General features: G+C 36.7%; 2 protein-coding genes across 3 annotated transcripts; one reads left to right on the forward strand and one right to left on the reverse strand.

Moving 5' to 3' along the window:
- Positions 1–4869: 4869 nt before the first annotated feature.
- On the reverse strand, positions 4870–7313 carry LOC144333280 (uncharacterized). The gene is made up of 3 exons (XM_077956524.1): positions 7271–7313; positions 5519–6750; positions 4870–5122 (listed from the first exon to the last, which is right to left on the reverse strand). The coding sequence occupies exons 1-3, from the start codon at positions 7311–7313 to the stop codon at positions 5012–5014; spliced, it is 1386 nt and encodes a 461-aa protein (XP_077812650.1). The 3' UTR covers positions 4870–5011.
- Positions 6363–89254, forward strand: UBE2E3 (ubiquitin conjugating enzyme E2 E3). Of its 2 annotated transcripts, none has more exons than NM_001257571.1 (6): positions 6363–6425; positions 7471–7689; positions 9488–9538; positions 83859–83991; positions 86826–86973; positions 88620–89189. In NM_001257571.1, exons 2-6 carry the CDS (start codon positions 7496–7498, stop codon positions 88715–88717), a joined length of 624 nt encoding a protein of 207 aa, NP_001244500.1. In that variant the 5' UTR covers positions 6363–6425; positions 7471–7495; the 3' UTR covers positions 88718–89189. The 2 variants fall into 2 exon arrangements, with proteins under 2 accessions (NP_001244500.1, XP_014965852.1); XM_015110366.3 differs by having other exon boundaries at positions 6390–6840; positions 88620–89254.
- Positions 89255–144179: the final 54925 nt, after the last annotated feature.

The following is a 144179-nucleotide window of genomic DNA, read 5'->3' on the forward strand; positions in this document are numbered from 1 at the left end:
GATAACCATTTATGCAATATGGAAGAGGTAGCCAGAATCACAAGCAATCAGGCTACTTATTCCAAAATGATTGTTTGCATATTTCTTCCAAATCTCTATTATACATTTTTCAACCATCATGGATACAACTTTGTTTTCTGAAGCAGAAATGACACATTTAACCTGATTTTACAGAAGATGCTATGAGGCATCTCAGAAAAATGTAAGTGATGATGTTAAGTAAAAATATAAGTTAAAAAAAAGATGTATGACACTTTTGTTAGTCTTTTTAACTAAGCAGGACATGAGCTGATTTCATAGAAAAGGATTTTCCGACAAGGAGGAATTGATAAACTGTTAGTTATAATACTCACCATTTTATATTCATGTATCATATTCCATCGAGTGAATGAACCGTAATTTACCAAGCTTAGTCCTTATGTTGGACAGTTTGAGTGGTTTCCATTTTTATATAGTATAAATTATACTGGGATAAACATTGTCAGGCATATAGCATTTAAAAAATATTTTGGATTATTTCCTTAGGATAGATTCCCAGAAGTAGAATTACTAGGTTAAAAGAGTATGAACATTTTTATGATTCTTGCAGCACATTGCCAAATTGCTTCCCAAAAAGGTTATATCAATTTACAATGCCATCAGCAATATAGGAAAGTGCCCTTCTCATGATACTCCTCCAGGTATTTGGCATTACATAGTTTTTAGATTTGCAAATTTTGAAGGCAAGAATGTTGTACCCCATTTTAATATATATATTTCTTAAATTTTTTAAGGCAAAGATAAATATTTTTACATACAGTTTAATAACTTCAAATTTCTAACATGTTCTTTAACTATGTTTTGATATTTTTATAAGCCTCTTCAGAATTATATGTGATATATACTAATCATTATTCATAGTATTATACAAACCATTTTATCTAGCCTGTTGTTTCAACCTGCTACATGTATATGTACGTGGTTCCTTTAGGAAGGCATATTGAGGCTTCAATTTGTGTACCTGGTCAAATGCGTTGTTTCCTGTAATTTTTCGTGGTGCTGTTGCTTTTTAGCATAGTATATCATAACTCTGTCTCTCTGTATCATGTACTCAAATTATTCTGATTTTCTTAAGTAGTGACTTTTAAAAATGTTAACTCTTGAACTCGCTTATAACTACGCTGATGTATGAAATAAGGCATGATTTTAAGTGATCTTTTTCCATATTGGTAACTAGTTATCTCAGTCATTTATTGCATAATACTTCTTTTTTTGTATGTTTTAGGTAAAATCTCATCTGTTACATAATTAAATGATCTAATTCTTGGTTACATCTTTTTCAGTGATCTATCTGTCCTCGAGCCAGAGCTTGTTTTATTTAATGTGGAGTCTCTTCATATGGCTTTTTTCAGTATTTAAAATTGGTCTTCCCTATTTTTTCTTATATCAACTTTAAAATCCTGACAAATTCTAAAATAGTCTGCTTGAACTTTCATCATTTCTTTTAATTTATGTAATAACTTTAAAAAAACTGTTAAAACAGCATTTATTTTTGCCAAATCTACACCTCTGCATTTATTTACATCTTTTTTTCCCCTCATAAAAGTAGTACCTGCTTATTAAACTAGAAAAATACTGCATATAGTAAAAAGAATATAAAGTTGTTCATATTCATAGTCATTCTAAAATCTAGGTACTGGTCAACCTTTTGTTTTCAGACATTTTTGTTTTGCTTATTGTAAAAATACAATGCATATTAATTCAACAAATATTTATAGAGGATTTACTTTGTGCTCGGTACCTTGAGAAGTATTGAGGCAGGCTCTGATTTCAGTGACTAAAACAGACAAACTTATACCTTAAGTGTATTTTATCATAATCTGTTTTTGTATTTTAGCTTGCTTTGCACAACTGTTATTTTAATAATGGCAAATTTAATTATGTGGGTGAATCAGTATGTGTAATCATTTGCATATTGTTGGACATTTCCAATTTTTCAATATCATTTTTCTCACTTTTAGAATGTTTCCTTAAAGTATATTTCTTGAAATGGAGAAATCTGGTCAAAGGGTATGGCAACATTTAATGCTCCTGAAAAAAACTTCCAAATTGCTTTTTGAAACATGTACCAATTTTCATTGCTACTAGAAACGGGCAAAGGGATTTTTTTTAAAAAACCAATTTTCCAGGAATTATTATAACAACTAAAAATTGTTTTTGCTATTTTGGTAGATATTTCATTTCAACTTTCCTTTCTGGATAACTAGCAAGGCTAAATTTTTGTTATAATGTTAAATATTTCTTTAAAAATCTTTCTGTAATGCCTTTTGACATACTAAGGTGCTCATGGTTTTGTTTCACGTGTACAGGCTCCTTACCATGACATAAGCCTTTCTGGGTATATACCTTCCCTTAGAGTTATCTCAAAAGAGAAATACAGAAAATAATCACTGAGTTATCTGACGTCAAACCAAGGCTTATGCACCTTTCGAACTCCAGGGCTCAGCCCTTGGTGTAGCACACAGCAGGTTTTCCCCTCAGGATGCAGTGGAAGTGCACCCAGATGTCACTGGGTGCACTTGGATTCTGGGGGTCCAAAGACACTGGGACTAACAATGACAAACAAGGCTGTGTAAACTAAGGCTGAGCCAAGAAATACCTTTCTAGTAAACCAATCCAGTGTTTATGGGTAGAAAGAGAAAACTGCTTAGCCAGAGGACTGAGGATACAAGTAACTGGAAAGCATCAGAAACAGCCAGTAAAACTGAAGGGACACTCAGAAAAGTTATTGACTGGAAGGAAACAAAGCACCTTAAAATCAACAAAATAAATTCATATGTATTCTACATCTTCTATGTGTGAGGGATGCTGTTGGTCATGGTGGATGAGTTGAGGTCTATACCCCAGCTTACATAATCATTCAATTAAGAAACTTCTCAGGTAATTCAGTGAGAGATCCTGTGAAATTCTTAGTTACACATACTCACAATTATGTACACAGATAACAGAGACTCATTGAAAGGAAAAGCATCTCCCAAACTACGGAGGTGCAAAGGATTCTGGGGTCTGACTTATTTGCCCTTAGGCAGGCCTCTTTTTGTCACAACATTTGGTGGATAAGGGGATAAGAGATAATCATTGTAATACTGCAATTGGATTCGGCATCTTCCCTCCTACTACTGCCCTTCTCAGGGCTGTGAGTGAGAGGCTGGCAGGACCCCACACCAACAAGAGAAAAGAAAAGAGACTGAGAAGAAACAATCTTTTTTGTGGTAGCTGGTGTCTGCTTGTGAAACTATTCTGAGGGACCTTATGGGAAAAGGGCGCTTTTTATTATATATTTTATGAAATAATTTCATTAGGTCAAATTTATATGCTCCCAAGAGTGCCCGTGAAACATGAACCCTAATTTCAAGGACTGACATAGCAAAAACAAGAGAGAGAGAGAAAATAATTACAAAACAGGTTGTCACATGAGGAAGAACTAAACATTAGAAGCAATTTGTACCTTACAAGTTACGTCTGGTGGAGGTGATGCCATGTCATCTGGGAGAGGAGCTGTGAGTTGAAATCATTTGAGCAACCCCTTGAGTCAGCTGAATGAAGGGAGCCAGGCACCTCACATTGTGGGGGCAGGGCACTACTGCCCCTAACCTCATGGAACCATTCATTATCTTTATGGTGACTTTAACAATAGGTATTATTTGTTGAACACCCAAGTTCCAGGTATTTTGCCAAGAGTATTACCTATATTATCTACATTATCACTAGCCCTAGTGCTCTCTCCAGGACTAATCTAATGTTTCCTTCTTTGACGTTTACCTCACGCCCCACAACTCCAACCTGAATTAATAGTTCCATTATTAATTAATTGATGATTAAGAATGCTCTATTCTCATTCACTTCTTTAATATAGCACTTCTCATTCTGCAGGCTACTTTTCTGGCTGCCCCACTACACAATCGAGCTTGGTTAAGAGCATGACCCATGTTTCACTCCAGTTTCCCAAGCAGTTAGTAGATCCTGAATATTCTGTTGGGTGAAAGTTAAGTTAAACTCCATGACTTCAAACTCACCAAAAAATCATGGAATCATGGAATTTTTGAGAAGAGGGTTTAGAACCTTTGATACAATCTCCTTTTACATAAGAGTAATTGAAATAACTTAACTTGCCCAAGGTCATATGAACTTAGTAGAATGAGGATTAGAATACACTTACCTTGCTTTTCAACCCAATACTATTTCTGAAGACGTTACCAAACACAACTAAATATCTTTCTCCCCTAAGCTCCTCACCCCACTAAATCCTATCAGCAACTGGCCTTTGGGCCTTCAGGCTATTTCTGTGTTCTTAAATTTCCTAAAAGAACCCATGTTTAGCATACAGCTTTCCTTTTATATCTCCCCATTCCAAACAAAGCAAAGCTTGAACTCCAAATTGTCTGGCTTTTGCTGTAACATCACATCGTGTAAAGCTGGGGGAAAATTCTGCGTTTATTTTCACTAACAAGCTTTTCCCACAAGCACTCTTTGACCCAGCCAAATCAAAATGCTCGTCCACAGACCGACCATTCTCTTTTTTGAGGCATGAGTTATTCTATCTGTTCATTCTGAGTGGAATATCCTTACTGCTTATGAATCTAGTGAACTTTAATGAACTGTTCCCCTTCTGGATGAGGAGCTCTTAGCACAGAGTAGAGACCTGGCTTTAGTCACACAGCAACTGAATGAGTGTGTCCAGCACCTAGCAACATAGAGCCCTCAATAAAGTTAACTGAATGACTGTGTCTTTGGAAAATTACGTAAATGTAACTTATTCTTTAGAGTTGTTATCAAGCTTTTACCAAAAGTTTTCTATTAGGAGAAATAATAAGCAAATAGTTGGCTCACTCAGTCTTTTCGTCTTTCCCTTAACTCTGGTACATGTTTTGACTCTGCCATTCTCACTCCCTCTGTGAACTGCACATTCTCACAGCACCCCTGCCCCTGGACACTTGTGGGAGAGGAATCCACAAATTCCTTTGAGGCTCCATCACCGGAACAAGTTCTCAGTAGCTGGAGAAGGTCTGGGCGGCAAACAGGAAGTTTTTGTATTCTGGCTACTTTGTGCCGCGGGGTAAAAACCGCACAGTCCACCTGGAGACTGCAAAAAGAATGGTAGAACAAACAAAACTGTCACTATCTCCACCTAAAGCTTTTCTGGGTGGACATTCTGACCCACCATCACTCAGGACTTCTTTCCAGAACTGGCACCTCGTGCAAGACAGAAGAGTCCCGCAGAAAAGTGTCATGTATTTAGCTCTCATCGCCACCCCACAACCCCAAACTCTTCTCCTTCACTTTTAAGAATGTTGAGCGGGACATTTTAAACACTGTTTTGGATTTTTAAGGTTTCAAAGCATCCGAAGGACGGTCTCTTTTGGCAGCGACAGTTGCAAGCTGTGAGCCAAAAATAAATAGAGGTTGGTCCCCTAATCAACAAATATATTCTACTCTCTTCAATGCCCAGGACCCCACCTTGTCCCTTCCTCCAGCTTACACGAGGGGCAAGTGGCAGCTCTTCTCCGCCTGCGTGCCTGGCCTCGCCAACAACACCCATTAGTCTCCCGTCTCCCGGGGCGGCGGGGGACTCCCAACCACGCGCCCAGGGCCCTTTCCCAGGTACTGGGGCCCCGGGAGCCACGACGTCCCCCACGCAGGCGAACGGGATGGAACTAGCCCTGGGGACGCGGGTAGCCCAATGGGCAGCCTCCGCCCGGAGGCGGGCCCAGGCCGGAAGCCACCCCGCGGCACAGCGGCCCCACGATACGGTGCCCGCGCCCCCGCCTTCTCTGGCACAGGCTCCGCGGCCAAGGGCGGCAGGGGCCAGCCCGCCAGGTCCCCGCCGCGCTCTTTGTCCTGGCCGCGCGCGGGCGGACGCGTGCACCCCCCGGGTGAGGGGAGGTGCGGGGAGCGCGCGCGGGAGCGCGCGGGAACAGCTCGCGCCCGCCGGGCGCCGGCGGCGCGCGCCCCTCCGCCAGGCAAGCAGCGAGCACGCGCGCCGCCGCCGCGCCCGCCCCTCCCCCCGCGTTCGCCTCGGAACTTGCTGACTGCGCGGCCGGGAGGAGCCGAGCCGGGCGGCGGCGGCGGGAGGCCACAGCGCGCGGGGGTCTCCCGCGTCCCCTCCGCCTCGCCGGGAGCTCGCGCCCTCGCCCAGCCGAGCTCCCACCCCCCCTTTTTTCCGAAGGCGCTGGGCGGCGCCACCCTCCGGCCGGAGCCCGGCACTGCACAACCCCCTCCGACTTTCAATGTTCCACACTCCCCGGCCAGAGCCTCCTCGGCTTCTTTTTTTCCCTCCCCCCCCTTCCCCCCCCCACAGCTGCCTCCATTTCCTTAAGGAAGGGTTTTTTTCTCTCTCCCTCCCCCACACCGTAGCGGCGCGCGAGCGGGCCGGGCGGGCGGCCGAGGTAAGGCGGAGGGGCCGGGGGGCCGCGTGGGGGGCGGCCGGGGCGGCGGCGGCTGCGGTGGGGGAGGGGGCGGGGGCGGGCAGCTTTGTTCGCGCCGGGCGCCCGCGCCGCCGGTGTCCGCGAGCCGCGGCGGGGCCGGCCGGGCTGCTCGCATCACTTGGCGCCCGGCGCGGCGAGCGCTGCCCGCGGCCCCCGCGCGGCCCTCCCCACAAAGGGCCGCGGAGCTGCGTGGCCGCCGCCGCCGGCCGCGGCTCGCCTCCGCGGGCGCGGAAATTTGTTGCACTTCTTGGGGCTTTGTTTGTTTGTTTGTTTTTCCTCTGGGTTTCTTATTTTTTTCGTTATTTTGGACAAAATGTCGGTCCGTGATGTAAAAATTGAGCGAGGAACCTTGGTGGCATTGGGAGCTTTGCAGAAGGTGCAGTTTGAATTCTGCTTTTCCCAGGGTGGCAGCTAGGTCTTGGCCAGATGAATCTTCGCTGCTGGCGGTGGAAACAGCTAGAGGAGCTCGTTAGTTGATTTTTAAATTTCCAAGTGTTGTGTTTAAAGCCTTTACGTGCACTGAGAAGGAATCGCCACCTTAAATAAGCATATGGGCGATTAACAGGGTGTGTTTTCCTCTCGGAAAGGGAATTTGGTAGCTTTGACCAATGTCAGTGTGTAAATATTTAGACGTTATTAGTGACTTTTAAACATTTTTTCAGCGAGATCTGTTATTTACAGTATGTCATATGTTATTAATGCTTGTTGCCTAAGTTCCTTGGCAAATCTGTTTCATGCCTTCTGAGAAAGTAGACAATTGATAGATTGTCCAAGAGATGGAAAAAAATGTGAGTGGGTTTTCTAACTTGAGTTCGGCAAATCCCTGAACGCTGGCGTTGTGTGACACATCACCTCCCTTGTAACCCTTGTTGTATGATGAAATAAGTGTGAACACTTTTGAAGCTTTTTCATTACAATACGATATTAGATGAATAGAAGAAAATGCTGTTGGTTTATTTCCTAGATTTAACATTTTCTCCCCATCCTCCCCTGTTCTCTTTAAAAGTTTTCCAAGAGATAACTTCACCAAGATGTCCAGTGATAGGCAAAGGTCCGATGATGAGAGCCCCAGCACCAGCAGTGGCAGTTCAGATGCGGACCAGCGAGACCCAGCCGCTCCAGAGCCTGAAGAACAAGAGGAAAGAAAACCTTCTGCCGCCCAGCAGAAGAAAAACACCAAACTCTCTAGCAAAACCACTGCTAAGTTATCCACTAGTGCTAAAAGGTAATGTGTAAAAGAAGGATCCAGCACACTTTGTCAGGTTGTCTTCCAGGTGGTTGGACGCTTTTGTTGGTTTTACATCAGTAGCAATAGTTCAGAAATATTTACTTCATTATCAGTTTATTTGTACTTGAATGAGTTGTCATTCTTTAGGTGGTATGTATGCAACCTTGCTAGAATTATGCTTTTAAGCAAACTTATTCTGTACTTCGGTAACTTCAGTTGAGTATCCTTGAGTAGAGATTAGACTAACATTCTGACAGATTGTTTAAGGAGTTGGCAAGGAAAATTTGGTGAACCCAAATTAGATGGTACTTTGGGGATGTTTCCTTTTATGAGTCATAATCTTCTTTAATGAAATTGACACTTCCAGAGATTAGCAGGGCCTCTCTTCATGAAACTTAATGATCAGAAATGATCATATTTGCTAGAAAATTGCAAATTCAGGCCTTTGCTATGTTTGAAAGCAGATTTAAAATCGTGCTGCAAATCTGCTTACAGTTTTACAAAACATGACTTTAAATCATGTATCACAGGTAACTTTCGTGGTTAAATTATGATTATCCCTCCCTGTGCTTGTGAGGGCAAATCAAACTGAAAAGTAGCCCTTTACAATTTGAGGTGTCACTGGTGATAGAAAACTTTCATTGTCCTTGGACCTCTTCACTCTGAAACTTGTGGATGTGCTTGACAAGTTAATACTCAACAGCAGGAGAAACATATTTAATTGGATGTAAGTGGAAGATCATTTGTTTCCTATTGATTTATATTTTCTGATAGAGAAGAAAAGATTCTGTCAATGAGACTCTGTCAGTGGTAGTAGTAGTGGAACATCCACAAACTCTAGTAATTATACATAAAATGTATAATCTCTACAGCGTTAGCCAATGTTGACATTTTGTTAATTTTTATTGATCACAACTAAAGGAAAAAATATTTCTACAAATACTGCATTCTGTGGTGATTCATAAATACTCATATTTTTCTATGGATTTTCACCTTTATTGTCTCAGTAATGATGTATTAATAACTTGAGAATATTTTTGAATGGCAGCAGTCTTTGACATAATATAAAATCCTTCTCAATTTGGTATAGTGTTGATGCAGAACATATTAGACACGTCTAAAGTTTTGAAAGCATCTTAAATTTGAATCAAATCAGAGAACTGCTTTTCTCCCCCTTAACTCAGGCCTATGTATTTTCTCTTTCTGTCAATATTTACTAAATTTAAGTGCTGTGCCTATGATCAGGGAAAACAGAAATGGGTAAATTAGAATGTCATGTAGTCTTCGAAAGTTTTTCACCAGTAAAGATATTTGTAAATTTTAAACTTTTTTTTTGACAGATAAAATATTGTCAGAACTGTTAATGTGCTGTTGCAGTAGCCTGTTAATTTTTACCTCAGTAAAAGTCACTCGAAGTCCTTGTCAAATATTCCAGTGCTTTCCCTCCTCCCTTTTTGTCTCATTTGCATATAAGCTTGAAAAGAGAATTTCTTTGGTAAAAAGTGTTTTGAAATAGATATTATATTCTTTACTGAGTACTAGTGGATGAGTATTTTTCAAATCAAGTGTAAATGACTTACTTATTTGCAGCAGCAAGTGAGAAAAAAAGCTGCAAAGTTTCTGTTAAGGGATTTGGGTTATGCCTCTGAGAACAAAGAGGAAGCAGCCATGTTAGCATTACTGAAGGCAGAGCCAGCCTTGCATTTAACTGCATGATGGTAGAGGGCAGTGTAATTCCCTGGTTATTCTGTAGACTATCTCAAATCCTTTTTGTCTCTTCTCATTTCACTAACAGAATTCAGAAGGAGCTAGCTGAAATAACCCTTGATCCTCCTCCTAATTGCAGGTAAGAAATGAATTTTGTTGTTTTGGTTTCAAATTGTGGAAAAATATCAAGAGATTGATGTATTGTCTGGATATGTGTGCAGCAGAGGAGACAACGTTTGCTTCTTTACAGCTTTGCAAGTGCATTAAACAAAAATTGTAGAAGGTGAACTAGATAAAATTGGGAGAAAAATACTTTTTAGCATAAGTATACTTTGTGGATTTATGAATATACTGATTTTGTGCTTCTGAGATTCTTATGAATGGTGCTGATTTTTGTTCTGATGTATTTCTGTAGAGGGTGTTTATTCAGAAGTATACTGAAGAAACTTCTAAAATTTTGCTCAGCTTTAAAGTTACTGCTTGTGTGCAATCTGTACTGACCTTCCCTATTTAGAAATTGCTGAATGTGGTGTTACAAAATGTAAATGCAGTAAACAAGCATATAGTTGGTTCTGTTTGATTTATTCAGTTACTAGCCTTAAGGATAAATTTTATGGGCTAAGCTAATGGTTTTAGTCCTCGTTTTCTACAGAATGCATTGTTGGAATTATTTACGTTTTAAGCCAATGTCCTGATGGCTTGAGGAAATTTTTAGTAATTTTGGTAGTTGGAATTTGTGTATGAAAAGCAGTAAATGAATTGGAATTGTGAGAATTCATTTCAGTGGAACTCAGGTAGATGAATTTAAGATTATTGGTTGGTATAAGATACATTAAAAGTATCTGGTTCAGTATTTTTTCTCCAATAATTTTTTTCATTTCATTTGTATAGCGCTCTATTCTTTTTTAAATGACTATATGGCTTACAAAATTGAACACACATAGAAAACAATATTGTAGATAATTTGTGAAGAGATATGTGCCCAATAATGCGAACGGCTGCAAGAAATAAGGCAGTTTTATGGTTTGATAGGAAAATGTTTTCGTGTTTAACCTGTATTTCTGTTACAAGTTGTATTCACTTGGGATGATAGACCCTATCTCTGAAGTCTACTTGTGATATATAATAGGGTATAATCCAATTGCTTCTTACTGTGTATGTTAACTGGATCCTCAGATAAGGTGATTTGATCCTGATTTATCCATTGAATGAACAGTTTGCTTGTATTTGTAATTTCAGTTCAAACAGGAAACATGAATGTAAACCAATTTTAAGGAGATAGTGGTATGTGAGATCTCAAAGTATTACTTAAGAGCTGTGCTGTCCAGTAACGTCACCACTTGCCACATGTGGCTGTTGACCTCTTCGGTTGTGGCTAGTCCAAAATGAGATGTGGTATAAGGGTAAAATTTATACACATTGGATTTTGAAAACTTTGTACAACAAAAGAGTGTATAATATTGCATTGACTTAAAAAATATGTTCATTGCATGTTAAAATAATATTTTGGATGTATCTGGCTATATAAAATGTTATTAAAATGAATTTCAATTTTTTACTATTTTAATATGGTTATTGGAATATTTAAAATTACATATGTGACTTGCATTATATTTCTATTGAACAGTGCTGCTTTAGAGAACAAGCAAATCAAAGTATTTTCCCTCCAGCCTTCTAAATGGTGTGTCAAATCTGTAGCCATTTAGGGAGGTCAAGTTAAATTTGCTCGCTGGAAGAATCACTTAACTTGCAGAGTGTGTTCTGATATTTCCCATTATGAAAAATGTAAAGATCTATCAGTTCAGAACTCTTAAATGTTTTAAAATTGCATGTAAGGTCAAACATTTTTAAAGGTTTCTGTTGATTTTCTGCAAATGGAAGAAACTAATGTATATGCATAAATCTAGAAAGCCTAGTAGACATGTGTTGAGTGCCCTCAGAGCAATAGCCTGCTGTTGCAGTTACCAGAGAAATCTGCTTTACATGTTTAACTTGGGAATGTTTCCTCAAGGTCACTGAGGATTATTTTAGAGGGAGTAGAATCTTTCCACGAGATAGGTGGTTTCACTTGTCTTTCTCTTTATATACCAGATTTCATTTAAGTCCTTGAAATAATGCTTCCTCATTTAGTGATTAGACTAGTGAAACATCAAAACTTTGAGTTTTCTGTGAACAATAACATGGAACACATCATCCCTGCTTTCCCTTGTCACAACCTGTGATGACTGTCACCTATTGCAAATGACATCTTTTAGTTCTCAAGTTCTTTTAATAGATGAGTTTATGTGTGGCTGTGGTATGTGAAAAACAGACATAAAATATGTCTTAGTAGGGAACCAGGATAAGTTGTTGCTTCTTATTGGAGGCAGTGTTTTTCCCTATGCCTCACATGTAAAATATCCAGATACTTTGTTTGTCTTCAAATTCTTTTGGGTGGAAGAAGACCTACTTTTTGTCCTTGAGTGGGAATTGGAATACTGAGTATTCAGTAAAGGTGTTTTAGAATTTTGACAAGTAAGAAGCCTGAATTTGTATTATATTTTTGCCTTTGTGTCAGATCTGTGACAGACTGTGGTGTTATGTTCTTTTAATTCACAAGTGCGTAAGTGAGAATTTTAGCTTTACGGTGATTGTACAGTTTAAATTTATTAATTTATGCTGTAATTAAAAATGGAATCTATATTCATAAATTCTAGAATATGTGAATTCATATTGCCTGAGATCTATGAAACCTAATACATTTGGCTTTCATGTGTAGTTATTTAATCAGAATTCCATTACAGTCTTGAATACGATTTTTACAAGTTTGTCAAAGTACGTGACAGCTTTAATTCTTCCTCGGGGAAGAAATGTAAAGTATATCTGTGTACATTCAGGAAAACGTTGAATGAAATACAAGAAAACTCAGCAAAACAAAAATTATTCAGACTGGGACGATTTCTTTAAAATCCCTTCCTATTTTTTAATTAATGAAATATTGTTTAATTAGTATATAGTTATGTCTAGTACATACACACCCAGGGTGATGTTAGTATTGTGTATGGCTTTATACATGTTTTAGTATATTTTGATAGCATTGATATTTCTTTTCCTGATAATGTAAAAGTTTGATAATGACGTTATTTCCAGTGATTTGATGTTATTTTAGGTTTTAGGTATTGGAGGGCCATGGACCATAGTGTACTAAACATAGGGATATATTATTTATTGGTTTCAATTTATGCTGTTTACATAGAGTATAAATAATTGATACATCAATGAGAGTCAAGGGAAATTGTGTTATGGGCATTTCCCTATTTGTATTTAGAGAGAATTATTGACTAGAATTGTTTAGTGATGTGTTATTAAGACATTTACTTTCCATCTGTTTCCCAGAGGGTGTCCTTGTCCTCTCCTAGTCACCACTTGTGCGAACAGCAAAAGTTTAGCAAGGTACTTGATTTCTAACTTAACCCTTAATTTCTTTCCATATAGGAAGAAGCACAAATATACACTCTTAAAATACTCATCAGTATGTTCAGAGTGAATCTATTCTGAAGATATTCGGGGGTATTTGTATTAATAAATAGTTTATTGATGTGGGAAAGGCCATATTGGGGGATATGTATTACAGTTTCAAGTTTATAGTATGAATACACTGACTAGCAAAACCTGAGATGAGGTAATTTCGTTGACTTTCTTCTTTAAAAATAAAAAAATAATGAAATCATAAAAGAAGCAGTTGTTTCTAAACCAGTAGTTGGTAATCTCTAGCTTCCTCATTAGTCTAATTGTCTGAGGATAATTTCTACTTTCTTATGAGGGTTGCTGCCACTTTCCATCATTTTCTAGGGTAGACTAGAACTTTGCTACTTAAAAGAGTGACCTGCCGACTGTCAGCATCTGCGTCACAGATGAGTTTGTTAGAAATGCAGACTCTTGCTTCCCCCAACCCCCAACCCAGAATTTGAATTTAACAAGATTCCTGGTGAACTGCATATGTAAGTAGGTTTGAAAAGTGCTGGTACTGGAGCAAGACTGTCTGGGTTGAGATCCATGCTCTGCCACTAACTTGCTGTGTTACCTTAGATACATTTTGGAATATTTCTGTTCTTCTCAGTTGTAAAGTGGGGATTAAATTAATACTCCCCTTTATAATAGGGTTATTGTGAGGATTAAACGAATTAATATGTTTAAGTTTTGTAGCAGTGTAAATGGAGTCAGTAAAGTGGCCACAGCAAGATAAAAATGGGAGACACAGTGTAGTGGTGTGCTCTCACTGTTGCTGACATTTTCTCCAGTGCATTGATGTCTTATATAATTTTATCTTAATTCATCACCAGATTATTGAGTACAAGTACATAACAAGCAATTTGTTTTTTATTATCAGTAAAAGTAGTTCCTAGAAACTTGTGTAAAAAAAAATAAACCTAAAAGCTTCAGGCATAGATGAACAAATACTGCATCCCTTTTAAAGGAACATACATAAGATCAATGATATTTAATTCAATAGAGAATATTATGATTGTCCAGTAAAGTATAATAAACAATTTTTAGATAAGAGTAATGATTGTGTTTTCCCCTTTTAAAATATAAGAATTTGTGATTTTACTGTGAATGGGATTATATCAGCAGTTCTAAAATTCACGTTCTGGATTGCTGTTACCTGCATTACCTAACCCCATAGCATTCTTTCCTTGTCTGTGAACTAAGGAGAAATTTTGAAAGCTTTTTTCTAATTGGCATATGAAAGCAGGTAATAATTGAAATAACGTGTGATCCCTATATTAGCTTTGTTGGTTGATTGTAGAGTACTTGGTTGTAAACTCTCTCACACATATAGATAGATTGCTTTTTCTTAATACATTTGATTGTTTTTGTTTTGGTGTTTGCTACAAGATTGTATCTCATTGGTTATCTAGTCCTTTTATTTTCAACTCTTCAAAAAAAAAGATCCTGGAAGCCCCTTTTTATAAAAATTAAATCTTAATTGGAAGCTCGACTGTAAAACAGATAAATATAGAACTACTCTGACAAAGTATTTTTCATCCCACTGTGCCATGGTCATCTGTAGGTACTTTATATTAGTTTTATTGTTGATAAATTCATTTTGGCATCAGTGTAGACCTCAAAAGTCGTGAGGATTTTTCTGAGGACTTGGGCGTTAGTGATAATTTTAAATGATTTATGATCAAAGCAAATTGATGTTTTATTTCTCAATAAGCCAGTAGTTTTTTTCAACACAACTGTAATAAAGTACTTTTTTCATGCTGTATTATAATACTTGTCTACCTTCTGCAAGAGCGAGTGTTCCTTGAAGGCAGAGATTGTCTTATTCATTTTTGTATCTCTTCCTTCCTTCACATGGTGCTTTGCATGTGAAGGTCTGTTAATAAATAAATTGAAGTCTCTCAAATTGACATAGAAATAGCAATTCCAGGCAAAACAATGACTTCAGAGAAAATTTATTAAATATCCCATATGTTCTTTACCTTTTTCATAATTATGATATTTAATATTTAATAACCTATTCAAAGTTTACCTAGCTACTGTTTTTGCTTATGAGAGGCAATTGATACTCACAGTAGGCCTAGTTATTTCCTTCATACATGCCAGTGTAGCAAAAATGCTTAGTACCCTGTGTGACTAGAAACATTTTCCAAAGGAGTGACCAAGTGAAAATAATATTCTTCTCTCTAAACTTCACATTTTTGTTAAGAATCTATTAAGTTCAATGCAGATAATGTAATTAGAAGGTGGGTAAAACAGTGTGTGCTTTTAGAAAAGTTATGTGTTGACTTTGCAGCTACATGCTGCAAATCATATTCCTCTTATAACCAATTAGTACTTTATTCTTTCCTTAAATGTGTTGCTGTAACAGCAACTATGGCTATGTTTAATTTTCAGGAAAATCAACAAGTCTTGCATAGAGTGTAAGGACATTCAGATTGAGAATGAAGAACTTGACCTTTCAGTCTCTTCTTCCCTATCAATATGAGATGAAAACATAATAAAATCACTTGTAAATCTAGAGAAATAGAAAGTGATTTTTTTTTTCACATACCAATTTTGACAGGTAAGTATATTTGGGCATTTTAATTGGAATCTGGAAACTGAAATATCTTCAAACTTTTAATCTTTTTTTTGCCTTTGGATCAGTGGTTCTCAACTGAGGCAATTTTTGTCCTGCCCTTCCCCAGCCCCCCCAGTCTAGGTGACAATTGGTAATGCCTGGAGATATTTTTTGCTTTTCATAACTGAGGGAGAAGGGGGCTACCACTGACATTAGTAGGTAGAAGTCAGGGATACTGCTGAATACCCTATAATACATAGGACAGACCCCCCACAATAAAGGATTATCTGGGCCAAAATGTCTAGTGCTGAAGTTGAGAGACCCTCCTATAGATATTTGTTCCTGTACTTTGCCCCTTGAATGTTTGAATAGTTTGCTTTTGACTGTTTTCCTGTCTTATTAGTGATGCCTCTTTAATATATTCACCTACATGCTCCTCAGCTGGTTCTTCACTTCCTGCTACTTCTGTGCATAGTTTACACATATCTTACATTATTTGACATACGCGTGTATTATTTTTTATGCGAAACCACAGGAATGGCTACCTTGAGTACCTGCTAAATTATGGTCTTCTGAGGCCAGAAATGCTTACAGCAGTATTTTTATTTCTTTTAGGTCTTGTGCCAGTTAATTATATCCCTGCATGATCTAGCTTTAGGCTGGTTATGTCTATTCTACTAGGAGTATTAAAATAACATCATGGAGAAATAACATTGGACAGTCATCAAAATTCAGTTTGACATTGAGTTACACGCAGGTTAGAAATTTGTGCTCCTCATTTGGGTTTTATTTTCATCATTACGACAATACACAAGTTACTTCAATTTTTACAAGTTCCCAATCCTTTATTTCAAACCCTTGGGGCCGGATGTGTTTCAGAATGCAGAAATTTTCATGTTTTAGAAAGGTAATATGATATGTTTGTGGTGCTTTATGTAATCTGTTCCACAGCATTACTGTTTCTCTGCATTACTGTTTCCACACCAAAAATGTATTAATATTCATACAGGTGGGATAAATAGAAGCTACAAATAGTTTCAAGTCAGTTCAGATTTAGGGTTGCTACCAAATTATTTTGTAACAACCTTATTAAAACTTCGTTTTTTTTTTTCCAGAGTTTTGAGATACTAGAATTGTAGATAAGCAGTTAATGGCCCTATACAGTAGTTCCCTCTTATCTGTGGGGAATACATTTCAAGACTCCTCTGTGGATGCCTGAAAGTTGACATAGTAGTCATTGTTAAGCAAAATGAAGGTTATTTGAAAATAAGCACTGCAGTAGTCTATAACCAATTCTAATAGTGGAGTCTGATAGTCAAGACCACTACTAAGTGACTAGAGAAAGCTTGTTCTACCTGCAGCCGTTGGGCCACATGGTGGCTAGGACATCTTTGAAAGTGGTCTGACACATTCATAAACTTTCTTAAAACATTATGAGATTTTTTTTTCTTTCTCTTTTTTTTTTTTTTTTTAGCTCATCGGCTATTGTTAGTGTATTTTATGTGGCCCAAGAGAGTTCTTCTACTGTGGCCCAGGGAAACCAAAAGATTGGACACTTCTGGACTAGAGCATATGCAGTGTGGGTAAACTGGACAAAAGTACGATTCAAGTCCAAGTGGGATGGAACAGGGCAATGTGAGATTTCATCATGCTGCTTAGAATGAGGTGCGATTTAAAACTTAAGAATTATTTCTGGAATTTTTCCATTTAATATTTTTGGATTGTGGTTGACCTAGAGTAACGGGAACTGTGGGAAGTGGAACTGCACGGATAAATAGGGACTGCTTTGCTACTTCTGTTACATGACCATGACTGAAATTACTTACTACTCATGATGAAAGGGTGTTTTTATTTGCTTTGCTTTCTTTTTTACCTGTTTCCTAATAGCTGATTTTGGTTTCTCAGTTGTTATTTTTGGTTTATTGGGTTTTTTGTTTTGCAACTTGTATGCTTAAGAGTTCTTTTCTCTTAAGGTGAAACTATCAGTGTCCACTTGTTTTTAAGTTGTTCTTTGTATATTGGGTTGTTTTTTCACTTTGCTTTCAAATACTGTCTTTAAATCATTCCATTCATTCTAGATGCACAATATTACACAGAAAGGAAGGTAATCTTTAATACTTAAACACAAGTATTAAGTAATACTTAATACTTACGTATGTATTTTGCCTTGCATTAAGTGCAATTAGACTATAAAAGGAGACATTAAATTTTGCTGGTTGTGTTGTGATTACAAACAAAACTAGAATGCTCAGTGGCTCAACATATAAAGATTTAGTTCTCACTCATGTGAAGTCCACTGTGGGTCCAGAGACTATCTTGGGTAGCTCTTCTCTGTGTTGACTTGTATCTATGTATCTTGTAGCTCTGACATTTGGAACATGTGTCCAGGCAAGACACCTGGAGGGTCATGTGGCAACTTTCAAGTGCTTTGGTCTGGAAGTAAGGCATGAATTAGTCATCCGTGTAGAGTAACTGCAAAGTAGCTGAAAAATGTGTAGAAGTGTACAGATACTTGGTGAGAAATCAATTTCCGTGCCACAAAGTAGGCACACATTCTCTCTCTTTCTCTCTCTCTCTCTCTCTATGAATAAGTGACTTTCACTCTTACTTCAAAAGCTTAAAGAGGAAGTAATTGAGTACCAGCTTGGCACTGTGCTAGGTTCCACAGTATAGTAACCTAATAATACAATATTTTGTTTTAAATCCTAAAACAACTCTATGAAGTAAATATTATTATTCCGTTTAAATTTCAAAACTGAATGTGAGTGATGAGAAAATTGCCAAATGTTATGCAGTGTGTATGTATATATGACAGATTCAGGGCAAAAACCTAGTTTTTGACTTGAAATGAAAGCATTTTTGGTTTTGTACAGTGCTGTTTGAAAAATCTTGTAAAAGCAGAGTTCATATAGGTCTCTAAGTACATGCTTAGTGTAAGTATATCCCTTTCATTTGCTTATTTCTCAAAGGATCCAAAATACTGTTCCTGTCAGGCTTTAGAATCTGGCAAATAAAGTCCAGATGGTGAATTGGAGAAAGAAGAGGGTTTCCTTCTTTGGCTTGGAGATGCCAGGCCCTTCCTACATTTATCTTTTAAAAATTATCATTCAGAAGCATTTTCTTTTCAGGTAGTATTCCCCAAGTGGTCAGCTGTCTTGTCTTGTTCTCTTTCTTTGTAGGAAGACTGTCAGGGATTGAATATGATCATAATGGAAAAGGTAAATCTGTTTGCAGCCATGTAGTTCTTTATGTATGGCTTTCTTACAGGCAGAGGAGTAACTTTTAAATCTACCTTTACTTTTTTCTCTGGGGTGTTGTGAAACATTCCATGTTTATGAATTGCTTTGAAATTGGAAAAATTCTCTCTGCAGATAAGAATTTTTGTGTTTTATGAGGAAGAACTCCAATCATGTAGGATTTTAAGGGATTTTTAAAGCTGATATCTCAGTAATGTGAGCATGTATTATCTTTTAATATTGATACCAGCTCTGATTTTTTTTGCAGAAATTTGGATTTTTTTATTAGGTTCCTCTTAATTTTGTCTTGTTTTATATATTTCATAGTTTATTTAAACTGTTTCTTCTAAACTTATGAATTTGTACTTTTAAATTTATGTAAACTGGTGATCATTAGTATGGGGATTTGCTTTTTCTCTTTTCTTTTTTCTTTTTTTTTTTTTTTGAGACAGGGTCTCACTCTGTCACTCAGGCTGGAGTGCAGCATGATCTTGTCCCAGTGTAACCTCTGCCTCCCAGCCTCAAGCTATCTTCCCACCTCAGCCTCCTGAGTAGCTGGGACTACAGGCGCACCCTACCATGCCCGGCTAACTTTTTTTCCTTTTTGGAGACAGAGTCTTGCTCTGTCACCCAGACTGGAGTGAAATGGCACAATGTCAGCTCACTGCAACCTCTGCCTCCCAGGTTCAAGCAGTTCTCCTGCCTCAGCCTCCCGGGTAGCTGGGACTATAGGCATGTGCCACCACACCCGACTAATTGTGTATTTTTTTAGTAGAGACAGGGTTTCACCATGTTGATCAGGCTGGGATTTGCTTTTTCCAGTGAGTCTCTTTGGAAGAGTGGCTGGTCCACTTTATAAAACAGAACTAATGTTCTCAGGGTGATCTACCACATTTATATATTTCATTTTAAATTGATGACATTATTGAGTTTTATTAAGCAAATACATGCCTTGCATCTTGTCTAAATGCAGTAGTAAAGTTAAATTCTAAAGCCTTGAGATTTTTCTCTCTGTTGACATTGTATCGGTTTTATAAGGGTGTATAGAGAAATAACAAAAGCTTGTTTATTGCATCTGTTTTGGATGTGCCTGTCGGTAGGTGGTGATAAAGTAATACCAATAGTGAGGATCAGCTTAGGGTCATTCAGTTTTTAAACATCCCAGTTCCTTCTTTTTGGTCCTTGATGTGTATAATAACTGTTTTAATTTTATGGTTATTCACAACAAATGAAGCTTTGAAAGGAACTGCGGTGTAGTCTGTCTTTTTTGGAAGCTTTTGGACTAGTTATTGCCATTCCAGAGTTTTTTGCTGCTTTAATGTTCCAGAGCAAATATACTCAGTCATTCTGTTTAACTTCCAGCTTGTCTGGGGAAAAATAAAGACATCTCTAGTCCAAAATTGCTTTTGGGAGTATAGTTCCACATCTTTTGGTCTGAATGAAAGGCCTAGGGAAACATGAATTTTGTTACCTTTTTATTTTATTTTCCTTCACTTATAAATCATCATCATGATCCTCCCTTTACATCCATGCATCTCACTTTTTATAAACACTGTTTATTCCCTTTCTGAGGGTGGTTATTTGTAGTTAGTTTTGCCATTTACAGTCTTATAGGTCCTTTACAAATGGATCATTTTTTCACATTAAATTTTAGTAGGTCAAGAATCCATTTATTCAGGGTCCCGAAGAGAATGGATCTCAGAAGATTGTGGCTACATATTTTTTATGGCTTCCTATTGCTTTCTGTATTCTTCTCAATTTAAACAGTAGCAATAACAAAATGTAGACGGTAGCATAAGGCATTGGCTTTATGATTTATTCTTGCCTCATACTTGTTTCTTAGGGTATTGGTGTTATTTGTTAGATTTGGAATATATATGCTTGTACTAAATTTACCTGGTATCACAATGAGAAGAAACCTGGCATTTGAAGGCTTTGAACACAAACTCAGAGGCATGTAAATCTGTGGAATTCAATGGCAGTTTTAACTAGTGTGCCTTTAATTTTTATTCATTTTATATTTACACCAGTGTCCTTGTTAAATTTTAAAAGACATTTTTCTCATCTTCCCAGATGCTTACTATCCCCATTTCCATTAGAAGATGCCAAATACTCATTTTGTTCTTTTGAAAACCCTAAAATAAGCATGTTGCAATTACCACTTTTCCCTTCTGCCGAGGTTTCTTAATTTTGGAGAACTTGAAACATACACAAAAGTAAACAGGCTGGTATGATGAACCTCCATAAATATAACCTTTATCCAGTTTCAGTAGTTACCTAATCATGGCTAATCTGGCTTCATCTATGCCCCCATCCATTTCACTCTCCCATTATTACATTAAAACAAGTCTCAGACATCATTTCATCTGTATCTTAAAATATGCAAGTATTTCACTATGCACTTTCAAAAGATAAGACTCCTTTTAACTTAACCATTGTGACATCAGCATGCCTACAAATTTTCAGTAGCTCCGTAATCAGTCATTGTTTAGGTTTACAAATGGGTGTTGTCCTTCCTTCCCCACAGTTATTTGAATGAGGATACAAGTTAAGTCCAGTTGACCTTTGAACAACATGGATTTGAACGAGTGCATTCATTTATACATAACTTTTTTTCAATAAATGTATTGGAAAAATATTTAGAGATTTACAATTTGAAAAAACTTACAGATGAATGGTGTAGCCTAGAAATAGTGAAAATATTAAGAAAAGGTTAAGCTTGTCATGAATCCACAAAACACGTGGGTACTAGTCTGTTTTATCATTTACTACTGTGAAGTAATACACAAATCTATTATAAAAAGTTAGAATTTATCAAAACTTACATAGACATTTACAGATCATACATGGTGCCATTTGGAGTCAAGAGAAACGTAAACAAATGTAAATACTAAATCATAACTGCATAAAATTAACTATAGAACATACTGTATTACCGCAGTAATTTTGTAGCCACCTCCTGTTGCTGTTGCAGTGAGCTCTAGTGTTGCAAGTATCTGCTTAAAACTATGTGATGCTGATCATTTCTGTATAAGCAGTTCATCACTCCAGTAAATTGGGTATTGCAGTAAAAAGTGATTTCTCCTGGTTCTTGTGTGTATTTTACTGTGTTTAGTGCAATACTGTAAACCTTGAATAACACCATGGGACCCATGTGAAGTGGCGCTAGTGATGCTGGAAATGCTTCCAAGAGGCAGAGAAAAGTCATGACTTTACAAGAAAAAGTTGAATTGCTTGTCATGTACTGTAGGTTGAAATCTGCAGCTGTAGGTGTCTGCTGTTTCAGATGAGCTTACAATATTGATAAATACAGTATAGTACTGTAAATGTATTTTATCTCTCATGATTTTCCTTTGCTTATTTTACTGTAAGAGTACAGTATATAATACATGTAACATACAAAATGTTTTTGTTATTGGTAAGGCTTCAGGTCAAGAATAGGCTATTAGTAGTTAAGTTTTTGGGGCATCAGAAGTTATACTCAGGGTTTTTCTTTTTTTATTTTCTAATCTATAAGGTTCTCCTCAGTGTTTTCTTCATTTTTGCAATTTGTTTATTGAAGAAACCGGGCTGAGTTTCTTAGAGTCTGTTTTGCTTATTGGATTTCTGTGGTGTAGTTTAATATCTTTCTTCATCCTTAGTGTTTCTTGTATGTTTGGGAGTTAGATCAAGAGGCTTGATCAAATTCAGGCTGGATTTCTTTTTCTTCTAACTACTACTACTTTTTGTTTGTTTGTTTTGTTTTAACAAAACAAAACTCCTGATGTGCTTTTGTATCAAAAGGCACCTAAGATCTGGTTGTTGTTTTGTGATGTTAGCAGCCATTGGAATACAGTTCTAAACAGAAACTTATTCTCATCTCCTATTTGGTTACCTAGTCATGCAAGTTGCATACTAAAGGTATGATATGTGCTTAATGTTTTTTTCCCTTACCAGTTTTTTCTTCTTTTTCAAAATAACGAGTTGGTGTCCTAGTATCCTTTTCAGAATGACTGCCAACTCATAATTGTGTTTCAGCCCATTGTAGTACTTCAGTTTATTGCTATCATCTTTATAGAATTTCTTAATTAAAAAAAAACTTCAGCTTAAATTGCTTTGCTCTAGGAAACCTTAGAGGGTAAAAGTCATATGGACCTATTTGGTGGGTAACAATGCAAGTGCATACATTCAACTTAACCATTGCTCTAGGTATTATTTTGAAAACTGAATACTTATTTAAGCTGTTGTTTCAAACATGACGTTCTCCTAGCCACTTCCTTGTCAGTTGTCAGAGATAATTAAGTCTTGGCATTAGGAGAACTGAGATATCTTTATTAAAACTATAGATCTGCTTTAAGTTTTGAATTAAACTGAGGGGTAGATTAAGGTAGAAGGCAAACCTTTATCAGAATCAAATTAATTTGTCACAATAATTGAACTTAAAAATTAACTCTGTTGTTAATATACAAGAAGCAGCCTCCTTTGTCTGTTTCGTGTTTCTCGTCAGGGGCATCTTAGTTATTTTTGACTGGATTGTGCTTTGACTTGGAAGACATTGAACATCCTCGGACTCTACTAACTAAATGCTATGTTCTGGCCACAAAAACCTGCCTCTTCCCCCCATTTCCAGATATCTTGGAGGGGAGGGGCTATCACTTGCACTTGCAAATTACTGGTCTAGATTCCACATTGCAGTGATAGCAAATCATAATGCTGTAAGAAACTAATTTTATATAGCATTACTTTGAGTAATATATAATAATTTGTAATAGTTGTGTTTCTTACATGAAATGTATCTCGACTAAGTTTGTGTGATTTTTACTGCATATGTAATTGTCTAATATGTGAAAAAAAAAATTTCTTCCTCTAGATTTTTACTTTTTACACCTCCCCGCAATTCTGAACTCTCATAGTACATTTGAACTTTGTGCATGGGCTTAATGTGTACGTACGCACACACACACGGCTCTTATAAATATGTGACTCTGCGTATCCCTTTGATCTTTTTATTATTAATGAATTCTTTTTTTTCATTTACAGGAAAACTTTTGTTCTTAAAAGGATTTCTGTTTACCCCATTGCTTCAAACTACACTTTTTTAAACTCTTATTTCTAATCTCTCTTCAATTATTTAACCTCTTTCTTTTTCTAAGAGTTTTTTTAAGCTCATTTGTTTCATCTTTCTCTACTTATTATCCCATTTATCTATCTATCTGTATTATTTTTTTTTGTCCAGTTTTGTGTCTTGTATTTCTTTCATCTTTTTGTTATCTGGCTTTTCCTCTTTCATTTTATTTTAGAAAGGTCATTTGGAAATATTAGCTGTTAGTATTTTTTCATATGACTTATTCTGTGTCTTTTTTGTTTTATATGCCCATGTTCTCTTTAGTTTCATCTTTTCTGATGTACTTGAAATGTCTCTTCTTTCTCCCACCCTCCTTTAGTATTTAATATTTCTTCATGTATGTGATATATATTCTTTTTCACCCTTGTGTCGTTTAGCCCTTCTCATCTCCCCTAGGCTCTCATGCCACATTGTATCATAGCTGCTTTTTGGTGATGGATTTCCCTCAGAGTCCCAGTGGTTGTCTATCAAAATTACCTGCATTTAGCTCTCTTAATTGATCTTTATTTTTATCTTATCTTTATTTTTTTTCCCATTATGTAGAAAAGTCTTATGTTGTAGCAAAAGTATTGTTTCCTACTACCTGAGTAAAACTTGGGTTTTCTAGATTCTGCATCTTTGTTTACATCTCTCGTTGCCTAGAATGGCTTTCATCCTTCAAGTGGTAGTGATCTTTTAAAGTCTATTTCAAATTTTGCATCTTTCCTGCACATGTCTCTTTTGGAAGACATTTGTACTACTAATATTTAATTCACTGGTACTGCCTCTTGTCATGTGCCCTTTTTTCCCAGCTGAACCGGGCTCTGGGACTGGGTATAGCTCTTACGTTTCTTTACATTTTCGTGTCAGTAAAATGCTGTAGCGCTATGAGAATAATTTTAATTAACTTAGTTGAAAGTAGTTCTAAAACTTGCCAGATTCTCAAAGTGTAGAGCACAGCAGCAACAGTGTTTGACCATACGCCTTGGTTTACATCTATTGTCTTGACAAAAATATTAATAGCATTTCCTTTCACTTTTAGAAATACCCGAGTTTGTATGATAAATTATAGGTTCACCTTACCCTCATGCTATAAATTGGTGGTGCTCTGGTTGGACTTGGTGAATCAGGAGATTCTTATAATTAGCAATTACCCAAAGCAGAGATTCTTATTTAGTGGGCCAAGGGTGGCCTGACAATGTGCATTTTAAGAAGGCACATCTAAGGATTCAGGTAGTAATGTGAGAAGCAGTACTCTGTGTCTGGTACTGAGGCCAGTGGTCTTAGTAGGGATAAGGAGAGTGGGCTTAGTAGGGATGAGGAGAGTTGGGAAGGGGCAGGGGGAGATGATGAAATTCATTTATCCTCTATGAAGCTATGGAAGAACAATTACGATCATGTTTCCTACTTGATTTTAATGGCTAGTCATTTCTTAATCTAAGCACCCCGTGTAATTTGCCTACGTCATAATGCAAAATAACCGTTGGTAATAATGTTGGGGGGAGGAGTCTGTACAAGAATATTAAGGCCCTGTGTGTGAGCGTGTCTGTAGTTACAGAGACTGAGAGAGCATCAAATTGTAGTGCAAACAGCTGAAAGTAGAAGTAAATCGGAACATAATAAGATGCAACTTTGGAGGAGCTGAAAGCAACAGGTATGTTTTTATACGAAAAGGAGTAAAACAAAAAAATCTTCAACAGCAGTTCCTTCAGATAACTAACAGATGATTCATTTGAAAACATTAACTAGGTTGTTTGTAAAAGAACTTTTTCCAATTTATACTTTTAATGTTTATTAAATTACTTTTCTCTGTAAGATATTTTAAATGTGTAAGTGGTATAAATGTCCCGTGTGTCTTATTCTAGAGCATAAGACAAGACGAGAGGCTACCTCAAACTTGTTTTGAAGCAAATGTCATAAGCATCCCCAAGCGTAACACCAGTACTGCTGAATGACAGTTATCTAATCTTACTGATGAACAAAAATATTAAAATTATAAAAGGTCAAATTTATTTATTATGATAATAATACGCATCCACGAAGGGTATTACAAGACCGTGAAGAATTGCAGTTCCCAGTACTCTGACACACCACAGTAGGCAAAAGAAGAAAAACTGAACATTTCAAGAAATACCACAATACCCAAAAAAGGATTTGGTAAATTTTGTCTCCTCAGCAGTTGTGAGCCTTTGGGTTGTTTCCACCTTTTGGGTGCTGTGAATAGTGTTGCTATGAAGGATTCACGAACACACATTTGTTCGAATACGTGTTTTTATTTCTTCACTGTATATTCCTAGGAGTGGAATTGCTGTGTCATATGATAATTTCTCTGTGAGGAAACATTGAACTGCTTTTCACAAAAGCTGTACTATTTTACTTTCCCAACAGCATATTAGGGTTCCAATTTGTCCACATCCTTGCCATACTTATTTTCTGTTTTTTTCTTTATAGGCACCCTCCCCGCCGCCCCCCTCCCCCCCCAAAAAAAAGAAAAAGCCAAAATAAAAAACAGATCTTGTACATCCGGGACATCCACATGACGCAGATAAAGGGCTTTGGAGTTAGACAAATGGAAGTTCAAGTCCTGGCTTTACAATTGAGTAACTGTAAAAGCTTGAGCAAGTTATCGCCTCTGATTCTCAGAAATGTGAATAATCCTGTTTCATTGTTCTTAAGTGTTTTAGATATTATGTAACTGGTATATGTTACATATAATGATATAAAAAGCAGTTGTTGTATGGACAAATAAACAGGCATGTTTATGAAAGAACATTTTGAAAAATGAAGTATTAGAACCAATTATAATACAAAGATATATTTTTGAAAGTGGTTCTGGCCCACAAATAGCACTGACCAGTGATACAGAATAAAGTACTAATACAGTTTGATAATCGTTTTGTGTTTTCAGCAGCCTTTTGCAATTTTTGTTCTTGGTATTTAACCCAATTTCTAGACATATTAGATATATACATATATATAGTTTTGAAGTTTTGTTCACTAGATGTTCAGAATAAGACTCAGTATATTATAAAACAAACACCTCTTAAAAAATCTACTAAAATAGCTTTCTGAAACACGGGGTTAAGATTATTAAGTGACAGGAATATGTGAATAGTGATTTTAAAAATTGTTAATCACAACTTTTATAATATAAGCTCTAGATGGATGAAAATCTTATATGTTGTAAAGGATTAAGCTATTGAAAAACTTTGCAAATAGGCATATAGATTACTGGTTGAATCTAAAATGTTAACGCTGTACAACTCCAGGATGTACCATTCACACTGTACTCTGTATTCAGCATAACACAGCACAGAGTAAGTATAGTATAAATGGTATCCATGGAGTTGTATAGTGTCGCGGCCAGGATTAGACCTTAAAGAAAAACTTTTTTTTTTTTTTTTGAGATGGAGTCTTGCTGTGTTGCCCAGGCTGGAGTACAGTGGCTCAATCTCAGCTCACTGCAAGCTCTGCCTCCCGGGTCCATGCCATTCTCCTGCCTCAGCCTCCTGAGTAGCTGGGACTACAGGCGCTCACCACCATACCCAGCTAATTTTTTGTATTTTTAGTAGAGACGGGGTTTCACCATGTTAGCCAAGATGGTCTCCATCTCCTGACCTCGTGATCCACTGACCTCGGCCTTCCAAAGTGAGAATAACTTTTTAAATTCATAAGCAAAATCATGAAGGCATTGATTGAAACTCTGTTGTGTAAAGTAAGAATTCTTGTGCTTTGAAAAAGAACAAAATTTTAAACATTAGTATTTGATGTGTTTAAAATATTTGCATCAGCATTACGAAGAATATATGTTATGCATCGTTAACTCATATCAGTAATAAAAACATTAAGATTTACAATGATGGGATGGAGAATATGACACACTGACTCTTAAAGAGGCAAAAATTGGAAACAACTTGGGACGATTGCATTACTTGGACTCTTTCAAAAACCTGTTGGAAGTTTTGAACCACCACTTCAGAAGAATGCTTAACAATTTTTGGTTTTCTGGACTCCAGAGTTCCTTTCAAGCTCTAGTGTTTTATAAACATGAATTACTACATTTAATGTAAATTGGAGTGAAGAAATGAAATGAGGTAAAATATGTCACTTATTCAGGAAAGAGAGGTGGGAGAGAAATACACAGTAGCCTCCAGAAAGTTGAGAGCTGGGATTTCCAAAGTAGAATTTTCTAGCTTCTTAAACGGCTGGGGAAAAGAAACATACAATTATGTTTTGCCTTGAGTCCCAGAAGTCCTCCACCCCCCCAACCCCCAACTGTGAATGTAGAGGGTGGGACATCAAGACGTGGAGATACAACAAGAGAGACAATTTGGAAAAGGAGTCGATTGATACAGCACCTGATAAGTAGGTTTGCTTAAGCACAAGAGAAGGAATAGGCAGAAAGGTGAAGAAAAAAATAAAGGAGATTAGGAGCCTGAAATGACCTAAGAGGCCTGTCAAAACCGAAGATGAGGATTCTGACATGTAAGGGCCATAGGAAATCTTTACAGAGTATTGAAAAAAGGAGCTGGGATTTAGAAGGTGACAGATTAGCATATAACTTGAGTTGTGGTGGTTAAAGAGACTTGGGTAACTAACAAACTGGGGAGGGCGGAGAGAAAGAAAACAGGCTGAATGCAATTCAGCTTTCATATCTGTTAATATACTGTTTTCAAGTATGGATGAGGGGATTTTAAATTTTATTATTTAATCCTCTAAAATGGCAAGACTGTCTTTACTATTAAATACTTGTTGATGAAAAGAAATGTATTTTTACATGTCTTTGCTTTAATAATAGAAATTTGCAAAGAAGTTGTAGTTTTCCACCTGTTGCATATGGAGATTGAAGGGCTTGACTATCCCAAGCAGCAGACAGTACAGTATCATAGAAGCCTAGTTGGCATTAACTAGAAATACATACGGCCTTCCACACCTAGCATTTGCTGGCAAATGAAATAGTAGGGATGAGGTTGACTTAATGGCTGGCCTACCGATCACATCTTGGAATGAATTTGTTTTAATGGATTTCTATTTTACTGAAAATCATATTGCTTGTTGTCTGCATGATAAAAGTACTAGTACACAATTAATATAATGCCTTTTGATCTAATTTCATGTTTAATCTATATTATCCATTAATATGTTTATTTTTTGTTGCTCACTGCGGTAGGTAAGGCATCCCAAGAGGTTGTATGAAAATGTATAGAAGGATAAAGTACATACAGAATATTTAAACTGGCGGATACCTATCAATTCACAATACTTTTTTTAAAGACAAACTTAGGAATGATTACAAATGAAGAAAATCCTCTAAATTCATAGATTTAATTGCCATGATTTACAGCAGTGCTTTCCAATGAAAATGTAATGTATACCAGATACGTAATTTTCAGTTTTCTAGTAGCCACATTAGAAATTGAAACAAAGGAAATGAATTTTAAGTTTTTAAACTCAAATATGAAAAATTACTAATTTTAATGTAATATAAAAATTAAGGAGATATTTTATAATTGTTTTGTACAATGTTTTTGAAATCTGATGTTAAAATATACGCCACCTTTTAAGGGCTTAGAGTAGCCACAGGTAGCTAGTGACTGCTGTATTAGACAGCAGAGATTTACAGTTGCTGCTCTGTGTTCTTCCACTTATCATGGATTATCTTTTATTCCCTCTTACATCTTTTTATCGTGCATAGATTTCAGGAACTGGGGCACACCCCAGTTTGTAAAAAGGTGGACATCCCTTCTTGGCTAAAGGTAATTAGATGTGAAAAGTCTGAAAGAAAACTCAACATCCTGTACAAAAATGCAGGCTTCTTTTTAAAGACTTTTGTTTGAAACACATCTCTCTGCCCATGTCTTTGTTATTGGTATCTTGTGTAGTACATGTGTGCTTTTTGTTTTGAGAGAGTCTCTCTGTTCCTTTTGAGAATGGAGTATATGTCCTGAACATCACTTTTGTGACAGGAAGTAGAATATATGTAGCTTAATTAGTATTCCCAGATGGAGTTTATTTAGTAAGGAGCTTATATTAGCCTAAATATATTTTCATTGGTGTTCTGAGGTGAAATGTTATTTGTTATGAGTTTAATTTTTTTTATATTAACAGCGTTAAGCAAACATGAGCTAATAATGTATTTATAACTGCTTTATCACATTATAGGCAATCTTGCCATTAGCAGTACTCATGTTTCAGATGACCTCTAATGAGCAAATGTGGTATTGTCACTTGAGACATTTCTAGAAGTACTTTGTAAATAACTTTAAGTCAAATTATTTATGTCTACTTTTGAAGAACTTCCAGGAGGGATGACGCTGTCTCAAGAGTTAAAAACAATCTAATTACGATTTGATATAAATTAAGATGGAGTTTCTGGATATTTGGATTGTGATTTTACTCAGTACCCAAATGTCATAAGTCAGTTTGCTGGCTTTGAACACTGAAGTTGAATATTGTAAAACTTTATAAAACAAAATGTATTTGTTTGCACATAGTACACTGTGGAACCAGACTGTCTTTTCTAAGACTTCTAGCCATGGACATTTTCATTGCCATTTACTTTTTCCTTATGTGATGAATTGTTACAAGTATCACTTAATTGCAGCTATATATACCCATTTGAATATGGTTTCAAGACATTACTGGTTGAGTGTGGTAGGTACTATTCTAGGTAATTTACATGTATTGTTGATATTTCTGCATTCTCCCAGGAAGATGTTATCTTTTTAGAAATGAGAAGAATAAATCCTTCAGAAATTATATAACTAAACACATACTAATAAATGATGGAAGCAGGATTCAAACTTAGGTCTGTCTGACTAAAGATCATGCTCTTCACACTGCCTGCATCAGGTGTGAATGTGCATTCGGGAAGGTCTTTGCGAGCCTGGAGTGGAGAGTTAAGAAATATCTACTACTGTGAAGTTAAATTAATCAGTACAGCATAATACTTTGCTTTTCTCTTCACTTTCCTCTGTATTGTACAGAGTTTGAAATTAATTGACTCAGAGCAACTTTCAGAAATTATAATTTTTAGAGTTGAAACCAATGGTGTAGTGTGTAGTAGTTTTAGTTGTAAAACTTGATAACATAATGCTAATATTTTAAATTTCTTATTTGTACACAAAAAGTTAACTAGCTTATTAGCAATAGCTTAAGAAACAATACAGCCGAGTGTGGTGTCTTGTGCCTGTAATCCCAGCACTTTGGGAGGCCGAGGCAGGCGGATCACAAGGTCAAGAGATCGAGACTATTCTGGCCAGCGTAGTAAAACCCTGTCTCTACTAAAAATACAAAAATTAGCTGGACCTGGTGGCACATGCCTGTAGTCCCAGCTACTCGGGAGGCTGAGGCAGGAGAATCACTTGAACCGTGGAGGCGGAAGTTGCAATGAGCCGAGATTGTGCCACTGCACCCCAGCCTGGCGAAAGAGCGAGACTCCGTCTCAAAAAAAAAAAAAAAAAAAATTGTGTTAAGTAACTTTTGATTTGGAACTAAATATGTTTAATATCAGGAATACTTGTCAGTTTATGTATGTGTCCTTTGCACGTGCTTACAGCATGTTTCTTTTTAAGGAAGCTAAGGCATCATAGCCTCCTATATTGTGAAAAAAGGCAATATATTATATATTATGTAGTAGGTGACAACCAAGGCCTTTATTGTTTCTTGGCCTTTTGCCAAATGTGATTTTGAAGGCTAGTGTTTGTATGATAAATCTTCAGACAATGTCTTACAAAGAAAATATTTTGAAAGGATTTTAAGTAAAACCCAAAACTTACGTTTGCATATGCTTGCATACTGTCAGCATATAAGACAAACTCAGCACTGTGTGTGTGTAAGTTACTTTTAAAAATTGACTTTGAATACCTGTATCGGAACTCATTTGGTTGCAACGGCATACAACTCAAACCAAACTGGCTTGAGTAAAACATGAATTTGTTGGTTCACATAACTGATAAAGTCAGAGTAGATTTGACATTCGACATGCCGTCAGCATCTAATTTACCTTTCCATTTGCTTGCTCTCCTTCCTCTTAGTTGACTCCATGTTTAGACAGACTTTCTCCTTGTGATCATAAGATAACTGGTAGTACCTCCCAGCTACGTTCTTCAGATTGAGATGCAGTGTGAAATAGCGTGAATCTTGGCCCCAGTTTTTTCATCAGAAGTCTAATGCATTTCATTAATTCCAGTTGGGTATATTATATACATATGGTTCATGCCTAGGCCACTGCTCTATCCCCAAGATAGGAATGGCATTAATTCCATTGGAAGCATATAGACTATTAGAAAGGGTGCAAAGATGAACTGGGTTATCACAAGTTAAGTAAATGAAGCTGAGTAGCAAAATTAGTATGTATCTTTTTGGAGTGATAGGCATTATCTGTTTCCCCATAGTCCTTACCTCTTTCTATTATGATGGTCACTTAACTAATTTACATTACCTGTGTGGCACCTTACTGACATTTGGGTTTGATTCCTCTGGTTTATAATTTCCTGTTATCTATTGAATAATTTGTTATGGTTATATAGTTATATATTTTTTCTATTTAACAGACCTACATTTATAGCTTTAATCTTCTGTGTATCTATGTATTTAATATTTTTATGAATCTGAAGTTATATTTATTTCAGTTGTGAAATGGCAAGGATGTTTATAAAGGGTCAGATTAATTAGTTTTTTTAAATGACTTTACCAAACACAGGTTTATGTGTTGGTTAAAGCTCAGCTGGTAGTCTTGAACTGCTTCTGGCAATTTCTTACAAGAGGCTGTAGCCCAGATTTTGGCTCATGTGTATAATTATAGCTAAGCCAAGAGCTACTGATGTAAACACCAGTTTATGGGCTGAGGGCTGGGAGGCTGTCATAGCTGGAACAGAGGAGGTCCAAGCCTAGTCCTTCTGCAGGAATAGAATTGGGAGGCATTTCCAGAGTCCCTTACTCTTGACAGCAAGGCAGAACTGGAGAGGGTAAGGAGGCAAAAGTCTGTGGGATCAGAATTCATGTCACCAGGATAAAATGAACAAAGAGTGAGAGCTAGAATTGAGCACAAGTATTACAGAAAAAATTCCCCTGTCAAGATTCCCTTTAGCTAGCATTAGATTTAAGGCCATAGAGTTTGCTTAAATAGACATGCTTTCACTTGTTTTAAAGTAAAGGCACACCTCCCTGTTCAGTGTATATGCATTCTGTTCATATTGTTTGTGATTTCAGATTTTGTTGCCTTCCACCTTTTGCCTTTCCAGATTCCACAAAGGATACTACTTCTGGATCTAGGATGGCCAGATAAAATACAAGATACCTAATTAAAATTGAATTTCAAGTAAACAATAATTTTTATAAGTATGTCCCAAATGTACATGGAGCATACTTATGTGCATATTAAATATTAGGAACATGCTAAATATTTCTTGTTTAACTGAAATTCAAATTTAACTGAGTAGTTTTTGTTTTTCTTTAAACGTTTGATTTTGATACAGATTCATATGTGGTTGTAAGAAAGAATTCACAGCGATTTTTTCTGTATTTTTATTTGCTAAATTTGACAACCCTCTCTGGGTCTTTTCATCATAAAGCAACCCAACCTCCAAACATTTGTGTTTTGCAAATGGTAAATCTAGTTAGAAACCCTTTGGATCCTATGATACTTTAGAGAAGACTGATTTTTGAAAGACCAGTTTTTAAAGTAAGATACGACTAAAATTACTTAAACATTTGCAATTTCTTAGAGTAAAATTACTTTAAAAGCCATACAGAATTTATAATACCTAACAATCTAATCTTTCCAGCAAGATACTGCATTGGAAATGTTAGGAAACAAATAATTGAGCTTGAGGCATCTCTGAACAGGTAATATTTTGAACCATTCAGTCTCAGGTCTCTTTCATCCCCCAGTCCTTCAAAGTTCTTCCAACTCCTTTGACCCAAATTTAATAATATTTTTTTTCCAGTAGTCTGTGGTGACTTTATTAGTGATTTCATAACTATGGGATTATAATTTGGATAGATAAGATGCTAATGCCCACCACCCCTTTGAGTAAATGGAAAGAAAGAAGTGATCCTTCAGGTTTTTAGAATTTTTGAGCCTAATTAAGATAGCTTGCTTCCTTATCCTTTTCCCTCATCTGTACAGTAGGTGGTATGGCCTGGGGAGAAAGATGGCTAGCGTGTTTTCCATGCAATTACTTAGCCCTACACTGTTGCTCCCTATTGATAATCAGACCTTGTGAGTACTTCCATCGTTTTATAAATACGAGAGTAGACTGGACTCGGGAAAAGAAGAGGAAGTGGAAATAAATAAAACTGGGAACTAAGTATAATTGATTATTGTTTTTTCTTTCTTTATGCTTGGAAATACCTGGGCAGATAGCTATAGAACATTGTTCCCTAATGAGATGCAAATTGGAGCTGGAATTAATTGGTCCATTTGACCTTCCATTGGTTGAACTTTGGTCTCCAGCTTTACCATCCTGGAAGGGGCAGTGCGTCAGTGTATTCTTTCTGCCACTACTGTCGAGGGGGCCCAACAGTGAATGGAGGCCAGTAGAGCCAGAAGTGCTGCTGCAGGTTTCTGTCTACACTAGTGCTGGACAGGAGAACTTTCCACGATGGTAGAAGGGCTTGATATCTGCCACATGTGGGAATTGAGCACTTCAAATATGGCTAGTGTGAATAAGAAACTGACTTTATTCAGTTTTAATTATTTTAAATGTATAAATAGCCACTTGTGGCTAGTAGCTAACTTATTTAATGAAGTCTTGAACCCTTATCAAGGAAGGTTTCTACAGGAGAAGTTTGTTAATCCTTATTCTGCAAGCATCCACTGAAGCTAAAGCCAAACAAATACAGTACTTTGTATTCTGAATTGTGGTTTTAATCTGACTTTAAAAAAGTAGGACTTGAAAAGTATTGAGATTTAATCAGTTTAAACTTTGGCCTTGGTGATAAAATAACCAGTTGTGACATGGGATCTCTGCAGTATAGACAAATATGGGTATGCCAATCACGCATATGTTATTTTGCTTATGGTGTTTTGTTTCTTCTGCATGAGATTTGATTGGAAGCTGTACAAATAATTCTGCTAATATTTATTGACCAATTACTATGTGGCAGGTGATAGTCTGAGTCTCAAAGCAGCCTTATGAATGTTATCCTCATTTTGAGGTGAGAAGACTGAGGTACAGAGAGAAGTTCTTCCTAGGATCACATGGTTGGTGAAAGGTGGAAGCAAGATTTGAAATCAGGCAGTCTGGCTCCAGAGTTCATGCTTTTTACTGCCACACTGCACTAGTCTTGTAAGTTGTTCTTAAAGTGGTCATAGACGCTTCGTTTGTGCATTTCTAGTTCTGGCTGAGGTCCAACTGGATATATATGGCTGTCCTGATTGGGTAAGGGGAGGTTTCCCTGTTCCAAGCCATTCTCGGGGCAGCAGTAGGGGCAGCCCCAGGTTCTAGCAGAGACAGGAATTAGGCCTGGCTGTGGCGGAGTCTCTAGTGGTGAGAGGAGGATGGAGGAATTCCTTAGTGGCTTTGGGCTAAAGGGAGTGTCAGTGGGAATGCTTAAAGCAGGTCAGAGAGCACTGGGTGTGCTTAAGTCAGGTCTGTATCGCACAAGCAAACATTAAACAGTTATTGAGAGTGATGGTTTAATTTCTTTACAGCTAAGCTTGAAATAATTTTGTAGACAGTGACCATGATTCTCCCTTGCAGTCTTTGACAACGTCAGTCTTGCAGTATGTGCTTTTTTCTTTATCACACTAGGCTATAATTTGTTTTATTTTTCATGGGAATGTAAACTTAGTTGAATGAAACATCATTGGATCTTGAGGCATTAAATATTATGGCAGCGCTAAGGATGGTTATTCTAAAACAACATAAACAGATACCATTTGTATAAAATCATTAAAAGGTAACGGAAGTAGTTATTTCTTCTAGCCAGGTCTTCTACATTTTGTCACTTGTCCTTCTCCTTTAGAATGTTCTATCTAGTCCCAGATTTTCTTCCTTAGTAATTGTTAATGTAATGCTAGAGTGATGTTTTTCCCCAGGCCTGTAATATTTTTGATGCTAAGAGATTGGACACATTATAAAACGAATAACTGAAAATAAGTGGCCTTTTATACTATTTATCTATAAAACAAACTTTGAATTATTAAATTATCTTACCATTTTTGTTTGTTTTGGTGTGTACACCAAAATAAAAAGCAGTTTTTACACATTCTTGATTACAGTAATGTTTTACTAACCAGAAACAAAGTAAGATGAAAGTCCATCACATACTACTTCTCCTACCATAATGGTGTAATAATTGGAAAATATGTATTTGTACTAGGCTTTATTATTTTATATTATGAATTGTGATTCTCTGTATAGTTCTTTTTCATTCAAATAGCCAAATGTATTTCAGTATACACCAAAATAAACACTACTTGAGGTCAGTGAACATACGATTTTCTTTATTTTAGTGTTTGTTTTTCTGACTTCTTAAGTGATAATTGTGACAGTTTCTTCTGACTCCCATACTGTAAAGTACAAGCTAAGGCTAATTCCTTTATGAAATGTAAAATGTACTATTTTATGGATTTGTTGATAACTAGAATGCAAGGTGGTATTAATAAAGTACACTGGCACTTAGCTATATACTTTGTAAATGCTTTTTCTATTTTTAATGTATAGCCTATTTTTCTTGATAAGCTAGATTTTCCAGTTTTTTAAATACTTTTTTTACTCTTCGTTTATTCTTCTCAAACATATTTGTATTTTGATATTTTAAATGCTATTTCTGCTTTGTTTTATGCTACCCAGGTATGTGGTTGCAAGTGTAAACAGATTCTGGTCACATGCAATTTTTACCTATTCTTGATTACAGTAATGTTTTACTAACCAGAAGCAAAGTAAGATGAAAGTCCACCACATACTACTTCTCCTTACATACAGGTGTAATAATTGGAAAATATATATTTGTAGTAGGCTTTATTATTTTATATTATTAATTGTGGTTCTCTATATTGTTCTTTTTCATTCAGATAAATCAGTAGGCTTAATTTCAGGTGTGTCAGCTCGTTACGGGGTTAATATTTTACTATGATACTATTTCTTGTCAGTCGTATTCTGTGTTTTCAATACAGATTTTTTTTGGGGGAAGGATTTTTTTTTGAGGTGGTCACTTTAGCTGGGTAAAGAGTAGTGGGTGTACAGGATGTGCTCTTATTGCAGCCGGCAACACGTCAGTCTCATACTCTGAGGAGCAGTTGTTGATATTCTTAGCTGTAGAAGAAATCAGGGAAATCAAAGGGATATTTGCATATTTCCAGATTCTGCCTATCCTCCTGAATCTGTGTTCTCTAATATAAGAAAGAAGATCTGAGTTTCACAGGTAGATATAAAAGGAAAATAGTAGCTAGCAGAATTTTTCCAAATGTCATCTTATACTTTACTTTTTGTACATTTGTATAAACAGTGTTTTCTGGTGGGACTTGAAAATAACTAAAACAGCCTGTGACTAATACAATCAATTTAGGGACAAAAATCTTTGCTAAGAAGATGTCTGATGTTATAGAATGTTGAAAATATTTACCTCCTGTTGGTTGTTTTTGTTATATTCTCTTTTTTTTACATTTTGCGTAGATGTGTTTATTGGCAACATTCAAATCTGCCTCAGACTTTTGTGTGTGCTTTGAGTATCTCTTTGCAAAAATGAACCTACTGATTTCTTTACTAGTGAGTGTCTTGAATTAAAACTTCCTGCTGAAGACTTGCCAACTTCAACTTCACATCATACAACAGCCAGAGCTTTCACAGACTTATCTTAATATAAGCCCTTCACGTAATAAAATTAAAGAGAGACTAGGTGACTTGAGCACAAGGTATTGACTTTTTTTTTTAATTAGAGCCAGAACAAAAATTCAGATTTCTAGGCTTCAGTCCTGTCTTAATCTATTTTGTGTTGTTGTAACGGAATACCTGAGACAGTAATTTATAAGGGACAAAATTATTTGACTCATTATTTTGGAGACTAGAAAATCCAATATCAGGGTGCTGGCAGGACCTTCTTTCTAGGATGCTGCTTATCCCGTGGCAAAGTTCAAGAGAGATAGGGGATGGGGAGAAAATGGGGGTGATGAGGAGGTAGAGAGAGATAGAGATACTGCACACAAGAGCAAAAGGGGGCCACACTCAGTCTATTATAATGAACTCACTCTAGGGTAGAGCCCCCGCAACCCAATTACCTCTTAGAGGTTGTACTTCCTAACACTGTCACAGTGTCAGTCAAATCTCAGCCTGAGTTTTGGAGGGGACAAACATTCAACCCATATAACAAGTCCAGTACTCTTCCCAGTGCACCTACATCAAAACTAGGCCAGAAAAATTTTAAGAAAAATAATGCACTGGCTGCACAGGAATGATGGTATAGAAGTGCCATTTTAACTGTTAGTTGCTAGGTAATGCCTTTCTATTTTTTAACTTCCAGCTTAATGCCAGCCTTGTGTGAGCTGTAACAATTTAATCATTGAGGTCCTCTGGCAAGTAGTGTTACAGAAATTGGATCATACCATTATTTATTGTTTTTATTTTGGCTTTTAAAATGAATGAACCATGTGTCCTCCTTTTAACTGATTTTAGGAAGAGCAAATGATAAGGATGGACTGTAACATTTTTTTTCCAGTTATTTAATTTCACTTTATGAATAGTGATTTTTATTTGTTTTAAAATTTCCTGAGTGAGGGTTATTAGGCAAAATGGACTCCATAATGCGCGTCATATTTTCGTGTCACTTTAGTGTCTCAGAATTAAACCATCATTTTACGTGGAAGCGTAGCTCCGCTTTGCTCTACCGCAAGGTAGAGGGCTCAGTTATTAGGCAGGAAGGAAACATGTTAATTGATGTTTTCTTTTGAGAGAGGGCAATATGATGGGTCAGCAACTCCAGATTTTTGTCACTTGTGATGACATTTTTTAATAGTATGCATGTTCCTTTCTTGTGCCAACACTTATTAGATTAGTAACACTGATTAGCTTCAGTAAATCTACATGTATAACAAAATGTACATGTACTAGTATATACTGTAAATTTGCAAATATAACTAACGCAAATAGTTTGTCTTATGCAGTTGATGGGGTATTGATCAGTTACAGTTGTCATTCGAATCAGTGCTGTCTTGTTTACATTATTTTCTAGATAGTTTGCTTTGTATTTTAGGTACTTTAATAGCTCTTTAAATTAAAAAATATCAAGGGATGTGTGTGGGTAGGTGGGTGTACACACACACACACATATATGAGGTGACTCCTGGATTCAGGTTTGTGAGTGTAATTGATTTTAAGTCATTTATTTGACAGCCACACATTGTCACATAAGCACACAAGAGGTTTAACATAATGCCCACAAAGTAATCTCTTTGTTATCTGTGAAGCCGGTTTGTAGTATCTGACTGAGTAAAATGAGTGCAGTATATTTTGTGTAAACTAATAGTTCAAAATATGCATATATCCCATATCCCTAGTTGTTGTTATACAGATATTTAGTTGTAATTACAATCTAGGTTCTGAATTACGTTGTTAAACCATTTGGTGGCATCACACATTAAAGTTTTATTATCTAACACATGTATAGGCATGAATTTAGAGATACTAAGTACTGGTGTTTCTCATATTGAATATACATGGAGCCCCTACTATGTGTTAGACATTGCTTGGTATTTAGAATATACCAGTGGACAAAGTCAGGCCTTGTCCATTCCCATATATTCCTTCCTAACAAGGGATCAGGAAGACATGCATATTAATTTTTATTTTTTACATGGGAGTCTAATTATGTTGCCCAGGCTGGCCTTGAATTCCTGGACTCAAGCAATCCTCCCACCTGAGCTTCCCGAGTAGATGGGACTACAGTCATGCACCACCTTGGCTGGCTACGTTAATTTTTTAAAATTGCAAATATATTAAGTGCAACAAAGGAAAAATATTGAGTGTTTATGATAGTGAACCATAGGAGTTGTGTTATACGTTGCTACTTAACAAATTACTCCACAATTTAGTGGCTTTAAATAGAAAACATTATTATCTCATACTTTCTGTAAGACAAGAGTTTGGGAGAGGAGTAGCTGTTAGCTGGGTGGTTCTGGTTCAGGGTCTTCCATGAAATTGCGGTTAAGGTATGTAGCTGTCTGAAGACTTGATGAGATTGGAAGATCTATTTTCAGGTGGCGCACTCACATAAAAAGCTGTTGACAGAAGGTCTCAGTGCCTCACTGGCTGTTGGCAGTCGTCTTAGTTTCTTGACTTGTTGGCCTACCCGTAGGCTGCTTAAGTGTTCTCATAAAAGGGAAGTTAACTTCCTCTAGAGTAAGTGACCTGAGGGAGGGAGGGATGACATTTCCATGTAACCTGGACTTCTATAAATCTGATGGCTGGATTTCAAGAGCAAATATTCTGAAGCAGGGGAAGTGGGAAGAAGAGAGGGAGCTCATGTGTGTGTATGTGTGTGCAGCAGATGAAATCCTCATTACTTTTTTTTGACCTAGCCTGGAATTCATACAGCATCACTTCTGCTGCTTTTGGTGGAGGTAATCAGAAAGTTCCACCCAAATTCAAAGGGAGCAGAAATAGACCATGCTTCTTAATGGGAAATGGCCAGGTTCTGGAAGAGCATTTGGACCAATAGTATTGATGTGGTCATTTTTGGAAAATACATTTTGCTACAGAAGGGAGAGCAAGAGCAGATGCTGGGAGATCAGTAACATGCTTCTAGTAGTCTAGGAAGGATTTGATGGTAGTGGAAGTGGAGGTAGTAAGAAGTAGATAATACAAAAGATGTGCCGAAGGATGGATAGCATCTATTGACTGAAAAGATGTGGATGGTGAAGGAGATGGGTATGTCAGGGATGATCCCCATATTTCTGACATGAGTATTAAATGAATGCAGTGCCATATTCAGAGATACGAAATCCTGGAGGGTGTAAAGATGGAAGTTTGAGTTTTTGTTTTCTATGGTTGTGGTTGTGGTGGGTGGGGGAACATTTTAAATTCATTTCTGAGCAAAGTGAGTTTGAGTTACTTGAGGGATATTTAGTGGAAATGGAATGTTGCTAGTTGGCTACATTCATTCTGATACAACTCACAGAAGCAGCCTGGGTTCGAAATTATTTGAGAATTTTAGTTGTATAGATGGCAGTATATATGAATAAAGTTCACTTAGGTGAGTGTAGACTGAGAGGATGAAAATAGGGGAAAATAGCTTTGAGAAATGTCAACTTTTAATGATTGATTAGAGAAGGCTACGTGAGCAAGCAAGGCTGAGAAGAACTGACCTGAGAGATTGGAAGAAAACAAAGAGGTTGTGTGTCATGTAAACCTAAGGTAGAAAGTGTTTTATAGGTGTGCCAGGTAAGTTGAAGACTGGATAATCTTTATTAATTTTTGTCTCTTGGAGGTGACCTAGCAGAGTTGTTTTATTATTTTTTAAATTTTTACTGATACAGCTGTACATATTTTTGGGGTACATGTAATGTTTGATACCTTTATATGATGTGTAATGATCAAATGGGGATAGTTGGGATATCGGTCACCTCAAACATTTATGTTGGTAACATTACAGATCTTGTCTTCTACTACTTTGAAATATACAATAAGTTATTAACTATAATTTCCCACTGTATTATTGAAGTGGAAGTGAAGTCGATTTAGAATGGTGTGAAAAGTGAGTGGGAAGGAAGAGAATGGTGATGCCTGATGAGGCAGCCCTTAAGATGTTGGTCAAAGAGGCATTAGAGACTGAGGTCAATAGCTGCAAAGAAAAACAAAGTAAAAAGTTGCTTTTTTCTTAGTATTTTTTTCTCTTTTAAGATGGAAGGAGTTCAACGCCTTTATATGCTTATGGTAAGGATCGGGGAGAGAGCAAAAAGGGTAAAATCCTGTACATGTGAATTTAGTATAAAATTCAAGACATGCAAAAACATATTTAAAAATTGAAACAGCATTTATGGCCCAATGTATTAAGCCTACATATAGTCACATAAGGACATTTTAAAATGAGGGCTTTATCACGTAGCTTATATGTGTTCTTTGTGAACTAAATTGGTGACTTTTATTTCAATACATCTAGAACATTTTGTTAGTAACTACAGTGTTTATTGAGACAAAGTAGGGATCGATGATAGTACCTAATGATTTTTGCAATAAAGACTAACAAAAACAAAAAGATTTTACTTATTAAAAAGACTAAGTGGTGAAATAAATGATAAAGTATAATCTGAAGGAAATGCAGTATTAAAAGACAATGTCAGAATTCTTGGAAAATGAACAGTTTTCATTATATGATAAAGGTAACACTATTTTTTACTTTATAGTTTTTATAATAACAGATAAGAATGGAATAAAAGCAAGTTAATTGGTTTTAGGAAGTCCCTAGGAAATAATTGACATTTAAAAAATAAATACCACAAATTCTGTCAAAGCCAAATGATAACAGAAAATCTTAAAAGAATGCACAGAAGCCTGGACTGGAGTATAATCACTAAAACGATCACATGGTACTTGTTCCATATACTAGAGATAATACCCACAAAACTTAAGTCACTAGTTCAATAATTTACAGCTAACTATACTGCAAGTGCCCAAACTAGAAATTGGGTACTCTTCTTACCAGCAAGTATTGTTTCTGTTACATAATAGCATGGAGCATGTTAGAGCAATGAGAATGAGACCAGAGTAATTAGCAATGAAGATTAAAATTTGTTCAATTCAACTAGCTTTATAAAGTTATAGGAAATTTTAGAAAGATAACCACATGCTACTTCTGGCATTCATATGGCAGACCTTGAAATAAATGCTAGTGAACAATGTAGTGGGCCCGGTTTCAGATAACTGAGTTTTAACTCTAAATCTGCCACTGATTTCACTTTGTGAGCCTGGGCAAGACACTAACCTTTACCTTCTTTATACCTTTTTGGGATTTAAATTTTTTTTTTTTTTTTTTTTTTTTTTTTTTTAGTAGAGACAGGATCTCACTGTGTTGTGCAGGCTGGTCTTGATCTCCTGGGCTCAAGCGATCCTCCTTCCTTGGCCTCCCAAAGTGTTGGGATTACAGGCATGAGCTACCATGCTTGGCTAATACCTTTTTGTCTCTATCAATAAAATGACAGGGTTGGAGTCAGAGCTATAAAAAAACTCAAATTTATTGGGCACCAACTATGTGGCAGGTCATGTCATTTTCTTAATATTTCTTATTTAACATGTAACACCCTATAAGACTGCCTATGTCAGACTCATTTTACAGTTTAGCCTAGATAACTTGACAGTTACCCGGCTTGTAAGTAATGGAGGTAGAATTCCAGCTCAAGCTTATTGACCCCCAAACTGATGCTTGTTGCACAGCGACAGTGTCTCCCAAACCTTAGTTTTGTACAACTTTAACAACTGTTGCCCTATCAGTGTCACGACTACTATGATTTACTACATATTTTTCTTTAAATGTGTATTCGTATATTTTACTTAAATATATTTCAGAAGGAAACTGCTTGATAAATAAGAACAAAACTTAACAAAAAATTGGTATGAAAGTCTGAAAATGTAAGGAACTCTTTCTTTTTCCTCTGAGGGGCAGCAGGGTGGATATATATGAAAGGTAGGAAGGACCAAGGGCCCAGAGAGAGGGAATCTCTTTGAGTTAGAAACCAAAGCCTGGAAATGCCATAATTGTTCAAAGAATTGTGCTTGAAACTGGTAATTTGATCCCATCTGATTAAGAACCTTATATCACAGACAGAGTAGGGAGAGTGAGAAGCACCTGGATTTGATTTAAAAGAGAAAACTGGAGGTGGAGACAGAATTGGGCCAGGAATGGAACCTGGGTTATAGAAGGGCCTGAGACTGAGGATAGTACATTCCCTGGAAGTGAGGAGAAGGTTAAAGTCTGAAGGAAGGACATAGGGATTGGGAAGTGTGGAGGAATCACAGGGGCTGGAAGTTTAAAGTGGGATACTGTGGTCAGGACTCCTGGAAATAGATGTGTGCAGGTGAAGGCTGAGGTCCTGGCAGGCCCAGTGGGACGAGTTTAGAGTAGGACCAGTACAGGGGGCTCAAAAATGAAGCCTTAGAGATGGGTGCATCTGAGGTTGGAATGGTAAGTTTTGAGTTAGGAGCATGAGAGAGGGGGAACCAAGCATGATCCCTCCTGGATTAAGCCCACACTTTTTCTTCTGAAACTGGACTGTGAATGTGACAATTCTGAGAACTTTTCTCCAAGGGAAGACAGCGTGTATGTGTACTGTCTAAAGTCACTTCATGGAAATGCAGTAATATGCACACCATCCTTTTGGGAAATGTAGCTTTTTCTAGACTGGATTCATCTGTGCCTTCCTACTGTGGACTCTTCCTTGATCCATTTTTTTTTTTTTTTTAATATAGAAGTGTCACATGTTGCTTATTTAACAACAGCATAAAAGGTTTTTTGTTTGTTTTTGTTTTTGTTTTTCTTCCTAATTTGTTTAAGTAATAGATCTAGTATGCTTTAGGCTTCCCTTGTCTTTCAGCTCCGAACTAAAACAGGGGGATCTGCTAACTACAGGTTAGGGGGTTTAAGATGCTTTCTTAAAGGAAGTGATTGACGAGGGCCCTGTTGCTACAGGATTTTTTGGTTAAAGGAATCCCAGCTTCACGTCACCCATCATCTTCCAGCTCAGTCTTCTGAGTGTGACTCACTTTTGTCTGTATTTCTTTTTACAGTGTCTTTACTTTTTGCTCTTTCTTTCTACCTAGAAGATCACCCTAATTTTGTTTTCGTTGTAGTTTTTACCTAGCTCTACATTATGGGACTGCTACAGTGATTGTGCTTTGGCTTTGTTTATGCCTGTGGGACTTTCATTTTCTTTGCTCTTCTTGGTACTTTACTGGCTATCTTCTAAAATGAATAATCTTGAATGTATAATAAAAACAGTTATACTCTAATAGCAATTTATACCAATAAAATATAAAGAACACTACTTATATTTAGAGATTCTGTCCACCTTGGAGGAATGCATTCTAGTGATATACCTGTACACATAAATACACATCCACACATATAAGCACCTATATTTACACATGTGGTTAATATTTTTATCTGTATATAAGTATATATTTGACCTAGGAAGATAATATTTTTATCTGTGTATACATATATATTTGACCTAGGATTGTGTAGTATATCTATCTGGGTGCAGATACCTATCTACCTTTCAGTGCAGTTAATCTGTTGATTAACTTTTGTGCCTGAGGACTCGGGAGTATAGTAGTAAAACTGTGTGCTGTTTTTATTTGCTGATCTCCCTGCATTTTGTTTCAATTTCTGTTTTTTGTTTTGTTTTGTTTTGTTTTTTCATTAGTAAGCTGATTCTGAAGAGCTTGAAGGAAGTCATTTTAATTGAAGGAGTTAGGGCTTCTTCCTTACGCTTTCCCAGTCCACTAGGACTCTTCATCTTTGATTTCATACAGTTGGTAACATCTTAACAAATGGCCGTAGTGTAATAATAAATATGTATAATGAGATGGAGTTTTGCTCTTGTTACCCAGGCTGGAGGGCAGTGGTGTGATCTCCGCTCCCTGCCAACCTCTGCTTCCCAGGTTCAAGCGATTCTCGTGCCTCAGTCTTGTAGCTGGGACTATAGGCATGCGCCACCACACCTGGCTGATTTTGTATTTTTAGTAGAGATGGGGCTTCACCATGTTGACCAGGCTGGTCTCGAATTCCTCACCTCAAAGGATCCACCTGCCTCGGCCTCCCAAAGTGCTGGGATTACAGGCATGAACCGCCGCGCCCGGCCGAGCTCTAAAATTTATGAGAATATGGGTCCCTGAAATTCTTAGTTAATAGACATTAAATCATTGGAAGATATTCAGCCAGTGCTCAAAATGTGCTGCCCATAAATGTCACTAGGAAGCATATTAACTTTGCATTAATCTTTTTTCTACCTATAATATAAACTTTTAAACTTTCAAAATTCAGTGTTCAGTGTCATTTTTAACTTAGCGGTTATTTCATCTTGCTACTAGGGAAACCACAGCATATATTTTATTTTCATTTTGTATTTTGAAGGAATAATAGAAACTAGAAAACTCTTAGGAGATGGGAGCTTCATTTGTAATTATCTCCAAAATTATTTTCATTGGGGACACGATGTACCAGTGACTTTTTTAAAAAAGTCACTTACTGTTAGTTTTTTTAAACGTAAAAAATATGAGCTTTATTGAGATAATTGACAAATTTAAGTATTGTATATAGTTAAGGTATACAGCTTGATATTTTGGTATCTATATTTTGATATATGTATATTGTGAAATAATCACCATAATCAAGCTAGTTAACGTAGCCTTCACCTTACATACTTACCATTTTCTTTTTTTTTTTTTCCTTTTTTTGTGGTGAGAACATTTAAGATCTACTTTCTCAGCAAATTTCGAGTGTGTGATACAATATTGTTAACTCTAGACACATTGTTGTACATTAGCTCTCCAGAACTTACTCAACTTGCATATCTAGAATTGTGTACCTTTTGACCAATATCTCCCCATTTCCCTGTACCTCAACCCCTGACAACTAGTGTTCTACTCTCTGCATCTATGAGTTTGGCTATTTGTATTTCCTATCCGTTTTTGTGGGAAGGTTGATGTATTAGTTTCCTAGGGCTGCCATACCCAAGTACTACAAATTGGGTGACTTTGAACATCAATTTATTATCTCACAAATCTAGAGGCTAGTTCTCCAGTATAAGGTGTGGACAGGGCCATGGTCCCTCTGAAATCTGTAGGGGGAGCATCCTTCCTTGCCTCCATTAGGTTGTGTTTTCGATGTCACTCTGCCTCCATTGTTATGTGACTGCCTTCTTCCTGAGTATCTCGGTCTCTCTTCTCGTCTTGTAAGGACATAAGCCGTAAGGATTAAGGGCCACCATACTCCAGTATAACCTCATCTTCTCTAATTATATCTGCAGTGACTCTGTTTCCAGATATGCTCACATTTTGAGATACTGGGGGTTAGGACTTCAACATTATCTTTTAGGGGCCTACAATTCAACCTGTCACCGTTGATGAAAAGATTTTGATCTTTAATAATAATGTAATAAACCTAGAATTATTTCCTTTATTTTTACTTCATAGTCATTTCAATAATACCACTACCACTTTTCCATCTGCTGAACAAATGTTATCAAATACTACTTTGTTTCTTGTGTCTAAGTTCAAATAAAAGCCATAGTATGGATTCAGAGGGAATGCCTAAACTAGTCTTCATATAGAGCTAAGGGAAAGAAGGTAAAGGGTTAAAATGGGTTTCATATGTAGTGCATAAGAAAAAAAATAAAGTAGTCATAAGAAGTAGACAACTTTAAATTCACCTCATTATTTCTGGATTTCCCTGACACGGGTAAATCTAGTGATATGGTTGTAGATGACTGGATGGATTAAATTATTTATTAAGTTTTTAGAGTTAGGAAATGGTAGGGGATAGAAAAGGGGAATTTTTATCCTTCCTGTTTTGTAATATTTTAGTTGGACATGTTTCAATATTTGTGCATGCATTTGAAACTAATGAAAGGGTTATTACACACTTTGTCAATGATATCGTACACTATTATATGTGAAAAGTAGTAATTATTTAAGGGAAAGGTGATTTACAGAAATAGGATAATTGCTACAGCAATATACCAGTCTTTGTGGACTTTCACATGTAGTAACATAGTTGTGACTACAAAACATGAGATTAGTCAGGATGGTGATATTTTTGCTGACAAATAAGATACTAATCCTAATGGACTATTGTTTTCCCTTGTGAAGGCATGTATTCATTTAAGTTACATTTTTCTGTCTTTATGTGAGCTTTACAAATTGATTGTCCATATAACTTCCCCATTACGATGTTTCTCCTTTTCTCTTTTTTCTTTTTTCTCTTTTCTTTTTTCTTCTCTTCTCTTTTCTTTTCTCCTTCCTTCCTCCCTCCCTCCCTCCCTCTCTCTCTCCCTTCCTCTCTCTCTCCCTTCCTCTCTCTCTCTCCCTCCCTCCCTCCCTTTCTCTCTCTCTTTCTTTCTTTCTCTCTCTCCCCCTCCCTCTCCTCTCTCTCCCCTTTTCTTTCTTTTTTTTCTTTCTTTACAACTTTTCTTTTAAATGTACTCCTGTCTCCTTCCTCCCTTCCCTCCCCCTCCCCCTCCCTTCCCCTTCCCTCCCTCTCCCCTCCCCTCCCACTTTTCTTTTAAATATACTATATCTATTAGTGTCTGTGGTCATGGAACCGTATAAAGTAATTTAGCAGTTTTTGACCAGTGAATTTCTTAATACTTTTGCATACTAGCTTTCTGTTTGTTTTTATTTTACCTTTTTCAAGGATGATATGTAGGTTGGAAAATATTTCTGGGTTTTGCTTTCTTAAGTGATTTTTAAATGCATCTAAAAGTTTAGAGTAAAAGTCCCCAGAATCCTTGACCTTAGTCTTCCTTATATGTGAAACCACCAATTTTTCCCTTTTGGTCAGTTTTTTACTGTTAAGGTTAAAAACTGCTCTGCCCTACAGCTTTTGTGAAGGTAAAATAATAATGTACGTAACATTTTGGAAATCGTAAAATGCAGTACAGATGTAATAAGATAGCATTAACAGTAATATTGAAACGTAAATGGAACGTTAAACTTTGATGTCCTATGATTAATACTGTTATGGCAAACATACTGTAAGTTTAGGAGTCAGACTACCATTTTTTATGAATGTTAATAGTTATAGGAAATTTAATCTTTTCATTAGACTCTTGAAAATAAGATTAGTATTATTGCTAGCTGTGTCTAATTCAGGAAGATATATCAAACAGAAAAATAAACACAGTTGATTCTCATTATTCTCAGTGGTGTTATGTTCCATAAAGTTGTCAAACACTGAATTAGTGAATACTGAACCATTACTCCTAGGGGAGATAAAGGATTATCTTTTTTGATCTTCTAGTTAGAACATTTTTGTTAAAAATTAATACATAACCATTTTATGTTTCTGTTGAAAACATCTTTTAAATGTATATTGTTGATTCATTAACATTTAACTCATGGCCAACAGCAACTGTAAGCTTAAAGGAAGCTTATCTAACATGTATTTTCTCAGTAAAGCATGTCACAGCCTTCTTGCACTTAGAAACACTAGATAACACTTCAGCATTATGTTGGGCACCACTTCAAACAATGAAATTACTAACAAAAAGCACAATAATGCAAAAAGCATGGTACCAAGTAGGCTTCAAACACACACACACACACACACACACACACGCACGCACACACACACACACACAGGTTTACAGAATGAGAGCTGGAACAGAAGGCAGAGCGCTGCCTTGTTCAACCTCAGCTGGACTCAAATTTTTCTCCACTCTGCGTATTGTCTGCAAATGACTACAAAAGCTCCTAGTATTGATTTTTGGTTTGCAAATACCAGATGTCCTTCAACTTACAATGGGGCTATGTCCTGATAAGCCCTACTGGAAGTCAAAAATACATTTAATGCTGGTAATGAACCAGATAGTCCCAGACCAACAGTGGTTTCACTGAATGTTTTTTATGATGGTGGGAAAGCAATATACATTTAGTAGAAATCACATGCATTCAGTAGAAACCATAACCCCATCATGAGTAAGTTGTGAGGAGTTCCTTGACTTGCAGTGGGGCTATACCCCAATAAACCCATCATACCTTCTAAAAAACATTAAGTAGAAACATCATTAAGTACAGGAACATTAAGTACAGGAACCATCTCTGTATTTTAGGGAGTAGATGAATTCACAGACACAAAATCCCCAAATAATGAGAATTGACTGTATGCTGAATAGTGAGAAAATGAATTGGATTAAGTTTGTATTTCAGTTGTTAAAATTTGATTTAGTTACTTTTATCTTGAATTTCTTAATCTTTCATAGTAAATAGAACATCCTTTTGTCTTAAATTTCTCAATATATATTGCCACAAAAACTCTGTTATCAATGATATTTGTGCAAATACTTAATGCTTTCAACTTTCATTTGATGATAAGGAGTCTGCTACTTAAAGGAATCATGAATTGCTTTGTGGCACAAGAAGACGGAGGAATTTGGCCAGTGTGAGGCATCCCTTACCTTCTTTAACACAGCTGCCTGATACAACAGTAGCCGTGCTGTTTAAGTAACTCTACTCTGACAACCTTGAAATATTTCTGGGCATAAAAATTGGGGGCATCCAACATAGCAAAGGGGTTGAGAGCGTGGACTCTATCCTGGTACCATCACTTACTGGATGTATGGCTTTAGGTTCATTACTTAAATTCTTTGTGTGTTGATTTCTTTTAAATGATGATGATAAAATGTCTACCTCATAATATTGGTGTGAGCATTAAATGAATTGATACATGGAAAGTGGATTAACCAGTGCCCACCACATAAGTTGCTGCTCGATAAATGTTAGCTGTAATCATTACTACTATTATTATTATCCTTAATTTAAGTAGACTATTTCTCCCCACTCCTTACTGTCACAAGTGATAAAGCAATGGGAATACCTGTGTTTTATATTTCTTGCATTTGTAACCTCTCCTAGCACTCATGTTTGTTATTAATATGGTTAGTCATTTTTTTCCTATTGATACTGTCATTGTAGGTCAGGTAAACATGTATGTTCAGTCCTTCATTATGAATGAGCCAAAAGTTCATTTTAAGACTTTAGCTTTGAGTCCCCAAAGGATTTGTTAAAAAGTTCATTAATATCTTCATTTGTCATGTTCCAAGATTAGCCTCTTGACTGACTCTTCTCAGAAAATGATTGACACTTCATGTAAGATTAACTCTTAAAGTGAGCTATGAATTATGTTAAAGCCAGACAGATTACAAAAAAGTAAGACTTCGGCCGGGCGTGGTGGCTCACGCCTGTAATCCCAGCACTTTGGGAGGCCGAGGTGGGCGGATCACAAGGTCAGGAGATCGAGACCATGGTGAAACCCCGTCTCTACTAAAAATAGAAAAAATTAGCCGGGCGCAGGGGCGGGCGCCTGTAGTCCCAGCTACTCGGGAGGCTGAGGCAGGAGAATGGCGTGAACCCGGGAGGCGGAGCTTGCAGTGAGCCGAGATTGCGCCACTGCACTCCAGCCTGGGCGACAGAGCGAGACTCCGTCTCAAAAAAAAAAAAAAAAAAAAGTAAGACTTCATCCTAGCATTCTACCATCCTATTATCCACTCACCTTTTGCAAAAAATATAATCTAGAAACATTTTCAAAAAGGAAGGAAAATTCAATCAAGTATTTTGGAAACTGAGTTCCAGTCATCATGGAGTAAACAAGCAATAACCAGATTAGGTATTGCTCCAATAAATTAAAATTGTAACAGAACTATACATTAGACTTTGAATGTTTTTTAAATGTATTTTCAAACTTGACTTTTAATATATATGATTATAAAGATGTAATGGTGATGTGCTGTGTAGATATGAATCAGTGTTACAGTAATCTATTTTTCTCTAACATTTTATCATGGAAATGTGTAAACATACAATAAAACTGAAAATTTTAGTGACTACCTATATGCTCATCATCTAGATGCTATCCTTGAGTAATCTATTTTTATAAAGGTATTGATGTAACCACTTTATAAATGAAAAACTACACTATGAAAACCAAATTTGTGATCTCCAGCATCACAGAAATGAAATAAGGATTTTTTTTTTTAACTTAGGTAGTATTGCTTGAACTGTAGTAATTCAGATGTAACAATTTCAAAGGTAGAATTTTCTGGTGTATTGTCATATTGCTTCACATCGGCTCTATTGATAAAAGTAGAATAGTTACCAAGGATCTCTGACAGGACAGACAATTTAAAAAGTTGTTAATAAAGGTTTTTAGAATTCACTGTAAGCCTTTCATGTGGCTTTAGTTACTCATATGGAGATACGTTCTGGGACGAAAGTTGGAAGTATTCTCAAGAAGAAAAAATACCAAATAATTTCTAGGGGCACGAGTGGTTTGAAGTACAGTTTAGGATTAGCGTGGGTCTTGGCATTTGTCCAGAAACCAGACTACTTTGCACAATTATGCTTGAATTCCTAATCATATCCACTAGCCTACTGTCTTAAATAGACCACAGAAACCTTGCTCGTAACATGTAAGACAGTGGAGTGTCTTGCTTTCTAGAAATGCTTTTATTTTATTACCACTATGCAAATAAATGCAATTTTCACAGTGTCATAACCTTGATTTTGTCATTGAAGATATTACCAATTTTTTTCCCTGACAGTTCATGTTAAAATGCATTTAGCTTTGTTAGGTAAGAGAATTTTGATACTTCCTTTTCATATTTATTGTGTAAACAGGTCTATTTGCCTGGGATATATGGCATTTAAGGGTATTCTTTTAGAAGAGTTGTCTAAGTTGTTAATAGTTGTTAAATACCACGTTAATTTTTTTCTACATTTAAATGACCATTGTCCTGTGTTACTGGACTTGTCTCAGAAATGAGGGAAATATAAGACCATTATTAATTTTGTATTTGAATCATATCATTGGCTGTTAATCTTCTACAGTCACATCTACATATATTATCTGTGAAGAAACATTTTAGTGACCATTTGTTAGTCTTCAAAGAGAAAAAAGAGAAATCTGAGTTAATACCAAGTCTTCTATAAGAACAATTCTACTGTCAATGTACAGCTCTTTCTTTTTTGTTTTTAAAACTCTCTAAGATAGTTCTATTTTATATGGAAGCAATTTTCTGAAGAGCAGGCAGTGGATTTATGGAAATTTGCACATAAACATGTAATCACATTTTGTTTAAAAAGTGTAAAAATATTTTTTTGTTATGTTAAATTTTGTTAACATAAAAATATGTTAAATTTTGAATAATACCAAGAAGCAATTTGATCTCACTGACAGGGTCAGCAGAGCGGTTAATACAATGACTAGATCTGGGGAAGCTTTTGCTGTAGAATCTCCTGTGTTGGGATAATGAATACTTAAATAGTTTTAATTAAAACAGCAGGAAAAGCTGAAACAACACTGAAACCCTTTGGAAGATTGAGTTAAATTTTGAAAAGAGTGATTAAAGCTAATACTTTAGATATTCTCATAGAAACAAATACAGATTGTTTAGTATAGCAACTATGGATTACATATTCTGTAGATTGTCATGGCATTTTCTTGTAATCTGATTTTTTGTTTCAATTTCAGAAGATAATGAATGAAGTCTAGGTAACTCTTTCAGTTCCATTCCCTTAAAAAATAACTGCAGTCTCTCATAGACCATTTTGATTCCTGCTGGTTTCTCTATCTTGTTTGTCTGAAGGTAGAGCAGAGACACCTCTGTGTATTGTATTTTCTGTCAGCTGGTTCTTAGATCTTTCAACTGTTTTTTTTTATTTAAATCCTTGATACATGCTTTCCAAAGGCTGAGGAAACAAAGTGAGAGAGGAGCGAAAACCATATATAATGGGGATTAGCTGGAGATTAAAGTTTCACTAATGCCATTAGTTTAAATATTTGACTCTGGCCCTTTCGTGTATGAGATTTGTTCCACCATTACTTCAGGTAGATTTCATTACCTCAGCTGGACTGCCTAAATACAACTTTTGTGTCAGTCAATATGGTTATACTTATACTTAATTTTACACATGCCAATGGCAATATTAGATCTACTGAACATATATCATCAGTAAACTTGTATTAATGATTGATATTCATGTCCAACTTTGATTATTGATCATATAATATTTTGTGTAATTTCTGTGGTTATTATAAAGATTGATAACCAGTTACTCAGGCAATTTGCATTTAAAATTTTGTTATGTAGATTTTACTATTCAGCTAGAAATGTCTCTTCATGAAGGTAATTATTAGTAAAAAATTATTAAAAAATATTTGTGCAGAGAATTGCACAAAGTATCTTAACTTTATTCTAACTTACCCTACTATTAGGAATGTTCTTAATAATCTTTATTAAAAATTTACTCAGTTTCTTAGATTATCTGTACCTGTGTTAAAATGTGGTGTACAGCCGTTTAAATAGAGAGTCTCTGTTTTATAACTTACGTGAATTTCGGATTTGTGACATGTATATGTGTGTATATTTATGTGTGTGCGTATGTGCATAAATTAAATTTTTGACTAAAAGATGGACTGCAACAAGTGTGGGAAAGTGTTATAGTTACAATATCCTACTTTTTGCTTTTCTGTATAAGAGACTTGGTAGCTTCATCATGGTCATCCAAACCTCTTGTTTTAAATGAGAGACATAGTTAACCATAATTAAAAATGCTAAATAAATTTGAAATAGGAACTATTTGACCCATTAAATAAAAGGATCCCAGGAATATAATTCTTAGCTGTAAAGTTATTTAATTCTTGAGATTTAACTTAATATAATTATTTATGGGTAGTTTTTTTCATTGTGGAGACTATAAATTTTGTGTTTTTCTTTTTTTTTTTTAATTTGAAGGTCCTTAATAAAACAGTATGTAATTGTGAGAAGCAAGAGTGCTGCAACATGTTGTATCTTTTAAAGATCTTTGAGAGTAACAGAAAGGCCCAAATTCTCTCCTAGTGTCATTTTTAAAATCAGGTATTGAAACTGAATATAGTCCAGCTAAGCTTTATTTGCTGTCACTCTAACATTGCCATAACTCTACTTTCCTAGTCATTTGATTGTACAGAAAAAGTATATCCTTATCATCAATCATGTACTGCATAATGTGTAGAAAAGAATACATGTAACATTTTTTGAAGCATAACAGTAACACAATACTGATGATTTCTCACCTAGCTTGAAAACTAGATGGTTTCATTGAATCTCTGTATGTTGTCTGTCCCTATTCAGTCACTCTTTTTCCCTTCACCCAGATGTGATCATTATTTTAAGATTTTTCATTCATTTCCTTACTTCTTATTAAAATAATGGTTTCTGAATGTATTACTAAACAGTATATATTTAATTTTGAACATTATACATGACATAATGTAATTACATATTAAGGTAATTTTATTATATTAAAATTATATTATAATGTAATTATACTTTATTCTCTTAAATGTTCCAAGATTTATTTGAGTCTTGGCATGTAGCTATAGTTAAATTTCATTGCTGTATACGATTTTATTATGTGGATATACTCGGATTCATTGTAGTAGGGTGTATTGGGTGTTCCATGTTTATTTTGTTTTTTGTTATTATGAACAATTGTACTGTGAAGATTACTGAACATGTGTTCTAGTATATGTGAGTAAATTCTTTCATTGTATATCTAAGAGTGGAATAGGTGAGTCTCACAGAGTATGTGAATATTCAACCATGCAAGATAATGCCAAATTGGTGATATACTGGTAGACATTTCTGCCAGCAAAGTGCAGTAGTTCTCTTTGCACTACAGGTTTATCAACTCTGACAATCTTCAGACTTCTTGATTGTTCCTAATCTATGAGTATACAAATAGTATTTCATCATGGTTTTAATTTGCATTTTCGTAATAGTGAGGTTGAACTTTTTTTTAATGTTTGTCTTCATTCCCATTTCTGTGAACTGCCTGTTTTTGTTATTTGTCCCCCTGCCACCGATTTTGTTTTATTAGGAGTTCTTATGTATTGTGGATACAGATGCCTTTTGTTTATATGTTGCAAAAATCTTCTCTCTGTTAATGACTTGGCTCTTCTGTGGTATATTAGTGAAAACTGAATTTAAATGGTAGTTAAATTTATCAGTCTCTTATATGATTAGCACTTTTTGTATCACGGTGAAGAAATTATTCTTTGTCCCAAGGTCTCGAGGATAATATATATTTTTTTTTTCAAAGGCTTACCCTTCGTGTTTCAAATTTATTTGGAATTGATTCTTTGAAAAGGGTAAGGTGGTAGTCCAGTCTCATTTTTCTCCATATGGATAACTATTTGTTTTAGTAACTTTATCAAATGGTCCAGTGGCTAGAGTGCCATCTGTCATTTCATGATTCTTTTTGCCTGGTTCTGTGTTGGGCTCTTCTGTTCTATTCATCAAGTTGTCTATCTCTGCACAAATAATTTATGATATAGTTTTAATTACTATAATTCTAAAGAGTCTTGATATCCAGTAGGACAAGTTTCTGTATTTTCATTAGGAGCTGCCTGACTCATTCATATAAAATGAGAATCAGCTTATCAAATTCCTTGGAAAAGTATTCTTGTGGTTTTAATTAGAATTTTATTGAATTTGAGAAATTAGAAGTGGAATTCTTAAAAATGATGAATTTCCTTTTCCATGAACATACCATATCACCCTCATTTATTTAGGATTTCTTTAATTCTGATTTTGCTTTGTAATTTTCTGTATACAAGTATTGTACATCTTTTGCTAGATTTATTTCTAGGTATTTAATATTTTTGATGCTATTGTAGATTTTATCTAAAAACAAGTTTTTAAATTAATTTTTGTCATATCTAGCAACCTTGTATAAATGCTTTTTAATTCTAATAATTTGCTTATACATTCTTTGATTTTTATATGTAGACAGTCTATCTTCTTTTTTTTTTTTCCTTGCTTTACTACTTTACTGTACTGTCCAGGACAACCAAGTCATAATTGGGCTTTCTTTCTTGTTTCATGTTTTAAATGGAGCGGTATAAACTTGTCATCTTTAATATTGATGTTTGGTGAGGGTGTTTAAAGAGGTACTTTTTATCAATTAATTCAGTCTTTTTTTTTTTTTTTTTTTTTTTGAGACAGAGTCTTGCTCTGTCGCCAGGTTGGAGTGCAGTGGCGCAATCTCGGCTCACTGCAGCCTCCACCTCCAGGGTTCAAGTGATTCCCCTGCCTCAGACTCCCGAGTAGCCGGGACTACAGGCGCCCACCACCATGCCTGGCTCATTTTTGTATTTTTAGTAGAGACCGGGTTTCATCATCTTGGCCAGGATGGTATTGGTCCCTTGACCTCATGATCCACCTGCCTCGGCCTCCCAAAGTGCTGGAATTACAGGCATGAGCCGCCGCACTCAGCTCCTCTATTTTTCCATGAAAGCACTTTGGTTCTCTTTGGTGGTGGTGGTGGCCTTATGTAAAGTCTTCATTGGGCATTAAGTTGTAATGAATACTTTATCTACTAAAGTAATAATCATATGGTTTTGCTTTAATCTGTTAATATGATGAATTGAATGTGTGTATTTTTCTAATGTCAGACTAACTTTGCATTTCCAATTTGGTAATATATATTATCCTTTTTCAATATGAACACTCTTGGATGTGATTTGTTACTAAGAGACTTACATGTATGTTCATGATTTGAGATTGGCTTCTTTTTTTCTTACACCTAATTAGCCTGTTTTTAATACTGGCCTCAGAGAAAAAATACATGTATTTTTTTTTTTTTATTTTTGGTTCTCAGAAGAGTTTTAAGAGTGGAATGGTCTCACTTGAGATTTCGTAGAAGTCTCCTGTAAAAACTATTTGTACCTGGTGGTTTTGTATTTGGGATAAGATGAGGGGAAGAGGTGGAAATTAACTACCAGTCCATCTCTATATTGTATAACCAATATTCACGTAGTCTGTTCCTTTTAGTAGGTTAAATTTTTCCAGGAATTAGAGCATTTGTTTTTTTCATGTCTGTTGTTTCTGTCTTCTCTCAGTCTTGTCACAAGGTTTGTATGTTTTATTAGTCTTGACCCAAAAATTGTAAAAAAACTTTCAGTCTTTATTGACACTATTTTGTATTTATGTTGTGTTTCGCTGGTTTATACTGTTACCTTTGTTACCTTTTCTGTTTACTTGAGCTAATTTTGCTGTTCTTTTTGTAGTTTTTTAGATTGGATTCTTAATTTTTAGCTTTTCTTCTGTAATACAAGCAATAAAGCTGTACATTTACCTCTAAGTACTGATTTTGTGGCCCCTCAGACTAAGTTTTTAAAAAATGTGTTGAGAATTGCTTTTGGACCTAATGTATTGTTAGATTTTATACACATGTCCAGTATGCTTGAGAAAAATACCTCTTCTCTGATTGTTACATATAGGCTTCTCTATGTTTCCATTAAATCATGTTCATTTATTGTGTGGTTCAGATATTCTGTATCTTCATTTTTTCCCTCTGGTTATCAAAAACAAAACAAGACATGTAGAAATGTGTTTGCTGCATTACTTTTTATTTATATATTGCTGTATAATCTTTGCTGTATTACTATACCTTGAGGCTATTTTATTATGCAGAGCAAGCTTACGATGTTTCAGTAGCATTTATTTTTACCGCTTTTTTTTTTGTCATTTTAAAATACCACATTACTCTGTGTGTTTTTATTTATTTAGTCTGACAGTCTTTAAAGAGTTTGGTTCATTTGTATTCATTATGATAGGGGTGTGTTACTACGATTTTCTTATTACTACTTTCTGTTTTTCTCTTTCTGCGCCCCTCCTCCTTGCCTTGCCTTTTTGATTGAGGACTTCTTGCTTATCAGTTTTGGTATTTTGTTTTGTTTTGCTCATAATTCCATTCCTTCTTTATACCCATTCTTGGAGGATATACACTATTTCTGTATCCTTAGTGGTTCTGCACCTTTACTGTGCTTACTTAAAAAGAAGTCGTAAGTTAATAATCTTTACTCAGTCTCCTATAAGACAATGATTGTGAAATAGTTTAATTTTAATCAACTCCTTTCCTGATTTAAATGTTTCCAGACTAGTGACTTTTAAAATGCCAGTTGCTTCTGTTTAACTCAAAAGTTTGCCCGGCTCACAAATGTCATTTGGAAATGCCATGTAGCCTGTTCTTACAATCTAACAGTATTCTGCAATGGAAAAGCAGCTTCAGGGAGGTGCTCCGTTAGCAAAATCTAGAAACCAAAACCTGGATAATTACTCTGCTGAGGTTTTTATTCTCTGAAGAAGCAAAAGTTGCTAGTCTCCCTTTGAACAAATTTTATGCCTAGCTTTCCTTGGGTTTAGAGGCAAAATTAACTTTTTTTGTTGAAGTAGTATGTTACGAAAGCTAAAGTGAACATCATTGTTTCAAAGGAAAAGTAAAATAAAATATGGTCTTGGTAGCAATTGCATAAAATAACATGTATTCAACATTAGTTTTTAATCGGTGATATTTTTTCCTCTGGAGAGCCAGCTTCTGCTATCTGATAAAAATGTATATTATCCTTTTATATACATGGGTTACAAAATTATTTGACTGACTTACTCAAATGGCCACTATTTAAAGGAACCTCTGTAGTAGATAGTGTAGATAAGATAATGAAGTGTCAAAGAAACATTTGAGTTGTTTACTAGTTTTGAATATCTTTATATCTTAGGACTTTCTCATTTGTCAGTGTCTCATTTGACCCATTTCCTTATTCTTAACTCTAGATTTTTTAAACTTGACATTTCTTCTAAGTAAGAAAAATTTACAATCTCTTTGAAAAAATAAATGTTACCACTGTAATTTGGACATGCAAAGAAAACAAAGCTGAAAAAATGTAATTTTTAAATATGCCTCCTTATTCCCAGCTGATTCAGAACCACTGAAATTTATGGACAAGTGCTTTAATTTAGGATTATCAAACACTATCTGAAATTTCCTGGAACTAGCATATCACAATACCATTTTATTCCCAGCTCAACGTTTAGTGTATACATTGAATTTTATTTCATTTCTATTTATTTTCATTTCTATTTATATTAAAGTTTCTAAAGAACAGAAGTTTCCAAGAACAAATGTGGCTTTTAACAGGTGAAATGATTTGAGTACTAGAAAAAATTAGAATTTGAAAAATTTGAAGAATATAAAAAGTTAACATATTTGAAGAATATGAAATAGCAACATCAGGGAGAATTAGTTTGATACTTTTAATTTAGGAACTATTAGAGAGAGGGGAAGGACAACTAATATTTTAGGTGATTCTATTTAGATAAATGACAAAATCCACCTTGGAAAAGCTACATTATATATATAATATACAAGTAATTTGTAAACTGTTGGGATCACTTAGGTGCTTTATGGTTAGTATTCATATTTTAAAATTAATGTACATTATAGCAAAATAACTCTTTTGTTTTAATATTTGTATGTGTTCTATATAAGGGATAACAACATTTTGAACTGTAAAAAGTGAAATATACAAAGTAAAACCTACCCCTGTTATACTATGATTTGCATGATGTAGGGCTTTAGATGTATATTCCTTTTTCTGAACTATTCTTTTGACAGTTGCAGTAGTTCTGTCAGCTGCTGATTTTTCCTTTTGAACTTAGACATAGATTTTGTTGTTGTCATGGAAATAATTACCATTTTCTTTATTTTTATTTTAAAATGTATTTATAAAAAATATGAATTACTTTTTAAATAGTAATAATTATTGCTGATACCACTCTTACTAATGATATATATTACTCTTAGTAGATGTATTATATATTACTCTTAGTAATATTATATATATATATGTTAGTAAACATGTAAAAAACATGTAATGCTAAACTTATTAGTAATAGTATATAGTAATATATCAGTAATAATATGTAGCAAGCTTGTTCAACCCATGGCCTGCGGGCCACATGCGTCCCAGGACGGCTTTGTAGCCCAACACAGATTCAGAAACTTTGTTGAAACATTATAAGATTTTTTGCAATTTCTTTTTTTTTGCAATTTTTTTAAAGCTCATCAGGTGTCGTTAATGTTAGTGTATTTTATGTGTGGCCCAAGACAATTCTTCTTTTAGTGTGGACATCCCTGATATATAGTCGTACTTGATTGTTCCCAAGGGTTTTTACCACAGGGACAGAGGAAGGTCACATAATAGGTAACAGAAGCTGATGATAAGTTTTACTCGTAATTTAATGGCCAGCTGTCTTAGAATTTAAGATTTATTTTGTTTGGTGTTGAACTCTGTAGGTATAAAGTAAGCCTCCAATGTGGTAAGTGATGTCAGCACAGTACATTCTTCAAACAGTAGAGTCAATCCTGATTTCTTGAGTGGTATGTTTGAAATATCAAATTCCTTATTGAAATGGACAGAATGAAGGACTTGGCTCACAGCAGGCAACATCTTGTACATTCTAATTTTTGCGAAGAAAGAACGAAGTTGGAGGACTCATACTACTTGATTCTGACATACTAGGTAAACATACAGTAATCAGAATAGTGTGGTATTGGCATAGGATGGGCATATGTATCAGTGAAACAGAATAAGGAGCCCAGAAGTAGATCCACACGTAAATGGTCAGTTGATTTTCAGTAGAAATGCCAAGGTAATTCAGTAGGGAAAGGATTTTGACAGAAGGTGTTAGAATAACTGAATGTCTGTACACAAAATACAGCAGGTCCTTGAATAATGTTTCATTCAACATTATGTTGTGGTTATAACGTTCATGAGGAAAAAACTGATTCCTGGCGGGGGCCATTGTGTGGAGTTCGCATCTTCTCCCATGTCTGCGTGGGCTATCTCTGTGTATTCTGGTTCCCTCCCACATTTCAGAGATGTGCAAGTTAAGGAAATTGGTGTGTCTAAATTGTCCCCACCTGAGTGAGTGGGTGTGGGGGGTATGTGAAAGTGTGCCCTGTGATGCAGGGGCATCCTGTCCAGGGATGGTTCACACCATGTGCCCTGGGCTGCTGGAACTCTTCAGCCACCGTCTACCCTGAACTGCAATAAGGGGGTAAACAATACTCTTATTTCTTTTTTATTAAGCTTTCTTAACTGGATGTATAGCTATACATTTATTTCAATGCTTGATATTAGAAATATTTTGGTCTTTAGTAAATTTTGGTGATGTTGTTGTGACCAGAAATATGACATAGGAACTTGAATCTTGTTTATGTCAATTAGCCTGTGGTTAAATTGGTTTCAGTATATGTCATTTCACATAAAGTTGCAGTTTCCAAAAACCTGTCAACAATTGTAAGTGAAGACTTACTGTATTGAACCTTGATTGTTACCTCACATCATCCATATGTTATGCATTGTATAATGACATTTTGATCAGTGACAGACCACATACATGATGGTGGTTCCAGAAGATTATGATAGAGCTGAAAAATTCCTGTCACCTAATTGAGTTTGTAGTCATCGTAGCATTGTCAAACAGTGCGTGCTGGTGGAAACAAACTTGTGCTGCTGGTCATATAAAGGTATAGCACATATAATTACGTATAGTACATACTTGATAAAATGACTATGTTCCTGGTTTATGTATTTACTGTACTTTTTATTGTTATTTTAGAGTATACTCCTTCTACTTATTTTTTTTTTAAGTTAACTGTGAAACAGCCTCAGGCAGTTCTTTCAGGAGGTATTGCAGGAGAAGGCGTTGTTATCCTAGGAGGCGACAGCTCTCTGTATGTTATTGTTGATGAGGACCCTACAGTGGAACAACATGTGGCAGTGGAAGACAGTAGTGATATATATGCTCCTGATCCTGTGTGAGCCTAGGCTAATGTGTGTGTTTGTGTCTTAGTTTTTACAAAAAAAGTTTTAAAAATTAAACAAAATAAATTCTAAAAATAAAAAAGCTTAAATGTGGTACATGTCCTTTGTAGGGACATGGATGAAGCTGAAAACCATCATTCTGAGCAAACTATCACAAGGACAGAAAGCCAAACACCGCATATTCTCACTCATAGGTGGGAATTGAACAATGAGAACACTTGGACACAGGAAGGGGAACATGACATAACCGGGGCCTGTTGTGGGGTGGGGTGGGGAGGAGGGAGGGATAGCATTAGGAGATAAACCTAATGTAAATGACAAGTTAATAGGTGCAGTACACCAACATGGCACATGTATACATATGTAACAAACCTGCACGTTGTGCACATGTACCCTAGAACTTAAAGTATAATAAAAAAGAAAAAACTTATAGACAAATACAAAGGAAAATATTTTTGTACAGCTATACAATGTGTGTGTGTTTTAAGTTCAGTGTTATTACAAAAGAGTCAGAAAGTTAAAAAATTTAATTTAAAGTTGACATAGTAAAAAAGTTACAGCCAGGCTCACACCTGTAATGCCAGCACTTTCAGGAGGTCGAGGAGGGGAGGATCACTTGAGGCCGAAGTTTGAGGCTAGCCTGGGTAATATAGCAAGACTCCATCTTTACCAAAAATTTAAAAATTAGCTAGGCATGGTGGCATATGCCTGTGGTCCCAGGTGCTTGGGACGCTGAGGTGGGAGGACCACTTGAGCCCAGGAATTCAAGATTACAGTGAACTATGATTATACCACTGCACTCTGGCCTGAGTGACAAAGTCAGATCTTGTCTCTAAACAAAAAATAAAAGTTATAGTAAGCTAAAGTTAATTTATTGTAGTGGAAGAAAAGTATTTTTGCATAAATTTAGTATAGTCGTAAGTGTTTATAAAGCCTGCAGTAGTGCACAGATATATCCTGTGCCTTCACTACTCACCCCTGACTCACCCAGAGCAACTTCCAGTCCTGAAAGCCCCATCGTGGTAACTGCCCAATACAAGTGTACCACTTTTTTAATATAATTTTTACTGTACCTTTCCTGTGTTTAGATACACAAATAACATTGTTTTACAGTTGCCTACAGTATTCTGTAGAATAATATGCTGTATGAGTTTGTAGCCTGGGAGCAATAGGCTATACTATGTAACCTAAGTGTGTAGTAGGCTATACCATCTAGGTTTGTGTAAATACACTATGATGTTTGAAAAATGACAAAATCCCCGAAAGACACATTTCTGAGATCATATTCTTGTTGTTAAACATTAAGTGACACATGACTGTACAAAAATTAATTCAAAATGGGTCATTGACCTAAATGTAGGAGCTAAAGCTATAACTTCTAGAATATAACAAGAGCAAACTTTTATGCCCTTGGATTAAGTAAAAATTTCTTAGGACAAAAGCAAGAAATAAAATAATTGACAAATGGAACTTAAAGTAAAAGACACTGTTGAGAAAATGAAAAGGCAAGTCACGGAAAGGGAGAAAATAATTTCAAAACCTCTGTCTGATAGAAGACTTGTATCCAGAACATGCAAGTCTTAACATTATAAGTCTTATATCTTAATAGACAAACCAATTTAAAATAGACAAAAGATTTGAATAGACATGTTACTGATGAAGCTGTATGAATAACAGTGGTGCTTACCCATAGAAAAATGCTAATTAAAACCATGATGAGATACAACTACATACTGACTAGAAGGGTTAAAATAATTTTTAAAAAACAGTTTTAGGAAGGATATGTAGCTGTTGAAACTCTCATACATTACCATTGAGAAGGCAAAATGGTACTGCCACTTTGGATAACAGTTTTGCAGTTTCTTATTATAAACATACACTTATTACATGTGACTCAGTGATACTGGTTGAATTATGTCCTGCAAAATGGTATGTTTAAGTCCTAACCTCCAGCACTCAGAATGTGACCTTTTTTTTTTTTTTTTTTTTTTTTGGAAATAGAGTCATTGCAGGGTAAATAGTTAGAGATGGGGTCATACTGGAGTAGGGAGTTCTTAATCCAGAAGGATTTGTGTTCTTAAGAGAGATAACAGAGGAAAGATGGCCTTGTGAAGACAGAGACTTACAGAGAATGCCACATAATGACAGAGGAAGAGATTGTTTTCATACAGCTGCAAATCAAGGACTTCCAAGGATTCCCGGCAATGGCAGAAGCTAAGGAAAAAACATGGAACGTTCTTTTCTAACGACTCTCCTAGATGATTCAGGAGAGCATGGCTCTACTGACACCTTGATTTCATACTTTTAGCCTCTAGAATTGTGAGAAAATAAATTTCTATTGTTTTAAACCATCTAGTTTGTGATATTTTGATATGACAGCTTTGGGAAACCAGTAACCAGTAGTACCACTTCTAGACTTTTACTCAAGAGCAATGAAGACATGTTCACACAAAGATGTGCTTGAATGTTTATGTAGTTCTGGTTATAATAGTGAAAAACTGCAAACAACCTGGTGTCTATCATCTGAGCAATTGGGTGCTATATCCATATAATAGAATGAACTATTGATAGACATAAACACTCACCATGTATAAGTCTAAAAGCATTATGCTGTATAAAAGAATCCAGTAATAAAAGTCTATGCCCTGTATGTTTCTCCAATAACAGCATTCTAACAAAGGCCAAACTATACTAACAGAAAGCAGATCAGTGGTTACGAGGGGTAGGGAATAGGGACAGAGGACATTGACTTCAGAGGAACATGAGGAGACATTTTTGGGGTGGTGGAAATGTTCTATATCATGGTTATAGTGATGTTACAGGACTGTATACATTTGTCGTACCAGTGTTTATTTCAGAATGGTGAATTTTATTGTAAATATACTTCAGCAAAGCTGATTAAAAGCATTTGAAAAATACAATAAATGGTTACATTGAAAATGTAATGAATATACTTTTAAATCAAAAAGTGGGTGCAGATGAGCATTCTGGCTCCTAGAGCAGCTGGGAGGGCAACTTATAACTAGAATGCCTGTGGTTGCCTAGGTGTCAAATGTAAAAACATTGTCTTAAGAGTGTACAGGGACGGGTGTGGTGGCTCACACCTGTAATCCCAACACTTTGGGAGGCCGAGGTGGGAGGATTGCTTGAACTTAGGAGTTTGAGGCCAGCCACCAGTCTGGGCGACCTGATGAGACTCCCATCTCTGCAAATAAAAATAAAAATAAATAAGTGTACAAATGCTAATTGTGGCTATGATAAAATTTCTAATAGTGTCAATTCCAGAGTCAAAAAAAAATTCATCTCAATAACTTAGTAATGACAAAGACACTGATGTCTAGGAATTGAATAAAATTTTCATCAAATGTGATTATAGAGAAGACAGGGACTAGTGTGGTGGCTCACGCCTGTAATCTTAGCACTTGGGATTTCGAGGTGGGCAGATTGCTTGAACTCAGGAGTTTGAGACCATCCTGAGCAACATGGCAAGACTCCCATCTCTACAAAAAAAAAACAAGTGTACAAATGCTAAGTTTGGTCATGATAAAATTTCTAATAGTGTCAATTGCAAAGTCAAAAAAATCATCTCAATAATTTAGTAATGACAAAGACACTGATGTCTAGGAGTTGAATAAAATTTTCATAAAATGTCATCCCGTGGTATCCTTGGGGGATTGGTTCTGGGACGCCCACAGATACCAAAATCCTCAAAATACTCAAGTCGCTTGTATAAAATGGCATACTGTTTGCATATAACCTATATATATCTTCTGGTATACTTTCAATAATCTTTAGATTACTTATAATACCAAATACAATATAAATTCTATGTAAATAGTTGTTAAACTGTATTGGCTTTTTATTTGTATTATTTCTTATTAGTTTTTTTCTGCATATTTTCTGTTTGTGGTTGGTTGAATTTGTGTATGTAGAACCCATAGGTACAGAGGGCTGACTGTATAATTTACTATATGGGGTGATTTTTAATATCTGTAGCTAAACTAATAAGTATTTGAAGTGGCCATTTGACTGTTTCCTTGACATTTCTAAAAATTTATATACTTAAATTGTGGAGGAAAATATGTTTGTGGTGTTCTTAGTGGGTAAATGGAAGATAGCTTTTTAGTCATATATTCATAGAGCTTTCTGATTTACCCATTTAAGCAATTTTGATATATTCTCCTTTGTCCTTCCACGGGACATTGACCTGTCTCTAGTTCTGCACATGTTACACTGTTTTGCATTTAGCCTTTTCATAACAATAAATTCAATTAGATGGCATTTATTCCTTTTATCCCTACTACAGTGCCTGGCTTATGATGTACATAAAATAAATATTAGTGGATAGGAAAATTTTTTTTATAAAGAATCATTTTTGTGCCACAGTGCAGTTTTCCGTGGTTGACAGTCAGCAAGCATTTATTGAGCAACTGTTATGTGGAAAGCGTTATGCTGGCTGCTTTGGGATATATAAAAGAACTATAACATCTAAACATGTAATGTTAGAATGAAATGTAATTTCTATTTACTATAAGGTGTACTACAAAGTATAGGATTTCAGATGGATCATAGGTGAAGTACATATACTATAAGGTGTATGTATTTTACTATACATATATACTATAAGGTATATGTATAAATACAAATACTATAAGGTATACTACAAATTGTAGAGATTTCAGATGGATCATAGGTAAAAAATACTGGAAAAACAGTTTAGTCTGATGACAAAATCACTTTTTAGTAGCTGTGGTATTCAAAATAATCATAGTTTAAAATGTCATTTAACAGTTTCCGGAATTTGTATAAAATGGTTCTCCTTACTGTCATATTGTTAGATCCAGAGAGTTAGACTGTGCAGTAAATGAGCTAGTTTTTACCTTAGAAGAGCAGAAGACTTGAAGTTTCATAAGTAGACTCTTAGAGCTCCCTTCTGATGCTTCAACACAATTCCTTTTCTCTAAAGAAATGCTTCAGTGCCGAGTGCAGTGGTTCACGTCTGTAATCCCAACACTTTGGGCGGCCAAGGCGGGCGGATCACGAGGTCAGGAGATCAAAACCATCCTGGCCGACATGATGAAACTCTGTCCACCAAAAATACAAAAATTAGCCGGGCGTGGCAGCACGTGCTTGCAGTCCCAGCTACTCGAGGGGCTGAGGCAGGAGAATTGCTTGAACCCGGGAGGCGGAGGCTGCAGTGAGCCAAGAGCAACAGAGAGAGACTCCGTCTCAAAAAAAAAAAAAAAAAAAAAAAAAGATGTATTTTTTTTTAATCTTTGTATAGAGTGTCAAATAGCGCTTGACCCAAAGCCCTTTACCTCTCCTCGTAGGGGCATCTAACAGTAATAGAAACTTAGAACGTAACGTACTACTTTTTATATAGATGATCAGTATAGATCTATTTTAATTGTTAAAATGGATGTCAGGGTTTTCTGTGAGCAGTGTGCAACCTAAGGATTTTTTTTTTTTTTTTGAGATGGAGTCTCTCTTTGTCGCGCAGGCTAGAGTACAGTGGCACAACCTTGACTCACTGCAACCTCCACTTCCCAGGTTCAAGCAATTCTCCTGCCTCAGCCTCCCCAGTAGCTGGGATTACAGACACGCACCAGCATGCCCGGCTAATTTTTGTATTTTTAGTAGAGATGGGGTTTCACCATATTGACCAGGCTGGTCTCAAACTCCTGACCTCATGATCCACCTGCCTCAGCCTCCCAAAGTTCTGGGATTACAGGCATGATGTGGGACACTGCTCACAGAAACTGTGTAATAAGCTTTTGTCAAATAGGAATTATGTTTTTGGCCAGTACTTTCGCTAGGTGAATTGAATGACAGCCAAACCACTGTCAGGAGGCAGCGTGGTCTGGAAGAGCAGTGGAGTGAGTCAAAACACCTCATCCTTGCCATCAGGTGTGGAGAGTCATCTCAGCAGAGCCTAATACTGTTGACTGTAAACATTATGGTGATGTTTATCTATCACCATAGACTGGAAAGCAAGTGGAAATGAGGATATAATTGTGGAGCCTTCTGCATTTGTCAAAACTAAGAAATTAATATTGGCAAATTAATATTAACTAAACTCCTGGCTTTATACCAGTTTTTTCCGCTAATGTCCTTTTTGTTTCAGGATATCACATTGCATTTAATTGTCACATCTTTTAAGTCTACCTTATGCCCATCAGTCGTTCTAAGCTTTCCAGATGTTTGAAAATTTGCCTGTCTTAGGAATCAGAGAATATGTGCTGAGTGTTGCTCAGTCTTTCCTTGTTAATTCAAGGGTATTGTGAAACATCAGTTAATATTCTGTGCCTTCAGGGGCTATTTACATGTTTGATGTTTTCTGATTTAACTTTAAGCGGCTGTGCTCTTCTGGGTAGCCCTCCGTCAATGTGACCTAGTCAGAAAGCCAAACAGCAATCTGTACTAGAGTTCAAAAGAGGGAGAAGTCCCTTTTGGAATTAGGGAAGGCCTTCTATTTATTAATTGAATTCAGATAAAGAATATTGAAAGAGTCAGTAGTCATCAGGGAGATAGGAAAGAATGGCATGAGCAAAGTCCTGAGAAGTTTTCCAAGGATGCCTATGAAAGAGTGCCAAACTGGAAGTCATGGAACAGGTTAGAATTCAGGTTCTGCCACGTATTAGCTCTGGAGCCTTGAGCAAGCACCTGACCTCAGTTTCCTCATTTGTAAAACCAGGGACCCATAGTAAATGGTATCTAAAGACCTGTCAATTCTAAACATCCATATTTGAGTCCCAGGTCAAATGTGCTGAGTATCTGGGTTGGAAGTAGTGATAAAGAAAATTACATAATACTAGGAGCTGTCAACTTCACTATAACTCCAAAGGCAGGTGCCATCACATACAGATGGAGAAAAATTGAGTAATTTGGACGTCACACATCTGGTAAATGCAACCAGATTTTAGATCTTGTGTGATTTCCAAGCCTTTTCAATACAATTTACTGCTTCCTGTCTATTGTAATAAGAAAGATTATTCAGAAGAACCTTCAGGATGTCTGGTGAGCAAGGAAGCTTAAAAGTCAAGTTTTATGCCTGCACAACTGGAAAAATAAATGAAAGTGCCATTTAAAAAAATTGTTTTTAATAGAAGTATAACAGGTTGAGCATCTCTGATCTGAAATCTGAAATGCTCCAAGACCTGAAACTTTTTGAGTTCCAACATGATGCCACAAGTTAACCTGAACACATTTTTTCATTGTATCCATCGTATGTTCTGCTTTTTACTAAATACTTACATGTAAATAAATATAAGAAAATGAATGCTTACCAGTAGCATATAAATTCAAGAGTCAGGAATGGTGGTGATGCCAGTCAACCAGATTGTCCACATGTGTGGAGAGTCATCTCAGCAGACCCTAGTACTGTTGACTATAAATATTATGATGATATCTATCCTAATTTAGACTGGAAAGCAAGTGGAAATGAGGATATAAAAGGAAATACACATAGACATATTGTATACACATATACAAATTGTTTACACAATACGATTACTGCTGTGTATATATAGTTTTGTGATCTACTCTTCCCTCTTAATCTGTCATGAACGTTTCTTCATGTCATTTAACAGTCTTCAAAATCTTGAATTTTTTTTCAGTGCCTACATCATGATTGATTGAGAACTGTGATTTAACCATTATGATTTAGTTGGACATTTAAGCTATTTTGAGTTTCCCTATTGTTATTTTGCTTTGAGCCTCCTTACACAAAAACTTTTATTCACATCTCTGTTTTTTGTCCTAGGATAGCTTCTTGGATGTGGGATTACTTGATCAAATGACTCTTGATACATGTGGCTAAGAATTTTTAAAAAGCTGTATTTCTCCTCCGATTTAGTGGTATTTGAGCATGACTATCCCTCCACATTTTTCCCAAGTACTACAATTTCTGGTCTTTGATAGGGCCAGGTTTTATGTTAAAGATAATTTTGATTTTGTTGAGTTTGAGGTGATGGTTGGTCGGAAAAGTATAACGTTCAATAAGTACTTAAAAAGTGAATATTGCAAAATACACAGTGCTGCTACTAAAGATTTAGAAACTGATTATATGTAGTTTATATCAAACAGGATGAAATCTCTAAGCGATAAATATGTATAATTTGTATTATCTATGGCACTGTGTATAGCAAGAAGGATGCCAAAGACAACTTCAGGGCAAACCCCAATCATAAGGGATAGAAGTGGAAAAAAAGAATGTTTAGTGGTAATGGAGAATACTAGAAGTGACAGAATGCAGGTTTACTTTAATAGGAGATTGTGTTTTCTGTAAGGCTTTATCTAAGGAAGATTCAGTTTTAACTTACTGTGTAGAAACTGCTTTTTGTAATTTCAAGATTAGTGACATAATTCCACTATTATACCGATATAATTTTTTATGTCGCTAGATTAGTGTATAGATCTTCTTAATGTACCTTTTGCTATTTTGTATGCTTATAGATAACGTAATTCCTAAAGTCCCTGTGAATGGTTCTTATGTTAACCACTATGTTCAAAAGTCTTAATTGCTCACTAGTTTCTGATTTAGCTTACTGTACTCTCCAGTAACTGTTCAGTTCTAGGAGTATTTTATGGCATAGTAGTCATATAATGTCAGTGGTGCACTGGTTAATGTTCTAGAATTAATAATACATTTTATTTTCATACTATGTAGAATTTTCTAAATGTTAGAATTTAAAGTCAGAGAACTTACTAAATGTTTACATAGGATACTAAAGTAAGATTTTACCTTTCTCTAATAGCATACCTTGTGTTTATGCTTTTAAGTCTGCTGCTTTATAAGCAGAAAGAGAGGGAGGGAAATGGCAAGAAAGCATACAGCAGCAAGAGCTGAGAATCTTAAACTGTCATAATCTACTTTTTAAAGACAAATGTATAGGCAAAATTACTTGTGCTGCGTATGAGAAAGAAGATTATAGAGACATTTTCTCATTTGATCAGTTTTAAAAAGCTGTTACATTATGCTGATGATCATTACAGCTTTTTGAGGTGGCGATGGGGAAGTTTTCCAAGGAGGCTGGCGTGCCCCTGGCTGAGCCCAACTATTACCTTAATAAATTCACCACAATCTAAAGATGTTAATGAGTTTTGGCAGAAGTTATAATAGCTTCTTACATCTTTCTGCACAATAGGAGTAACAGTTACAGAGCCCAGGCAATTATGTCATATCTGAGGATTGGAATACTTTCTTGTTTCCATTCTGTTTTTTCCCATTCTTTCTGCATATCTGCTCTCCTCGTCTCCAGTTTTGAGTCATGGCTGAGCATTTTATCACCTGAGGAGTTTTTAAGCCTCTGTAAGCTCAGACCAAGCCCCAGACTAATACATCAGAATCTCTTAGGGGTAGGAGCTGGTATTGGGTAAGTTTTTAAACTCCACGGGTGATCACATTTGGCAGCCAAGGTTGGGATCCATGGTTTTAGATGTAGTAACCACATCAGTTAACTTAGTACCTCTTAAGAAGGTTGCTTATTAGAATAACCTGGGAGATTTTCTCCACACTGTTCCCTCCCGCCCACTTCCCTTATTACTTTAGTGAGCCAGTGTTAACTGATGGGAATATAGACATATCCTTGGATATGTTGGGACAGGAAAAAAAAAGACCATCAATTTTTTAAGTACTATTTTTCGTACACTCTTTGGAATATAGTCTGCTTATTTAAGTGACTTTGTATTTATCCAGCATTATTTTGTGTGAATAATTTTGTGGTGTTCAGTATTTGCATAATCACTGTGAGGGCAAGGACCTAGTATGTTCTGTTCATCACTGTATTTTCAGTACCCATTAGTGCCTGGTACATAGTAGGTAATCAGTAGATGTTAGAAGAGTGAATCAGTAACACTGAGTACCTCACATATGTGCCAACTGTGTTATGAAGCTTTGTAATTACATTGTCCACCAAGGAAAAAGATCTTCCATAAAGGCAAAGATAAGCAGGAAATACATTTATTGAATTTTGAGTCTTTTGCAGGTCAGGGATTCTGTGTAGGCATTAAGATTTTGAACAAAAATGTAGCACAAAACACAAATACTTCCTGGTGGAAGATACATTTCCATACCTGCCCTCGTATGTCAAACTGCAAAACATACAGAAAAAAACTAATGGACAAACAGGTACTTTTGGAGTCTGTGCTTAGTTTAAACCTCATGATAAACTGGACTAAAGCTTGACACATTTATCAACTGTTAGTTGTATTTTACCTAATCATAGCCTGTCTTAAAGTTAAAGGCAGAAAATGAAAACAGGATGATCTGTCATATATGGTTAAGTTGTAATTCAGATTTACAATATATTGGTAAAATGGCTTCAATTTTGGATGAGCCCTTAAACTGTACAGTATGCAAAGAATGGGGGAGGGAAGATACCCAAGAAGGGTAAGTAATCTTAGCCAAGATTTCTAAAAGCTCTTATTAATCTGATTTTTCAGAATTGGAAAATCTCTGTTGTCAGAGATCGCCAGTTTGGGGTTTGATAAGAAAGCATATTATAGAAATTACTCTGCCTACCTAAAATCCTTTCTGGTTTAGACTTTCTTCTGTAGTGCTTTTACAACACTCTTAGTGCTTCAGTCATAGCCCCAGTTTTGACTTACTGGGCCCCGGTCCCTCTTATTTTTCAAATTAAAACTTAACACAGAAAACTATTCAGAATGGAAAGAGTATACAGTGAAAATTGGGTTTCCTTTTCATTCTAGAGCACCACATCCTTCTTAGAGGTAACCACTGTTAGTATTTCCTTCTGTATTTTTACAGAAAGAATTAGTTCATAATGCCAGCATACACATGCAGATAGTTTTTGCAGTTTATTGGTATGATCCCCACATGACTAGATAACGTCTTCTTTAGTTTCTAACACACTTTTCAAACCCAGCTTCTTTCCATATTTCTTCATGTAATTAATCTCTCCTCTGCTTTGTTTCCATTTGCTTTTTTGTCCCTCTTTTATACACCTGTCACAGGTCTGACATGTGTTATTGGGACTTAGGTGTGGTGGTCTCATCTCAGGCATCATCTCGCCTTCTTACTCTGTACCCTTTACCTAGTCTGGTGCATCCCACCTGCAGGACATTAAGGACCTGTGTATCAAAGTCTCACAAATTTATATCTATAGGACCAGTCCCCTTTATCTTATTTGTCTGTCTCTTTGACATATTTATCTTTTGGATATCTCATAAACTTCTTAGTCCCAGTGTGTCCAAAACCAACTTTTTTTCAACGTCCATATCTTAGTTAATGGCACATACATTATCTCAGTCATACAGTCTGAAAACCATAAGCTATTCTTGATACCCCCCTTTTCCTCACTTGCCCTATTTCAAAACGTAAGTCTGGTTGATTTTTTTTTTTTTTTCCTCCTAAGTAACTCTCAAGTCTCTCCTCTTTGTCTCTGGTACCACCTTAGTCTAGCCTGTCATCATCTTTCACCCAGATTACTGCAGTGGTCCACCCACAACCCCTCCAGGCCTCTTCCAAGCCATTTTCCACAGAGCAACCTGAGGCGGCTTTGCAAAATGTCCATATTAGTTTAACACTCCCCCTTTGTTGCTTAAAATCTTTTGATAGCTGTCTATTGCTTTTAATATAAAGACAAGTATCTTTCATGTAGCGTTACAAGGTCCTGCCTAGATGTTGGTTACAGCTTCCCTCATCAGGTCCTGTTTCATTGTACTTCCCACGTTCCCTTCACTTCTGCCACATTGTCCTTCCAGACCCCGCTACTTGTTCCTAATAGCCTCAGGGCATTTGCATATGCTATGAATTCCTCTTTCCCAGCCCTTTCCTTTCACCTTCTCCTGATTAGCCCCCACTGGGGTATTTGAAGTAATCTAAGTATTGCTTCCTCTGATTCTTCCCTTACCTCTCTAACATTTCCCTGGCATTCAACAAAGAACACCTTGCCTTTGTAGCATTTTCTGTTTTATGGGTTTTTTTTGTTTTTTTGTGTGTGTGTCTGTGAGTTTATTTGATTAAGATCTATATCCTCAGCTAGGCTGAAATCTCCATTGTGTATTTAGTTCCTTGTACAGATTCCTAGCCCCAAATCGTAGACACTCGGTAACTCCTTGATGAATGAATGAATTTGTTTCCTTTATTGAATCTATCAAGTACTATATTTTGTATATTGTTAAAGCTTAAATACTTTTTTTTTATTTCAAAGCAAATTCATAGGTTCACAAGGTACAGTATGGATTAATAAGCAATACCATTTCCTGGTTGGTTGTAATAGAGATTACATAAATAAAATTTGGTAAATTCACACATTTACCAAAAAGAGGTAATTCTTGGGAAGAGGAGTAGGAAGATAAAATCATTGGAACTGCTAGCACATACCTAGGTCTGCCCTGTTAGTTAGTAGAATTATTTTTCTATATTATTTCTCTCCCCTCACCCTAATTGTCTGTATTATAGCTTTCCCTAATTGTGAACTCCTAAATGCTTTCAACCTAAATAAATATAATTCTTTCTAAAACACTCAGGAATAATAACTGTTCACTTATAAACAGCTTTTGAAGTTTGGAAAGCAATATAGAGGTATGACTTTCCTTTAGAAAAACATTACAAAAGCCACCTATATTCTCTGTCTAGTTCACACATGCCCATTTAGCATTTGATGTACTTCATATAATTAAATTTGTTCTGCATCCTAAGGATATTCCTAAGCCCCAACCGCCTTGATAAGGTTGTTAAAATGAACAACTTATTGCTAAGATTACCTTTTCTCCCTCTCTTGGGCAGTGAAGATAGAACTCAGCTGAGAGAGGGAATAGAGGCGATTAGGAGAAGAAAGAGTGGTGGGTTGAGATTTCTGGAGATTTCAGCTGAGGTAATAGAGAAGCTTTACAGGATAAATGTATCTTTATGTCATCATTAGCAGAGAAGTCAAGGATCTTCTGGACAGAGCAGCTTTTTGAGTGTAGGTGTTTTAGCTAAGTCGGATATTATACACCACAATCAATGTGAATATAAAAAGCAAGGGATTTAAGTGTGAAATTGTGACCACAGTATTAGTGAAAGACAATATACTTACAGGTGTTGATGTTTAATTTCACCATACCCACAGTTTATTCTGGCATCCCAGTGCTTGGTCCATAGTAGTTATTTACAATGTTGTTTAACTGACTGGACTTGGATGTGTGTGTGTGTTTTTAATTATTTCACCTTGTGTATGGTTTTACTTTTAGAAATATTTTCACCTATGTTTATATAAGTGTACAGTACTTTGCAATGAAAAATACCTGTACCAGAATTCTTCTCTTACAAAGCATTTCTTCTGATTATACACAATAGATTTGACTGCATTTGGATGATGAATGTCATAATAGGCCTTAAGATAGACAAAGCGCAAGCTTTATAGTAGCAGTTTTGAAGAAAGACTATATGGTAATTACTAGATCAGTAAAGCATTATTGCATTATCTGTGCAGATAGAAGCCTTTAGGCGATGCCATAAATATTTTTTTTTACTTCTGCCAGAAATAGTTATTAATTCTTTAATGAAGATGGTTTTGCAGACTGAATTTATATGTATGTATATAGCACGCACACCCAGCCATTTTATTTTTGTGTTCAATCTAATTCCTTTAAAGAAGAGACTATGAAAATACTACTATTCTGTAGACCAGGTGATAAGGTTGTTAGGGCTGGACAGAAAGAAAAAATACGTTTATTTGCCATACGCTCAATATATGAAACGAAGACTAGGTTTCAAAAATCATACTTGCAAGCATCACAGTAATTTACAAAAGGGCCAAGAAGTTACACAAGCATTTGTAGTAATTTATGTAAAAGATGTGAAGCTGATAAGGGATGGTTCAAAAACTTATGAATCAGAATCTGCTTAATACAAATTTTAGGAAAAGAATCCACTTCTTTGCAAGGCAGTACTCTGATCACTATTTTCTGAACAGTTATTGAAGGTGTTTCAGGCAAGGGTTACATGCTAGTGTAGATTTTTAATGCAAATGACCATATTTGTTTTGAAGGTGAGACCTTGTGGATTTTCTTCTACTCTTTCAAAACTTGAATTTTATATCATTTTGTTTTTCCTCCCATCCCCACATTCTAAGCGCTAAACATAAAAAGACTCTAAAACTCATCTTGTCACCTGCTGTTTTGTTCAACAGGATTCTCTTCAGAAATATAATCCTAAAGTTTTAGAGGAACTCTTGGACACTTAAAACAGAGATGGAACAAAGGATTAATAATCCAAATTATATGAAGCATTTAAAAGTCTATAGAGTAGAAGCCATTACAGAATCACCTTTAGTACATGATTAGATACCTTTATTTCTGAATCTGTTTACCTTTAATTTTTGGCAGGCGCTGGGTAATTAAAAATATTTGTATGGATTTATTGCTTTAAAATTTGTGATGAAGACGTTTTAGAAGAGAATCTTAGCTCTGCATATGCTGCATATATGACCCTAAGCAAGTCACTTAACCTTTCTGGCTCGTTTTCTCATCTATGAAATTGTGATAAAAAATACTTGAACAGGATTACTACTATCGAGTTAGATGTGATACAAAGCACTTGGCATAGAGTGGGCACTCCATAAAATGTTATTTCTTTCTTGAGTTATGTTAACAGTAAAATAGAGCTCTGGTGTGCTTTGAAACTTCTTTTTTTGTTTCAACGTACAGTAGTAGGTAAGACTTGAGTAATAATCCAATAATCCTTTCATATATTCTAGCTTGAACATATTTTTTAAAGGAAGTAAAACTATATATAGTTGAAGTTTCTTCATACTTTCTTCCCAGTCTCATTCTTTTTCCTTCCTGCCCAGAGGCAATAACTGTTCTGTATTTTTGGTCCATGATTTCTATATATGTTTTCATACTTTCACTGTGTGTGTATGTATGCATTCATAAACAATATGTGGGATTTTTTAAATATTTTTTTTAATGTGAATAAATGGTATTCAATTACGTGTTTAATCCTACAACTTAACTTTTTTCACTGAGCATTATTTTTGAGATCTATCTCTTGCTGGAAAATGTAGGTCATTCATTTTAATTGCTGTGTAATTATCTGTTTCCTTATTGGTAGACATAATGGTTTTATGCAGTTTTTTCATTATTTTAAACAATGCTAGGTTGGATATCTTCGTATTAATAGTCTTCTTAGAACTCAGGTCTGCTTATTGAGTCACACCTTAATCCCTGAAATGTGTTTTACTGACCTACAAATGTTTGTAATGAACTTACTTATAAATGAACTTATTTATAATCTTAATTACGTAACTCATTCCAGTCTTTTCTAAAGATTGGTCTAGTTTAAGGGCTCCTCTTTCTAATCTCCCCTACTCCCATTACTCATACTGAGATGCTAACTTGATAACCTCATTGTGGGAAAAGTCATATCAACATTAGGAACAGTTATTGCTTATTTTGGTGATATTAATAGTGATTGATTTTAATTTTCAATATTACACATTTTAAGTATACCAGTTCTAAAGTATACTTTTGCAGTAGAATATGTGTGCAAATTCTTATGACTATTAAAATGCTTAGTCCAACCTAATGGAGTAACTTTTTGTATGTAATTTCTTTTTAAATATGTATTTAGAGTGAATACATGAGCTGGTTTTATAATTACTATGCTCTATGTTTTCTAGACTGCTTCTTTTTTATGCAGTATGGCATCATACCTAAAATTTTGTATCTCTGTTTTTAAGTCAAAAATACATTTTCCAAATAAAATTTTTTTGTATAGAGCCTGCAGACACTAGATATGTTTCTGAATCACTAAGTATTTCCATATAGTTTGGCACAATATAAAATTATGTGATTTAACTTAATTATGACTGAATCATGGTGCTGAAATGCCTCCTTTCATTAGCCATATTATTAATCTGAGTGAATCTTATCTAGTTGTTAAGGTTGAGAAAAGAAAGGTGGCTGACACAGCCACATCCTATAAGAAACTGTAATGCTTAAATTACAGTCATTAGGGTGTAACTAATTCTCCTGTTTAGTTAGGATGTTGGTAATGTCAAGAATTAATTAAAATAATTCACGGGGGTGTCCAGGGGAAAGAATACAGTCATAGGTTCTTGAAGTTTCTGTTTCCGGTTAGGGCAGTAAAGCCCCGTCCTCATCCTCTTTTTCTTTTATCACTAGAGACAGAAAAACTAAAAACCATGGCTTGGCCGGGCGCGGTGGCTGAAGCCTGTAATCCCAGCACTTTGGGAGGCCGAGACAGGCAGATCACGAGGTCAGGAGATCGAGACCATACTGGCTAACACGGTGAAACCCCGTCTCTACTAAAAAATACAAAAAACTAGCCGGGCGAGGCGGCGGGTGCCTGTAGTCCCAGCTACTCGGGAGGCTGAGGCAGGAGAATGGCGTAAAACCGGGAGGCGGAGCTTGCAGTGAGCTGAGATCACGCCATTGCACTCCAGCCTGGGCGACAGAGTGAGACTCCATCTCAAAAAAAGAAAAAAAAAAAAAAAAAAACCATGGCTTTAGGCTGCTAAAAGCATAAAACAAAACAACAATAACAGCAAAATAAGGCAGGTTGGACAAGTTTGCTAGAGTCTGTGTGGCATTTAAATATCTTTGTTAACTTGTTTAAGGTATATGCTTATTGCTTTTCAGAAATTTTGAATTTTAAAAATATCTGGAAATGGTTGAGTGCTGAAAGTTAACAGTGCAGTTATCATTGAGAACACCTGACTTTCACGTATTAATTTAACACCACCAACATTGGCTAGTCCTTTTTATTGTCTAGTAATAGCCACAGAAATACTCCTTTCCTGCTTACCTCCCAGTTTGTAGTTTCTAATCATATCAAGACCTAGTTCTTAATCACTTTTGCTAAAAGGTGTGCCCACTCTTAAGGCCAGGGGTAGATTCCTTGTTTTATTTTCTTTGTTCTGCTTCTTCTGCCTCTGCTTTCCAGGAGAGTTTCCATTTTCCTATCTGCTGTGAAATGCTTGCTGGTCACTTTTCTACCTTGGTTTTCTTTTATCCTTACCTCCCTTTTATCTGGCCTATTGGTGGGCTTTCCATGTGCCTCTCTGTGCACAGGACACCTCGCCGTCGCTTTTACAGTGCTGTTCCTTCTTAGTCATTTCTTAGTCATTTCAGCACCCTTTAAGTCTCCAGGAATAATCTTGTTCTTTTCCTCTCATTCTTTTGTGACCAGAATTTCCTTATTTTTACATCTTTTCTCCTTGGTTTATAAACATATGTTTGAAAGAGTAGGAAAAGATCAGAGGCCAGAGTGAATACTGGCCAACTACATGAACTTTGAGAGCCAGAGTGATCAATTTAAAGATACTCTGGGTTATGTATTTTTTAAATGTCTAACTATATATCAATACTTTTCAGTATTTTTCACTGCAGATACACAGTACCTTATTTAATGTTATGGAATAAATAGTTTAAATAAATTTTGTGGACCAGGATTTAAACCACCTTAGTTCTGTGGTCAAAATGTGTTTCAAGTTCCAAAATACCTGATTTCAAAACAAATTTTTGGAACATATTCATTTATGAAAGTTAGTAAATCTTTTTATAAACCAGTACTTAGAGAAACACAGACTTATTTTAATATATAAATATTTGCTTGTTCTAAACTTTATTTGTATTTTTTAAATTAATAGCTTTTTCTGGGGAGTTTTAGGTTCATAGCAAAATTGAGTGAAAACCCCTTGTCTCTCTGCCCCTGCACAGACACACAATCACCCCTGCTATTATTGTCCCACACTACAATGGTATAGTTGTTACATTCCAATCAATAAAATCATGCAGAGTCCCTAGTTTTCATCGCGGTTCACTCTTGATGTTGTACATTTTATGGATTGTTACACATACATAATGAGATATCCACCATGTCATACCATACTGAATAGTTTCACTACTTTAAAGATCCTCCGTGCTATGCCTCTTCATCCCTTACACGCCACTAACCCCTGGCAACCACTGATATTTTTACTGTTTCTGTAGTTTTGCCTCCAGAATGTCATATAGATGGAGTCATACAGTATGTAGCCTTTTCATATTGGGTTGTCTTCCTTAGTAATACGCATTTAAGTTTCATCCATGTCTTTTCATGGCTTGATAGCTCATTTCTTTTTAGCACTGAATAATATTTTGTTGTCTGGAGGTACCACAGTTTATATATCCATTCAGCTACTGAAGTACATCTTGATCACCTTCAAGATTTGGCAGTTACGAATCAAACTGCTATTCACATCTGCATGCAGGATTTTGAGTGGACATAAGTTTTCAGTCATTTGAGTAAATACCCAGGAGTGTGATTGCTGGATCTTATGGTAAGATATGTTTATGTTTATAAGAAAATTGTCAAACTGTCTTCCAAAGTGGACATCCAGATGCGTAAAAATGAATCTAAATATTTTGCATTTCCTGTACCATTTTGTATTCTCCACTAGCAACGGATGAGAGTTCCTGTTACTCCACATTTTCGTCAGCATTTGTTGTTAGTGTTTTGGATTTTGGCCATTCTGATAGTTGTGTCGTGGTATGTTTTTCTTGTTTTAACTTGAAATTCCCTAATGACATTAGGTTGAACAGTTTTTCATATGCTTACTTGCCATCTGTTTATCTTTGATGTAAGGTATCTGTTCAGGTATTTTGCCCGTTTTATAATCAGGTTGTTCATTTTCTTGAGTTTTAATGGTTCATTGTATATTTTTGATAATAGTTCTTTTGCAAATAATTTCTCGAACACTGTTGCCTGTCGTCTTCTCTTGACATAGTCTTGCAGAGTAAAAACAATCTAGGCTGCAGTTACAGATGTGGAAGTTAAGAGCATATTGGTGCTATTGGGAGCCATAAAACTGCATAAGATAACCAAAACAGTACAGGTAGGTAGAAAAGAGAAGAGGTGCAAGGTCTTAGCTCTGGAGGACTGGCAATATTTAAAGTTTAGGGAGATAAGGAATAGGAATAGAGAGTGAGAAGGAGGGGCCAGGAAATGTAGGAAAACTAACAAAGTATGTTATTCTGGGAATTAAAGAGAAAGTGTTTCAAGGATGATGTGATTGGCTGTATCAAATGTTGCTGGACCAATCAAATAATATGAAGACTGAGATATGATCATTGGGTGTAGTGATGAGGTCACTGGTGACCTTGGATAAGAGCTGTTTCAGTGGAGCAATGGGAGGAAATGCCTGTTTGGAATGAGTTCAAGTGACAACAGAGGAGAGAAACTGAAGATAGCAGGTGTAGATAACATTTCCAAGGAGTTTTGCTGTAAAGGAAAGATGATTGAGATGGAAGCTGGAAGGGATAGAGAAATAGAGATTTAAAATAATAATAATAAAGTTGGGAGAAATGGCATTGTTGGATTCTTGTTGGCATCACTCACCAGAGAAGGAAAAATGGATGATTCAAGACAGTGAAAGAGGCAGAGAGAGTGTCAATCAGCTGTTAGCCTCTAATATGGTTTGTTTAAATTACAGTGGACTCAGCCCTGCAGCTGCTCATGTCCCTTCCTGACGCCTTCCCATCTTGCCCCATGTTTTGTCTAACAGATGGTACATCTATGAGAATGAAAAGAGACCCCTAACTCCAGACAGGTAGCCAAAACTACTTGGATTTTAGGACTGGATTTTAGCCCTCACTTGCCCTAAGCTAGGTATCTTTGGGTACAGCAAAGTAATCACACTACCATAGATTCTCTGCTTAGTCTACTCTGAGACAATAGGAAAAGTTATTTACTATCCTGCTGTAGTAGTTAAATGTACACTTTGTCCTATAGTTAAATGTACACTTTGTCCTATGGCAAACAGCATGATAAGTGGGAAGAGAGCACATTTAAGAACTAAGAATTTGGTGTGGGAATCCAAGCTCTTCTACCAACTGGCAGTAAAATATATTTGAGGAGAGTTTAAGGCATATGAGTCGTCTTACCAACAAGTAATTATGAGTTTAGATTTTATTTGAACTATCTCTCCTTTGTATTTTATAAAGTAATGGTATTAAGCACAATGCACCAAAATGTAACTGAGACTTAGTAGCACCTAGGACTCAGATCTTGGTTTTTCTGACAACATGCCCATTGAAAGGAACCCTGGCTCTTTGGAAAAATGGCTGATTCCAAGGATGGGATTCCTTATGCCAAAGGAAGGAAATGCTTTAAAAAAAAAAAAATGCTAACGTGTTGCAAGGATATAGGAGTCATTTTGAAAGAGTTCTCCATTGGCCAAGCCTGCGATAATTTGGGCATCAAAATAATTAAAGGCAGTAATGACTTACAAAGCATTGGGAAAAAAATGAGACCATACCAATAATACTTACTTCTGTACATACGTACAGGCAGTAGAAAGGGCTCAAGGGGTAACTGTTAAGTGTAGAGAAAGTTCTAGAATTGGAAAATCATGATTTTATTACTGTAACAGAATACCTGAGACTGAGTAGGTTATAAGGAAAAGAGGTTTATTTGGTTCACCTGATGGGCATCTGCATCTGGTGAGGGCCTCAGGCTGCTTCAGCTTGCAGTGGAAAGGCAACCATCAAATGCAAAGAGATCACAAAGCAAGAGAGGAAGGAAGAAAGAGAAACCAAGGAAAGCCACTGTTTTTAACAGTGAGTTCTCTTGGGAACTAGTTCATTTTTGCTAGAGTGAGGACTCACCCCTGAGGGAGGGCATTAATTTATTCATGAGGGATCTACCCCTGTGACCCAGACACTTCCCAACATTGCCACATTTGGGGGTCAAATTTCAACATGAGTTTTAGCAGGGACAGATCAAACTATAGCGATCACAAATGGATGCTTAATATTGGGAAGAAATTTTGATGAGAAGCAGGATATTTGCCTGGTCTTAAAGTGTCTGTCCAAAGATTGCTTATTGGTTGCAGGGAAAAAATGGTAACTAAACAGTAGGAAAATTGGATAGCACTATGTCTGGATGATGAAACTTAACATCACCAATGAGGTACAGCTAGATGTTGTGTGCCTCCAAATGTGATACCATGAGAAGGACACATCACATACTATTTGAGCCAGAAATGCATTACATGAGTCAAATCATGAGGAAACATGGAAAGCTCAAAATGATGAGCATTTTTAAAAAAAGAAGACTAGATTCTGCAAAAAATGTTAATGTTACAAAAGTTAAAGGCAGAAAGGACCCATATTAAAGGAGAATAAAGACACAGGAAATACATGGTTCCAAGACTGGGTCCTGCATCCGGAGAAAAATTAATTTTTTAAAAGGATATTACAGAATCAGTTGACAACATTATAATACAAATTGCAGTTTAAAGAATTGTATTCATGTATTTACTGAAATTGTAACTGTATTGTGATTTATAGGAGATTATTTTTAGGAAATGCACGCTGAAGTGTTTATGGGGAAAAGGCCATAAAGTGTGCAACTTTCAAATGACTGAGAAAAAAGCGTGTCTGTATGCATGCTTGCAGGTTTAGAGGGGTGTGTGTTACGGGGAGAGAGAGGAGCAAATGGGGCAGAGCAGAATGCTAATGGAGACTGGGTAAAGTTATACCGATTTTCTTTGTACTTTTCTTGCATTTCCTCTGTAAGTTTGTAATATTTCCAAATAAGTTCTTACACACATGCACATGCAAACACATTGGGGCTTATTTCTTTTATACTTATTTCACTTCTTACTGCTCTAGATTGCTAATTTACCTTTAACACTTCCCTGGTTTTAGGATATTAACATGAATTGCTAATATATGTACATACTGATTTTTAATTTCTTTTAAATAGTGCTGGGCCTAAAGGAGATAACATTTATGAATGGAGATCAACTATACTTGGTCCACCGGGTTCTGTATATGAAGGTGGTGTGTTTTTTCTGGATATCACATTTTCATCAGATTATCCATTTAAGCCACCAAAGGTAAGAAGCTAGAAGTGCATTCTTTAATATTTAATCCTCCTTCTCTAAATTTAACTGGGGTTATTCTAAAACTTAAATGTGTATTGATGCAATTATTTTTATTTCATTGCTTTTCATGGATTGATATGGAAAATTTCATGTAATCAAGAATTTTAAAACTGGAAGTAATTGACTCCTTTCACAAATAATTTGTAATAAGCAGAAAGTTTAATTCTTAATTGTAAATAAAACTATACCTTGCACCTCAGTAAAGCAGATAAATTGTATGCTTATGAGGGAAAATATCCTATGAACCTTCATTAATACCTTAATTAATAATACCTTAATTAACTATTAAGGTATTAATGAAGATATTAGGATAAAAAGTAAAACTGACAGCTTCCAGAAATAAGTGTTTAATAATGTGAATTTTGTGCTGAATACCTTATCTTTATAGATAAGCAAAAACTTCATAGCCAAGAAGAGGGAAATGAATAATATTTAGTAAACTCATTTTGTACCTTCTGTGGGTATGATGTAGTAATGGAAACAGAATGCCTCAGTTTTGTTGGCTCTGAGTTCATTTGAAGTATGAATTAGATGGATAACAGAGAACGGGGTGAGTTGTGCCTTGTAATGACCGTCAACTTTGCAAAGCTTAAACATAACAGTTACTTGAATGGCTCCCACCCGTAACTTCTGTTTCTACGATGGTCAAGTCAGCAGGTAAAAACCATTGGAATTAAGTATGAGCATTATTATGCTTTTGTTACAGAGATGTCTGACATACTAGAGGAAAGTATATTTTCAAGTCCATAGCCCTTAACTATGGTGAAATGTTTTTCTTTCCAACATGGTAACTTTTGTTCTCTATACTTTATAAAGTTTATGTTGCAATGTATACCATTTAAAATTTATGTAGCCTGTGTGTATGTGTGTATGTGCACATAAACAGATTTATTTTGTGAATAAAAGAGGGTTATTTCTCAGTAATGAATCATCTAACAAGGTAGCAAGAGTTCCATCTAGTGGTATTTACCCCAAACCGCAGACACCGTTTACTCTCAGTTACAGCTGTTAGTGTTTAAAGTGCTTTAACCGTGTGGTCCCATCAGAATGTAAGATCTTGAAATTATTTTTGCATATGGGGAAGATTAATTGAAGAAAAAGACTCAAGTTTTTCTGACACCTTTTAATGGAAAATGGCAATTGACTAATATAAGAATTTCACAGTATATAGTACTGTATATGATTTGCCAATAATTTTGATTAATATAATGATTATAAATTTAGCATGTTAGTTTTTTGCTGAAATTGCAATATATTAAATTTCTAATTCTTTGGTGTTAGTTCGCTCTGTTGCTAAGATATACAGTATTAACCATTATTAAGATCTGTAGTTGGACAAGTGAAAAATGATTTCTGGTGTGATCTTGGTATTTGGAACAATTATTTCTCTACAATGCTAAATCTTTTTGAAGTTTGGAAAAAATGTTGAGCTTCTTGAAGGATAATAAATATTTAATAGAAATCCGTTCATGAATGCTACTCTGTTCAGTAGTTATAACTGAAAATATATTTGTAAATCACATGTGTATTGAGTAGTAATGTCAGTGATCTGAACATAAATTATTTCTATATTCTAGAACAGCATTAATGGAAATATAGTAAAATCTACATGTATAATTTTAAATGTCCTACTAGCCACATAAAACGTAAAAACCAGAATTTTAATACTATATTAGTTAACCCAACATATTCAGAATATTGTCATTTCAACATGTAATCATTGTAAGAGTATTGTTAATGAAATCTTATACATTTTCTTTTTGGTACTAACTCTTTGAAATCTGGTATTTATTTTACAACACTTTTAGTTTGTTTCAATTCACTTTGCCACAATTTAAGAGCTGTATATGCACATCTAGTATATGCTGTATTGGTCAGAGCAGTTCTGGAAGGGCATTCTCTCTTCCTCCCCCACTAAACTAGTGTGGTGCTCCCCCACCCCCTCCCCATCATGCATTCTTTTCAGAAAGACACTTTTGAGAGCATTTAATATTTTTTTCCCAGATTCCACTTTTGTGCCCACAGTGCACTGCTAGTTTCAAATGATCAGAAATTTTTTTTTTTTCTCAGCAACTCCAATTATGAATTAACTATCCAATTAGTGTTTGTGATTGTTTTGAGACTTGGCAGTGTTTGTTCTTATGATTTATCTTCTTCTCTCACACATTTCAGGGATATATTAGTTTCCTTTGTCCAGTAGCTAAAAACCTTGTTTATTTTAATATTTTAGTCTAACAAGACAGTGAACCAGCTGTAGAAATAAAAGGCTAAGAAACAGAAAGGTGGTAGTGTAAATGATTTTACCAACCTTCTTCTAAATCCTCCAGTATTTTCTAACGTTTGGTAGGAAATTAGCTGAATTGATACTGATCTTTTCTACTAAGAAACTGATGTAACTTTTATGTTTTAAAAAAAATCTTCATCAGTTCCTCTTACCTTTGGCACCAAAATATTTCTCTTCCTCACTTTGTCTTTCTGTATGTGTGTGTGCACACACAGTTGTATATGATGCAAACACACGTACCCACACACGTAGATAGAATTACTGTATCAGTTATTTAAGTATAACTGATCAATTCCTTACTTTAGTTCTTTCTATACAGGGTAAAAATAAAGATTTCAACTGAGTCAAAACCATTTAATTCTGTTATTAAACCTAATCTAAGGTTAGCTCCAGTCAGATAATTTAGTATCTTCTATGATATATTACCCTTCATCTTTTTCTAGTGTTTTAGTTGGTAATATAGCATTCATTTTCCTTCTGTTTTTAATGTGACTGTGCTTAGGTTACTTTCCGCACCAGAATTTATCACTGCAACATCAACAGTCAGGGAGTCATCTGTCTGGACATCCTTAAAGACAACTGGAGTCCCGCTTTGACTATTTCAAAAGTTTTGCTGTCTATTTGTTCCCTTTTGACAGACTGCAACCCTGGTAAGCAAATCTTTATTAACACAAAAACCAGTGCGTTTTTTTTTTTTTTTAGTTAGCTTTAAATGTAGATTGAGAGGTAAATGTTATTGATAGGAAGATCTCCGTAAAATAGTTTGTAAGGAAGTTACCAGTGCCATTTGAAGTAGACTAGGCCAGAAGTTTCTCAATACCTTCATTTAATTTGTTAATGGCATACCTCTCTATAATTATTTTGTCACCATCACTAATGGAATCTTTACTTTTAAAACTGTTTAGGTGCACAGACTACTTCTACCAAGAGTAAACCAATGTCTCTGAAACCAGTGCCTCCTTTTCCTGCTCCTTCCATTCTGCGATATGCTTTTAAGCAGCTACTTTAATAATAGAGGGCTTCTTATTCTCCCTTCCTTTTTGAATTAATTAGTTATATTAGGTGTAGTAGTAATGAATATTAAAATGATAGCCAATGAGAATTGAACTAGATTATGATTATATAAACTCAGAGATAAAATCATTTGTGTGTAATTCATAACTTTAAAAAATGCCTGCCACATGTGAACTTCAGAAACTTGAGTAGCTGACTTGATAAAATGATGTTTAGACCTGAAATTTCACACATTTTGTTTTGCTATGTGATTTTTTTTTATGTTGACTTACTTTTTCTAAATATTTGATAAGTCACTGAAAACTGTTACTGTTGTTACCTTGTGCTTGGCCGAGATACATATACAATAGATAGAGACAGATGGATATTCATTGTGGTATCATTTATTAGAGTATTGGAAACAACCTCAGTGTCCATTAATTGATGTAACTTTTTAAAAGAATGTGAAAACTCTATATGAACTCATAGGGAAATATCTTCAAGATATATTAAGTATAAAAGGCACTGGAAAAAATACATATATACAACATAATATTCTAAATGCTTGTCAATGCATCTAAGAACTCTGGAAAGTAATGTTGTAAATGGGTAACAGTTGTTTGCCAGGGAAAGAAACTTCTGAGTAGTTGGAGTCAGGAAGGAAGAGAGTTTTTTTTACTGGCTATGGTTTGGTACAGTTCAAATATTGTACCATATGTACATATTTTTTTCTTTTTAAACATTATGATAAAAATTTATATCAGGTTCACTCTCTAGTTCAGAATTCTACTTAAAACAAAATGGCAAGTAAGGTTTCAAGTGGAAATATAGATAGTGATTAGAGTCATATCAGGCACAGAATGAAGGAAGCATTGTATTTGAAATAGCATGGTATCGTAAGACTGGGGTTTTATTTAAAACTTGCCATTTTTGAACTATTCATAAGCAGAAATATAACCTCCTACTATACTTCCATTGTTGAATGAAAGGCCAAAATTATAAAATAGTTTTTTGTATATTAAAGACCTGTATCTTTCATAAAAGTCAAATCTAACTATTTTTGTATATAGCTCAAAATTTGTTGTTGTTGTTGTTGTTGTTGTTTTGCTGAAGGGGGCTTTCCTAACTTGAATATTAAAATACACATATGATCATGTTACTTTAAATTTTTTCTTTTGAAAATCTAGCTATTATATGTGAAGATACTGCGGAAAAGTAAGCATTTCATTTTAATAGAATATTAGAACTATACCTTGAAGAAGATACCACAAAATAGCTTTTAATGTTCTTTCCACTTTTCCAGCGGATCCTCTGGTTGGAAGCATAGCCACTCAGTATTTGACCAACAGAGCAGAACACGACAGGATAGCCAGACAGTGGACCAAGAGATACGCAACATAATTCACATAATTTGTATGCAGTGTGAAGGAGCAGAAGGCATCTTCTCACTGTGCTGCAAATCTTTATAGCCTTTACAATACGGACTTCTGTGTATATGTTATACTGATTCTACTCTGCTTTTATCCTTTGGAGCCTGGGAGACTCCCCAAAAAGGTAAATGCTATCAAGAGTAGAACTTTGTAGCTGTAGATTAGTTATGTTTAAAACGCCTACTTGCAAGTCTTGCTTCTTTGGGATATCAAAATGTATTTTGTGATGTACTAAGGATACTGGTCCTGAAGTCTACCAAATATTATAGTGCATTTTAGCCTAATTCATTATCTGTATGAAGTTATAAAAGTAGCTGTAGATGACTAGGAATTATGTCATTTGTATTAAACCCAGATCTATTTCTGAGTATGTGGTTCATGCTGTTGTGAAAAATGTTTTACCTTTTACCTTTGTCAGTTTGTAATGAGAGGATTTCCTTTTACCCTTTGTAGCTCAGAGAGCACCTGATGTATCATCTCAAACACAATAAACATGCTCCTGAAGGCATAGTTTCCTGTCGTAATATTTTACGTCAGTCTTGTTAGAAGGTGTGTCTGAGATGATTGTTGATGAAATAAAAATGCGTCTATGAAGATTACTAAAGACTAGCACAAATAAACCAATTCTTAAATTGAAAACATTTAAAGTCCTATTAAATGTGTAGAGATTTTTTCCTTTGTTACTGAAAGAATGACCGTAAATAATCAAAAGTGGATTTTAACCCATTAGTCTCAAACACATAGAGCTGTATTTTGGTAATATGATGCTTAAGTCAAAATGCGTCTGGTAATATCTTATGGAACATGTTGTTCAGCATTGGGCAGTATTGTTAGATGGTAACTTTGATGTGGTAGCTAGTGTACTTTTTACTTCTAATCCTGGTCTTGAATTTTCGTGGTGTGTATTACCATTCTTACTATGGCAGGTGGCCAGCAAATACAGCCAGAGGCACAGTTGAACACAGAAATCTTTGTCTGCCTTGAAGGTAGACTAGAACTGTGTTAGTGTACAATGTGATATTTCTCAATTGGTAAAATACCAAATTGTAAGGTTTTTAGAAGGTTAAATTTCTTCTTCCTAGTTGTAATTGTGAAGTGTTAGATTTCTTGAAAGTTAGAATTACTTTGCAATATTTAGATTTGCTAAACAGAGTATCATTGTGTGTGGTTTGTTTTGTTTTGTTTCCCTATGACTAAGGTAATCATCTCTGGTCATGTAGCCAAGGTTGTGGTTTATGGGGCAGGTGTCTTCTCCAGTCCTCAATATGGAAATGAAGTATCATCTTAAAAATGTATAGAGTGAAAATATTAACATAAAAAATGCTTCAAGATAAAGTCAAACGTGTAGTTGTGTGTGTCACTAGAGTAGCAGACTCCTATTTGTCAGTAGAAGTCTTATAGCAGAGTAAAATTAAAATTACACGTACATATCTGTTTTTCACTTGAACTCCCTACCCCCCAACTTTATTACAGAGGAACACCATACCAAGGGACTATTTTGAAGAATTCACACTTTGACCTCTGTAAAAACCTAACTAATAGTTTATAATGGAGTCCAAGTCAATGTGATGAAAGTGGAGACCGGTTTTTAAGTTGTAAGGGTTTTTATCAACCATGGGTGAGCTGTAGAAAGTAGTTTTTCCTCCACTGCCCAAATTGTATATTCTACGTCTTAGAGTAATAAACTTGTCTCTTGGTGGTAGAAAAACTTAAATCATACTGAATGTTAGGATGTTTGGGGATGCTATGATTAGACTTCTTTTAGTTACTGTAAGCCTAGTTACCACTGCCAACCTATTTTGCTTACTTGTTGGCTGTGTCCATACTGGTTTCGGATAAAGTGGAGGGAATTGGTTACTTAAAATATTTGCAGCTCTTCCACAAACTACCACTGTGGCCTTAAATAAGACACTTTAACTCTGAGTTTTAGTTTGTTTATATATGAGACAGAAGAGTCGATTAGATAATTTCCCTCTTCTCTATTCACCCTCAAACTCAGTAAATTTAATCTTGTAAATTTTGTTGTGCTTGTCCTGCTTTTTCTTTTAGGGAACAGGCTACTCTCTGAAGTGGACTAGTAGTATCTTGGTGTTCTAATGAATAGATCAATCTATGACATGAGAGCCACTGCATGCCAGGGCACTGTTCAGTCACTGATGTGCCTTATCTCATTTGAGACACCTAAAGAGCTTTAGGAGAGCAGACACTGATGATCCTTAGTTGACAGTTGACAGTGTACATAGACAAGTTTAAATAACTTGTTCTATATTACACAGCCAATACGATACTTCCTCTCCCCCTGCACCTTCATGCTTTCCCACTAGGCAAAGAGTTTTTGTTTATAACGTCACAACTTTATATTGAACACGTGCGCGCACACACACATATATGTATGTACACATACACAAGTTATAACTGTTCCCTATAAAAGTAGATATGCATAGATTATAGCTTCTGGAAATTATACAGTATTTCATTTTAGCAAATCTTTGTTTCAGTATTTTATTTTAGTCTCAAATGGAACCTTATAAAATATAACTGCTGTTTGCAGTGAATATGAGTTAGGTAGGTTTGTATTCTCCCTTAGATATTTGTCATAGAAATACTTTCAACATCACTGATATTCCTTTATCAATTTGGAAAATGAGATAAACAATGTTATTTCAAATTTATTTAACCATATATTGCATAACCACATCAGAAAATTTGTGTTGATAAATAAAGCAAGCATTTAATGGAATACCTTTTTCAAAACAGAAATTTTAGTTATGTAGACATTGCCTTTCTAAAAAATGAGTAAATTTTAATTAATCACAGGAATGAAATTCATGTGATGCTTAAAATTTGACCTATGTGTATGCCACCTTTTGTAATAAGAAATTTTAAGGTGATGTTTTCTGATACGTAAAGAACTTGGAGTATGCCCCACTAACTTGTCTAAGTGTTCTGACAACAATATAAGAATGTGACTATATGGTAAGATTTCAATCCATTTCAGTCCTGTGACTTTAGATAGTAACCTACGTTATAGTGATATGTGCGCACCACGTTAACACATTTTTGTTAACATTTACATTGAGGTCTTTGGACGGAATTATGGCATGATGTGAAACGTCAGTTATTTTTCTCAAGTGTTTATAAATTGTCTTAAGAGAGTGAGGTAATGGTTCTACATAAGCATTATCTACTTATATTACAGTTAGTGGTCTTTATTTTAGGTAAATAACATATACGAATACATTCATTTGTTTCATATTTAAATACTAAATTTTCTCAAGTAATAGCCAAGTAAAAATTATAGTTACATTCTAGTAGATATTCATTATTTGAAATGAAACAAAATTTTTCTAACTAGTTTGTCAACTTTTTCTTGTAAAGTTCTTCAGTGATTTAAATGTGTATCTGCAACGTGTAATGGGATGTTTCTACAGAGTAAAATGATAGTCCTTTCAAAATGGCTATAAAATGACTGGGAGTGGCATTTATAACTGCATTGCTGACAGCAATAGGTAATGTGAAAGCCTTTGTCTTTGTCAAACAGAATCAATCTTGTTAAATTAGAAATGAGGAGTGATCCTGTAAGATGTATGCCTATCATATCTAAGGCATACACACACTAGCCTCACTTTCTTCTTTTTCTCCCTGACTCTCTTATGAGTTCTCCTAAACTCATAAGCAGTTCTCTTAAGGGAATATCCTTGGAACTCCAGCAGTATCTCTCTTACTTCAGTTTACGCCTTGCCGGGCTCTCAACTTCTGTGGTTCTGGTTATTCGTGTAACAGGAAGCCCAAGGTGATTTTTAAATGGCAGCATCAATATGTCAATAAGACCATATATTGAAAAGTTAAGTTTTGAAAAGAAAAAAATAAGCAATAGATTACCCAGATTCAGGCACAAGTACAGTATAAATAGTCTTTAATCGTCTTCGTTGTTAATTTATACATGAGAAAGAGTGATTCAACCATGATTAGGCAGCAGAGCTTTGGTACCTAGTCCTGGATATATTTTGAAGTAAACAGAACAATGCATAGCAAAAGGAATTTTTGACGAATGTAGGTATTATCATTGACATATATTTATGGAAATTTAAGTTCACATTAAATCTTCATATCTATAGGTTACCTTGTTGAAATCTGGTGAAGCTAAAGCCAATTACGCAAGTCCTCCAAACACAGGTCACTAAAAGCATTTTTTTCCTCCAAATCCTCCAATCTCTAAATCCCTCAAGTTTATCTCAAGTCCAGCTCCTTCGATGGAAACCTTTCTGTTATACTACTGTCATGTACCTGTTGGTCTGTTTCTCTGAGATGCCTTCTTCACAAACATCAGAAATAACAAAAGGAAGTCAAGCATATGCATATTTCCAAGTGCCAACAAGAAGCTAGGTGCCTTCCTCAACAATGTGTGCCCTAAAGCCAAGAATTTTTCCTTTTTCTTTTTTCTCTTTGGAAAGGACTGGGGGAGATGAAAGGTGGTTATGCTATATAACTCCTTAGCTGATCTTCACTCTGAGTTTATTTGCTCTACAAATTTTATGTGTTTGCTAATTACAAGGTTCTTTCTGTCACTGTGGTACATACAGAGATGAATACATTTTCACATCCTTAAAACAGTTTATCATTTCCCTGTCCAGATAGACTTTTCCCTCTTTTTAGCAGAGAACACATCTTTGCTAATGTATATCCATTTTTATTGAATGAGAAACTGAACAGATGTTCCTGATGATTTAGCAATGAAAATATTAGTATAATATTGTTTTACTCTATATATATTAAATACGCTTAATACTATTTGATGCTTTTAAAATAATTATTCTTAAACTACACTTAGTAACCCATGTTTCTAGCATGTGTTTTGGCATTTTATGCAATTTTATTCCATATCCATATTTCTGGATAATGAGCTTTTGGAGGATATCTATGCCCCGTGTCTCCTTATTTCAGTATCTAGCCCAATATGTAACATGATATATGTTTGTTGAGTGAATGATAATATCATGGGTGTAAGTCTTCTCCATAAGGTTATCCAGAAACCATGTGAAGCATATCTGTCGTGTCTCCTTTAATTCTCCATGTTGATTCAGTGTTTTGTATGTGGTTGGTGCCACATATATTTAAATTGTTAAATTGAAACTGTTAAATTGAAATGTGGGAAATAGCAATGGGTTATTCATATAACGTACTTAATGACAATGTGTTTAAAATAGAGAGACTTAATCTTGTAATTTTAAACTTCCTTAAATTCACCAGAATACTTTCTGTCCTACAAAGTTTACATAATTTCTTATTATCATTACTGTCTTCTTAATTGATATTTCTCCTATCCTTTTTTATTGGTAAAAAGAAAACAACTAAATACATGTATCTGCTTGCAGTATTTTAGGGAAATCTAATAGAAGAAATGAAAACGGATGGCCTTTGAGAAAATCTTTTAAGATAAATATTTTAGGGAAAGGGAACTAGTATACCATTTGGTAATGTGGAACGGAGTATTCTGGAGTGTTGGAGGTCATTTATTGAAATATTATTCAAGTCTTTTTGTTTTCTGTATGTCGTGTGTGTTTTTCACTTCAGTGAGAAAAGGGAAATGGAGGACGATGAAGAGTTACAGGGTCATTTTTTTCTGTATTGCCCCATGTTCTTTCTTTGCCAGTAGGTTGAATTGAAAGTTACCTGGGTAAGAAGCGCCCTAGTTTCAGAAGTATAATTTCAGCAACTTCTATTTTATCTCACACCATGAATATTTCTTGTTAGCTTAGCAAACTCAGAGGTGTTGGCTGCTCCCACCTCAGTCCAAGAGAGGGAAAAGGTAAATCTGTGGAGAAATGAGTTGCCAAGAGGTATGTGGTACTGAGAAGTCCTGACAGTTAGGGGCCCAGGTGTGTAAGGAAAGTCAGGGATTCTCTAGTGATTGAGATTGGGGTAGTTAAGTCTTCATATGAGCATTTCAAGTTTTCATCTACAAAGTGATGAAGAAGAGTCATAATTTATGAGATAAAGGGTAGGAGGGGATAACACTATAGGGCTTTCACTGGCCCCCTTACCTGACTTCCTTTATCATGGTTTGAAGAGCACTTTTTAGCCCTCTGCTACACTCTTGCTGTAATCACACAACTCTCAAATGGTGACGGTCATTTTAAATATGCATGAGAGACCATGTTTTTTCTTCCATAGTTCCTTTTTTTTTTTTTTTAAGGACACATATAATGTTTTACCCGTGTATGTATATCATCTCAATTATGAGCCCCTAGAAATAAGGGATCCAATTTATTTCACTCAGTAAGTTTTAGTTGTGTCCACTGAATATTGGTTTGGATACTTAGGATTAACAGTGAATAAAACGAAAATTCCTGCCCTTATGGAGTTTACTTTCAATTGCTAGGAGACAGACCAAAAAAATGTTAAAGTATATATATGTGGCCGGGCGCGGTGGCTCAAGCCTGTAATCCCAGCACTTTGGGAGGCCGAGACGGGTGGATCACGAGGTCAGGAGATCGAGACCATCCTGGCTAACACAGTGAAACCCCGTCTCTACTAAAAAATACAAAAAAACTAGCCGGGCGATGTGGCGGGCGCCTGTAGTCCCAGCTACTCGGGAGGCTGAGGCAGGAGAATGGCCTGAACCCGGGAGGCGGAGCTTGCATGCAGTGAGCTGAGATCCGGCCACTGCACTCCAGCAAGGGGGACGGAGTGAGACTCCGTCTCAAAAAAAAAAAAAAAAAAAAAAAGTATATATATGTATGTTAGATGGTAAGTGTTATGGAGAAAAGCAAGGGAAATAGTGTGTACAGCGAGGGAGAAAGAAAGGGGAGGTTGAATTACAGTTACAGCAAGGGTAGTTGGGGAAAACCTCACCTAAAAGATGAGTCAAGAGCTTAAGATGGGGCCGGGCGCGGTGGCTCACGCCTGTAATCCCAGCACTTTGGGAGACCGAGGCGGGCGGATCACGAGGTCAGGAGATCCAGACCATCCTGGCTAGCACGGTGAAACCCCATCTCTACTAAAAATACAAAAAATTAGCCAGGCGAGGTGGCGGGCGCCTATAGTCCAAGCTACTCAGGAGGCTGAGGCAGGAGAATGGCGTGAACCCAGGAGGCAGAGCTTGCAGTGAGCTGAGATCCGGCCACTGCACTCCAGCCTGGGCGACAAAGTGAGACTCCGTCTCAAAAACAAACAAAAAACAAAACAAAAAAAAAAACTAAAGATGATGAGGAATAAGCCACATAGGGAAAGAGTCTTACAGGCAGAGGGAATACCAACTGAAGAAATCTTGTGGCAAGAGCATGCCCAATGCGTTCAAAAAGTAGCAAGTGCTTAGGAGGGCTGGAGCAGGCGAGCATCTAGGAGAGGAATAGGACACTAGGTCAAGAAGATGACAGGTGGGCAGATCACATAGGGTCTTGTATTTTATTTTAAGGAGTTTGGCTAGTATTTTGGAAGCTGTTTTTAGCCAAAGAGCAACAGGACATGATTTATTAGAATCTCTGATCAGTCAGGGAAAAAACTTGCTGTGGGGCTAAGGAATTGGGAGCAGGGGGACCAGTTAGGAGACTAATGCAGTAATCCAGGTGAGAGATACCAGTGACTTCAATCTGGCTAGTGGCAGTGTAAGTAGTAAGAAAAGGTCAGGTTCTGGTTAAAAATAGAGCTAAGAAGATTTGCTGATAGATTGAATATGTGGTGTGAAAAAGGAGTTACAGTGTAGGGCCTGAGCAAACTAGTAGGCTATAGTCATTAACCAAGGTGAAAAACTCGAGGGTGAAGCAGGATAGGGAGAAAGATTATGAGCTTAGTTTTTAACGGGTTAAGTTTGAAATGCCTATTAAACATCCAAATGGAAGTGCAAGACTGGATATACAAATTTGGAATTCAAGAGTTCTGGGCCAGGGATGTATGTATGTGACACATGAGTGTGTAGCTGGTATTTATAGCTGTGAGACCTATGATCACTCATTCAAGGGAATGAGTGCTGCTAGAGAAGTAGAAGCCTAGGCACTCCCAGCATTAGGAGGCTGAGGAGAGATGAGTCAGCAAAGGAATCCAGGAAGGAACACTCAAGAAGTGAAAGGAAAATCAGGAGAGTGTGAGAACCTGAAAAGGAAGTGAGAAGTTTCAAGGAGGTGGGAAGACTACTGATAAGCCAAATGAGATAAGGACCCTAGCCATTAGTCATAGACACTGGTGACTTTTATATGCAATTTTGTTGGAGCAATGAAATCAAAGCTTGATTGAAGAAAGTAACAAGGAATAGAGAACTTGGAGACTCCTGACAATTTTGCAGTGAAATAGAGAAGTGGGGAGTAGTTGGAATTTCTTTAAGATGGGAGAAATTACAACATGTTTGTATATTGATAGGAAAGATTAGAGAGGAGGAAGTGGATGGTGTAGGGGAGGAGGAACAGTGTTCTTGAAAAAGTTACCTGCTATATCATTTATTCAGAGTGTTTTCAAAGCTCTGTGCACACTACCCTGGAAATCTGTCTTTCTCCTTGACTAGAGTAGAAGCTCTTTGTGAAGTGCGGCATCCACCACTTACAGCAGCATTGTCGTTCACCAAATTCTTGAGTTCCCCTAGATAAGCAAGAGGGAATAGGATCTAGCACAAGTGAGGTGTTTGACCCTTGTTGTGAGTTTGCAGAGGACACGGGCATAGGTGAGACTGGAGGGTGGATGTGGTTAATAGGAAGTCCTTTGGTAGCTTTTCCTCCTCCATGAAACAAGAGATGTTATTGACTGAAAGTGAGAATGGGGAGACCACAGTTCATTTATCTGTGTGACCCATTAATGTCCAGCAGAGTAACTAGTCGTTCCTGGTCAAGTGTAAAAATGAATGATTGAGTTGTCTATCTGGATTAACCTTTCGTTTATTTCATAGTTAGCATGTTAACAAACATGCAGTTAAAACGTCCATATTAGCTCGAATGACCCCTCTTTTTCATCAGGCATAGTTTAGCAGTTGTTTGAATCTTTAGCATCTTAATTTTTGTTTCATTCAAATGATTTTCCTGAAATCACTGAAGAATCTACATTGACACCAATTTTAACTAGAGAAATTCGATTATTTGCTGAAAGTTAATACTGCTTTAAATGCTGGACACAAAAAATAGTTATGCTGTGTTTCCCAAGGAGGTCATCATAGTCTAGTCAGGAAGAGGGATGTCCAGGGTGAGTTACACAGAGCTTTGGAAAAGCCTCAGTGGATAATGTGGCAGATGTCGTCTCTGAGTTTGCTAGAGGAAAAATGACTAGAAAACTGAGTATTCTTTACCCCAGTTCTATTTTATGGATATGGTGGTCAGAGAAGGACATAGTGACACCAATTTCTGTGATCCTCCCTTCCACCACCGGTCCCGTGGCAAGACTCAGTTACAAGCCTTCTGTCCCTTTGGACTGTACCTCACTCAGGAAGTAGGGAATTTGAAGATAGGTTTCATTTCCAAAAAATCCATAGGGCAGTCACAACTTGTGACCAAGGCTCATACCTTTTATTCTGCTTACCTTTCCCTGCTATTGTCCTGACTTCTTGCCTCCCAAGATTGATATGTAAGAAGTGGGGCCTTTTTTGCTTATTTTCCTCTGAAAAACTAGTCAGCAAAGAGGTTGGAATTTTAATTGGCTCAACTACTTAACCTAGAAAGCCAAGAGTTAAGAGTTAATAAATACTTAGAAGTGAAACTTTTCTTTTTTTTTTTTTTTCCTGATTGGGTCTTTCTGAACAATACTTCTGCTGTGATTATTGCACCTTTAAGCCCAACTATAGTTTTTATCTGAAAAAAAAATAGGATATGACTCTTCACTTTCATAAGCTGATTACAATAATATTCTTTAGAACAGGAGTGTCTAATCTTTTGGCATCCCTGGGCCACATTGGAAGAATAATTGTCTTGGGCCACACATTAAGTACACTAACACTGTAACGGTAGCTGATGAGCTAAATAAATCGCCCATGCGTAAATCTCATAATGTTGTAAGAAAGTTTACGAATTTGTGTTGGGCTGCATTTAAAGCCATCATGGGCTGCAGGTAGGACAAGCTTGCTTTAGAATATTTCACATTTAGACTGGTAGTTGCTTTCTTTTTTTCTTATTTCTGAAGGAAATCATGTCTTGATTCTGTTCTCTTCCTTCCACTCCTGCTGTCTCATTCAGGCCCTTGGTTATTCCTTATCTAAAGGAACCTTTTAAAAGTTATTCTCTTGTTCATCCAAACAACACCAACCCATTCTTCACACCACTATTACATTAATCTTCCCAGAGTAAACTCTTTACCAGGACAGTCCCTGCTCCAACTTCAGCGGCTGCCCGTTGTTTACTGAATAAACTCCACACTCCACAGAAGCCTTTCTGTCATCGTAACAGTGTACTCCCTGGATGAAGCAGCATCTATTTCAGTAGCAGCTTCGGATGCACTCATTTCCTAATGAAATATCAGAGTCACTCTTAACAGTGGCAGCAGTTCCATGTATCACGGAAAAATATTTCCTCAGAGAAAGCGATAGTGACTCATTGAGAACATTTCCTTAATTCACTAACTCTTCTTCAAGGTTTTCTGCTCATAGGACTACAACTCTTTGATGCTCTGACGTTTTTATAATTTTACTACTAGCAGTTGAAAGTATTGATGCATGTAACCTTGTTGCTAGCCATGTTAAGTTTCAATCAAGCATCAGAAAATGGATTGCTCAAGATACTTGGCTAGGCACACCAGTATTTTAAATGTGAATGGATATACTTGGTGCTTCAAGACAGATGGTGCATTGCTTCTGTGCCTAAGAGCATTTGGCAGTGCTGAAATTGAGCCTTCTGTTCAGTTCAAAATAATTCACTGATGAGTGGACAACTTTATACTTTTTTGAGGGTTTTTTGTTGTTGTTGTTGTTTTGCTGAATTTGAGTATTGGAAGTGTTTTAGCTTACGTGCTAGCTATATGTAGCACCTTCAAAAAAATGACACTACAGGTGTAAGCAAGTACACGATTGGGATAAATACTGTATATCAGTTTGACATATGGTGCCACATGTTTTTATTTTTATTACAGTGATATGTTTCCAGTAAGATTTACAAGTGCATTTGACCCTTGAACAACACGGGTTTGAACTGCACAGGTCCACTTAATATGCAGATTTTTTTTTCAATAAATGTATCAGAAAACTTTTGGAAATTTATAACAATTTGAAAAAACTTGCAAACTATTTAAAAATAGTTACATCATGAATGCATAAAATATATGTAGATATTAGTCTATTTATGTGTTACCCTACTTTGTTATCAGTAAAACTCCTGGTCCACTGTAGGCTACTACTTTTGAGAAATCAAAAGTTATATGTGGGATTTTCCACTGTGTGGGGTCACCCCCCTGTGTTGTTCTTCAAGGGTCACCTGTTTGGCCACATTTAAACATGGGCCCAAACTTTCCAGATTTAAAGTTAACAGGCTAATGTTACTTAAGCTCAGAGGGAAGGCTTTTCAGTGAAGTGAGTTTAAGAGACCAGAGAATGTTAAATCTCATGTTGATCACCTTTCCTGTTTCATGTTGTTAATACTTCTCCTCAGGCACCTTGCTAAAACAGCATTTTCTTATTTAAGGCCTGACTGGAATATTGCCATGAATAGTATCTCCGAAGTCTGTACTTAGAGAATAGCATCTCTGAAATCCTATGTATTGTTAACTAAAATTAGAAATCATTTGTATTTCTTTTGACTTGCAGCTTGTTAGAGGCTTCTTAGTCATTAGCTAGAAATGTATTTTTTCTCTTCGTGTAATTTCAAAGAAGGATTTATGTAACCATGTGGTTGTCACTGGGGAGGCACTGAGTGTTAAATATCATAGGATGCCAGAAGCCCACAAGAAGATAAGAACACTCCTGTGAGGACCTCTGAAGAGAAACAGCAAAAGCATCCCCATCCTGCACTGAGTTGTGGGTTATTATTGTCATGGAGGTGAATGAAGGTTGATTTAGGATAGGGTATTATAATGTGGAGGAAACATCCAGCCCATTTATGATTTGGGAAAAAGGTTTACTCCTTTGAGCTTGGTTGGGTTAAAACATTGTATTGCCTGCTCTCATAATGCTGGAAGGATAAAGAGATCAATAAAGTTTCCTCAGATTCTGTAAGTCAGACTTGTCTCTATTTTCTTAACATTTCCAGGGAAGTCAATATCACAAAAAGTGGTTGATTCTGGTGGTGGTAATATTGATATTCTATAATATTACTGTAAATGCTTTTTCCAAGATTAAATATATTGTGCACAAGTACTCTGACCACATCTCTGGATTCATTTTATGTAACCTGCCCATGGACTGATCTTTGAATAACTACCTCTTCTTAGAATCTGCAACTTTGGACATGTCTGGAAGACTCATTTCCTGTCTAGGACATGGCAGCATGTCCTGGGAAAATGGAACTAGAAGATCTATTTAGGAGGATACACAAACACGCATGCCCCCTTCCCCCCAAACAATTTGTGAATTCTCTCAGAATCACTGGAATCTGCTGCTTATGCACTGTAGGGACAGCAGCCTTAGTTCCAAAGCTGGGATCCTGCTGGGAAATCTTTAAAATCACCATCTGTAGAACATATCCAATAAAATCTATATTACACATATATAAAAACTAATTACCAAGGGTTGTGGCTTAACACATTTTGACACTTTCTCTTGAAAGAAATGAATGTGGAGATCACAACTTTTAAATGTTAGTTATATCTTTGGAGTAATTATTGGTCATTGATTTATCGCAATAGTTTCTTAGTGAGTAAAACACTTCAATAATAATTGATATTTTAAATCTGACTTCTGGGTCTTTAGAATACTGAATTCCAGAGCCAGAATAGTTTAATTAATGCAACCACCAGCCTATAATAGAGTAAGCTTTCAAATGCCTTATTCGCTGTCTTGCTCTGTAGCAAGGAATTCTTGTTTACTTCTCTGGGCCTGAGTTTTCTCAACTATGTAATTGAACTAAAAACAATGAACAACACTGCAGAAATGTAGTGAAAGGAAAATTTACGTAGTGGTAAAACAATGGGCAGTGTAAAGTGTCTGAAAGACTTTTTTAAAGCAGTAAAAAAAAATTTTTTTAATTGTATGGGTAATTGTACATTGGAGTGCAGCATGAAGCTTCACTGTTAGAACGTTTTTGCTTGTGCTAATAGGTTGTGTCGCATCTTTTTTTGTTGTTTTTTTTGTTTGTTTTTGTCTCTGGGCTCTGAAGATTGAAGTTTGTTAATTGCTGAGAAGGAAATAAGTGAGTATATTTCTTTTTACAAATTTAACAACACCATCAATGGATACATATTTATTTAAGGACATTTGGTTATAATTAAGTAACATGGCTGCCTTAAGATTATTTTAGGGCCAGGTGTGGTGGCCCGTGCCTGTAATCCCAACACTTTGAGAGACTAAGCAGGAGGATCGCTTGAGGCCAGGAGTTCAAGACCAGCCTGGGGAACATAGCAAGACCTTTATCTCTACAAAAAAAAAATTGAAAAATTAGCCAAGCATAGTGAGCACACCTATAGTCAAGCTACTTGGGAGGCTGAGGCAGGAAGATTGCTTGAGCCCAGGAGGTCGAGCCTGCAGTGAGCCATGATCATACCACTGTATCCAGCCTAGATGACAGAACAAGACCCTATTTCAAAAAGAATATATATATATATATATGATTTTCCACTTGAGAGCTGGTCTAACCATTTCTGGATGATGATTCTTATTTCCAGACATCATTGAAAGAGCGAATTAAAGAATTTAGAAGCATTCTGGGTGTGGCAGGAGCAACGTCATACACATTCTTGTCAAGAGAAAAATCACCTATTTCCTAGTTCTTGAGGATTTCTTTTAGTTCCATGTTTCCTCCAGGCCAACAGTAAGATGTTTTCACTTTTCTTTTCCTTTTTTTTTTTTTTCACAAGAGGTGTGGTGGAAAGGTCTTCCAGAAGCAAAGGCTAAGCACACAGCAGTTTAAATATAAATTCTTTATTCCAGCTTCCAGAATTCCTCCTCTTCAGCTTTGCCTGTTGACTGGAATAATGAAGCAATTAAACAGTGGTGTAAAGAAGTTCCATCCAGTGGTTGAAGTTCAATAGAAAACAAGGAAATAGGCTGATGTATATCAAATATACCATCTGCACTCTGAGTCCTTCCCAGGTTCACTAAAGGGGGAGGAGGAGACACAGTTTTAGATTTAACTGTACAGATATGATATGATTGTGATAATTTTCCAATGAATAATTGTTAATCTGACCTAATTTAAATAATTATATGTTAAATAAAATATGCAGATGTTAAATTGACTTCCTCCTGGGGCCACTTAGCCTTTATTTCTTGTTACCTGTGGAAGGACAGAAAGGTAACACAAAAGCCATGCTTTTACTGATGGTGCTAAGCATTGGGAAAGCCCAGGGTAATAGAAACATTTTGTTTTATATTTTTATTCCAAAGTAAATACAGTATATTAAATGAGCAGGTTTAGATAAATGCTTAGTGACATGCCAAATAGCTTACACATATATTTGCTTAAAGGAGCTTTCCTTCTGGAATTAATAAAATTCTAACCACAAGGAGATGCAGAAGTTAATTCAAGGGATGTAGTGGAAATCCTGGAAGGCTTGCTTCCCACGTGCCCTTTCCTCATTTCTCCCCCGCTCCCTTCCTTTCTTCCCTCCACCCTTGCCTGCATTCACTATAAAAAGTAAAGAGGAAGTGAGCACATAATTACATCTTGCTCCTTTAAATTCTGAATTAGTGAGATATTTTTTGGGATCTCTTAAGCCACAACATGAAACAGTTTTTCACCACTCCCACCTCTAATATTCCATGTTTTTATTTTACGTTTTGTGAATTGGCCAGTGTTTCTAATTGAACAAGCAAAACTTAAGTATACAAGAAATATACATTTCTTTAATCTTTTAAAGATCTTTTTCTTGATGCCTTGCATAAAAAACAAAAGGTGCTTTTTCTTTGCCCCATCAGAACTGTGGTTATTTTTGGGTGTGTGATATCCTTTAGCACACCATAAATCTCCACTAGATGTCAGTGTGTCACTAAATGAAAACAGATTCGCATGCTCTCCAGACAATTCTTGAAACATATTGGAAAGGTAAACTCATTTATAATTTTTAACCAGAATGATACAGAGATGTTTTAGTAGGACAAGTTAGTACTAAGTGGTATTTATTCTAATGAATTTTAATAACAAACGAAATCTTCTGTTTAAAAAATCCAGTATCTTTCATCTGAGGATTTTGAAATGCTTATGAATATTCTTGCTTTTTTGCCATCATATCTACAAAGAATTGGAGTGCCAGTAAGATCTTCCTTTTACAGTAGACTTAACCTGAATTGCATGGGGCCAAAATGATAGGCCCAAGATCGATCACAGTCGATGTACGGTGGAACCAGGCTCGTACTTCTTTAATTGCAGACTCGATTCTACCTAGATAATGCTACCCCTCCTTTGGTGTTTGTAGTGTACTTAGATGCGGATGTCCTTTGAAGAAGTCTGTTTGCCTTCCTTATTCAACAAGAGAGGAATAAGAACAATGAGATATTTGGTTAAGTTACTATGGGGATGTTTATACCAGAAAATTTAAAAAGCAAAGTGTATACAGGAAAAAGTACTAAAATTACTTGTGGAAAAGACATTTGATAACTTTAAACTGTTTTATGCAGATTTGAGAATCTGCATTCATAATTTTAAGATTTTATGATGATTGCATAAAGATAATGCTAAGCAAGAAGATAACAATATTTTACATGTATTCTTAGGGACAGTGCACTCGAACTAATGAAAGCCTCCTATTAGTTCATTTACTCAAGTGGAGAAGGAAGGAAGGGAAGTTGTAATTAGGTCTGATAGTTGAAACTCTTAAGTCTATGAGGATTATGGTGTAAGTTTTACACTGTATACTTTCCTGAAAGAGAAGTCTGCATAAACCCTTTATATTACCCCGTAAGTAGTTATTTCCTCTAAATTGTATGAATACATGCTTACAACTATGTAAAAAGTATGTTGTGAATAAAGATTAAGAATACATTGAAAAAAGGTTAGAGAATAACCTTTCTAAAAAGGTTAGAAAATAAAGATTAAGAGAATACCTAGAAAAAAAGGAACTATGGGTAAATTTAATTTCCTCTTTATATGGCAATATTGTTTTTATCATAAATACAATGGGAAAAAATTGTTTCTCCTTTATTGTCCATATTGTAAAAACTTGCCACAATCTCAACTTTAGAAGGGCTTACTCATATCATTGAGGTACATTGTAAACAATTGTAATTCAAGAAGCTAGGCTTCATGCTTAGTTTGTTTACCAGTGTTTCAGTTAAATTATAAAAATCAAAGTAGAAGTACCTAGTCAGATTTTCAAACTTTAAATTTTAGGTAAAGATCAATGATTGTCCAAATCCCAGCTAGCTCTTTGCTGTAGTATTTAGTGCATAGTTAGTGTTCAGTAAATTTTGATGAAGAAATGCTTAATAAATGTAGCCATCCTCAGCTTGTATTTTCATTTTAAATGGTTTACTTTTTTAAACAGTTACTAGCAAAATGCAAGGTAATACCAAAATTACAATTACTGTTTATTTTGCGTGCTTGGACCTATATTTAGATGCAGAACTTGTGTTATAACAAATCATGCATGCATCAGATTGAGGTATAAAATGGTAGCATTTCATATATATAAAAGAAAACTTCTATTATATGTCTTATTCAAGTAATAAAAGTATAGTCACCATTGAATTATGCATGAAAACTTCATGAACAGTAACACAACTGATCAGTAATTATCAGTATTGCCTAAAATTGTGTATTATAATTGGCTAAAAAACTTTAAAAACCATGCCACCATCTCCATCCTATAATCATAATATTTGGAAACCGGGATCTCCAGATTTGGGCATAGGGTGGTTGGAGGAGGCAGGAGTATTTGATTCCAGGACTTTTCAGGGTGCTGTAAAGTGCCAATGTGTATAGGACATTCAAAATCACCCCAACCCCTAGGTGTATATTTAGTTTTTGGTCTCTTGAAACCACTGCAGTGTTACTGGCTAGACCAACCACCAAGAATACTGGGCTCATACTGGTCTGGGGTTATCAGATAGTTGAAGAAAATCTAGGTGACCGGCCAGTGGAGGTGAATTATTTGTGCAATCATTTCTTGTTTATAAAAGAAAGGAGTCAACCTATTCATGCCTGATTTGTAGAATACAAAAAACTTCTAGCCCCCCCAAACCTTGAGTTACTCCACCAGTTTCTCACTGTGCCTAGAATCTCACATTAGAGAGTCATTCAAGGAAAAATGACACACAAAAAAATCCAGTTTAAAAATGGGCAGGTGATCTCACTAGACATTTTTCCAAAAAGAAGACAAATAGCCAATAACTATATGAAAAACTGCCCCAAATCACTAATCTTCAGGGGAATGCAAATCAAAACCATAATGAGATATTTTCTTACCCTGGTTATAATGGCTGTTTTCAGACCAACGAAAAACAATGGATGCTGGCGAGGATTTAGAGGAAGGGAAACACTCCCACACTATTGATGGGAATGTAAAGTAGTACAGCCATTCTGGAAAACAGTCCAGAGATTCCTCAGAAAAACTAAAAATAGAACTACCATAAGATCCAGCAATCCTACTTTTGGGTATTTATCCGAAAGAAAATAAATCAGTATATCAAAGAGATACCTGCACTCCCATGTTGCAGCAGTAGCCAAGATAATGGAATCATCCTAAGGGTCCATCAGTAGGTGAAGGGATATAATGTATATACACAACGCAGTACTATTTAGCCATAAGAAATACACATTTTCACTCATGTAATCTAAAAAACATGATCTTATAAAGGTAGGAGAGGGTAGAATAGTGGTTACTAGAGGCTGGGAAGGGAAGGAGAGAAGGGATGTTAGGGACAGGTTGCTTAACAGACATAAAATATTACAGCTAGATAAGAGAATCAGTTCTAGTGTAGTGTTTCATAGCATTCTTGAGTGACTATAGTTAACAATATTTATTGTATATTTTCAAATAGCTGGAAAAGAGGACTTTGGATACTCCCAACACAATGATAAATGATTGAGGTGATGGATATGCTAATTAATTTACTCTGATCATTATACTTTGTGTACGTGTATCAAAATATCACTGTACCCCATAAATATGTACAATTATTGTATTAAGAAAAGCCTTATAAGATAAAAAATAAAGCCTTTTTATAGAAGCAATGTATTTATATATATAGAGAGAGAGAGTCATCTCCAAAAATCTTTTCTTTTAATGCCAGTGTTGTAGGAGTTCAAAGCACATTGAATTTTACCAGTAACTATACACTAAAACTTACTAGCTCATACAAATCACTTCCTGTCCCTGCGCCTGCCTGAAACACATCGTTGGGTAAATGAGGATTTTGGTATGGGAGAGGAGAGAGAGGCCCAGAGCACTCTAGCTACTGCTGGAGAGGAGAGGCCTCAGGGGGAACACTCCCTCAGAAAACAGGAGATCAGCGCCCTTTCAGTTTCCAACTTGGACTTGAAATCTCATAGGGACCTTCCTAAAATGTAGACCGACTCTGTAGGGCTAGGGCAGAAAAGTCTGTGTTTCTCAAAAGTTTCCAGGTGATGTCTATGTTGCTGTTATGGGGGAACAATCTGATTGTCTTGTAACCCGGCACCCAGAAGTCCTTTAAACCAGAAGTTCTAGCGCTTAAGTGAGACTAAGAATCACCTGGACACCTTGTTAAAACAGAGATCCCTGAGGCCCATCTCAGAGATACTAATTCAGCAGGTGAGGGTCACAAATCTGTATTTTTAACTGCTGATGCTGGGGTCAGACTTCAAGTAGAAATGCTTTAGATGAGACATTCCCAAGCCATATGTGCAATCCTGACAGAGCACCTGATATTCCAATATATCCTTGAGTTCTAAGTTATAGGTGTTTTGTGACATGCTGCAAACGTGAGCCCAACATTTTCATTTTTGCCAAAATAATAATCATCCAAATCTTTTCATTCAAGCTCTCAAGATGTCTTCTGTGTCTTTGTAAGCTCAGCCACTAACAGGAAGATCAAGATTTACTGCTGATGGCTTGTATACTGTGATCGGGAGGATAAAGAAAAGAACTTCAGTGGGCACTAGAACTGAAAACATTTAGATCATCATTTCCTGGCTGTGGTGTGTTGCATTGTTTGAAATCCACAACTTGCTTAAGGACATTTAGCCAGACTTGGCAATGATACTGTTCTAAATATTGCAGACTTTTCTTGGCAAAATCTTTCCAAAATTGATAGAAATATATTAAGAAATTGGAAATGTATTGAAAAAATATCCATAGGCAACTGGGGAAAATTTCTTAAAGTTATTATCTCCTTAGCGCAATGATTATTCCATTCTTAAAGGATAAAGATGGAGCTAAATATAGAAGTATTTTAACTTCACATAAATTGACCTGAGAGAAAATTTCAATTATTATTGCAATCGCTTAAAATACAAAACTGTTACTTGATTTTTGTTTCCAACCAGCAGTTCCCTTTTTATTTTATTTTATTTTATTTTATTTTTCCTTTTTTTTTTTTTTTTAAGAGACAGTCTGGCTCTTGCCCAGGCTAGCATGCAGTGGCACAATCTTGGCTCACTGCAAACTCTGCCTCCCCAGTTCAAGCGATTCTTCTGCCTCAGCCCCCCAAGTAGCAGGGATTCCAGGCGCCACACTATTTTTTTTTTTTTGTATTTTTTTCTTTCTTTTTTAAATTTATTTATTATACTTTAAGTTCTAGGGTACATGTGCGCAACACGCAGGTTTGTTACATGTGTATACATGTGCCATGTTGGTTTGCTGTACCCATTAACTCGTCATTTACATTAGGTATATCTCCTAACGCGATCCCTCCACCCTTCCCCCTCCCCACAATAGGCCCCAGTGTGTGATGTTCCCCTTCCTGTGTCCAAGTGATCTCATTGTTCAATTCCCACCTACGAGTGAGAACATGCAGTGTTTGGTTTTCTGTTCTTGCAATAGTTTGCTGAGAATGATGGTTTCCAGCTGCATCCATGTCTCTACAAAGGACATGAACTCATCCTTTTTTATGGCTGCATAGTATTCCATGGTGTATATGTGCCACATTTTCTTAATCCAGTCTGTCACTGATGGACATTTGGGTTGATTCCAAGTCGTTGCTATTGTGAATAGTGCCTCAATAAACATTTGTGTGCATGTGTCTTTAGAGCAGCATGATTTATAATCCTTTGGGTATATACCTAGTAATAGGATGGCTAGGTCAAATGGTATTTCTAGTTCTAGATCCTTGAGGAATCGCCATACTGTTTTCCACAGTGGTTGAACTAGTTTACAGTCCCACCAACAGTGTAAAAGTGTTCTCCACATCCTCTCCAGCACCTGTTGTTTCCTGACTTTTTAATGATTGCCATTCTAACTGGTGTGAGATGGTATCTCATTGTGGTTTTGATTTGCATTTCTCTGATGGCCAGTGATGATGAGCATTTTTTCATGTGTTTGTTGGCTGTATGAATGTCTTTTTTTCAGAAATATCTGTTCATATCCTTTGCCCACTTCTGATGTTTTTTTTTTTTTTTTTTTTTTTTTATTGTAAATTTGTTTGAGTTCTTTGTAGCTTCTGGATATTAGCCCTTTGTCAGATGGGTAGATTGCAAAAATTTTCTCCCATTCTGTAGGTTGCCTGTTCACTCTGATGGTAGTTTCTTTTGCTGTGCAGAAGCTCTTTAGTTTAATTAGATCCCATTTGTCAGTTCTGGCTTTTGTTGCTGTTGCTGTAGGTGTTTTAGACATGAAGTCCTTGCCCATGCCTATGTCCTGAATGGTATTACCTAGGTTTTCTTCTAAGGTTTTTATGGTTTTAGGTCTAACATTTAAGTCTCTAATCCATCTTGAATTAATTTTTGTATAAGGATAAGGAAGGGATCCAGTTTCAGCTTTCTACTTATGGCTAGCCAATTTTCCCAGCACCATTTATTAAATAGGGAATCCTTTCCCCATTTCTTGTTTTTCTCAGGTTTGTCAAAGATCAGATGGCCGTAGATATGTGGTATTATTTCTGAGGGCTCTGTTCTGTTCCATTGGTCTATATATCTGTTTTGGTACCAGTACCATGCTGTTTTGGTTACTGTAGCCTTGTAGTATAGTTTGAAGTCAGGTAGCGTGATGCCTCCAGCTTTGTTCTTTTGGCTCAGGATTGTCTTGGCAATGCGGCCTCTTTTTTGGTGCCATATGAACTTTAAAACAGTTTTTTCCAATTCTGTGAAGAAAGTCATTGGTAGTTTAATGGGGATGGCATTGAATCTATAAATTACCTTGGGCAGTGTGGCCATTTTCACGATATTGATTCTTCCTATCCATGAGCATCGTATGTTCTTCCATTCATTTGTGTCCTCTTTTATTTCACTGAGCAGTGGTTTGTAGTTCTCCTTGAAGAGGTCCTTCAGATCCCTTGTAAGTTTGATTCCTAGGTATTTTATTCTCTTTGAAGCAATTGTGAATGGGAGTTCATTCATGATTTGGTTCTCTGTCTGTTATTGGGGTATAAGAATGCTTGTGATTTTTGCACATAATTTTGTATCCTGAGACTTTGCTGAAGTTGCTTATCAGCTTAAGGAGATTTTGGGCTGAGATGATGGGGTTTTCTAAATATACAATCATGTCATCTGCAAACAGGGGCAATTTGACTTCTTCTTTTCCTAACTGAATACCCTTTATTTCTTTCTCTTGCCTGATTGCCCTAGCCAGAACTTCCAACACTATGTTGAATAGGAGTGGTGAGAGAGGGCATCCTTGTCTTGTGCCAGTTTTCAAAGGGAATAGTTCCAGTTTTTGCCCATTCAGTATGATATTGGCTGTGGGTTTGTCATAAATAGCTCTTATTTTTTTGAGATACGTTCCATTATACCAAATTTATTGAGAGTTTTTAGCATGTAGGGATGTTGAATTTTGTCAAAGGCCTTTTCTGCATCTCTTGAGATAATCATGTGTTTTTTGTCTTAGGTTCTGTTTATATGCTGGATTACATTATTGATTTGCATATGTTGAACCAGCCTTGCATCCCAGGGATGAAGCCCACTTGATCATGGTGGATAAGCTTTTTGATGTGCTGCTGGATTTAGTTTGTCCGTATTTTATTGAGGATTTTTGCATCGATGTTCATCAGGGATATTGGTCTAAAATTCTCTTTTTTTGTTGTGTCTCTGCCAGGCTTTGGTATCAGGATGATGTTGGCCTCATAAAATGAGTTAGGGAGGATTCCCTCTTTTTCTATTGATTGGAATAGTTTCAGAAGGAATGGTACCAGCTCCTCCTTATACCTCTGGTAGAATTCGACTGTGAATCCATCTGGTCCTGGACTTTTTTTTGGTTGGTAGGCTATTGAATATTGCCTCAATTTCAGAGCCTACTATTGGTCTATTCAGGGATTCAACGTCTTCCTGGTTTAGTCCTGGGAGAGTGTATGTGTCCAGGAAATTATCCATTTCTTCTAGGTTTTTTACTTTATTTGCATAGAGGTGTTTATAGTATTCTCTGATGGTAGTTTGTATTTCTGTGGGGTCGGTGGTGATATCCCGTTTATCATTTTTTATTACGTATATTTGATTATTCTCTCTTTTCTTCTTTATTAGTCTTGCTAGTGGGCTATCAATTTTGTTGACCTTTTCAAAAAACGAGCTCCTGGATTCATTGATTTTTTGAAGGATTTTTCATGTCTCTGTTGCCTTCAGTTCTGCTCTGATCTTAGTTATTTCTTTGCTTCTTCTAGCTTTTAGATGTGTTTGCTCTTGCTTCTCTAGTTCTTTTAATTGTGATGTTAGGGTATCAATTTTAGATCTTTCCTGCTTTCTCTTATGGACATTTCGTGCTATAAATTTCCCTCTACACACTGCTTTAAATGTGTCCCAGAGATTCTGGTATGTTGTATCTTTGTTCTTATTGGTTTCAAAGAACATCTTTATTTCTGCCTTCATTTCGTTATTTATGCAGTAGTCATTCAGGAGCAGGTTGTTCAGTTTCCATGTAGTTCAGTGGTTTTGATTGAGTTTCTTAGTCCTGAGTTCTAGTTTGATTGCACTGTGGTCTGAGAGACAGTTTGTCATAATTTCTGTTCTTTTACATTTGCTGAGGAGTGCTTTACTTCCAACTATGTGGTCAATTTTGCAATAAGTGCAATGTGGTGCTGAGAAGAATGTATATTCTGTTGATTTGGGGTGGAGAGTTCTGTAGATGTCTATTAGGTCTGCTTGGTGCAGAGTTGAGTTCAATTCCTGGATATCCTTGTTAACTTTCTGTCTTGTCGATCTGTCTAATGTTGACAGTGGGGTGTTAAAGTCTCCCATTATTATTGTATGGGAGTCTCAGTCTCTTTATAAGTCTCTAAGGACTTGCTTTATGAATCTGGGTGCTCCTGTATTGGGTGCATATATATTTAGGATACTTAGCTCTTCTTGTTGAATTGATCCATTTACTATTATGTAATGGCCTTCTTTGTCTCTTTGGATCTTTGTTGGTTTAAAGTCTGTTTTATCAGAGACTAGGATTGCAACCCCTGCCTTTTTCTGTTTTCCATTTGGTTGGTAGATCTTCCTCCATCCCTTTATTTTGAGCCTATGTGTGTCTCTGCATATGAGATGGGTCTCCTGAATACAGCACACTGATGGGTCTTGACTGTTTATCCCATTTGCCAGTCTGTGTCTTTTAATTGGACCATTTAGTCCATTTACATTTAAGGTTAATATTGTTATGTGTGAACTCGATCCTGTCATGATATCAGCTGGTTATTTTCTCATTAGTTGATGCAGTTTCTTCGTAGCATTGATGGTCTTTACATTTTCGCATGCTTTTGCAGTGGCTGGTACTGGTTGTTCCTTTCCATGTTTAGTGCTTCCTTCAGGAGCTCTTGTAGGGCAGGACTGGTGGAGACAAAATCTCTAAGCATTTGCTTATCTGTAAAGGATTTTATTTGTCCTTCACTTATGAAACTTAGTTTGGCTGGATATGAAATTCTGGGTTGAAAATTCTTTTCTTTAAGAATGTTGAATATTGCCCCCACTCTCTTCTGGCTTGTAGAGTTTCTGCCGAGAGCTCCGCTGTTAGTCCGATGGTCTTCCCTTTGTGGATAACTAGACCTTTGACTATGGCTGCTCTTAACATTTTTTCCTTCATTTCAACCTTGGTGAATCTGACAATTTTGTGTCTTGGAGTTGCTCTTCTGGAGGAGTATCTTTGTGGTGTTCTCTATATTTCCTGAAATTGAATGTTGGCCTGCCTTGCTAGGTTGGGGAAGTTCTCCTGGATAATATCCTGCAGAGGGTTTTCCTACTTGATTCCATTCTCCCCATTACTTTCAGGCACACCAATCAGATGTAGATTTGGTCTTTTCACATAGTCCCATATTTCTTGGAGGCTTTGTTCATTTCTTTTTACTCTTTTTTCTCTGCACTTCTCTTCTCACTTCATTTCATTCATTTGATCTTCACTCACTGATACTCTTTCTTCCAGTTGATCGAGTTGGTTACTTAAGCTTGTGCATTTGTCACGTAGTTCTCGTGTCATGGTTTTCATCTCTATCAGTTCGTTTATGAACTTCTCTGCATTGGTTATTCTAGTTATCCATTCTTCCATTCTTTTTTCAAGGTTTTTAGTTTCTTTGTGCTGGGTACATAGTTCTTCCTTTAGCCTTGAGAAGTTTGATCGACTGAAGCCTTCTTCTTTCAGCTCGTCAAAGTCATTCTCTGTCCAGCTTTGTTCCGTTGCTGGCGATGAGTTGTTTTCCTTTGGAGGAGGAGATGCACTCTGATTTTTTGAATTTCCAGCTTTTCTGCACTGCTTTTTCCCCATCTTTGTGGTTTTATCTGCCTTTGGTCTTTGATGATGGTGACATACTCATGGGATTTTGGTGTGGGTGTCCTTTCTGTTTGTTAGTTTTCCTTCTAACAGTCAGGACCCTCAGCTACAGGTCTGTTGGAGTTTGCTTGAGGTCCATGCCAGACCCTGTTTGCCTGGGTATCAGCAGCAGAGGCTGCAGAAGATAGAATATTGCTTAACAGTGGTTGTTGCTGTCTGATTCTTGCTCTGGAAGCTTTGTCTCAGAGGTGTACCCAGCCGTGTGAGGTGTGAGGTGTCAGTATGCATCTAATGGGGGATGTCTCCCAGTTAGGCTACTCAGGGGTCAGGGACCCACTTGAGCAGGCAGTCTGTCCATTCTCAGATCTCAACCTCCATGCTGGGAGAACCACTGCTCTCTTCAAAGCTGTCAGACAGGGACATTGACATCTGCATAGGTTTCTGCTGCTTTTTGTTTATCTATGCCCTGTCCCCAAAGGTGGAGTCTACAGAGGCAGGCAGGCCTCCTTGAGTTGCGGTGGGCTCCACCCAGTTTGAGCTTCCCTGCAGCTTTGTTTACCTACTTAATCCTCAGCAATGGCGGGCGCCCCTCCCCCAGCCTCACTGCCACCTTGCAGTTAGATCTCAGACTGCTGTGCTAGCAATGAGGGAGGCTCCGTGTGCGTGGGACCCTCTGGGCCAGGCATGGGATATAATCTCCTGGTGTGCCGTTTGCTAAGACCCTTGGTAAAGTGCAGTATTAGCATGGGAGTTACCTGATTTTTCCAGGTGTTGTGTGTCTCAGTTTCCCTTGGCTAGGAATAGGAATTCCCTTCCCCCTTGCGCTTCCCAGGTGAGATGACTCCTCGCCCTGCTTCAGCTCTCGCTGGTTGGGCTGCACCTACTGACCAGCACCAAGTGTCCGGCACACCCCAGTGAGATGAACCCGGTTCCTCAATTGAAAATGCAGAAATCACCCGTCTTTTGTGTGGCTCACACTGGGAGCTGGAGGCTGGAGCTGTTTCTATTCGGCCATCTTGGGTGTCCCCCTCCCCTTTTTATTTTAATCAGTTTTATTTTCTTCAGTGTCTTTGAATGTTTTATTATGAGAAAATATGCTTATAGTTCCTTGACATTTTTATAGCAGTATTTATAATATTATAATATTAATATAGTGCTGCAGTGTTTTGCTGTTTTAATAGTTATAAAATTGGCCACAGACCTTGAAACTAAATATCAAACATTCCTGTACTGAACCAACTGCCGTTTGTAAGCTGTTCTTATATTGAACCTTCGTTCCTGGAAATTTTTGCATTTGAAATCCTTCCTGGCGGGCCAGGGCGCCTCACGCCTGTAATCCCAGCACTTTGGGAGGCCAAGGCAGGTGGATCATGAGGTCAGGAGATCGAGACCATTCTGGCTAACACGATGAAACCCCATCTCCACTAAAATACAAAAAATTAGCTGGGCGTGGTAGCACGCACCTGTAGTCCCAGATACTCGGGAGGGTGAGGCAGGAGAATCACTTAAACCCAGGAGACGAAGGTTGCAGTGAGCTGAGATAGTGCCACTGCACTCCAGCCTGGGCGACAGAATGAGACTCCATCTCAAAAACAAAAAACAAAGCAAAACAAAAACAAAAACAAAAACAAAAAAACAGAAAAAGAAAAATCCTTCCTACACCAGTTCAACATGTTGCTTCAGACATGATAAACTGCCATAGAATACAGATTGGTTCAGGTCCTAAACAGTATTGGGGGCAACTCATCATTACTTCCATTTCCTATCCCAGACAATGTAGAGTCTATGTTATACAAGAGCCAAAGCAGTGTTTCTTAAAGTGTGGTCCAAGAACACATCATTTTAGTGATAGTTAATATCCAGGCACCTGGACTCTGCTCCAAATCTCTAAAAGAAATTATTGCAAAGTGGCCCAGGAATGTGCATTTTACTAAATGTCCAATATAATTTTTATGCATACAAATGCTTGAAACAACTGGTCAAGATGTGGATCGTGGCCATATAGTGCTTTTCAACAGTAGAGGTATTTTTCCCAGAGTAATAGACAAGAACAGGTCCATAGAAATAGTTTCTCTACAGCCATCTGTTGTTCATCTTTCTTCTCCACATCCTGAGATGGGGCACACAAAAAAAGAAAGTCATCATTTTTATTTGGTAACAACCACTGCTTTTTATTTGGTAACAACCACTATAGCATACCTGCTATAGTCACAGCCTTCTAAAAGGATGCCTCTTGCTGGTTAAACATTTACATGCTTTGTGTGAGAGGGCATTTCATATGCCATAAAACACTGGTGTTCCATTTTCATAGCTTTATTCTTTTTTTTTTAATTTCTGTAGTTGTAATTTTCAGTGATTTTTCATGGAGTTAGCCAAAAAAATATGTTTCTCCCAAGTAGTGCACTATAATAGTGCTGTTTAGTGCTACCCAAATACAATGCTCAATCAATGAAATGAAGCAAAAATTTGTCCCATACAGAGCACAGCATGCCATGGTCACTCTGACTTCTTAAGTGATATGAAACAAAAAGTAACCAAGAAAAAGTACAAAAAGTGTTTGTGGAGACAGCTTTATGGCTCCAAAATTCCATTTTTACATTTATAGAAAGATCAACAAAATAATTTGATTGATTCTATGTGTGTAAAGGGATTCGATGTTGATTGAAAACCCTCAGTCAAAAATACGTTGTGCCTAGGAAACTATGCTTAGTGCTAATCGGGAGTTTCTGTAAAGAGATAATTCACTGAGCATTTGATAAATAAGCACAATGGGTGTGCTCTACACACTAGTAGAGCCTGAGTCCTGTGCACCCCAAATTAAATGTTTTGTAGCCCGGGCTTATGATGAAAATCCATTTTCAAGCATTAGCCAAAGCATTGTGCCACAAAATTATTAAAAACTCAAAGAAATGAGAATTAACCAGATTTTATTATTAGATATAATTCTGCTTAAAACATAGCCGAAAAATGGAAAAGCTCAGGCTGCTTCCTTGTCATTTTTCTCTATAACATTAAGCAATGGAACTCAATGATGTTTTCAGTTACTTTTACTAAACTTACAAGCACCTTCCCTAACATATATACATATGAAAAGATAGGAATGAGAAATCAAATTATATATATATATATATATCCTAAAGACATTAGGGTGGCGAGGAGATAGCTCTAAGCTGGAATAATCAAGAAGGCTTCCTGGAAGAAGGGGCCATTGAGCTGAACCTTTATAGGAATCGGGGAACAGAAGATGGAAGAAGACAGTGGTAATAACATGGGTGATATGAAAAAGTGCATTTGGTAAATTATGTGCTTAAATATAGTTTTAGGAAAATATGTGTGTTGAGAAGGAGTAAGAAATCAGATTGGATTCCTGGGCAAGATGGCAGAATAGGAACAGCTCCGGTCTGTAGCTCCCAGTGAGACCAACGCAAAAGGTGGGTGATTTCTGTATTTCCAACTGAAGTACCCGCTTCATCTCATTGGGACTGGTTAGACAGTGGGTGCAGCCCACAGATGGCAAGCAGAAGCAGGGTGGGGCGTCACCTCACCCAGGAAGCACAAGGTGTAGGGAACTCCCTCCCCTAGCCAAGCGAAGCCATGAGGGACTGTGCCATGAGGAACGGTGCATTCTGGCCCAGACACTATGCTTTTCTCATGTCTTCACAACCCACAGACCAGGAGATTCCCTCAGGTACCTATATCACCAGGGCCCTGGGTTTCAAGCACAAAACTGGGGGACTGTTTGGGCAGACACTAAGCTAGCTGCATGATTTTTATTTTTTTTTTCATATCCAAGTGGCACCTAGAATGCCAGCAAGAGAGAACTGTTCACTCCCTTGGAAAGGGGGCTGAAGCCAGGGAGCCAAGTGGTCATGCTCAGCGGATCCCACCCCCACAGAGGCCAACACGGTAAGATCCACTGTCTTGAAATTCTCACTGGCAGCACAGCAGTCTGAAGTTGACCTGGGACATTCAAGCTTGGTGGAGGGAAGGACATCTGCCATTAATGAGGCTCGAGTAGGTGGTTTTCCTCTCACAATGTAAACAACGTCCCCTGGAAGTTTGGGCTTGGTGGAGCCCACTGCAATGCCACAAAGCTGCTGTAGCCAGGCTGCCTCTCTAGATTTCTCCTCTCTGGGCAGGGCATCTCTGAAAAAAAGGCAGAAGCCTCAGTCAGGGTCTTATAGAAAAAACTCCCATCTCCCTGGGACAGAGCACCTGGGGGAAGTGGGGCTGTGGGCACAGCTTCAGGATACTTAAACATTTTTGCCTGCAAACTCTGAAGGGAGCAGCAGATCTCCCAGCACAGTGCTCGAGCTGTGGTAAGGGACAGACTGCCTCCTCAAGTGGGTCCGTGATCACTGTGCCTCCTGACTGGGAGACACCTCCCAGCAGAGATCAACAGACACCTTATACAGGAGAACTCTGGCTGCCATCTGGTGGGTGCCCCTCTGGGACGTAGCTTCCAGAGGAAGGAGTGGGCATCAATCTTTGCTGATCTGCAGCCTCTGCTGCTGATACCCAGGCAAACAGGGTCTGGAGTGGACCTCTAGTGAACTCCAGCAGACCTGCAGAAGAGGGGCCTGACTGTTAGAAGGAAAACTAACAAACAGAAAGCAATAGCATCAACTTCAACAAAAAGGATAACAACACAAAACTTCATCTGAAGGTCACCAACAGCAAAGACCAAAGGTAAATAAATCCAAGAAGATGAGGAAAAACCAGTGCAAAAAGACTGAAAATTCCAAAAACCAGAATGCCTCTTCTCTTCCAAAGGATCACAACTCCTCACAAGCAAAGGAACAAAACTGTATGGAGAATAGGTTTGATTAATTGACAGAAGTAGGCTTCAGAAGATGGGTTATAGCAAACTCCTCCGAGCTAAAGGAGCATGTTCTAACCCAACGCAAGGAAGTTAAGAACCTTGATAAAAGGTTAGAGGAATTGCTAACTAGCATAACCAGTTTAGAGAAGAACACAAATGACCCAATGTAGCTGAAAAACACAGCACAAGAACTTTGTGAAACATACACAATTATCAATAGCCAAATCAAACAAGCAGAAAAAAGGATATCAGAGATTGATGACCAACTAAATGAAATAAAGTGTGAAGACAAGATTAGAGAAAAAAGAATGAAAAGGAAGGAACAAAGCCTCCAAGACATATGCGACTATGTGAAAAGACCAAACCTACGGTTGATTGGTGTACTTGAAAGTCATGGGGAGAATGGAACCAAGGTGGAAAACACACTTCAGGATATTATCCAGGAAAACTTCTTCAACCTAGCAAGACAGGCCAACATTCAGATTCAGGAAATACAGAGAATACGACAAAGATACTCCTTGAGAAGAGCATCTCCAAGACACATCATTGTCAGATCACCAAGGTTGAAAGAAGGAAAAAAATGTTAACGGCCGCCAGAGAGAAAGGTCTAGTTGCCCACAAAGGGAAGAACATCAGACTAACAGCAGATCTCTCTGCAGAAACCCTACAAGCCAGAAGAGAGTGGGGGCCAATATTCAACATTCTTAAAGAAAAGAAGTTTCAACCCAGAATTTCATATCCAGCCAAACTAAGCTTCACAAGTGAAGGAGAAATAAAATCCTTTACAGACAAGCAACTGCTGAGGGATTTTGTCACCACCAGGCCTGCCTTACAACAGCTCCTGAAGGAAGCACTAAACATAGAAAGGAAAAACCGGTACCAGCCATTGCAAAAACAAACCAAAATGGAAAGATCATTGACACTATGAAGAAACTGAATCAACTAACGAGAAAAATAACCAGCTAACATTATGATGACAGGATCAAATTCACACATAACAATATTAACCTTAAATGTAATTGGCTTAAATGCCCCAATTAAAAGGCACAGACTGGCAAATTGGATAAAGAGTCAAGACCCATCAGTGTGTTGTATTCAGGAGGCCCATCTTACATACAAAGACACTCACAGGCTAAAAATAAAGGGGTGGAGGAAGATTTACCAAGCAAATGGAAAACAAACCAAAAAAAAGCAATCCTAGTTTGTGATGAAACAGACTTCTAACCAACAAAGATTTAAAAAGACAAAGAAGGGTATTACCCAATGGTAAAGGGATCAATGCAACAAAAATAGCTAACTATCCTAAATATATATGCACCCAATACAGGAGCACCCAGATTCATAAAGCAAGTTCTCAGAGACCTATAAAGAGACTTAGACTCCCACATAATAATAGTGGGAGACTTCAACACCCCACTGTCAATATTAGACAGATTGATGAGACTGAAAATTAACAAGGATATTCAGAACTTGAACTCATCTCTTGACCAAGTGCACCTAATAGACGTCTACAGAACTGTCCACCCCAAATCCACAGAATATACATTCTTCTCAGCACCACATCACATTTATTATAAAATTGACCACATAATTGGAAGTAAAACACTCCTCAGCAAATAAAAAAGAATGGAAATTATAACAGTCTCTTAGACAGTGCAATCAAATTAGAACTTAGGGTTAAGAAACTCACTCAAAACCACACAACTACGTGGGAACTAAAAAACCTTCTCCTGAATGGCTATTGGGTAAATAACAAAACTAAGGCAGAGATAAATAAATTCTTTCAAACCAATGAGAAAAAAGACACAATGTACAAGAATCTCTGGGACACAGCAAAAGCAGTGTTTAGAGGGAAATTTATAGTACTAAATTCCCACAAGAGAAAGCAGGAAAGATCTAAAATTGACACCCTAATATCACAAGTAAAAGAACTAGAGAAGCAAGAGCAAACAAATTCTAAAGCTGGCAGAAGCAAAGAAATAACTGAGATCAGAGCAGAACTGAAGGCAACAGAGACACGAAAAATCCTTCAAAAAATCCGTGAATCCAGGAGCTGGCTTTTTGAAAAGATTAACAAAATAGATAGACCATTCACTAGACTAATAAATAAGAAAAGAGAGAAGAATCAAATAGACACAATAAAAAATGATAAAGGGGTTATCACCACTTATCCCACAGAAATACAAACCACCATCAGAGAATACTATAAATACCTCTATGCAAATAAACTAGAAAATCTAGAAGAAATAGATAAATTCCTGGACACATGCACCCTCCCAAGACTACACCAGAAGAAGTCAAATCCCTGAATAGACCAATAACACGTTCTGAAATTGGGGCAGTAATTAATAGCCTGTCAACTAAAAAACAGCCCAGGATGAAACGGATTCACAGCCAAATTCTACCAGAGGTACAAAGAGAAGCTGGTACCATTCCTTCTGAAATGATTCCAACCAACAGAAAAAGAGGCTCTCCTCCCTAACTTATTTTATAAGGCAAGCATCATCCTGATACCAAAACCTGGCAGAGACACAACAAAAAAAGAGAATTTCAGGCCAATATCTCTGATGAACATTGATGCAAAAATCCTCAATAAAACAATGGCAAACTGGATCCAGCAGCACGTTAAAAAGCTTATCCACCACGATCAAGTCAGCTTCATCCCTGGGATGCCAGGCTGGTGATAAATGTAATCCATCACATAAACAGAACCGAGGACAAAAAAAAACACACACACACGATTGTCTCAATAGATGAAGAAAAGGCCTTCGACAAAATTCAACAGCTCTTCATACTAAAAACTCTCAGTAAACTAGGTATTGATGCAACATATCTCAAAATAATGAGCTACTTTTCACAAATCCACAGCCAATATCTTACTGAATTGGCAAAAGCTGGAAGCATTGCCTTTGAAAACCAGCACAAGATAAGGATGCCTTCTCTCACCACTCCTGTTCAGCATAGTATGGGGAGTTCTGGGCAGGGCAATCAGGCAAGAGAAGGAAATAAAGGGTATTCTAATAGGAAAGGAGGAAGTCAAATTATCTCTGTTTGCAGATGACATGATTGTGTATTTAGAAAACCCCATCGTCTCAGCACCAAAACTCCTTAAGCTGGTAAGCAACTTTAGCAAACTCTCAGGATACAAAATCAACGTGCAAAAATCATAATAATTCCTACACACCTATAATAGACAAACAGAGAACCAAATCATGAGTGAACTCCCATTTACAGTTGCTACAAAGAGAATAAAATACCTAGGAATCCAACTTACAAGGGATGTGAAGGACCTCTTCCAGGAGAACTACAAACCACTGCCCAAGGAAATAAGAGAGGACATAAACAAATGGGAAAACATTCCATGCTCATAGTTAGGAAGAATCAATATCATGGAAATGGCCATACTGCCAAAAGGAATTTATAAATTCATGCTATTCCCACCAAGCTACCACTGACTTTTCTTCACAGAATTGGAAAAAACTACTTTAAAGTTCATATGGAACCAAAAAAGAGCCCGTATAGCCAAGACAATTCTAAGCAAAAAGAACAAAGCTGGAAGCATCACTCTACCTGACTTCAAATTATGCTACAAGGCTACATTAACTAAAACAGCATGGTACTGGTACCAAAATAGATATATAGACCAATGGAACAGAACAGAGGCCTCAGGAATAACACCACACATCTACAACCATCTGTTTTTTGACAAACCTGACAAAAGCAATGGGGAAAAGATTCCCTATTTAATAAATGGTACTGGGAAAACTGGCTAGCCATATGCAGAAAACTGAAACTGGACCCCTTCCTTACACCTTATACAAAAACTAACTCAAGATGGACTAAAGATTTAAATGTAAGACCTAAAACCATAAAAACCCTAGAAGAAAACCTAGGCAATACCATTCAGGACATAGGCATGGGCAAAGACTTCATGAGTAAAACACCAAAAGCAATGGCAACAAAAACCAAAATTGACAAATGGGATCTTATTAAATTAAAGAGCTTCTGTACAGCAACAGAAACTATCATCAGAGTGAACAGGCAACCTATAGAATGGGAGAAAATTTTTGCAATGTGAAAAATGGCTAGTATCCAGAATCTACAAGGAACTTAAACAAATTTACAAGAAAAAAAAACCCATCAAAAAGTGGACAAAGGATATGAACAGACACTTCTCAAAGGAAGACATTTATGCGGCCAACAAACATGAAAAAAAAGCTCATGATCACTGGTCATTTGAGAAATGCAAATCAAAACCAGAATGAGATACCATCTCATGCCAGTTAGAATGGCGATCATTACAAAGTCAGCAAACAATAGATGCTGGAGAGGATGTGGAGAAACAGGAACGCTTTTACACTGTTGGTGGGAGTGTAAATTAGTTCAACCATTGTGGAAGACAGTGTGGCAATTCCTCAAGGATCTGGAACCAGAAATACCATTTAACCCAGTAATCCCATTACTGGGTATATACCCAAAGGATTGTAAAGCATTCTACTATAAAGACACATGCACATGTATGTTTGTTGCAGCACTGTTTTCAATAGCAAAGACTTGGAAACGAAACAAATGCCCATCAATGTTAGACTGGATAAAGTAAATGTGGCACATATACACTATGGAATACTATGCAGCCATAAAAAGAATGAGTTTATGCCCTTTGCAGGGACATGGTTCAAGCTGTAATCCATCATTCTCAGCAAACTAACACAGGAACAGAAAACCAAACACTGCATGTTCTCACTCATAAGTGGGAGCTGAACAATGAAAACATGTGGGCACAGGGAGGGGAACATCACACACTGGGGCCTGTTGAGTGGTAGGGGGCCAGGGCAGGGAGAGCATTAGGAGAAATACCTAATGTAGATGATGGGTTGATGGTTGCAGCAAACCACCATGGCACGTGTATATTTATATAACAAACCTGCATGTTCTGCACATGTATCCCAGAACTTAAAGTATAATAATGAAAAAAAAAAAAAAAAGAAATCAGATTGAAAAAGCGAATTCATTGAAAACTGGTAGGTTCCTTGAGACTTTATGGGACAACACCTTCTGTTCTGGGGTCTTTAAAATATATGCCCCTGAGAATAAAAGTACCTGTGCACAAATGAGAGCCCATCTTAGCATCTTAGCAGTGACATCTAACAAAACTCCAATGTATGAGGCATTGCATTTGTTAGCTACTCTACTATCTGAGGGTTCACTGATGAGTCACGTCCCTCCTTCCAGGCTTTTTTTCTACCTTGCTGGCTTCTTTCCTTCCCTCCTTTTCTCTGACCATTACTCATTTTTGCTTCTTTTATCCAGAGGGAGAAAAAGCAAACAAACACACAAGAAATTCCTCCTTTCATCTGACAGCTTCCCCTTTCTCTGATGTCTTGTTTACTGCTGACATCCAGGCTCTGCTCCAAGTTGGGAAGGAGTAACCAATCAAGTTATTTTCAAATAAAGACAGTTTTTTTCCTAACAGAAATTCTGCTGCTGGCTATTAAAATCTTAATAAAAATTTAACCTCATTGCACATACAATGACAAGTGACAAATGTAACAAGTAAGTATAATCCCCTTTTGTTCCTGAGGTCTCTGCCTCACTAACTTGAACACTCCATCTACATTTTCTTTCAAAATGACAGTGCATTATTTTTGGGTGGTCAGTGTTCTTTCTCTGCCCTTTTCCTTCTTCTCTCTCCTTTTCCCCCCACCTCTCCTCTGCGACGATGAGAGGGATATTAAGCTCTCCCTGTCAGGAAGTCACTTAGGACTTGGTGTCCTTTAAACTGCTCCTTGGAAGCAACTAATATTCATTACTTTTTCACGACTTCTTGCCCTCCTTAATGTGGGTTTTACATTCATATACATCCTCTTCTTTAATTACCTCCATAACCATATGAGAGAGGTACAATTATCCCTTTTTTTTTTTTTTTGAGATGTAGTCTCGATCTGTCACCCAAGCTGGAATGCAATGGTGCGATCTTGGCTCACTGCAACATCTGCCTCCCTGGTTCAAGCCACTCTCCTGCCTTAGCCTCCTTAGTAGCTGGGATTACAGGCACGCACCACCATGCCCAACTAATTTTTGTATTTTTAGTAGAGATGGGGTTTCGTCATGTTGGTCTCAAACTGCCTGCCTCGGTCTCCCAAAGTGTTGGGATTACAGGCATGAGCCACCGCACCTGGCCCCAATTTTTATAAATATGGTAACACAAGATTACGGAAATAACTGGTTCAAGACAACACAGCAAACTCAAGACAGAGTAGGGCTTTGAAACCAACTCTGTCCTCAGGGGTTTGAAAGCAAGTTTGTCTGACTTGAAATATTTCTATTATTTCAGCTTCTCATTTTTTTTAAATCTTTGGCTCGACTGAAAGAATTACAGCTGCACTAGTGTAACATAGCTACCAGTATGTCATCTCTCAAATTACTATTAAAATTCAAATATTTCCACAAATGTGCCTCATATTATGAGCCTTACTATGCAAATTTTCTGTACTCCAATCACGGAAAATATCTAACTAGTAGATCGTTCCATTCTTGAAAGACTTTAGAGAATATCCCAGATTTCTTGTTTCAGACTCATTCCTCCCAGCCTTCAAGTCCCTTCTCCGTATGTCCTTAAACACTACTGTATTAGAGTTCTCCAGAGAAACAGAATCAATAGGGTGTGTGTGTGTGTGTGTGTGTGTGTGTGTGTGTGTGTGTGTGTATACATTAAGAGAGATTTATTTTAAGATATTGACTTACATGATACGGCTGGCAAGTCCAAAATCTGCAGAGTCTACTGGCAGACTGGAGACTCAGAGAAGAGTTACTATCTGAGTTCTAAGACAGCCTGGAGGCAGAATTCCCTCTTCACTGGGGAACCGCTTTCTCTTGAGGCCTTCAACTGATTGGATGAGGTTTATCTATGTTAGGTAGGGCAATCTTCTTTACTCAAAGGCTACTGATTTAAATGTTAATTCTATCCAAAAAATACCCTTACTGAAACATCTAGAATACTGTTCGAACCAAATTTCTGGGTATCGTGACCTAGCTAAGGTGACAGACAGAATTAACCATCATAACTACTTACCCCTAAGCTGCTGTTTTTCTTTTCTTTTCTTTTCTTTCTTTTTTTTCTTTTTTTTTGAGACGGAGTCTCGCTCTGTAGCCCAGGCTGGAGTGCGGTGGCCGGATCTCAGCTCACTGCAAGCTCCGCCTCCCGGGTTCACGCCATTATCCTGCCTCAGCCTCCCGAGTAGCTGGGACTACAGGCGCCCGCCACCTGGCCCGGCTAGTTTTTTGTATTTTTTTAGTAGAGACGGGGTTTCACTGTGTTAGCCAGGGTGGTCTAGATCTCCTGACCTCGTGATCTGCACATCTCGGCCTCCCAAAGTGCTGGGATTACAGGCTTGAGGCACCGCGCCCGGCCAGCTGCTGTTTTTCTTAGATGTATATTTTTGTGTGCAGAGAAAAATCTTGGGAAGAATATACACTAGAATGTTTACAACTAAAGAGAATGTGTCACCTTAGACTTCGGAGAAGAGGGAGAAAGTTAATTTGGGGTAAGTACCATTTTGTATTGCTCCTATTTTTTGAGTGCATTGTTATTTTCAAATTAATTTTAACCAAAATAACACATCATATAGTTAAAGTAAAATAGTACTACAAAGCTTGTGAGGAAGTTCACAGGCCTCTTTTCTACCCCTCCCCATGCTGTGATTCACATTCCCCACAGGCATTCACTTTCAACTCTTTTAGCTAATTTTTCTGGTTTTAAACTATGTTTTGAATAACACATTTGTACTGCTATTTCTTGCCTTTCCTATTTCAGACATTATCTATTGACATGACATTCTACCATGGATAGTGGATATTTATACTAACCCCTTACCCAGTCCCATACACTCTTCTAATTTCTCTTACTGCATTTTTCTCAAATCATGTCACATTTGAGTCAAATATATATTGAATGTTACATTAATATGCCAGCATAAATATAGCAATGTAGTACACTATATTGCTTTGATAGCAAAGCAATATAGTGTAGTATAACTGCATCTTCTTTCTTATACAACTTTCTCCTCCTGAAAATCACCTAATTTTATTTTGCTTACTTGCCTTGCTATGTTCTTATTGATAACTTATTTCTAAACATTTATTAGCTCTCTAAACATCCTCTTAATATAAAAGTTGGACACATAGCTAATCTATCAGTTTCTTCTTGAAACAATGATAATGGACACACAACATAGTAAAACCTGTGGGATACAGCAAAAGCAATACTAAGAAGGAATTTTATAGCTATGCGTGTCTTTAAAAAAAAAAGAAGAAGAAAGCTTCAACTGAACAATCTAATCATGCATCTTAAAGAACTAGAAAAGCAAGAGCAAACCAAGCCCAAAATTAGTAGAAAAAGAATAAAGATCAGAGCAGAAATAAATGAAACTCAATTAAAAAAAAAATTAAAAAGATCAATGACACCAAAAGTTGGTTTTTCAAAAAGTTTAAAAAAAAAAAAGGCAAACCTTTAACTAGACTAAGAAAAAAAAAGAGAAGATCCAAATAAATAAAATCAGAAATGAAAAAGGAGACATTACAACTGATACTGCAGGAAATCAAAGGATCATTAGTGGCTACTATGAGCAACTATATGCTGATAAATTGGAAAATCTAGAAGACATTGATAAATTCCTAGAAACATACAATCTACCAATACTGAACTGGGAAGAAATCCAAAACCTGAACAGACCAACAATAAGTAATGAGATTGAAGCTGTGATAAAAAAATAAAAAGTCTCCCACTAAAGAAAAGCCCAGGAACTGATGGCTTCACTGCTAAATTCTACCAAACATTTAGAGAAGAATTAATACCAATCCTACTCAAACTATTCCAAGACTGGGTGCTGTGGCTTATACCGGTAATCCCAACACTTTGGAAGGCTGAGGCAGGTGGATCACCTGAGGTCAGGAATTCGAGATGAGCCTGGCCAACATGGTAAAATCCTGTATCTATTAAAAATCACACACAACAGTGGCCCTAGGGAAGACTGGGTTAAGGAATACACTTGACTTGGTACAAATCCACTGTGGCCCAGCAAAAAGTATATAAACCATACCCTACTTAAAAAAAAAAAAATCACACACAAAAAAGTAGCTGGGTGTGGTGGCACACACCTGTAATCCCAGCTACTCAGGAGGCTGAGGCATGAGAATCACTTGAACCTGGGAGGTGGAGGTTGCAGTGAGCTGAGATTGTGCCACTGTACTCCAGCCTGAGGTAACAGAGTGAGGCTCTGTTAAAAAAAAAAAAAAAAAGAAAGAAAGAAAAGAAAAGAAAAAAAGAGAAAGAAAGAAAAAATAAAAGAAGAAAAGAAAAGAAACTATTTTGAAAAATAGAGGAGAAGGGAATACTTTCAAATTCATTCTATGAGGCCAGTATTATCCTGATTCCAAAACCAGAAAAAGACTGTCAAAAAAGAAAACTACTACAGGCCAATATCTCTGACGAATGTTGATGCAAAAATCCTCAACAAAATACTAGCAAACCAAATTTAATAATACATTAGAAAGATCATTATCATGACCAAGTGGGATTTATCCCTGGGATGCCAGGATGGTTCAACTATGCAAATCAGTCAGTGTGATACATCATATTAACAGAATGAAGGACGAAAACCATATGATTATCTCAATTGATGCTGAAAAAGCCTTTGAGAAAATTCAATATTCCTTCATGGTAAAAACCTTTAAAAAACTAGGTGTAGAAGGAACATACTTCATAACATAATAAAAGCCATATGTGACAGACCCCCAGCCTGTATCATGCTGAATGGGAAAAAAAAATTGAAAGCCTTTTACTCTAATGACAAGGATATTCACTGTCACCACTGTTATTCAACATACTACTGGAAGTTCTAGCTAGAGCAATCAGACAAGAGAAAGCTATAAAGTGCATCCAAATTGAAAATGAAGAAGTCAACTTATCCTTGTTTGCTGATGATATGACATATTTGGAAAAATCTAAAGATTCCACAGGAAACCTATTAAAACTGTTAAATAAATTCAGTAAATTTGTAAGATACAAAAGCAACATACAAAGATCAATAGCATTTCTAAATGCCAACAGGGAACAATGTGAAAAAGAAATTAAAAAAAAAAATACAATAGCCACACATAAAATTAAATACCTAGGAATTAACTTAAACAAAGAAGTGAAAGATATCTATAACAAAAACTACAAAACATTGATGAAAGAAACAGAAAAGGACACAAAATTGGAAAACGATTTAATGCTCCTGGACTGGAAGAATCAGTATTGCTAAAATGTCTGTACTACCCAAAGAAATCTACATATTCAGTGCAATCCCTATCAAAATACCAATAACATTTTCTATATCTATTTCTACAGAAATAGAAAAAGCAATCCTAAAATTGATATGGAACCACAAAAGACCCAGAATAGCCAAAACTGTCCTAAGCAAAAGGGACAAAACTGGAGGCATCCCATTACCTGACTTCAAATGATCTACAGAGCTATAGTAATCAAAAAAGCCTGGTTCAGGTATAGAAACAGACACATACAGAAATGGAACAGAATAGCATCCCAGAAAAAAATCCACATATCCACAGTGAACTTATTTTTGACAAAGGTGCCAAGAACACACACTGGGGAAAAGACAGTCTCATCAATAAATGGTGCTGGTAAAATTGAATATCCACATGCAGAAGAATGAAACTAGACCCTTGTCTGTCACCATATACAAGAATCAAATCAAAATGGATTAAAGACTTTAAGACCTCAAACTATGAAATTACTACAAGAAAACCCTGGGAAAACTCTCTAGGACATTTGTCTGGGCACATCTTTCTTGAATAATAACACATAAGCATAGGCAACCAAAGCAAAAATGGACAAATGGGGTCACATCAAGTTAAAAAGCTACTGCACAGCAAAGGATACAGTCAAACAAAGTGAAAAGACAACCGACAGAATGGGAGGAAATATTTGCAAACCACTCATCTTACAAGGGATTAATAATCAGAATATATAAGGAGCTCAAACAATTCTAGGAAAGAGTCTAATAATCCAATAAAAAATGGGCAAGGGATGCCCTCTCTCACCACTCCTAATCAACATAGTGTTGGAAGTTCTGTCTAGGGCAATCAGGCAAGAGAAAGAAATAAAGGGTATTCAGTTAGGAAAAGAAGAAGTCAAATCGTCCCTGTTTGCAGATGACATGATTGTATATTTAGAAAACCCCATCATCTCAGCCCAAAATCTCCTTAAGCTGATAAGCAACTTCAGCAAAGTCTCAGGATACAAAATTAATGTGCAAAAATCACAAGCATTCTTATGACAAACAGAGAGCCAAATAGTAATAGACAAACAGAGAGCCAAATCATGAATGAACTTCCATTCACAATTGCTTCAAAGAGAATAAAATACCTAGGAATCCAACTTACAAGGGATGTAAAGGACCTCTTCAAGGAGAACTACAAACCACTGCTCAACAAAATAAAAGAGGACACAAACAAATGGAAGAACATACCATGCTCATGGATAGGAAGAATCAATATCGTGAAAATGGCCATACTACCCAAGGTGATTTATAGATTCAATGCCATCCCCATCAAGCTACCAATGAGTTTCTTCACATAATTGGAAAAAACAGCATATGGAACCAAAAAAGAGCCCATATTGCCAAGACAATCCTAAGTCAAAAGAACAAAGCTGGAGGCATCATGCTACCTGACTTCAAACTATACTACAAGGCTACAGTAAGCAAAACAGCATGGTACTGGTACCAAAACAGAGATATAGACCAATGGAACAGAACAGAGTCTTCAGAAATAATACCACACATCTACAGCCATCTGATCTTTGACAAACCTGAGAGAAACAAGAAATGGGGAAAGGATTCCCTATTTAATAAATGGTGCTGGGAAAATTGGCTAGCCATAAGTAGAAAGCTGAAACTGGATCCTTTCCTTACTCCTTATACGAAAGTTAGTTCAACATGGATTAGAGACTTAAATGTTAGACCTAAAACCATAAAAACCCTAGAAGAAAACCTAGGTAATACCATTCAGGACATAGGCATGGGCAAGGACTTCATGTCTAAAACACCAGAAGCAACGGCAACAAAAGCCAAAATTGACAAATGGGATCTAATTAAACTAAAGAGCTTCTGCACAGCAAAAGAAACTACCATCAGAGTGAACAGGCAACCTACAGAATGGGAGAAAATTTTTGCAATCTACCCATCTGACAAAGGGCTAATATCCAGAATCTACAAGGAACTTAAATTTACAGAAAAAAATCAACCCCATCAAAAAGTGGGTGAAGGATATGAACAGATACTTCTCAAAAGAAGACATTTATGCAGCCAACAGACACATGAAAAAATGCTCATCGTAGTGACGGTCATTAGAGAAATGCAAATCAAAACAATAATGAGATACCATCTCACACCAGTTAGAATGGCGATCATTAAAAAGTCAGGAAACAACAGGTGCTGGAGAGGATGTGGAGAAATAGGAACACTTTTACACTGTTGGTGGGATTGTAAACTAGTTCAACCATTATGGAAAACAGTATGGCGATTCCTCAAGGATCTAGAACTAGAAGTACCATATGACCCAGCCATCCCATTACTGGGTATATACCTAAAGGATTATAAATCATGCTGCTATAAAGACACATGCACATATTATGTTTATTGTGGCACTATTCACAATAGCAAAGACTTGGAATCAACCCAAATGTCCATCAGTGACAGACTGGATTAAGAAAATGTGGCTCATATACACCATGGAATACTATGCAGCCATAAAAAAGGATGAGTTTGTGTCCTTTGTAGGGACATGGATGCAGCTGGAAACCATCATTCTCAGCAAACTATCGCAAGAACAGAAAACCAAACACCGCATGTTCTCACTCATAGGTGGGAACTGAACAATGAGATCACTTGGACTCGGGAAGGGGAACATCACACACCGGGGCCTATTATGGGGAGGGGTAGGGGGGAGGGGGGAGGGATTGCACTGGGAGTTATACCTGATGTAAATGATGAGTTGATGGGTGCTGACGAGTTGATAGGTGCAGCACAGCAACATGCCACAAGTATACATATGTAACAAACCTGCACGTTATGTACATGTACCCTAGAACTTAAACTATAATAATAAAAATAAATAAATAAATAAGAAAAAGAAATAAAAATGGGCAAAAGATTTGAGTAGGCATTTCTCAATAGAAGACATACAAATGGCAAACAGGCATAAGAAAAAGTGCTCAGTATCACTGACCATCAGAGAAACCCAAATCGAAACTACATCATCTCAGCTATCTCAGTCCAGTTAAAATAGCTTATATCCAAGAGACAAGTGATAAAAAATGCTGATGACACTGTGGAGTAGTGGGAATCCTTGTACACTGTTGGTGGGAATGTAAATTAGTACAACCACTATGGAGAACAGTTTTGAGGTTCCTCAAAAATTAAAAAAAAAAAAAAGAAAAAAACTAAAAATTGGGCTACTGTATGATCCAGCAATCCCACTGCTGGATATATACCCAAAAGAAAGGAAATCAGTATATCAAAGAGTTATCTGCACTCCTGTGTTTGTTGCAGCACTATTCACAATAGCTAAGATTTGGAATCGACCTAAGTGTCCATCAACAGATGAATGGTTAAAAAACATGTGTTACATATACACAGTGAGGTACTATTCAGCCATAAAAAAGAATGAGATGCAGTCATTTGTGACAACACAGATGGAACTAGAAATCATTATGTTAAGTGAAATAAACCAGGCACAGAAAGACAAACATCTCATGCTCTCACTTATTTGAAGAATCTGAACATCAAAACAGAAGTCATGGATATAGATAGTAAAAGGATGGTTACCAGATGCTAGAAAAAATAGTGGGGGAATAGTGGGGAGATGGAGATTGTGAATGGGAAAGAATAAATAAGACCTACTATTTGATAGCACAATAGGGTGACTATAGTCAATAATAATTGTACATTTAAAATAATTTAAAGAGTGTAATTGGATCGTTTGTAACCTAAAGGATAAATGATTTAGGGAATGGATACCTTTTTCCCCATGATGTATTTATTTCATATTGCATACCTGTATCAAAAAATCTCACGTACCCCATAAGTATATACCTACTATGTACTCACAAAAATTTTAAAAATTAAAATAAAAAAATCTATCAGTTTCATTTTTTCCCTCGAAGTCAGCACTCTTGGATCCTTTGTCCTCCAGTTCCAGTTTGAATTCCACACTATTTGTTATTTAATAATGATATGGTCTGGCTCTGTGTACCCACCCAAAACTCATGTCCAATTGTAATCCCCATGTGTGAGGGGTCAGGGGAGGGACCTGGTGAGAGGCAGTGGATCATGGGGGCAGATTTCTCCCCTTGCTATTCTCATGATAGTGAGTTCTCACAAGATCTGATGGTTTAAAAATGTGGTACCTCCCGCTTTGCTCTCTCTCTCTCCGGCTTCTCTGTGGTAAGACATGCTTGCTTCCCCTTCACCTTCCCCCATGATTGTAAGTTTAATAAGGCCTCCCCAGCCATGCAGAACTGTGAGTCAATTAAATCTTTTTTCTTTATAAATTACCCAGTCTCAAGTAGTTCTTTATAGCAGTGCGATAATGAACAAATACAGAAAGTTGGTACCAAGAGAAGTGGGGCATTCGTATAAAGATACCTGAAAATGTGGAAGTGATTTTGGAACTGGGTAATGGAAAGAAGTTGGAAGAGTTTGGAGGGCTCAGAAGAAGATAGGAAGATAAGAGAAAGTTTGGAACTCCCTAGAGACTTGTTGAATAGTTGTGACCAAAATGCCGATAGTGATAGGAACAATGAATCCAGGCTGAGGTGGTCTCAGATGGAGATGAAGAACTTTTTGAGAACTGGAGTAAAGGTCACTCTTGGTATGCTTTAGCAAAGATGCTGGTGGCATTTTCCCCCTGCTCTAGAGATGTGTGGAGCTTTTAACTTGAGAGAGATGATTTAAGGTATCTGGTGGAAGAAATTTCTAAGCAGAAAAATGTTCAAGAAGTGACCTGGCTTTTTCTAAAAGTGTACACTCATACACATGAAGAAAGAGATGGTCTGAAATTGGAACTTACGTTTAAAAGGGAAGCAGAGCATAAAAGTTTGAAAAATTTGCAGACTGGCCATGTGGTAGAAAAGGAAAACCCATTTTCTGGGGGAGAAATTCAAGCCAGCTTCAGAAACTTGCATAAGTAATAACGAGCTGAATGTTAGTAGCCGAGACAGTGAGGAAAAAGTCTCCAGGGCATGTCAGAGATCCTTGAAGCAGCCCCTCCCATCATAGGCCCAGAGGCCTAGGAGGGAAAAATAGTTTAGTGGGCTGGGCCTAGGGCCCCACTGCTGCTCTGTGCAGCCTTGGGGCCTGGTGCCCTGCATCACAGTAGCTCCAGCTCAAGCCATGGCTTAAAGGAGCCAAGGTACAGCTCAGGCCATTGGTTCAGCGGGTACAAGCCCCAAGCCTTAGAGGCTTTCATGTGGTGTTGGGCCTGAATGTGTGTAGAGGTAAAGAGTTGAGGCTTAGCAGCCTCTGCCTCGATTTCAGAGGATGTATGGAAATGCCTGGATTTCCAGGCAGAAGTCTGCTGCAGGGGCAGAACCCTCATGGAGAGCCTCTGTTAGAGCAGTGCAGAGGGGAAATGTGGAATTGAAGCCCCTACACAGAGTCCCCACTGGGCCACTGCTTAGTGGAGCTATGAGAAGAGGGCCATCATCCTCCAGACCCCAGAATGGTAGATTCACTGACAACTTGCCTCGTGCACCTGGTAAAGGTGCAGGCGCTTATTGCCAGCACATGAGAGCAGCAACAGGAGCTGTTCCCTCCAAAGCCACAGGGCAGAGCTGCCCAAGGCTGTGGGAGCCCACCCTTTGCATCAGTATGCCCTGGATGAGAGACATGGAGTCAAAGAAGATTTTGGAGCTTTAAGATTTAATGGCTGCCCTGTTAGGTTTCAGACTAGGGTGGGGGCTGCAGCCCCTCTGTTTTGGCCAATCTCTCCCTTTTGGAATGGGGACATCTACCCAATGCCTGTACCCCAATTATACGTTGTAAGTAAATAACTTGGTTTTGATTTTACAGGCTCATAGGCAGAAGGGACTTGCCTTGTCTCAGAAGAGACTTTGGACTTGGACTTTTGGGTAAGTACCAGAATGAGTTAAGACTTTGGGGGATTGTTGATGAGGCATGATTATTTTGTGAGGACATAAGATTTGGGAGGGCCAGAAGCAGAATGATATGATTTAGCTCTGTGTTCCCACACAAATCTCATGTCAAATTGTAATCCCCACATGTCAGGGTAGGGGCCTGGTGCAAGGTGATTGGATCATGGGGCCAGATTTCCCGTTTGCTCTTCTTGTGATAGTGAGTAAGTTCTCATAAGATTTAATGGTTTAAAAGTGTGCCACTTCCCTCTTTGCTCTCTCTCTCTCCTGCTTCACTGTGGTAATATATGCTTGCTACCCTTTTGCCTTCTGCCATGATTGTAAGTTGCCTGAGGCCTCCCAAGCCATGAGGAACTGTCAGTCAATTAAATCTTTTATTCTTCATAAATTACAGTCATCTCAGGTAGTTCTTTATAACAGTGTGATAATGAACTAATACAAATAATGTCTTCCTTGTTACTTTATCTGCTTCAGCTTTGTGGAACTCTTATTAATGGATGTTCAAACTCCTAATTTGATTCTCTTATTTTTTTGTCTCTCCTACTCTTCATGCTTTTTCTCAGTGTGTGGTTTTTATTTTCTTTTAAGAGACATCTCAAAATTACCTCCCACCTGTTATTGAATCCTTTATTTTTGTTATTATTATTTTTTTTAATTTTCAGGAGCTCTTTCTTGAATGTTTTTCTTTTCTGGTGTTTTGCTCTTCATGAATGCAATCACAATCTCTCTCTCTCTCAAAATCTCTCTCTCTTAACTTCTCTTCCCCTTACTGCATTGTCCCTGATTCTTGCAAAATTTTTTTTCTTGTTATTTGCCTTGATTTTCCTCTTTCACATCAGAAAATGTTCTTAAATGCCAGCTGATTCTTGGCTGTCCATTCATATTTCAGAGTTGGTCACTACAATGCTGTTTGGAAGCTCTGTGTGTGCATGGTTGTGCATATTGACTGGGTATGATTCACCCTAAGATTATAAGTATTTTCAAAGATAAAACGCCTAGAGGCCAGTATATTTAGGCCTTTTGTTTTAGGCTTAAGTTAGCAATCAAAGGAATCTTTCTGTTTTCAGCCTGGGAATAGTATCTTGTTTGCCAAAGACTGGGAGCAGAGTAGAGCATAGGGAGAGAGGTATGTCTCTTGTTATTGCTGGTGTGCAGATTCTTACATAATACCCTTGCTTTCCTTAGATGTCTCACCTTTTCTTCAGCTATGTCTGTTGTCCCTCAGACACCCATAATATGAGAAATAGTGGCAAGCTGCACAAGGTGGGGGTGGAAATCTAAGTGTCTGATTGCTAATTAGACAAACTTAACTTTCAACTCATGCTCCTGTTTTCAGGAGCCCATGTCTGTGCCATGCTCCTCCTTTTCAAGGTACCAGTGCTTCCAGTTCTGGAGCCTTTCCATAGGCAAAACATAGATGAATAAAATAAAATTTAATAAACAAGTCTTCTAAATTATGTTTGATGATTGATGCAAAAATTATAACACTTCCTGATATGATTTTAAATGTATGCGAAGGAAATATTTGAGACAATTATAAACAGAAGGAGGTAAAGGGAAGTAAAGGGAGGTAAGGTTTCTATATTTGACTTGAACTGGTAAAAGGTTAACACCAGTAGACTTTTTGATAAATTGTTTATGTATATAAAGTAATACTTAAAGCAACTACTAAAATGGTATACAAAGAGATATATTAAAAATTATTACAGATGAATCAGAATGCAATTCTAAAAAATTTTCAGGCTGGGCGCAGTGGCTCAAGCCTGTAATTCCAGCACTTTGGGAGGCCGAGATGGGCAGATCACAAGGTCAGGAGATTGAGACCATCCTGGCTAACATGGTGAAACCCCGTCTCTACTAAAAAAAATACAAAAAGCTAGCTGGGCGAGGTGGCAGGTGCCTGTAGTCCTAGCTACTCAGGAGGCTGAGGCAGGAGAATGGCGTGAACCCGGGAGGCAGAGCTTGCAGCGAGCTGAGATCCCGCCACTGCATTCCAGCCTGGGTGATAGAACAAGACTTCGTCTCAAAAAAAAAAAAAAAAAAAAATTTCAAGTAACTCACTGGAAGCCAGAAAAAGGAAACAGAGAAATGAAGAGCAGAACAAGGAAAACAAAAAACAAAATGGCACTTTTCCAACAGTCTTAGCAAATGGCACACCAGGAAATTATATCCCATGCCTGGCTCCACAGGTCCCACACCCACAGAGCCTTGCTCTGTGCTAGCGCAGCAGTCTGAGATCGCACTGCAAGGTGGCAATGAGGCTGGAGGAGGGGTGTCTGCCATTGCTGAGGCTTGACTAGGTAAACAAAGCAGCCAGGAAGCTCGAACTGGGTAGAGTCCACCGCAGCTCAAGGAGGCCTGACTGCCTCTGTAGACTCCACCTCTGGGGGCAGGGCATAGCTGAACAAAAGGCAGCAGAAACTTCTGCAGACTTAAATGTCCTGTATGACAGCTTTGAAGAGAGTAGTGGTTATCCCAGCACAGAGTTTGAGATCTGAGAATGGACAGATTCCCTTCTCAAGTGGGTCCCTGACCCCTCAGTAGCCTAACTGGGAGACACCTCCCAGTAGGGGCTGACTGACACCTCATACAGCCAGGTGCCCCTCTGAGACGAAGTTTCCAGAGAAAGGATCAGGCAGCAACATTTGCTGTTCTACAATATTTGCTGTTCTGCACTTTGGCTGGTGATACCCAGGCAAAAGAGTCTAGAGTGGACCTCCAGCAAACTCCAACAGATCTACAGCTGAGGGTCCTGAATGTTAGAAGGAAAACTAACAAACAGAAAGGAATAGCATCAACATCAACAAAAAGGACATCCACACCAAAACCCCATCTGTAGGTCACCATCATCAAAGACCAAGGTAGATAAAACCTACAAAGATGGGGAGAAACCAGAGTAGAAAAGCTGAAAATTCTAAAAATCAGAACACCTCTTCTCCTCCAAAGGATCACAGCTCCTCGCCAGCAACAGAACAAAGCTGGACAGAGAATGACTTTGACGAGTTTACAGAAGTAGGTTTCAGAAGATCGATAACAACAAACTTCTCCAAGCTAAAGGAGGATGTTCGAACGCATCTCAAGAAGCTAGAAACCTAGAAAAACGACCAGACAAATGGCTAACTAGAATAAACAGCGTAGAGAAGACCTTAAGTGACCTGATGGAGCTGAAAACAATGGCATGAGAACTACGTGAATCATGCACAAGTTTCAGTAGTCGATTCTATCAAGTTGAAGAAAGGGTATCAGTGACGGAAGATCAAATGAATGAAATGAAGCAAGAAGAGAAGTTTAGAGAAAAAACAGTAAAAATAAATGAACAAAGCCTCCAAGAAATATGGGACTATGTGAAAAGACCAAATCTACATTTGATTAGTGTACCTGAAAGTGATGGGGACAATGGAACCAAGTTGGAAAACACTCTGCAGGATATTATCCAGGAGAACTTCCACAACCTAGCAAGGCAGGCCAACATTCAAATTCAGGAAATACAGAGAATGCCACAAAGATACTCATCGAGAAGAGCAACCCCAAGACACATAATTGTCAGAATCACCAAGGTTGAAATGAAGGGAAAAATGTTAAGGGCAGCCAGAGTCAAAGGTCTAGTTACCTACAAAGGGAAGACCATCAGACTAACAGCAGATCTCTCTGCAGAAACTCTACAAGCCAGAAGAGAGTGGGGGCAATATTCAACATTCTTAAAGAAAAGAAGTTTCAACCCAGAATTTCATATCCAGCCAAACTAAGCTTCATAAGTGAAGGACAAATAAAATCCTTTACAAACAAGCAACTGCTGAGAGATTTTGTCACCACCAGGCCTGCTTTACAAGAGCTCCTGAAGGAAGCACTAAACATGGAAAGGAACAACCAGTACCAGCCATTGCAAAAACATGCCAAATTGTAAAGACCATCGATGCTAGGAAGAAACTGTGTCAACTGACAAGCAAAGTAACCAGCTAACATCATAATGACAGGATCAAATTCACACATAACAATATTAACCTTCAATGTAAACGGGCTAAATGCCCCAATTAAAAGACACAGAATGGCAAATTGGATAGTCAAGACCCATCAGTGTGCTATATTCAGGAGACCCATCTCACATGCAGACACACATAGGCTCAAAATAAAGTATGGAGAAAGATCTACCAAGCAAATGGAAAACAAAAGAAAGCAGGGGTTGCAATCCTAGTCTCTGATAAAACAGACTTTAAACCAACAAAGATCAAAAGAGACAAAGAAGGCCATTACATAATGGTAAAGGAATTAATTCAACAAGAAGAGCTAACTATCCTAAATATATATGCACCCAATACAGGAGCACCCAGACTCATAAAGCAAGTCATTAGAGACCTACAAAGAGACTTAGACTCTCACACAATAATAATGGGAGACTTCAACACCCGACTGTCAACATTAGACAGATCAACAAGACAGAAAGTTAACAAGGATATCCAGGACTTGAACTCAGCTCTGCACCACGTGGACCTAATAGACATCTACAGAGCTCTCCATCCCAAATCAACAGAATATACATTCTTCTCAGCACCACATTGCACTTATTCCAAAATTGACCACATAGTTGGAAGTAAAGTACTCCTCAGCAAATGTAAAAGAACAGAACTTATAACAAACTGTCTCTCAGACCACAGTGCATTCAAACTAGAACTCAGGATTAAGAAACTCACTCAAAACTGCTCAACTACATGGAAACTGAACAACCTGCTCCTGAATGACTACTGGGTGCATAACGAAATGAAGGCAGAAATAAAGATGTTCTTTGAAACCAATGAGAACAAAGATACAACATACCAGAATCTCTGGGACACATTTAAAGCAGTGTGTAGAGAGAAATTTATAGCACGAAATGTCCACAAGAGAAAGCAGGAGAGATCTGAAATTGACACCCTAACATCACAATTAAAAGAACTAAAGGAACAAGAGCAAACACACTCAAAAGCTAAAAGAAGGCAAGAAATAACTAAGATCAGAGAACAACTGAAGGAGATAGAGACATAAAAAAATCCTTCAAAAAATCAATGAATCCAGGAGCTGGTTTTTTGAAAAGATCAACAAAATTGATAGACTGCTAGCAAGACTAATAAAGAAGAAAAGAGAGAAGAATCAAATAGATGCAATAAAAAATGATAAAGGGGATATCACCACTGATTCCACAGAAATACAAACTACCATCAGAGAACACTATAAACACTTCTACGTAAATAAACTAGAAAATCTGGAAGAAATGGACAAATTCCTGGATATGTACATCCTCCCAAGACTAAACAAGGAAGAAATTGAATCCCTGAATAGACCATTAACAGGATCTGAAATTGAGGCAATAATTAATAGCCTACCAACCAAAAAAAGTCCAGGAACAGATGGATTCACAGCTGAATTCTACCGGAGGTACAAAGAGGAGCTGGTACCATTCCTTCTCAAACTATTCCAATCAATAGAAAAAGAAGGAATCTTCCCTAACTCATTTTATGAGGCCAGCATCATCCTGATACCAAAGCCTGGGAGAGACAACAAAAAAAAGGAAATTTTAGACCAATATCCCTGATGAACATCGATGTGAAAATCCTCAATAAAACACTGGCAAACCGAATCCGGCAGCAAATCAAAAATCTTATCCACCATGATCAAGTTGGCTTCATCCTTGGGATGCAAGGCTGGTTCAACACATGCAAATCGGTAAATGTAATCCATCATATAAATAGAATCAAAGACAAAAACCACATGATTATCTCAATATATGCAGAAAAGGCCTTTGACAAAATTCAACAGCCCTTCATGCTGAAAACTCTCGATAAACTAGATATTGATGGGACATATCTCAAAATAATAAGAGCTATTTATGACAAAACCACAGCCAATATCATGCTGAATGGGCAAAAACTGGCAGCATTCCCTTTGAAAACTGGCACAAGACAGGGATGCCCTGTCTCACCACTTCTATTCAGCATAGTGTTGAAAGTTCTGGACAAGGCACTCATACAGGAGAAAGAAATAAAGGGTGTTCAATTAGGAAAAGAGGAAGTCAAATTGTCCCTGTTTGCAGATGACATGTTTGTATATTTAGTAAACCCCATCGTCTCAGCCTAGAATCTCCTTAAGCTGATAAGCAACTTCAGCAAAGTCTCAGGATACAAAATCAATGTGCAAAAATCACAAGCATTCCTATATACCAATAACAGACAAACAGAGAGCCAAATCATGAGTGAACTCCCATTCACAATTGCTTCAAAGAGAATAAAATACCTAGGAATCCAACTTACAAGGGATGTAAAGGACCTCTTCAAGGAGAACCACAAACTACTGCTCAATGAAATAAAAGAGCACACAAGCAAATGGAAGAACATTCCATGCTCATGGATAGGAAGAATCAATATCATGAAAATGGCCATACTGCCCAAGGTAATTTATAGATTCAATGCCATCCCCATCAAGCTACCAATGAGTTTCTTCACAGAATTGGAAAAAACTTCTTTAAAGTTCATATAGAAACAAAAAAGAGCCCGCATTGCCAAGACAACTCTAAGCAAAAAGAGCAAAGCTGGAGGCATAACACTCCCTGACTTCAAACTATACTACAAGGCTACAGTAACCAAAACAGCATGGTACTGGTACCAAAACAGAGATATAGACCAATGGAACAGAACAGAGGCCTCAGAAATAATACCACACATCTACAACCATTTGATCTTTGACAAACCTGATAAAAACAAGAAATGGGGAAAGGATTCCCTATTTAATAAATGGTACTGGGAAAACTGGCTAGCCATATGTAGAAAGCTGAAACTGGATCACTTCCTTACACCTTATGCAAAAATTAATTCAAGATGGATTAAAGACTTAAATGTTAAGACCTAAAACCATACAAACCCTAGAAGAAAACCTAGGCAATACCATTCAGGACATAGGCATGGGCAAGGACTTCATGAGTAAAACACCAGAAGCAATGGCAACAAAAGCCAAAATAGACAAATGGGATCTAATTAAATTAAAGATCCTCTGCACAGTAAAAGAAACTACTATCAGAGTGAACAGGCAACCTATAGAATGGGAGAAAATTTTTGCAATCCACCCATCTGACAAAGGGCTAATTCTACAAGGAACTTAAACAAATTTACAGAAAAAAATCAACCCTATCAAAAAGTGGGTGAAGGATATGAACAGATACTTCTCAAAAGAAGACATTTATGCAGCCAACAGACACATGAAAAAATGCTCATCGTGGTGACGGTCATTAGAGAAATGCAAATCAAAACGATAATGAGATACCATCTTACACCAGTTAGAATGGGGATCATTAAAAAGTCAGGAAACAACCGGTGCTGGAGAGGATGTGGAGAAATAGGAACACTTTTACACTGTTGATGGGAGTGTAAACTAGTTCATCTATCATGGAAGACAGTGTGGTGATTCCTCAAGGATCTAGAACTAGAAATACCATTTGACCCAGCGATCCCATTATTGGATATACCCAAAGGGTTAAAAATCATGCTGCTATAAAGCACATGCACACGTATGTTTACTGCAGCAATATTCACAATAGCAAAGACTTGGAACCAACCCAAATGTCCATCAATGATAGACTGGATTAAGAAAATATGGCACATATACACCATGAAATACTATGCAGCCATAAAAAAAGATGAGTTCATGTCCTTTGTAGGGACATGGATGAAGCTGGAAACCATAATTCTGAGCAAACTATTCCAAGGACAGAAAACCAAACACAGCATCTATCTATCTATCTATCTATCTATCTATCTATCTATCTATTGCTAAAGTATCTCTCTCTCTCTCTGTCTCTCCCTCTCCTTTTCTCTCTCTCTCTCTCTCTCTCTCTCTCTGTCTCTCCCTCTCCTTTTCTCTCTCTCTCTCTCTCTCTCTCTCTCTCTATATATATATATATATATATATATATATATATATAGTGCTAACATTAATCTAAGGAAAGCAGGAGTAGCTATATTAATATTAGATAAATCAACTCAGGGTAAAGAAAATTACCAGAGACAGAGAGGGACATTATATTATGATAAAAGTGTCAATCCACCATCAAGACATGATAATCTTAAATGTATATGCACCAAAAAATGGAGATGCAAAATATGTAAAGCAAAAGCTGCTAGAACTGAAAGGAGAAATGGTTACATTCAATAAAGTTGAGGGGTTCACATCCCCCCATACCAATTGATGTAACTGACAAAAGATTATTAAAGATACAGAAGAACTCAACACCACCGTCAACCAACAGGATCTAATTAACTGTTAAAGAAAATTTCATCCAACAAGAGCAGATTACTTTTCAAGTGTCCACAGAACATATAATACAAAACATATAAGATAAACCATATCTTGCACCATAAAACAAACTTTAACAAATTTTAAAGAATTGAAATCATGCAACATGTGTTATTTGCCCACAATGCTATCAAACTAGAAACAACAAAGAGATAACAAGAACATTTTCAAATACTTGGAAACTAATATTATACTTCTAAATAATCCATGGGTCAAAGAGTAAGTCTTAGAAGAAATGTTTTTAAATACAATGAACTGAATGGAAATAAACATATAACATATAGAAACTTTTGGGATACGGCTAAAATAATGCTAAAAGGAAAATATGTAGCCTAAAATCTCAAGTCAATAATTTAAGCTCCTCACTAAAGAAACTAGAAAAAGAAGACCCAAATAAACCCAGAGCAAGCAGAAGGAAGGAAATAATAAAGTTAAAAACAGAAAACAATAACATTGAAAACAGAAAACAATAAAGAAAATAATAAAAAAGCTGGTTCCTTGAAAGGTTCAATAATATTTATAAACTTCTTTTTATAAATGTCAAAAGAATGGTAAGAGAACACCATCAACAATACCACTCACATAAATCTGGTTACTTAGATAAAATGGACAAATTCTCCCCCCAAAACCATGAATTATCACAACTCACCTGTTGTGAAGTAAATGACTTGTATAGACCTATGTCTTTTAAGAAAATTAATTTAAAATTAAATACTCCCCAAAAAGAAATCTTCAAGCCCAGATATTTTTACATACAAAAAAATCTACCAAAAATTTAAAGAAGATTTGACACCACTTCTACACAATCTCTTCTAGAAAAGAGGAGCTGAGGGAACATTTTCAATCATTTATATAAAACTAGCAATAACCTGATACCAAAATCAAACACAGAACAAAGTACAGACCAGTATCTGTCCTGTATATAGACACAAAAATGCTTTACAAAATTAACAAATAGAATTTAGCATTTTGTAAAATGAATTTGTCATGATCAAATGAGGTTTATTCCAGGTATGCAAGCCTCTTCAACATTGGAAAATCTATCAATGTAATTCAATCAATGTAGTCCAATTGACTAAAAAAGAAAAACAATCAAGCTGTAGACAAGCGGTAAACCTGGAGAGAGTATTTTCAAAGATATCTGAAACAGAACTTATATGTAAAATATTTGTGAACTTATACATAGAACACTCAAAAGTCAACATTAAAGAGAATTCAATA

This window comes from Macaca mulatta, chromosome 12 (genome assembly GCF_049350105.2).
Source record: "Macaca mulatta isolate MMU2019108-1 chromosome 12, T2T-MMU8v2.0, whole genome shotgun sequence".
Taxonomy (NCBI): domain Eukaryota; kingdom Metazoa; phylum Chordata; class Mammalia; order Primates; family Cercopithecidae; genus Macaca; species Macaca mulatta.

Coding starts and splice junctions, on each gene's coding strand:
- LOC144333280 (XM_077956524.1), bottom strand. CDS start 7,313: ATGTGTCACACAACGCCAGCGTTCAGGGATTTGCCGAACTCAA. Junction 6,751..7,270: donor CAGGGATTTGCCGAACTCAA/GTTAGAAAACCC, acceptor GAAAAAAATAAG/AAACCCAGAGGAAAAACAAA. Junction 5,123..5,518: donor AGCTGCCACTTGCCCCTCGT/GTAAGCTGGAGG, acceptor TTCTTTTTGCAG/TCTCCAGGTGGACTGTGCGG.
- UBE2E3 (NM_001257571.1), top strand. CDS start 7,496: ATGTCCAGTGATAGGCAAAGGTCCGATGATGAGAGCCCCAGCACCAGC. Junction 7,690..9,487: donor TTATCCACTAGTGCTAAAAG/GTAATGTGTAAA, acceptor TTTCACTAACAG/AATTCAGAAGGAGCTAGCTG. Junction 86,974..88,619: donor TTTGACAGACTGCAACCCTG/GTAAGCAAATCT, acceptor CCACTTTTCCAG/CGGATCCTCTGGTTGGAAGC.